Source organism: Raphanus sativus, chromosome 4 (genome assembly GCF_000801105.2).
Source record: "Raphanus sativus cultivar WK10039 chromosome 4, ASM80110v3, whole genome shotgun sequence".
Taxonomy (NCBI): Eukaryota; Viridiplantae; Streptophyta; class Magnoliopsida; order Brassicales; family Brassicaceae; genus Raphanus; species Raphanus sativus.
In genome coordinates this window covers 6696204-6807700 of record NC_079514.1, presented here as the reverse complement: position 1 = coordinate 6807700, position 111497 = coordinate 6696204, and the positions used below count along the sequence as shown (strand labels likewise).

The following is a 111497-nucleotide window of genomic DNA, read 5'->3' as shown; positions in this document are numbered from 1 at the left end:
AACGACTGATTAGATTTTTTTTTAAATTAAAGTATATTTTATTTTCTTATCATTTTTATATAATTAAGTAAATTACTATGATTTTTTTTCAAGGTGGCTCCTAAAAAGAAGGGATGGACGGTGGAAACAAGCTTTGTCAACAAAGCCGCAAGAGGGAGACTTCGTCCTACTCTTCCAGACGGAACCCGTAGATGAAGTACGAGATTCTCCGGGAAAGAACGTCCCCAACAACTACTTTGACGGTGTCCTACCTTAGTTTTTTTTTTTTTTTTTTTTAAATTTTGTTTCCATTATAAATTTGAATATTACTTTATGACATTTATATAATTTCTTTCAAGTAATTAAATTTCCAGTATTTCATTTTATAATTTAAATATTTTAAATTTTGAATATTTTATAAAATTATAATAATACCTCAATGATTTGTAATGGTTACAAGGAGTTTACAAGGAAATACTTGTAAAATCCTCGTAAACTGTACAAGGAATTTACAAGAAAATACTTGTAAATTCCTCGTAAAGATTACAAGGACTTAACATAGAAGGACTTGTAAATTCGTTGTAAAATGTACAAGCACTTAAAGACGACTTTACAAGGAAACTGTACTAGTCTTTTACGACGAAGGGTAACTACGAAATTACAACGAAATCTTCTCTTCGCCTTTACGACGAATTTATTTCGTCGTAAATGTTACAAGGAAGTTACAACGAATCTTCCGTTACGACGGACGTTTTACAACGAAACGCTATTCCTTGTTATTTCGTTGTAAGCTTCCTATTACAACGAATTAACAAGGAATATGGCCCTTGTAATTGATATGTTTTCTTGTAGTGATTTTAACCTATTTAAACTATTAAAGCTCGGATTTTTCTACAAAAAAAAAAATGAAAGCTCAAATGCAAATTTGTTTACGGAAGTTAGTAAAAACATAATTCAAAGGCTGTATTTTATTTCTTTAACGATTCTTTCAACAAAAACATAACATGTACTCGCTTTATTTTAATGATATATATTTTAGTGTTTTTACATATTAAGTCTTAGTAGTAAATATATAACTTTTTATAATTCTTTTTTTTCGTAATTTTGAACCAATAAAAATTACTAATTTAATGCAATTAATCTTTTAATAACTATTATTTGATATAACATGCTTTGAGAATATAAAAATCATATTTTGAACCAATTTGTTTTTTTTTAAATATGCATTTTTATGAAACGAAGCAGTATAATGTTAGATAATTCAATTCTAGATTTAACCAACTTCCACAAAGAGATAATCAAACGTATACATATTCCTAATTATCTATGTTGTTTTTGGCTTTTTGTCTTCTATTCAGTGTCGGAAAGCAAGAAAACAAACCGGTGGAAATTTACGACTGCATTCGCAGTTTCATCACCACTGAAATCGTCAGTAACATAATTTTTTACTTCATCAGCTGTCAGATTCTGCAACTTGGGTGTAAGAAATGTTACGAAACTTTTGGGTTCTCCATGAATTAATTCGTCAGAATCGTAATGTGTCGAAGCAATTTGGTAAAATATCGTGCTTCCAAAAAAGCCAAATACACTTTTGAGTTTTACCAGTTTGTAACATATTTAAATGTTACAAATATTTAAATGTTTTTACAAGAGAAATACCATAAAATAGTCGTAAAAAGTTTTTGTCACAAATATAATTTCTAAATATTAAAATGATCAAAATGTTTCACTAAAGAAGTAAATTACACTTATACCTTTAGAATTAAAATTTATCCTAAGATTTAGAGTTAGGGATGGATTTTATGATTGAAGTTTAAAATTTTATAAAAAATAATATCAAAAATTGAAAATATATTTTTTAAGTAGTTTTAAAAAGCATTTTCAAATTTCAATTCTTTTTGAAAAAACTATAAAAAAAGTTTGAACAAATATTCAGAAAAATTTTAACCAAAAAATTCAAATTTGAAAACATATAATTCGAAACCATAATTTTTTTGTTATTTATTTATTTATTTTCATTTATATATCTAAGGTATAATGGTTGAACTATTAAATGAAACATTGTGGTTATTTTTCTTAAAGACCTTTTTTGTGATAAAATTTTGAAAAATGTCTACTTAGGTGAATTAGACTTTTTTAAATGATGCAATAAAAACAATAATAAATTATTAGTTAACTATAACAAATTTAAGAAACTCATCTAATAATTGAAGATGTTCTAAGAGCATGTCCAACAGTGGAATCTAAAGAGATTATTATTTATTATAAAAAAATAAAATTAATCAATTATAATCGGAGGATTCTCTACAGGATGGTGCTTTTACAGTTGTCATATTCTTATTTGCTTTAATAACTAAGGAAAACTGAAATATAATTTTTTAATGCTGATTCGTATGATATTACAATTATGATATGAAAAAAATTACATAGACGATTAACCGATAATACCATTTGTCTTATCTAATTTTTCTATTAGTTTTTTTTAAAAAAAAATTGGCAGTTTCTCTGGATAAGGTTGCCCTAATGTACCAAAACACTGATGTATCGCGTCAAACACACAAAACCATATAGACGTAGACTCAGTGGCGGACCTAGCATGCATTTTAACCTGTGTCATAATATTATTAGAGTTAAAATAAATTATTTATACTAAAAAGAAAAAGATATAATCACTTAAAAATATGAAACGTATGAGTTTGAGCTTAAGTTAAGGGGTGTCAACTAACAATAATTTAACCAAAGTATCTATTTTCTTAAGGTTAAAAATCTAACTTCTATAATTTAACCCGGTGCAAGTGACACCCCTACCGTGCACATAGGTCCGCCTCTGCGTAGACTGTTGTAATTCTTTGAGCCTTCGACTAGATAACAGCCAATTCTTCGCGACTAGACTCGGTCGTAGGTCATATACTCGTCTTTTATCTTTCTGTTGAATCAATATCTAAGGGCCTTATTAACAACTGCCAATTCTTTGCGAGTCGTAAGCAGTAGTCATGGTGGGCTTTTCTAGTCGTTCCAATAGAGCTTTTTGAATGCAAGGGCAGACAATTGTCAACATCGAAGACGAGTTCACTGTAAGAGTTTTACGCTCGATTCTAGTCGTTCATAAGAAGTTTGAAGCTTTGACCAACCCATCTTCATACCGCCTACTGCCAACCCAACCTTACCCACACCAGTCAGTCTTCTTCTTTTTGGCTAAAGTTTGGACACCAGTCAAGCTTTCCATCTTCACCATTTCATAATATTATGCTGGCTTTGCAAGTTTCATTCACGTTTAATTGTAACCTATATAAATCTTTTAACAAATTATTTATAATTAATGAAATATGCTGCTAAAACGGAATGCATAGTTTGTTAAGATTTATATAGGTTACAATTAAACGTGAATGAAACTTGGATAGTAAGTATATTAACATATGAATTGAAAACATCATATGATGATTATTATGCCTTAAAATAATATACAATAATATGAAATGTAAATTAGTACAGCCAAAAGTATGATGTCCCATGCATAATTGAACAAAAATATTAATTTAATAATATGTTTGGCTAAAATTTGGACACCGGTCTCTTTCCATCTTCACCATTTCATAATATTATACTGGCTTTGCAAGTTTCGTTTAAGAGCATCTTTATCGACAAACTCTTAAAGAGTTTTAAAAGTATGGAACCCACATTTTTGTTAAAACTTTTCCCTTTCTCCTCTTATGCAAGAGGCAATTTTCAGCTTTTTGTGGATCCCGCTTCTCTCTTCTTCTATAAGATTGGTTAAATTTTTTTTCTGTTTTTTTTTTTTTTTTTTAAATCGGAAAAAAAAAAACTTTAAGAATCATTTTTAAAGTTGTAGCAATGAGGATGCTCTAATTGTAACCTATATTAATCCTTAACAAATTATTTATAATTAATGAAATATGCAGCTAAAACTGAATGCATAGTTTGTTAATATTTATATAGGTTACAATTAAACGTGAATGAAACTTAGATAGTAAGAACGGGACTTCGTGGTCTGGTGGTAAAAGAATTTCGACTAAAATGTCCGCCATCACGAGTTCGAACCCCGACCACAGCGGATTTAACATGGTTTTCGTTTGGTTTCCAAGATCTTCCTCGCCAGTTCTGGTTGGATGCGGTGAGATAGTCGGACTAAGTGGGAGATCCGGATACCTGGATTATAAAAAAAATAAAACTTGGATAGTAAGTATATTAACATATGAACTGAAAACATATGAATTATTATGCCTTAAAAATAATATGAAATGTAAATCAATACAACCAAAAGTATGATGTCCCATGCATAATTGAACAAAAATATTAATATAATAATATGATTTTGTTGTCATCTCCAAATACTACTACTGTTATCAGTTTTACTATTGATTGTTAGATTGATGTTTCCAGAACAAAAAAATAATACTAATAAAGAAAAAGAAACAAACATGGTAAGTGAAGCTACGCCATTAGCCATTAGGTAATAATTAAAGACCAAAGAAACATAAATGCTTTTTTTCATGAATGTCAAAAAGAAGTTTTCGGACCACATGGTCAAACTTGGATCTTTGACAATTTTGTTCCAGTTCACCCTGCTCTAACTTTCTTTAATTATTACCTGACACATGTTTGTTTACTTCCAATTTATTTAGTTTTATACCTACTGATGTTTTAGACCACAACTGTGGAATATAGACGATTGAAAAAATCATAGAAAATGATGTGAAAGTGTAACTATAAAATGCATGATTATTGTTATTACTTTTTGGCTTGATTTTTATTTTGTATTGGTTGGTAGAGATTACCTCGAATAATTTTACCAACAAAAAGTGAGCGTTATTCTTACATTTCACTTTATTAAATCAAGAAAACTGACAATTCTACATCTAATATTTTTTCTGCATCTAATATTTTCTATTCATTTAGGCACCTGATAATACCAAGTTAGACCTTAACCAACCGATTCAAACCTGGCCGACGACAACGTCTATGTATATGCCTTTTGATCACGAAATTTCCATAGAGAAGAGTCATTGCCTACGTAAACTTGAGGGTGTTTGTGTAACTTTTTCTTAAGAAAAGAATCGAAATTTATTAAACTCATTAAGGGAAAAAAACTAGTTTAACCCTTATTTATCAACTAATTACTAGTTTAACTCTAATTTTATTTTAATTACTAGTTTGTTTTTCATACCCAATTTACCCTTATTTTCCTTGTTAACAAAAACAATAATTACAAAAATGCCATTACTAAATTTTCGGAATATTAACGATTTTGCCACTGACAGATTTATGTTGTCCACGTGTTATGTAGCCACAGACTTAAATTTATTTTTCGTTGGTGACAGATTTATTTCAAAATTTATAGACTTAATTAATTTTTCACAGATTTGTTATAATAAATTTGTCACGTTTGGTCGTAGATTTATTTAAATTTCACAGATTTATTAGGAATCATTAGATTTATTTTTTTTGGCCACAAACTTACTTAATTTGAACAGACTTATATAAAATTTGATAGATTTATTTTTGCTATGGCCACAAATTTAATTGTTTTTGACAGATTTAGTTAATTTTGACCGATTTATTATTCTTTAACCACAAATTTATTTAATTTTAACAGATTTAGTTAGGATTTGATAGATTTATTAATTCTTTGACCACAGATTTAGTCACAATTTGACAGATTTGTTTAAACTTCACAGATTTTTTTTAAAACTCCACTTAACCGGAATAGTTATTTCAATCAGATTAAATCAATTCATTTTGAAATTATTTTATATAAAAGTGATTTAAATTGATCTAAACCGAAACCTCTACAACCAACAAATAATCAAATTCACGTACATTTCCACCCATCATGTACGATCACTTTGTTCTGCATTATGTTCTCTCCTTAACATAAAGCTGCTTCCTTTTTCACTCATGGTGATGGTGCAAATAAGCCAGTCAATGACTATTTGAGAAAAACAAATGGTTATCTGGCATTCACAATGGATATATCCTTAATATAAATTTCCTTCATCTTGCATTATGTTCATCTTCTACACCCTTGGCTTATTAAGCATTCAGTAATCAGTACTTTCTTCTGAACGACTGAACCAAAATGTTGTATAGAAAAGCTGATTCAATGTTTAATGGTTTCCAATAAATGAAAAGAGAATTGCACCACTGCATTTATGAATGTGTGATAATAACACTGTTATGCTAAAAGGAATAAGCATGTAAACAAGAACATGACACAACAGTAAGTAGTGTTGTTTGGGATTTTGCCTTGTTACAACTGAGAAATAGCATATTCACCAGTAATTGGTGGAGTCTTGAAGCGTATGCTAAGGTGGAGACTGGGCAAGTTAATGCTACTTAGTTATTGGTGGTGCAAGGAAAGAACTTTCCCTCCAATCTTTGCAGAACTCTTCTGTTGTTAATCATAAGAGTTGTACCTGCAACAAAATAGGGGGGAAATGTCCATAGGTTAATGAATCTAAGCAACGAGAAGTGAACGAGTTAAGTTAGTAAAGAAATAATCAAGGAAACAACAATCACACTTCCACTATTGAATACATACAAATCAAAGAAAGACTCCCCTAACCAATAGAAAGCTCAGTTTTTTTCACAGGGAATAATGAGATGACAGTCTCTGCAATCCAGAAACAGCAAATCTTAACCATCCGTTAACCAAATCAGAACAAGGAATGCTAAAAAGGGATTATAAGACCTAGAAAAAAATCGACAGAGATCGGTGGTTCTTATAACCGGAGAGTTGGCAGCGGAGATTACAAAACCTGGGAAAATTGAGCCTTCTCGAGGGAAGGGTTTCCAACACTTTCCAGATAAATCAAAACCCTTCTCACCGGGGAAATCGATGCTATTGTGGGGAAGAGGATTTAATCTCCGGCAAAATCGAATCCAACAGCTTTTCGAAGGAACCCTAGCTTTTGATTTTGAGTGGTGTGTTCTCTGTTTTTATCGGTACATCACGAAAATATACTATTTTGTTTTTTTATTTTAGGGAAAATCGCATAAAAAACCCTCAAAGTGACAACCACTTACACTTTAAACCTCCAAAGTTTACGACTAGCAACTTAAACCTTCGACTTGGCAATTTTAGTAATTTAAACCTTCGAATTGGCAATTGTTTGCGCTCCGTCATATTCGATAACGGAACAGTTAACCCCGTTAACAGCACAGTTAACTCCGTAAACGGGGTTTAATCAAGTCCGGCGAGAACAAAACGACACCGTTTTGTCTTAACAAAAACGACCTCGTTTTGCTGTATACAATCTGAAAGAGGGAGGAAAAATTGAACATTGATTTGTAAAATTAGGGTTCAGGGTTCTTTTCATTTGTGAAACAAAGAAGAACGAGGGAGACTGATTTCAATAGATACAAAGGTGGATTTCGAAGAACAAGAGAACGATCTCTCGATTTCGTTCGTCGAGAGTAGCTGGAGTCGAGATGAGGTACGAACATGATTTCTCTGTGATTACTCTTGTCGATCGTAATTTCGAAGAACAAGTATCGATAGTGATTTCTCTGAGTCTAATAACATAAGTCTTTCTTGTTGCTCTGTTTACAGGATGAAACCAAGAATAAAACTCAACATCCATTACGGTGGAACTATGGTGAAGACAGATGTAACTTATCGCTATGATGGTGAAGTAGGTTGTAAGGAGAGTTGTTGGAAGTCGTTTGAAATTGGATGGGAGAATTTTGAAGCTTTCGTTGTGAAGGAGAAACTCGTGTCATCAGTTTCTTTGGTTTGGTACAAGCTTCCCAGCGAGGAGATGAAAGATGTTAAGTACGTGTTTGACACGACCAATGACGATATGGTTGAGATACAAACTGCAGGGAGCGAATGTGGTGAAGTAGATTTGTTTTTGGAAGAAAAACGAGAGAGAGATGCAGAGCATGATGATGGATATGAAGCAGACAGTGGTGAGGAATGTCTAGATAGGCCGAGAGAAGATGATGAAGGTGAAGAATCCGAGGATGAGCAACCATTAGCTGAAGAAGAAGAGCGAGTTCAACAAGAGGCAGGAGTTCAACAAGAGGCAGATAAGAATGATGATGGAGATGAAGTTGTTGTAGACGCATGAGATGGTGCTAATGATGAGAGGTTTAAGAGTGTCTTTGAAGAAGGTGCGAAGTCAGCAGCTACTATGAAAGCATCTCAAATTAGAGAAAGCGAAGAAATTGGAGACGAAGCCAGAGAAGCAGCAGAGCGATGAAGAAGATAGGACTGGGGATGCGAAATATCCAGACACACCAGTAGAATCAGAAGAGGAGTGGGATCAATGGATGTCTAAAGGAAAGACTAGAAGCAAGCCTATGTATCATGGCCGTTTGGACGAAGAACCATACATCTGGTTGTTTCAGAAGTTTGATAGTGAGATGGAGTTTAAGGATCAGTTGCTTCGATATGCACTCAACACACAGTATGATGTTAAAATGGCGAAGTCTGAAGCAAATAGAATAGCTGCAGTTTGTTCTGTTAAGAAATGTCCTTGGAGAGTGTTCTGCTCTGTTGAAATCCCTATCAATAAGTGGATGGTAAAAGTGTGTCACAACAAGCACAACCATGAGAAATCAAGTCGGGTCTCAATGCTGAAACAAGGAGTGATTGCCGCATTATTCAGAGAGGAGTTAAGAAGAAATGTGAACATGCAAGCATCTGAGATAAAAGACATCATAAAGGAAAGGTATAGCATTGTGGTACCTATCTCAAAGTGTTATAGAGGAAGACGGATAGCACTAGACTCAATCCTCGAAGCACAAGCCATTCAATTCGGGAAACTGTGGGACTATGAGGCTGAGCTACGGAGAACACATCCAGGTATCATCACAGAGCTGAACACTACTGATGTGAATGGTGTGCCGCAGTTTGACAGCTTCTACATCTGTTTTCAAGAATTTCGAGAGACTTGGAAGAGATGTTGTAGACCAGTTATTGAACTAGATGGGTGTTTCTTGAAATGGGAGTTGAATGGAGATTTACTCTCAGCTGTTGGTAGAGATGCTGATAATAGGATGTATCCTATAGCATGGGCTGTTGTTAAAGGAGAAAACAAAGACACTTGGGGTTGGTTTATAAAGAGGCTGAAAGCGGATCTTGGCTTGGGATTAGGAGACAACTACACCATCATTTCGGACAAGCAAAAAGGGCTTGTAATTGCAGTGGGAGCAGAATTACCTCATGCGGAGCATCGAATGTGTGCACGCCATATATATGGAAACTGGAAAAAATCATTCTCTCGGAGTGAGTACAAGAATTTGTTCTGGGGAGTTGCTTACAGCTACAATGTTGGTGAATATGATGACAAGATGCTTGAGGTGGAGACATATGACCCAGCAGCTCATGCCGCACTACTAAGAACTGATCCAGAGAGATGGTGTAGAGCTTATTTTTCTACTGAATCTCGCTGCCATGATGTGCACAACAACCTCTCTGAAAGCTTCAACAGAACAATAAAGATTGCGAGATCAAAACCTGTCCTCTCTTTGTTAGAAGATATAAGAAGACAAGCTATGCGAAGGATAGCACGGAGGTTTATTAAAGCAGAGAGGTGTGATACCATATTAACACCAATCACTATGGCACTGCTAGAGAAAGCAAGGGTTGAAAACAAATTCTGCACCACTATAAGAAGTTCTTCCACATTGTATGAGGTGAATGAGTTCAATCAAGACTACAGAGTGAGACTATCAACACACGAGTGTGCATGTAGGCGTTGGGATTTAACTGGTAAGTTGTTCTTGTGTTGCTGTCTTTTGCCTTTTTGCCTTTTTGTTCTTGTGTTGCTGTTTTAATAATTCTAGTTGTTTGGTTGTTAGGTATACCATGCAAGCATGCTATATGTGTTCTCGATGATAATAGAGATGATCCTGTGAAATATGTGTCTGCTTACTACCATTCGAGTGTAATGAGAGACACATATGCTGAGAATATCAAGCCAGTTAATGGTGAGAAGTTGTGGAAGAAAACATGGAAAACACCAGTAGGCATTCCCGAGTTTCGGAAGCCTCGAGGTCGACCAAAGCTGTGTGATAGAAGAAAAGAACCATTTGAGGATCTACAAAGGCCTGGCAAAAGTACAAGGCATGGTCGGACTGTACACTGCAGTAACTGTCTACAGGCGGGACATATCAAAAGTGGTTGTAAAAACCAGAAAGTTACAGTCGAAGGTCCAAAAAACAAGAGAGGGCGACCTCGTAAGGCTCCAAGTGACGTAAGTGTTCGTTCATATTATTATTAGTAAGGTTTTTATGATTCAATATTTATTTACCATCTTCAATATCAGGTACCAAAACGACCTACTAAGCCAAGGAAAAAGAAGAATCCGACTTCTGTAAGCAGTTCTCAACCAGCACCAGCTGCTGAATCAAGTTCCACATTTCCTGCTACATCAAGTACACCGGAACAAGCTAGCTCATCAGTGCCGCAGGTGAAGAAGATCAAACGTGGACCACCATTGAAGATAAACAAGAGTGGACCAATTCCAAGAGGTGTTGGTGTGCTACATTGTCCATACACAGATCGCGTTTTTGAGGTCATAAACAACAGAGTTTATGATACCTCAGCTCCCCCACCCGAACCCCCGCAATAACTATGTTGGTGTCCTATCTGAATTATGTTCTTCTGCTTCTTGAAACTATGTTGATGTTTGTGTGCTTTTATGCATTTGTACTGTGTTTTTTTTGTACGGTTTTGAATTCTGAATCTATGGTATTAATGCAATTTGTGTGCTAAGTTTCTTTTTTTATCTTCTCTCTTTGATAACAATTCATAAGACCATTTCATAAAATAAAACCAAACACAAATGTAGCTTAACATAACATTAGTAGAGAGAAATAAAGACAACAAATCAAAGTCTAGTTGTACGATCAAACAAAGAAACAAAGACACATCCGCAAACAAAATACTACTCCCCGATCGAAATCTTCATTAAAAAAAACTCCCCCATCGACATCTTCCTCATAACACTACTTCCCCATCGACACAATCACTCCAAGAACCACAACAAACCCGACAGTTGAAGTTATCAGGACATTCCGATACACCCTGCTCCTCTCGTTCAGTATCTCCACTTCACGCCTTAGAGACTCACATTCTTCACGGCTTAGCTTCAGGTCCTCATCAGTTGAGCTCGGATGATCACTTTCTTTCTCATGAGAAAGTGCCTTAACAACATCTCTTAAGTACTTAATCTCCTCTTTCTGCCCTTTCATGGTATCCCTTGCCTCACACAAAGCCAGATGTTGCCATCCATGCGGCTTCTCAACGTCGTACCAACGAAAAAAACCACAAGCTTCTTTTCTGATGCGACTTTTACAAGTATAGAACCGGCGTCCAGGATTGTCTTCAGTCCAGGCTTGTTCAATCCTTGCTAACCCGTTGCACTTACACAAGATCCCATATTCATTCTTGTACACAATCGAAGATGAGCTTGCACTTTGAGCCATCTATACAACAATGAATAATTATCCATACCCAAAACTCAGTTCTGTTATATAAATTCAACCAAGAAACATACCTGTTTCTTCTCTTCAATTCGTCTTTTGAGCTTCGTGAGAGTGAGATAGAGAGAACAGCAAGAACCCTAATTTCAGTTTTGATTTTCCCTTTTCCCCTCTTTCAGATTAAAAGTGTTTTTTAACAGCAAAACGAGGTCGTTTTTGTTAAGACAAAACGGTGTCGTTTTGTTCTCGCCGGACTTGATTAAACCCCGTTTACGGAGTTAACTGTGCTGTTAACGGGGTTAACTGTTCTGTTATCGAATATGACGGAGCGCAAACAATTGCCAATTCGAAGGTTTAAATTACTAAAATTGCCAAGTCGAAGGTTTAAGTTGCTAGTCGTAAACTTTGGAGGTTTAAAGTGTAAGTAGTTGCCACTTTGAGGGTTTTTTATGCGATTTTCCCTTTTATTTTATTAATGAAATAAATCGAAAATGGCAGCATTGTAATAAATTGAAACTATTGTGGTTATTTGGTCTTTTTATGCTTAATCTCAAAAGCAACGATGGAAAAGAGTTAAACTAGTAATTATCTAAGAAATAAGAGTTAATCTGAGTAATTTTCTCATTAATTAATTAAAAACACGAAAGAAGATGGCGAAGAAAACGGAAAGTAGAGAGAAAAAAATAAAAAAAAGGAGCTGGATGGATTCACATGGCCTTTGTTCTTTCTCTCTCCACCATGATCATTACCAACAAAACTGATTGAAACCCATCTGTACTCTCTCTCTCTCTCTCTCTCTCTCTCTCTATCACTCTTCTCTTCTCTGCCTCTAACGCCATGGCTGACGATAAGGTAAAAGCTACTTCGTTTCCTTTTCTCTTGTCTTTCAGGCAAGATCCTGTTTTTGTTGTTTTCCACATTTAACCCTTCAGCTAGTTGTCTTTGCATAAACAGCTTTGGTCGGAGAATCCTGTTCCTATAAAGATATTTTTCTTTTAATTTGGATAGCTAGTTATCTTGTGGGTTTGTCAAAAGTCTTGTTCTTTTTTTGAGTTACATCTCTGAGCTCTAGAAATGGTTGAGCTCAAGTAGGTTTTGAGTTCTGAGTTAACACTATTCTTTAGCTTTTACTTGAAGAGGTAAAAAAAAAGAAACTGACTTGTAACCTTCTGAGATGTATAAAAATTAAGCATCTTTTCTTTTTTTTGGTCTTAAACTAGCTTCTATTTAGATGAACCATGGTTATAGATCTCGATCTGTAATTTAAATCCACATTTATTAGATAGATTCCTTCTTGCGTTTCTGTTTTGTTTAACCTTTCTTCTCTCTCTAGTGACAAAAGTATATTTTTTTTCCTACTAAAATAAAGATTCATTCACCCTGCGTAACGGCTATTTCTTAACCAATCTTTTTGACTAGTAAAAGAGATTCCTTTTGATTCTCAGACAAAAAGGATTGTGCTTTTAACTCTTAGCTGACCCTTACAAGCTTGTTTCTTACAGGAGATGCCGGCTGCTGTAGTTGATGGAGGACATGATCAAGTCACTGGTCACATTATCTCCACCACTATCGGTGGTAAAAACGGAGAACCTAAACAGACAATAAGTTACATGGCCGAGCGAGTTGTGGGCACAGGCTCCTTCGGGATAGTTTTCCAAGCCAAATGTTTGGAGACAGGAGAGACCGTGGCTATCAAGAAAGTATTGCAAGACAGGAGATACAAGAACCGAGAGCTTCAGCTGATGCGCGTGATGGACCATCCGAACGTGGTTCGTTTAAAGCATTGCTTCTTCTCGACCACGAGCAAAGACGAGCTTTTCCTCAATCTTGTTATGGAGTATGTCCCCGAGAGCTTGTACCGTGTTCTGAAACATTACAGCACCGCAAACCAGAGGATGCCTCTTGTCTACGTTAAACTCTACATGTACCAGGTACCACAACAATTCACATCTTCTGTTTTAAATGTTCTTGTTCTGATACATTTTGTTGTGTTAGATCTTTAGGGGACTTGCGTACGTTCACAATGTTGCTGGAGTTTGTCACAGAGATCTTAAGCCTCAAAATCTTCTGGTATGCAGTTATAACATTCAAGATTCAACTCTTGTGTTTGCTAATATGTCTTTTGTCTACAGGTTGATCCTCTTACACATCAAGTCAAGATCTGTGACTTTGGCAGTGCTAAACAGCTCGTAAGAGATATATAAAACTCTTTTTAAACTCTGTGGCGTTGTTGTTTTGTGTGTGTGATCTTAATTATCGTTTTTACTTTGTGGCATCAGGTTAAAGGTGAAGCCAACATTTCTTACATATGTTCAAGATTTTACCGTGCACCTGAACTCATATTTGGTGCCACCGAGTACACAACTTCCATTGATATCTGGTCTGCTGGTTGTGTCCTTGCTGAGCTTCTTCTTGGTCAGGTAAAACCCAAAATCCTCACTAATCACATTCATCAGTTTCCTGTGTATTCACGTTAGGACTCAGTTCTAATGATTACTATATTCTTATGAATGCAGCCATTATTCCCTGGAGAGAATGCTGTTGATCAGCTCGTTGAAATCATCAAAGTAAGAATCTCTCTAACAAATGATATTTTTTTGCTAAGCTACAAATCCTCATTGTATATATGGCTGCTTGGAAACAGGTTCTTGGTACACCAACTCGAGAAGAGATCCGTTGTATGAATCCACACTACACAGATTTTAGGTTCCCACAGATAAAAGCACATCCTTGGCACAAGGTTTTGTTTATTTTTCTCTCTTAGCATCATCCATTCTTTGTCTTAGTTTCCACTTCAGACATCAACATAACCATTAACTTACATTTTTCTTTTCATTTAGATTTTCCACAAAAGAATGCCTCCAGAAGCGATTGATTTTGCATCGAGGCTGCTTCAGTACTCTCCTAGTCTTAGATGCACTGCGGTGAGCATTGACTCTCTTGAAGTTTCTTCCATTACTTAAGAATCCAACAGTGTTAATAATATGTTTATTTCAGCTGGAAGCTTGTGCGCATCCTTTCTTTGATGAACTGAGAGAACCAAATGCTCGTTTACCAAATGGACGGCCTTTCCCGCCTCTCTTCAACTTCAAGCAAGAGGTAGCTGGAGCATCACCTGAGCTGGTCAACAAGTTGATTCCAGACCATATCAAGAGACAATTGGGTCTAAGTTTCTTGAATCAGTCCGGAACTTGAAAAGGAACAATAGAGAAGAAGTTTTTATATATGAATGTACCACTACTCAGAGGCAGAAGGTAGTTGAAGGCAGGACACAGTTCGAAGTTTTGATGGTGAAAAGAAAAGCTTGTACAGCCTGACTTCCCCAAATCTGCAAGAACAGCCAATTCAGTTTTGTATCTTCTTCTTCTTTCTCCTTTCTAAGTTTGGTAAAAAAAAATAGAATTATCCTATTTTGCTTCATTCTTTCTGCATCTGTAAATGAGTTTAGTTCAGAGTTTTCTTATATAGTAAAGTTTGAGCAGAAGGTGAAAGAATCTTAGTCAAAGAGATCAAAAGTCTTACAAGAAGAGGAAGGCTTTCTCTGTTTTTGTTTCTTTTCTTTTCTACTGTTGAATTTTTGTTGCTACTACCAATTTTTGTGAAATGGTTTGCTTATGACTCTCTTTCTTACAAAGGCTAGTCTCAATACTTTTTTCTCTTTTCTGCATCAAGAGAAGTTCTATGATTTTTGTAACCTTTAAATCATGGTTTATAAATTCATATGATGGACTATTCAGCATTACTGATTTATGAAATGTTGTATTTATGGGTTACTAAAGGCAAATCTCAAGACTTTTTTTCCCCCTCTTTCTGCATTGAAAGAGGTTTCACTCTTCAATTATGGCTTATATTTAACTGTAACAAGTTCTGTAAACAAAAGATACGACTATAATGTGAACAACAATCCGTTGTAGTCTAGCTGGTCAGGATACTCGGCTCTCACCCGAGAGACCCGGGTTCGAGTCCCGGCAACGGAGATTTTTTATATTTTTTAATATCGTTGACGTAGCAGGGTACAATCGTCATTGCATATAGAACAAACCCTAAAGTATCTCTCATATAACTACCAGACTTCGCAGCCGTCACTGCCACTCTTCTCTGCTCACCTCCCTCGTTGTTGAATCCATTAACCCCAAAGATGGTACCTTTGCTCAAACTTTCGTATCCTCTAATTCAACTTCTTGCTTATGTTTCCATTCGCAAAGATTTCATTTTTTTTTCTTAGGATTTTAACTTTGCTTGTACTGTGTGTGATGGCAGGCGTCAGAGAAGAAGCTGTCGAACCCTATGAGGGACATCAAGGTTCAGAAGCTCGTTCTTAACATCTCTGTTGGTGAGAGCGGTGATCGTCTCACCCGTGCCTCCAAGGTTCGTTAGTGTTTTAAAAAAAATCAATACTTTACGGTTTAGCATCATTGAAATGGGCTGTTAAAGCACTGGACTTAGTTAGTTACCCTTGTTTTTGTCTGAACGAGGGTTTTTGGTGTAATTGTTTTAGGTGTTGGAACAGCTCAGTGGTCAAACCCCTGTCTTCTCCAAGGGTATGTCTTGAGCATTTTCATCTTGTGTTTGTGTCTTTAATTTTGAGAAATTGGAGTTTAGTTTTAGTTCGTTGTGTTGATTGTTAACAGCGAGGTACACTGTGAGGTCTTTCGGAATCAGGCGTAACGAAAAGATTGCTTGCTACGTCACCGTGAGAGGAGACAAGGCGATGCAGCTTCTCGAGAGCGGATTGAAAGTCAAGGAGTACGAGCTGTTGAGGAGGAACTTCAGTGACACTGGCTGCTTTGGGTTCGGTATCCAAGAGCACATTGATCTTGGAATCAAGTAAGTGTTTTTTTTTTAGCTGATTTGGTTAGTGGACATTTTTGATCTGAGTGATGTTTCTTCTCATGATTCTTCCTTTTTTTTTTGTTCTTAGGTACGATCCTTCCACCGGTATCTATGGAATGGACTTCTACGTTGTTCTCGAACGTCCTGGTTACCGTGTTGCTCGTCGCCGTAGGTGCAAGACTCGCGTTGGGATTCAGCATAGAGTTACGAAGGATGATGCCATGAAGTGGTTCCAAGTTAAGTACGAAGGAGTTATCCTCAACAAGTCTCAGAACATCACTGGTTGAAGAAGTTTGTTTCTATTTTGTTTTGTTTTGTGGTGTCAGCCTCTGTCTCAGACCATCGCTGTTGGGATCTCTTGTTTTTTTTTTTGTACTTCAGTTGGTTTAGAATCTACGTATCCAGCATGAACCAATTTTTGGAGGTTATCGTTATCAATTTCAAACAATCTCTATGCTTTAAACTACTCCAAGCCATGTCTCTTATCTCTGTTTTACGCTTCTTCCCTCTTTCTCAATAACAAGAATAGTTTACTCAGCGGTTCAACGTCAAGCCATATCTCTTATCTATTTTTGATATAAGCTATGCTTTTATGTATAAATTATCTTATGGTGTTGCGTGATTACGTCCATATAGTTTCCGGTAGGCCTGGGCATTTATTCGACCCGGAACCGACCCAAAAACACCCGACCCGGAACCTATCCGAAAAATAATAAGTATTCATATGTGTCTTTTTATTTTGGACCCGCAGATCTTGAATAAGACTCGGACCCGATCCGAGATCCGATCGGGTACCCAAAATACCCGAAATTTATTTTATATCTATCTTATTAAAGCTGAAGTACAATTTCGGTGTGTTTGGATACTTGGATAAGAGTATTAAAAATATTTGGTGTGTTTGGATACATGGATTGTAGTCTTTTAAAAAAAATAATTTTGTTTGGAAACAAAGATAGTACTATTAAATTGAAAAAGTAATGGGTTTAAGTTATTAAGTCCATTATAAAAAAATGTTATCAATATATATAAGAAAAATACAATACAAAGCCCAATTTGAAATACCAACCCAAATTATGATTTTTGTATTTCATATTAAGTTTTAAAAATATAATATATGTAATTATTTATATGATGATACGTATTAAATAATTTTAATTATATGATTACTTATATGATGGTACATATAAAATACGATTAATTATATGATGAAATTATACGATATATAATAATGATTAAGGATGGATTTTCAGACATCCATACGGGTTTGGTTCTGATCGGTTTGCGTTTCGGGTTTTCGAGGTCAAAGATTTCATTCCTATTAGGATGTTTCTAAATTTTTGTTTGAGTTTGATTCGGATCTTTGCGGGTTTGGTTTGAGTTTGGATAACCTATTTAAATTATTTTTAAAGTTTTAAATCACTATCTATTTTATTAAAACTGAAGTACAATTTCGGTGTGTTTGGATACTTGGATAAGAGTATTAAAATATTTGGTGTGTTTGGAAACATGGATTGTAGTCTTTTTTTAAAAAAAAAATTTGTTTGGAAACAAAGATAGTACTATTAAATAGAAAAAATAATGGGCTTAAGTTATTAAGTCTATTATAAAAGAATGTTGTCAATATATATAAGAAAAATACAATACAAAGCCCAATTTGAAATACCAACCCAAATTATGATTTTTGTATTTCATAAAGTTTTAAAAATATAATATATGTAATTATTTATATGATGATACGTATTAAATACTTTTAATTATATGATTACTTATATGATGGTATATATAAAATACGATTAATTATAAGATGAAATTATACGATATATAATAATGACTAAGGATGGGTTTTTAGACATCCATACGGGTTTGGTTCTGATCGGTTTGCGTTTCTGGTTTTCGAGGTCAAATATTTCATTCCTATTAGGATGTTTCTAAATTTTTGTTTGAGTTTGATTCGGATCTTTGCGGGTTTGGTTTGAGTTTGGATAACCTATTTAAATTATTTTTAAAGTTTTAAATCACTATATATTTAAAATTTCTCAAAATCTATAAGTAAAGTAATATATTACCTATAATTTAAATAACATATGTCAGAATGCCTAAGCTTAGCATATCAATTGGTTTGATTTAAAATTTTGGATACGAAATCAATAATTATTTTAAGTATTTTTTGGTGATTTGAGTATACTTTAACTATTTCAGGTATTTGTTTTTGACTATCTATATATATTTTCAAGTATTTTAAACCAATTTAAAAGTATCATTCTTGATGTTTATATACGTTAAATATAAAATAATTAATATATAAGTATATAAATCTATTTTTAGATAAATTCAGATACACGAATACTTCGGTTCAGATCCAATTCGGTTCTCTAACTAACAAAATTTTGAATAATTCGAATATTTAATCAATTTATATTCAGGTTTGGTACTATATTTACGAATTGGTATCAGTTATGTTCCTCAGATTCATTTTGTCAAACCTTAATAATTACATGAAAAACAAATATCATCATATTTTTTAAAATATACATCAGCGGAGGTGCAGAGATCAAAGTCTATAATCATTTATTTTAACAACAAGCCAAATAAATATATTGATTGAAGTGCAAATAAAACAAAACTAGAGAAATACATAATTTACCAGAGACACTCTATGTGTCGAATTTATTATAAAGAAATTTTTTATTAAAATAAATAAATTCAATAATTACAAACAAATAATATATTTCATAAAAGTGAAAAATAATACCCGCGCATTCGAAGCGCGGGTCAAAATCTAGTATTAGGTATATTTGGGTGATTGGGTATATTTTTGGTATTTCTAATCTTTTTTAAGTTTTAGGTTCGTATTTTTGGGTATAATTTCAAATTTTGAGTGTAATTTTAGATTTTCAGAAAATATAATTTGGGTATTCAGATATTTTTTGAGTTTTCAGGTCTGATTTTAGGTAAATATTCGGGTACTTTTACGGTTTTTTGGGTACTTTTCTGGTTTTCGGGTTCAGTTTGGGTATTTCGAGTTTTTTGGGGTTTTATATACCCGAACCGACCTGGATCCGAACAATACCCGAATATTATATATGTTTTACGGGTACTAAAATTCTAGACCCGAACCGACCCGGACCCGACAAGACCCGACCCGGAACCGACCCGAAAATTATAAATACCTATATGGGTCTAATTTCCAAGGACCCGAAAGACCCGGACTCGACAAGATCCGATCCGAACCCGACCCGAAGACCCGGATGCCCAGACCTAGTTTCCGGCCGGTTCAGGCATTTGTTTTCCGTTTTGGTGAAGACAGAAGATACCGGTGCGTAACTTGCGCTCGACGCAACCACGTGGTCTATGAGCCCATGAGTTTTAATCCCATCAATTAAGTTGTATCAGACAATAAATGATGAACCTCTTATGTAAGAAAGAAATTACAAATGCAGAAAATCTGGCGTAGAGTATGTAATATTTTTGGAACACATCTAGCATTGAACATATTCTATTCTTCTGCTTCACAACGTTAAACGAAGATATTTCTATTCTTGAATCCATTAATTAGACTATAGACCCACCTTATAGCTAAATGGTCAAAACACTCCGTAGTCCGTTAGCATCAAAATGGTTATTACATTTGTTGTTGACTACATTACGTGAGAAATTAACTAACTCAACTAAATATATTTAAGATGAATTGTTAACACATTAAAAGGTAGATTAAATTCCTACTAGCGTTTTTGACAAACATTCAACTATGTTTACCCCAAATTTAACAACACCTAATATGTAACGTCAACAAAAGAGTTCTTCTTTTTTTCAATCACACATTTTCTTTATTTGATTTCCAATATATTTAAATTTACTTCAAGATTATACAGCTTAAACTTAAATAAGGGAAATTGAACTTGAATGAAATTTTGTAGTATCTCTACAAATCAAACTAGAACTAAGTCTAAACTTTGAAATCAATGTAATTAATCTCGATTGAAAAATAAAATAATGAACAAAAATAAAAATATAGAATAAATTTTTATTTTTGTTTATTATTTCATTTTGATGTAAAATATGAAGTCAAATCGGAAATGCTCTAAGACATGATTTAAGAAAAAAAAAAAAGATTAAATATTCAATTAAAATAAATAAATTTAATGCTACTAACAAACTCCAAACGTTACATTTTTACTAACAAATTAATGCGTATAGTAAAAACACACATTAAATGTCTTTCTTTCTTTCTTCTCCTACCATACAAATACAAGAAAGAACAAAGCAACACAGAAAAATACTTCACTGTTTTTTTACTAATTAGTTAGTTTTTCTCTTTCTCTTCTTTCCAAAAAATATGGAGAATTACGTCGGTGAGAGTGGATTTTCTCCTCTAAACCAAACCATCTTAATACGTGATCAAGAACAATTGAAAGAAGAAAATTTTCCATTCAAAGTCGTTGACCAATCAAAGCCCGCAAGCTTCCTTCAAGACTTTCACCATCTTGATCATGATCATCATCATGGGTCTATATCTTCAAATCTTTTGCTTGGTATCCAAACTAGTCCTTCTTGTGTCAATTTTTCTCCTTTCGAGCATTACTCTTGCCAAGAAAACATGGTCGATGAACATTACTCTTGCCAAGAAAACATGGTCGATGAACATGGTCCTATGGACATGGAACAAAACAACACGATGATGATGATGAGGATGATCCCTTTTGATTACCCTCCTAGAGGGATCACCAAGCCTATAAACTTCGTGATGCCATATGAAGTTTCATGTGTTTCAGCAGATAATGACTCGTATAAAGCGATGAGTCTCAACAAGACCAAACCAAGTCTGACAAGAAAGTTGTCTTCATCCTCGTCTTCATCATTATGGAAAGGAAAGGAAAAAACAACATTAATCAAAGGACAATGGACTTCTAAAGAAGACAGGTTCGTTATTAACATAATAGATCAATATTGCATACATTATAATATATTAGTCTTACTAGAATAATAGAAACACTACTTGAATCACATAAAGTCACTATGCAAGATTACTAACAAACATTAGATATTTTCCCATTTTGAGGGTTATTTGTTGAGAGTAATTGTTTTGGATAATAGGATACTGATTCAACTTGTGGAGAAATACGGATTACGAAAATGGTCACATATAGCACAAGTATTACCGGGAAGGATTGGGAAGCAATGTAGAGAGAGATGGTATAACCATTTGAGACCTGACATTAAGGTAATGAACTAACATTTCATGTAGTGATGATTAAGGAAACTAAAGATTAGATAGTGTTTGAGAGATTGTGAATTTTGTTGTAGAAAGAAATATGGAGTGAAGAAGAAGACAGAGTGTTAATAGAATTTCATAAAGAGATTGGAAACAAATGGGCAGAGATTGCCAAAAAACTTCCTGGAAGAACAGAGAATTCAATCAAGAACCATTGGAACGCGACAAAGCGAAGACAATTCTCTAAGAGAAAGTGCAGATCTAAGTATCCAAGATCTTTTCTGTTGCAGGATTACATAAAGAGCCTGGATTTGGGAGCTTTGTCTTCTTCCTCGGTTCCTGCAAGAGGTAGACGCAGAGAGAGTAACAAGAAGAAGGATATTAGAGGGGTTGAGGAAAAGAAGAAGAATAAGGAAGTTGTACTTTGTGGACAAGATAGGATTGTGCCTGAATGTGTGTTTATTGATGACTTTGGATTCAATGAGAACCTGCTTGAGGAAGGATGTAGCATTGACTCATTACTTGGTGAATTTCCTCAGCCTGACATTGATGCTTTTGCTCATGGATTCTGATTTGTATTGTTTTTTCTTTTTAATTTCAGTTTTGTTTGTTTGGGGATATATTCCACCAACTAAGAAAAAATAATTAAACTCTCAGGGTTTTGTTTCAACTGAATAGAACAACAAAAAATCTTTTTACCAGTGTCTTGATTGTAATGTTATGTGTTTGTGTCAATGTTTGCAAAATTTTGATAAGTCTAATTATATAGTAAAAAAATATTATGTTAGATATTGAAAAGGTGAAGATTTGTGACCAAACTAAGAAGAATGTGAAGATTAGATTAACATGTTGAAGTAACAGAAACATTAAAACCTAACTTGTGCAACAAGAACACACTCAATTTTGGAACAAGCAACCATATGAGAAAACTTCTGTCACAAGAAAGGAAAGTACAAAACAACAACAAAAAGAACAGATCATAAATCCTTGGAAGGATTACATAACATCATCTCTTAGCAATCGATCAAAAGGCAGTTCTGCGAAAGGGAAGTCGTATCAGTCTTAGAGACAAAAGGATTGATACGAACCCAAACAAGAGAAAACACAGAAGCAAGCAAGATAGACCAGAGAATAACAATGGTGGGTGTTCTGTTCTGTCTTCCCATAAGACCTTTAAGGAAAGGATAAAGATGAAGAACGACCCAAAAGGCGAAGAATATCTTCCCAAACAAAGGTCCCCAAGCTTCATAGCCTTTGTTTAAAGCATCAGAGAATCCAGCAACGACTCCAACCAAGTTAATTATGAGAAGTGATGTAGGTGGGATCAAGAGAGTTGTCCATTTGACAATGTACAGCTCACCGAACTCCAAATCTTCTGCGGTTTTCGATGTGACTGTGAAGTTTGTGTCGAGACCAGCGAGCATTTTGAGGAAACCTTGGAAGACAGCAAACAGATGAGCTGAGACACCACCAATCACCCAAAACTGCTCGTTTCTCCATAAGTCTTCAATGCTCACTCCACTCCATCTGAGCTCAAGGACGCTTGTTAAGATGATTGATATGAAGAGACCAAGAAACAACATGCTTGCTAGGTTTGATAGCTGCAATAAAAAAACCAAGATCAGTAGAATACACTATATACACATGTCCTAGATGTTACTTGTTTGACAAGTTACCGTTGGGATGATGAATTTTCCTGTGAGAAGACAAATGGCGGGAAGAGTACAGTAAGCCACAAGGGGCAAGGACGTGAAGGGATAGACAATGGTGTTTATATAAGCCATTCTCTGAAGCCACTTGAGGCGGCCTCCACTGCAACCATACCAGAGAGGACAATGCCTGCTAAGGAAGATCTCAACCGAGCCAAGAGCCCAACGCAGAACCTGGTGAAGCCTATCTGATAGATTGATAGGAGCAGACCCTTTAAAAGCTGGTCTTAATGGCATACAGTAAATCGACCTCCATCCACGGCAATGCATCTTGAAACCCGTCAAAATGTCTTCCGTGATTGATCCATAAATCCATCCAATCTACAAAAACAGAGTTAAAAGATTATTACAGTATATTACCATATATTGTATAGTTTTAAACATTTATAGTAAAGCTGAGAAGAGTTACTTCTTTTCCCCATTCAGTTTTCTCTTCGTATCCGCAACTAATGACGTGGATAGCTTCTTTGATGAGCGTTGAAGGGTTCACAGAGTCAGGAACACCACCGTTCTCCATAAGAGTAGACTCGATGAAAACAGCAGAGAGACCAAACGTTTTCTCAAAGCTTGTCTGTGAAATGAGCATGGATCTCTCGTACTCATCGTAGTTGTCTAGGTCTCCTAGGTTAAAGATGGCAGCATCAAGTTCTTCTCGCTTTGCGTCTTTGTAAATCTCTGAAGGATCTTGTGTTGCTTTCTTCTTGCTTGGACAGCAGCAGCAAGACGAGGAAGAAGATTGCGGTAACATCTTTGGTTTAGAAGGTGGACTATAACCATAAAGCGCTTGTCTTCTAAAGACACAACCGGTTCCGACATAGACCGGACCTTGAATCCCATCAAGCCCTCTCATATTAACCTGAAACCAAAGCCACGAGATATGAGAGGAAAGATCAAGATTTTCTTGAATTTATGAGCAATAAATTTTAGGTAACTTTACATCGAAGAAAACTATGTTTCGGTTAGCGTATCGATCACTCTTGTCGATTCCATCAAACCTCTGTGGGAACTGAACATAGCAAACGTCTTGACCAACAACTGGATCCATTAAGAAGCACATCGCTTCACGGACGGCTTTACTGTTGTTGACGTAGTGATCACAATCAAGATTGAGAATGAAGGGAGCATTCGTTAGAACCGCAGAAACCCTCACCTACAAAGAAACAAACTCATTAGGATTGTGTGGCAAGTTTTCTTGGATTATGCCAATAAGTTGAAGTTTCTTACCAATGCGTTTTCTGCTCCAGCTTTCTTGTGATGCTGGTATCCAGGTCTCTTCTCTCTAGATACGTATACCAATCTTGGAAGTTCGTTTCCTTCAACGTCACGCGCACCGCTATATCCAAGAAAAACCTACAAGAGAAGATCAAAGATTCAGAAGAAGAATCTAAAAAGTATAATGTTAAGAGTCTTTGATATAAAACCTGAATCATTCCGGGATGGTCACGAGTATTGTTTCCAGGCCAAGAGGTTCCATCTTGCATTGTCCACCCTTCTTCTGGTGTCTTTTGAGCCTTGGCCACTAAAGCATTCATTCTGATCTTGAACTCTTCATAATCTCTCTATATAGAAATCACAGTTAAGTTATCAATTTCAATGTTATGTAACTTAACTTAGGATCTTAAACCCCTTTGTTTTACTTACTTTCATGGCTCTACGTTCTTTGACAAAAGAAGGTTGAACCTTGTCCCTCAAGTAATCGATTTTAAGCGAAAAGTAGAACTCCGGAGCTCGTGGCTCGATGGAGTACTTCTTGCAGAAAGGTACCCATTTCCTAGCAAAATCTGCTGTCTCAACCAAAGACTCAAACGAAAGCATGGCAGCACCATCATCAGATACATAGCAAGAGACCTTATCCACCGGATAATCAAGGGCTAGGATCGAAAGAACGGTGTTTGCAGTGATCAGAGGAGGCTCCTTCAATGGATCTACTGTACTGACAAAGAAATCTACAGCTGCAAGCTGTGATGTCTCGCCTTCTCTTTCAAACCTGCATAATGTTTTGATCATACAAGATATTGAAGATATTTAAAACGTTTTAGCAAAAAAAAAAACATATTTTGACCTACCGTGTAGGTTAAGTAAGTGTGAAAAAATTGTTACCTTGCGGATAAACGGTCGATGTAGGTTTCTCTGTTGATAGGAGACCATTTAGGAAACTGATCCAAAACCCATGAGAAAGCAAACCAGATCTCACATATCACAGATGTTAGCCATAGACCGTATGCACTGTCCACAGGATGTGTGATACGGTAGTGGAAAAACAGAGCCAAGATGGTCAAACGCATGATGATGACGATTCTGTACGAAGTTATTTTTGTCCTCGGGATAGGAATCACAACCGAAAGCACGTCTGTAGCAGAAGCAGCCTCTTCATTCCTGAGAAACGGCACATACCAATCAGTGTCTCAAACTTTCTGGTGGATGTACAAAAAGACTATGTTGTTCCATGAGTGAGAATGTGCTTACAGTGATATATCTTCCATGTGCTGTTGGGGAGGAACCTGAGCATCAGGGTCTTCAGCTTTTGTTGCCTTTGCATGTTTCTTCTTATTTTTCTTGCTCTTCTTGTCTTTCCAGCTATCAACTCTGTTCTTCCATATAGGGTTTCCGTATTCATCATTAAGTTCTTCAACAACAAATTACAATCCCATTGGTTAGTTTTAAAACTATTTAAACTCATCAAAATTTTAAAAAATTTTGGATATTAGTTCTTACCACTGTCTATTGTGGAGACTGTACTTACATGTCTAGCATGAATTCCAGAATCCTACAAATCAATCAAGAAAAGTATATAACCAAATCCGTTTTGGAAATGTCATTAAGATATAAAAAGCAACTAATCATAGTACACACCTGAGGAGTGTTATTGATGTGTGTTGCAATGGTGGATTGGTGTTTAGATATCTTTGTCTCAACATCATCAAGCACATTCTCTGATGATGAAACAAATAAAGAACCACAAATTATAAAACACCGTTAAAACAAAAAAGAAGAAGCAAAATTTAGGAAAAAAAAACATTTGAAGAAATGGGATAATACCATCGTAAGGATTGCCGCAACGCAAGCAGATTCTTCGACCTTCTTTGAATTCATATTCAAGACAAGCTTTGCAGATCGGGAAACTACACTCATGGCAAGCAACGAAGAACTCTCCGTTTGCTTTCACACCAATCTCCTCGCCGCAAGTGTTGCAGACCGGAGACTTAGACTCCATCATATCTTTGTGTTCCCTTGAGAGAGAGAGATAAAGGAAAACCCTAATTAGGGACTGAGCTTTTGGTTGTGTAAGAGAGATTGAGAGTCATGGGTGTGTTTTTAAGAGAGTGGGGAAAAACAGTTTTTTTTTTAATTAAAAAAGTTTGGTGGATTGGTGAAAAAATCGGAAGTTGAGAAGTTTCTATCGTTCACCAGTTTTTTCTTTTCCCTAAGAAAGCTGACGGCTAGCTAAAACAGACATTGTTTAGTTGGGCATGAAGAAGATTTTGCGGGAAAGTGAAGGAAAGTTTCTGTTAAGTTAGTGTGTCTGATGTGAAACATGATGTTACTTGTCTCTAACCATCGGCAGATAATTGCTTGCCTCCTAAGCGTCACCATACTTTTCTCCATCACGTCAACATTTTTAAATGTATTATATAATTTTAAAATAATTAGCATATAAAGATTTGGCTAATTTTTGGAACGGGTCCGGAATGTTTTTATAGTAATGTAAATTATGAGCAATATACAAAATAACACACATAAGCAAATGATCAGTCTTTTTTTTTTGTTTTGATCAACAGCAAATGATCAGTCAAACATTCAAATTAACAGACACAACTACTCACACACTTCTCTGTTTTTTTTTCTTCTTCTGGTTAACCGCTTCTTTGTTGATTACTGTTCAACGTCTTTTAAATAAATTCTACTCCATATGTGCAATGTTACATTACAAATTCAATAAATCAATCTACAAATTTATCCCATTCGATCTTTCCCTAATCTTACAACTCAGTTTGCCTCTGCTGTACTGTCTGAAATCCAGCCATCGAGCACAAATGCAGCAGAACCATCAACTCAAAAACCGACCAAACCGTTTCTATCTTTGCTCAAATGTGTGTTCTTCAGGGCTGAAAAATTCCAAGCGTCAGTAAAAGTTCTAGTTTTCTACGTCTCCGTGGAAACAACTCTCTGTGACGACATTTCTAAGCTCGACCAAGAAGATGATTGTGAGCTTCTATATGAAACAAGATAAATGATGAAAACGACGTACGAAACCACTCCACCCAAAACTAGACACCCAACAAAAAAACCGTTCGCTGCAGCCATGAAGAAATCAAGAAGAAGATACCCATTTATCATCATCACAAACACCGCCACGGTCCACGCTAGCTTCTGCAACAATCCAAAAACTGACTCGTTACAATCCACATTACAACTAAAAAAAGAAAGATAAAAGAAAACAAAACAAAACAAGCTTACCTCAAGAGAAGGTCCTATTTTGAAGACACCCATGATATGTTCATTAGAAACCATAGTCAAAAGAGGAATAACAGCGAAAGGAATCTGCATCGACTGAAGAATGTTAAGCCATTCGTTTAAAACATCGAGCGACCCTTCTGATGTATTAAACATAAGAGCTACAACCATAGTTGGCACAATGGCAAAGCTTCTTGTTATAAAAGCTGAAAGCCATTGCTCCATCTGAAGATCTAAGAACCCTTCCATTATAAACTGTCCAGCGTAAGTCCCCGTTATGGTACTACTCTGTCCAGCAGCTAACAAACCGATCCCCCAGATGTAAAGTATCGGGAAAACCCCTCCGCCATACTTCTCCTGTAGGTAGTGTCCCGCGTTAACTAGTCCTATACTATCAGCTTGCTTGGTTCCATAAAAACCTTTAGCGAAAACCGCGGTTACAAAGAGATTGATCATGAAAGAGACGAAAAGCGCGGCGGTTGATTCGATGTTATAGTAGTTGAGAGCTTCTTGAACTCTGTTTATGTCCTTTGGGTTTGTCTTCCTTGACTGCACTAAAGCGGAATGCAAGAATACGTTGTGAGGGGTTATTACGCATCCTACGACTCCAACGGCTTGTCTGATTGTCTTTGATCCGAGCTTTGGCACAATAATGCCTTTCAAGTCATTAAAAGAAAGAAAGAAAAAAAAATCAAGAAATTGTATCAATAAAAGACAATGCCATATTCTTAAAATTTTGAAGTACCTATTATTAGTTCTTGTCCGCTCGGCTTAGTTTCATTGAACATCCAAGCAAACGAAAGAGCCATTGTTGCGATCAAAACCGCGAAAAGACCTTCTAGTTTCCTCATCCCACACTTCTCCAAATACGAAATCAAGAAGCTGTTATTTCACAAGAGTCAGCATAAGCATATGATTCTCTTCAATTCATCTTGATATGAACTTAAATCAAGAAGCTATTTCACAAGAACACATAAAATAGGGACTAGCATCAATTTCGACCTAACTTGCTTACCAATCAATGGCAATGATACAAAAACACAAATCAAAAGATAGAGAGAATGTCACCAATTTTGACCTAACTTGCTTACACAACAAAGGACATAATACAAAAACACAATGAAAGATAGAGAGAATCAGGAATTTTGACCTAACTTGCTCACCAATCAAACTACATGCTACAATAACACACATCAAAAGATAGAGAATATCATCAATTTTAACCTAAATTTCTTACCAAGAAAACGACATGAGAAAATAAAACACATTAGATCATAATATCACCAATTTTTAACCTGACTTGCTTACCAATCAAACGACGTGAAGATAACACCGGCCCAAATAGGCAAAAACCCACGCGTCAAGATCTGAAGAGCGATCGCGCTTCCGATGACTTCCTGAATATCAGCTCCGATCAAAGCAACCTCCGCCATGAACCAAAGCAAAATCCTCGCCCACGACGGGTACTCGCTCCTGCAAATCTCCGCCAGGTGCCGACCCGTGGCCACACCGATCCGAGCCGAGAGAAGCTGCATCAGAAGTCCCATCAGCGTCGCCCACAGAAGAAGCCACAGAAGCGAGTACCCAGCCACGGCTCCTGCTTGTAGATCCCCTTCGATGTTTCCAGGGTCTAGAAACGCTATGCTCATGAGGAAACCGGGTCCCGTGAATTTCCATAGCTTCGCCCACGAGAAGGGAGGAACAGAGTCTAAGTGGGCTTCTCCTTCGTCTTCTTCTACGGTCAGTACCTGATTCTCCGGTAGTTCAGCCGTTGATTGGCTAGGATCCTCAGGAAGTAGGAGACGTTTGAATTCGCCGTTACTTTCGTTACGTTTCAGCGGGCTGTTGACTTGGCGGGAAACGGTTGGATCCGTCATGTTTTTTGTAACGGTTTTTTTTTTTTTTGGCGTTACTGACGATTGTGATTTTTTTACAGGTTAGAAGTCAAGAAAAGTCAAATGACCAAAAAAAATTAAATTGAATTTTCTAAAAATGAATTATAAATGTTGTCGATGATTTCTATTATTAGTTGTTAATTCAAGAAAATTTAGCAGAATAATTGTTGGTTTAGAGATTTTTACGGATTGTGAAGAAAACAAGCTGAACGAAGTCACCAACCATAGACGGGGACCGGCCGGTTAACCAATTTTCAAGCAAAACAAAATGAGAAGCATAGCACAGATCGGTAGAAGCCTTATTAGTCCATTATTTAGAATTCGACAATACTACAATACTTTTTGCACAAAAAGATATGCGGTTCAAGTCCAAGTAAATTCGGTATATTATCAATTATACTGATTATTATAGACAAACTTACATAAAATCTATAGCAAAATGCAAATAGAATAGCTAGACAGAGCAGATCAATGTTGTGCGGAAAATAGAACCAACAATCATTAATCTTATTCTTCCTAAAATACATAGAGTTATTGGTTATAAATGATTTTAAGGTATTTTTTTGGTCCAAGATAAATGATTTAACATATAATTCTTATAATTTATAATAAAATAACAAATTTGTTAAAATAATCAGACCACAACGGGTTAAATTACTAAATCCCTCAATCGATACAGAGTCAGACCAAAGCCAAGCAATTTTCAAGAAAAGCACATCAAAAGCATATAACATAGTTGTTTCCTAAAGAAAAGTAAACATCTTCAAACAAAAAAATAAAGTAGAGGTAAGAAAAAGAGGACACTGACCAAACCCCACAAACAACCAAGGAACTAACGAGTCTTTAGTTCAAGCAGCAACCGGTTTTCTTCACAGCAGAGACATCAAGATCAATCTTCTCTCCTTTAAAAGCATTACCCGAGTTTGAATCATCCCCAGCTTCTATTGCTTTCTTGCTCACAACTTGGTGAATCTGAGTAAGTACTTCCGTAAACGCGTTCTCGACGTTAGTAGACTCAAGCGCTGAAGTCTCCATGAAGTAGAGTGATTCATTCTCCGCAAAAGATTTCGCATCCTCGGTTTGAACCGCTATAAGATGACGAAGATCGGATTTGTTTCCCAAAAGCATGACGACTATGTTTGGGTCGGTATGGTCACGGAGTTCCCTAAGCCATCTCTCCACGTTTTCGAATGTGGAGTGTCGTGTAACGTCGTAGACAAGAAGCGCCCCAACGGCTCCTCGGTAGTATGCACTAGTGATCGCACGGTACCTACAAAAATGACCATAATAATAATATAAAAGCTCTTATTTGGTCAAAGTAATCAACAAAATTTCATACGAAGATGATAGGTTTAATTATATCAGCTTGCATTTCAAGATAAGCTGGTCCTATGATCTACAATGAAAAGACCCACAATCTTAAAGGCGAAGAATATCGAGAAGAGAGACACAACACAAACAAACCTTTCTTGACCAGCAGTGTCCCAAATCTGGGCTTTGATGACTTTGTCCTTAACATTCAAGCTACGAGTGGCGAACTCGACGCCGATCGTGGACTTAGACTCGAGGCTAAACTCGTTCCTGGTGAAACGAGAGAGCAGATTGGACTTTCCAACGCCCGAATCACCGATCAGAACCACCTTGAAGAGGTAATCGTAATCATCATCCGCTTTGTAACCCGCCATTAAACACTGCTCACGAGGAGAAAAAGCAAAGCAAAGCTTCACTTTGACTTTTGTTTGTTTTCTTCTTAGATTTACACAGAAAGACAGAGACTGTTGATAAACTAGGGTAAGACTTGTGTCGTTTTACACACAAATAAACTGATACGGTATGGGTGATAAATGTGTTGAATGAAAAGACCAAACAATCCCTGATGATTCGTCTTGTGGCGTTTTTACCCTCTAAACTAGGGGTATATCCGACATTTATTGTTTAATGTTTTTCATTTTCTTAAAAGGATCTCAAAGTGGTGGTGGCCATGTTTACATTGGTAAACGGCGATCATAATTTAGTCTTTAGTGGTACTGATGAATGAGGATGGACAATGACTTTCAGTTCATTTGCTATTTAATCGAGTTTAGATCCTTTTACATGTCGAGTTTCGTACTCTGCTGTAGACCATGAAATCTTCTATTCAATTGAACTATCTATGAATATTTTTTGAGACTGTCTACAACCGATCAAACTCTTAGAAAATGAAGAATTAGACGATTAGCCATCTTTATTAGCTGAATTTGCAGAACGTCATCTTGTTTATTCTTTTTTTTTTTGTTCAGTATGATTTATATTTATGAACATCGGAGCCGATATGCTCGATCTCGTGGTCTATCTTTTTCCATGTGTAAACATTAAGCATCCAAATTGTACAGTTCGAAAGACCACCTTTTTGGAAAAATGTCTAAATAATTTATGGAGTTTTTGATAGCAAGAAAAAGTATATTCTACCTAACTCAAGAACAGAGACTGAGAGAGACGTCTCTAGGCTGGAGCTAAACCATAATATGTTGTCGAATCATAAACGAGAACCATTCTGCTCTTCGCATCGAACCAATTACGTCATGGTTAAACTCCATCCACTCCATTAATGTTAAAAAAACAGTTTTAATTTTAAAATTAATGCGTCTGCCGGGAGTCGAACCCGGGTCTATTGCTTGGAAGGCAATTATCCTAACCGTTGGACTACAGACGCTCTTGTTGATACGAAACGATACAGTAATACTTCAAAGTTGATACACATTCATAAACCTTTGTTGTGGTAATCTTTGGGAAAAGATTTGCGCCAAACTTTTGTTTAGGATGTAGAAAGAGTTAACTTTCTTAACATGTTTTCCCAAATAATAAAGAGTTAACTTGCAGTCTGTCTTCTATGTATATTGTGATTCGCTGAGAGCAGACGAAACAAAAGGTCTGTAAACTTTATTCATGATGTGATTAAATTGATTAGTTATTTTCTCCAGTGGTAAGTCAACATTCATTTTTTTTCAAAAAAAAAAAAGAAGTCAACATTCATTTGACCATAAGTGTAAGCCTATTATGTAATGTAGCACGTAGATGATAGCTCAAGTAAGGATATACATAAACACTAATCTTAATTCCATTAACATTGTTATTCTTAAAGGTATAGAACTGTTTAATCATTACGTACATAGGAATAGATTCCTCAAAATCCCATCATTAGTTGTAAATCTGAAAATTTGAAATCACCTTTAGTTTTCATTTATATCGTATGGACTAAACATCAATTTATAAGAACATTTCCAAAAAGATATTTTATTTTGAAGTTTGCATAATTTCATAGTTGAAATTTAAACGTGTTCTTTTCCAAAATCAAAAATTCAAAAATATTTATATTTATACTGTATTTTTTTATATTTGTTATAATTAATTTAAATCCATAGAACTTTATAAATAACTAGCAAATATAAAAAAAATATTGCAAAACATTAATAAATAAAAATGTTACACTAAAATATAAATCTTTTACATAGAAATATATAATTAAATATTAAATTACAAGTAAAATACCATACTATTCTAAAAAACTATTTATGTAATACTCTCGTATATGATCAGCAAGTGCATTTGTTAAGTTTTTTTGTAACATTGTTGTTGTCTAAATTTAGTTTTAAAAATATTTTATATTGTATCTTAAAATTTTATTTTATTTTTACGCGTAAAACTTAAATTTATGAAACAACTTTGAAATATTTGTGAGATATAATCTTTTAGGATTAAAATAATAAATAAAAAATATTTAAAAATTATAAATGTGAAATGTAGTTGTAATTGTGAGGAGCAAATGAAAATAAAATTATGATATTTTAAATTTGAAGTTTTTAGTAGTGATACTCAATATTTGAAGTTTCACTATTCAAAATTTAAATTTGAGATTTTAAAATTATTTTCTGAAAAGTAAAAAATTTCATATTTAAAGTTATAAAAAGTCTTTTAGAGATGTTCTAAATTGCAATGCTACACAACTTGTAGGTTTTTTTAATTAAAATTTTCCAATTCCTTTTGTTGGTAAACAAGAAATCTTTATTCTCTTCATTCTCTTTTTATTAAATAATAAATCCAACTAGCAAGTTAGTAACTACGTCAAAAATTTACACAATAAATGTGAAATTTAAGGATGATGACAAAACCTTCTTGCCAATCTATTTTACGTCTATGCATTTTTTTTTTGAAAATACGTCTATGCATATTACAGAAAAAACTATTTTATTCAATTTTATTTTTCTGTGTGATGTTATTTTTCTTTGTGAATATCTAATATATCAATACAAAAGTCTATCTAAACAGATACTCCATTTGTTTCTTGATTATATTTTAAATTAAAGAACTAAAAAGTTGAAATTGTGGCACTCAAAACCGTTTATATCAATAATCTGAAAGAAAATAATGTTCCAGCTGATAGTTGAGTATAATGTACTTCAGAACAAGGCTTCAAAATTCAAATTTTGTATTGTATGTCAAAAACACCCAATTTATATTCATTGTTTTTTCTACAACAAAAGGCTAAACGAGTTATTGGTTTGTTGGTCTTTTCCACAACTTTGAAATATTTGTTGGTTCTGTTTTCCTATTCTTTTCATTAGTCCATTCTTACTGTAAATCACAGCTTATATCTAACAAGACTAACCTGCATATAAAACGGAAAGAGCAAGGAAGGCAAATAAACTAATTATGGATTAAACATTCTTAAAACTCTCTTCTAACGCTGTAATTCAATTTTAATTCGATTATGAGAAGTGTCGGTTAATATTTGATGTTTCTTTGTTAATAACTTAACATATATCTAAATATTTCACTTATTTTGCTGAAAATGACAAGCATTTAATGCTACTAGATTCTCACATGCATTTTTAAAGCACTAAATTATATTTTAATATAATTTAATTTAATATAAATATTTATTTTTGTTATTTATTTATATACCAAAGATTTCAAATTTCTGCTGAAAAACATAAGCATTAAACGTTGTTTGATTCTCACATTTTTAAAATATAAATTATCTAAAAAAATTATTTAATAAAAATAACAAATTGTATTTTTAGTTTGTTGTTTTGAAAATTTGTCAAAATAATAAAAAACATAAATTTGAATGTATCTTAAATTTAATTAAATACAAAATAAGATAATAAAATCATAACTATTTCTTATGACTAAACAAAAAGAAAATTATAAATGCTTTTACGGTTATAATTTTGAAAAACAATTAAAGAAAACCTCTCGAAAATGTACTTATATTTATTTTTTAAATGAGCTCATAAAATTTTGAAAAATCTCTGTTAAAAAAATAAATTGAAATATAACAAATTCTAAATCATTTAAATTTAGATCTAACGAGACTAACCTGCAGGTAAAATGCAGAGAGCAAGGAAAGCAAAGAAAACAAATCTTGATTCAATCATTTCTAAAATTCTATTTTTAACACTGTAATTAAAAGTTTAATTATATTATGAAAAGACCCAAAAGATTCTACTTCCTTTGGTAAAAAAGGTAAGAATCAAACTGTATATTGACCGCATATATTCAGCATTTAATGAGTAGTAGTCAAAATTCTCTAAGGGCATCTCCAACCCTACTTCATTTTCTACTCCAAACATTATTTTGGAGTAAAATCTTCTCCAACCCACTCTATTTTCAACTCCAAAATGGAGTAATAGCTAGGGTTACTCTATTTATGAAATAATCTTACACATTATTCCATTTTGGAGTTGAACTTATTTTATTTATGAAATGGTCCTTTAAAATTTTAATGTTCTCATTTATTATTTAGATAATATTTTAAAATGATATAATAACATGAAAACAAGATATTTTACTATTTAATAATTTAATTTAACATTCGCGTTTCGCTATTGTGAAAGGACATATTCGTTTTTGGAAAAAAAAATTGTTACATTACATTATGACTATATGTATAATTTTACACAACATGATAATTAAGGATGAACGTGAACTTGACGCACCAATTGAAATTACAAGAGAAACTTCAACTCTAGAGATCGAAACTGCATAAGATGAAAATATCCCGATTTCAAAATTTTCTTACTCGGTTTAGGAATATCAAAGATAAAGAAACTCATTTTTCATTATAAAATGCATTAGTTGATCATTTGTGGAAAAAAAATATTCTAATGTTCATTATTGAACCAACTTATATATTATGTTTTATTCTATTTTTATGATTTCTTGTACCTATTAATAATAAATGTTTAATTTAAATAAGTTATATTTTAAGGCATTTTTGCAAATATAAAACAGTTGGGGTTAATTGGTAAAATTTTATAAGTATAGAATATTATTAACTATTTTTAGAGACAAAAATGGAGTAATACATTGGAGTAAAACATCACTCTATTTTGGAGTTGCACCATTTTGGAATAAAATTTGGAGTAATACATTAGAGATGCTCTAAGTCGTCAAGATATTAAATGCATGTTGCAAACCAGCAATAAACATTTTGGAAAAATGGAAAATGACTGTTTTTCAAGAAAAGTCATGCGTTATCACAATGGTTGATATCATATATTCATATGTTTGTCGAATATACCAAATTGTTGTAATATTATGTGTTATCATCCTATGTTTCGTGGCTTATTAATCTCATATCATATTTACTCTTCACTCTCTAAACATGGCGAGGATGTATTAACTTGAACATGTATTGGAACACTCTACCATCTTGTATCTACATTAATTTAACCATTTTTGGTAAAAAAAAATTGAACATTTTTTTTATCAAACAAAAGATTACAAAATTTAGATTTAGATTTCTAGTAGATGTTTTAAGCCATTAACCATTAACGTGCTGAAAACTCTTTCGGTTCAGTGGATCACTACAACCCGACCAGATCACGGACCACCAATTCTTAATTACTACATTTTCTTAAATATGTTAAGTTAATAAACATAGACGTAGGACAGGCACTGTTTTATACTAACAGTTATCAAATATTTTAGGTTCCATATATAATAATAAAATTATTAATAATATTAGTGTCCTCAAACTTCATAATTTGCCAACTGAAATAGAAACTATAGCCAATAAAAACAAAGTATATGTACCTGCAGTATTGAACCTGGAGATCTCATTAAGCCATGAATGAAACTAACCTGCAAGTAAAACCCTATTCCCAGTTTAGCGCGAATTTGGTCATGAAATCCTAAATAATACGTCGTTTATCTTGTAACTCTCTAGATAAGTGTTTAGTATTAATGTTATGGCATGAGAAATGTACATTGCTTACGTTTTATATAAGGTCTTCATGATCACTTGTTTGATAATAAAGTTAAGCATTGTATCGTACATTGGACGTAAAAATTCAACATATATAATATAATCTTAGTATCCATAAGGAAATGATATCTTATTCAAACAAAACATTGAATATTTGCATTGGTGGATGATATTATTGACAACTTTGTTTAAAACAGGGATTGAGACATGGTAAACAAAAATCGAGCCTACTTAAAACAGTCAAAAGGTGTCTTCTCTTATGTAGTCGTTGAAGTCTTAAATGTTTGTAGAAAATGAGTCAAAGAAATTTAGGGAAACTATGTTCTAATTGATAATTATATCAATTAAAGTAAAATTAATTTACAACATTTACTCTTCTTTACCAATAAAACAACAATGGTTTCATATCGCTATCAAAAAGTTTGAAATAGTCGTGAAAGAATAACGTCTTGTCCCTTTTAATATATGGTTGGTCTCCAGAAAACATAAGAGATAATCTGAAATTAAAGTTTCATATCCGATACACAATTTTGTACTGAGAAAAATAATATTCCCGAACCAAAAATTTTATTAGCTTAACTAGAATAATACAATAGGCAAAGTTTAAACCACAAAATCAAAATGATGTTTAAAAGAAAACTAATATTAAATATTATGATTTTAAGTCTACACGATATGATTTAGTAAAAAAATAGGGATTTTTTTTTAAAAAGTATGAGATGGGGTATTTTTCTTATATCACTTTTCAGATGGGAAAGTAGAAGAGCCTTAAATTAGTAAATTTGATAATGCTTCAATGCCAAGTCTTTACAATATAAGAGAAACAGAAAACTTATTTAAATAAAAATAAAAACCTTTTATATCCAGTTTGATGTGTATATTACAATAGAAGAAACAAAAAATAAAAGTCAACAAAATTAAATTAAAATCATGGACAAGTTGGTGGTGGATGACACAAACCATACCTCAAGGTAGGTGATATATCCTTATGGAAAGATTTTAGCTGTTCTTCTAATTCAGGACCACACATCAACTTCACAAAATCTTTAACTTCCAGATAACTCTAAATTTTATAACTTTACCTTCTTCATGATTATAATATCTCTCAGTTTAGGACCAGGAGAGACCAGGACCAGTACCAATCATATTGTTATATTGGTTGGGCTGATTCTATACCGGTTTTGCTAAATGACTAGGGATGTAATCATGTGAATGCAACGATTGTATAGCCAAATGAATCCATGAGCTGAAGAGCTCCATGTTAAGACAGCTATTACAAACTAAAAGATAGGATGATTCTTGTGGTTCTTGGATTTGTCACGTTACTCAGAACGAAGAGAAAGATATCGAGTATTAAGTCATTGTCATCAATGAAGTTTGTTTTTCTTTAATTGATAAAACTGGTCCCCTACTTTGGTATTAGTTCCATAACATACCCAGAGATTACAAAACCGATACTTAGGCTAAAAGCCTAAAAGTGGTCACATGATTCTTCAGGCAGGTCTGGTTCTCTTTTTTTTTTTTTTCAAACTGCAACTCGCATTTACCCCTTAAGACAACATCTTTTTCATCTCCCTATTAAACACAAAGACCTAACCATATAACAACAGTAGCCTCTAGATACATCCCTTAGGAAAACACAAGAATTTTTCAGATTCTTATATCATTTGGAATGATGAAATGGGGAAAAAAGAAACCTGTTTCATCTTCTTCTTCTTCAGGGTTGTCTCGGGCTCATCCTGTTTCTTGGTTTTCAAAGTTGAGTGGTTCTTCTGACTTGAAACCTGTAAAAGAGAAGAAGCCAGATGATGAAGCTAGCCAGAAGATGTCTGCAAAAGCTTCCTTGAGTTCTACGAAACGTAGAAATGATATTCATGAGAGCAACAAAAGGTTACAGAGAGTATCAGCAGAAAAGGAGAACGCTGCAACAAGATCAGCAAATATGGAATCAAATGAGAAGCTTGAAGAGATTATGAGCAGTGTCAGGAAGAAAGAAAGAGATTTCCAAAGAGAGACACGTAACTTTCAGGAAGTAGAGGCAATGGACAGAGACAAAGGAACTGTGATCATGACGCCAAGAGTTCATGTGAACAGAGATAAGCAGAGATGCGAGAGGCGTGACCAAAAGCTTCTTGAACAAAAGCCAAAGAGACCAGAACAGGACGCAGAGGTCAAGATGAAAAAAACAGCTAGAAGGACACGTACAAGTAACAGTAGAGAGACTCTTGTGGCTCACCAGTGGCAGCATCTCAAGGAAATAAAACTAAGAGAAGTGAAGCTGAAGGCAGACAAGCAGAGGAAATCTATGTACCTAAGAAGGGAGCTAGGAACAAAAGAAAAGAGCAAGGTTAGAGTTTTTTCACCAAGATCATCTGAAAAATGCAGAGTTAAAGCTATTGAAGACTTGAAGAAGGCTAAGCTGAGAGCGAGGGAGCAACAAGAGCTAGATGGAGGGATGGAGAATGAAAGCTTTGCAGTGGTGAAATGCTCGAGCGATCCTCAGAAGGACTTTAGAGATTCAATGATTGAGATGATCACGGAGAATGGTATCAATCACCCTGAAGAACTCAAAGAGCTTCTGGTTTGTTATCTAAGACTCAATAGTGATGAGTATCATGACATGATCATCAATGTGTTTCAGCAGGTGCATAATGATTTATTGATGTTGGTGTAGAATAGTAATATAAAGACCAATGGATGATTTAATTATTAATAGTTTACACTTTCTAAGATGTAATTCTGATAATTTCATACTTCTTGGTTATAACGAAAACTGATAGCAAGTCTTTTAGTGGTTTATTAGTCCTTCACCAGCTGAGAACTCATGAACAGCACCGTCGACTTCAGTCATGCTACATCCAGGCTTCTTGCTTACTCTTTGTGCTCTCACCTCCATAACAGTATCCCATCTTCCACTAGCGGCATGCAAGTTTGACATCTGAACATAACCTCAAGTCTCGCCTGGATTCAGCTCCAGAAACAGAGGGACTATATAAAATCGTGATGCCTTAAATGACATGTTCTTTTACTTAGAGTACCTTTATTGCAAAGGTTCTTAACATTGAGTATCTCACAAAGATTAAAACAGACCATTATATTTCAATGAGTGAGGTTTTTTATGGTGAGATACTCACTCAAAAGCATCTCAAAATAGTCCTAAGAGCATTTCCAACCACACTTCATAATTTACTCCAAAATTAAAAATAGAATTGAAAATAGAGTGAAAAATGGAGTGATGACCAAAAAATAAATGGAGTAATGATTTTATTTTTTGTTCATCACTTTATTTCCCACTCCATTTCTAATTCTATTTCTCAATTATGGAGTAAAATATAGAGTGGGCTTGGAGATACCCTAAGAATATTTGTAATGGAAGTGTTCTTATGCTGAGGACCAATAAAAAGCAAAAAAAAAATACAGATTTTAAGCATAACTGCATGAGCTTGTTAAATCACCAAAACAAATTGCATGCCAACATCAGGTTTGTGCATAGAGGTTGCTGTTTTACTCTTATTCAGTATTTGAATAATTAGCTTTTAGTAGCATGTCTTGTCCCATCTCTTAATCTTCTGGTTTAGTATTTTTTAATCATATACGAAAATCAAACTACCAAAACTTAATCAATTTATATAATTACATCATTAACGAAGAAAACATTTATTAGTTTTAATTTTGATTTCCTTTTTATTTACAAGAAATTTGACAATTGTCTAGAAAACACTTTTCCTTTTTTAATTTGTTGACTTACTAATTCTTTTTAGGGCTTCTTTTGAATGGGTATATGTACGCATATTTGTTGAAAGCTATCATGTTTGGCTAGAATATATAACGCGGGTTTCACAACTTTGTAAGGAACCAATCAGACATCACAACTCGACATGGATAAAGGAGAGATTCCAGAGAACGCCAACGAGCGTAAGCAAATATCAATCCACTCTTTCAGTTTCTTTTTTTTTTTTGCTTGAGCTAATCATGGGTTCTTTATTCTATGTTTTAACCTAATTATTGCGTATTGTTCTATGTTATGCATGGTGATAATAGATTGCCCAGGTCCCCAAGCCGAAACTGCTGGAAAGTCAGAGTCTTGCGCAGGTTGCCCTAATCAACAAGCATGTGCCACTGGCACTGCTCCTAGTGGACCTGATCCAGGTTCAAATCTACCTTGTGACAGTTAGAACACTTATCTGTTTAATACTAATGTGATATTAATTAAGTGATATCTTGGTTCAGATTTGGTAGCTATAGCTGGAAGAATGGCTAACGTGAAGCACAAGATACTGGTTCTTTCTTGCAAAGGAGGGGTTGGTAAGAGCACATTCTCAGCTCAGCTCTCGTTTGCCCTAGCAGGAATGGACCATCAAGTAGGCCTGCTGGACTTAGATATATGCGGGCCAAGCATGCCCAAAATGTTAGGACTCGAAGGGCACCGGCTCTACCATGGCAACTACGGATGGACCCCGGTTTATGTGGAACGCAACCTCGGTGTCGTGTCCATATCTTTCACGCACTCCGAGTCTGATGATGAGCCTGCCATCTGGAGAGGTCCACGCAAGGACCGTCAAATCAAAGAGTTTTTGCAAGAAGTTCACTGGGGAGATCGTATTGATTACCTTGTGGTTGATACCCCACCAGGCACCTCAGACGAACACATCACCATCGTCAATTGTCTTAAAGACACGGGGATCGATGGTGCTATCATCGTTACAACTCCCCAGGAAGTAGCAATGGCCGACGTTAGAAAGGGAGTGAGCTTTTGCAAGAAAGTTGGGGTCAATGTGCTAGGAGTGGTAGAGAACATGAGTGGTTTAACTCAACCGTTGAGTGATGTCAAGTTCATGATGCTGACGAGAGAGACCGGCTCCTCCGTTGACGTGACGCAAGACATGATCTCTTGCGTAAGAGAAAATGCACCAAAGCTTCTTGATGGCGTCTTTGCATGGAGCCAAGTGTTTGAGAGCAGCGGAGGAGGTGCAGAGAGAATGTGTGAGGAATTGGGAGTGCCGTTTCTAGGGAAAGTTCCTTTGGATCCACAGCTCTGTAGAGCAGCCGAACGAGGTAAGTCATGCTTTGAGGGTAACAAGTGTGCTGTCAGCGCGCCTGCTCTTAAGAGCATCATAGAGAAAGTTGTTGCGTCCATAAAGATGAAGGAAGAGACATGAGTGGAGGAGAGAACAAACAGACCCCATAAATCAATGTGACAGCAGCGCTTTTTTTTTTTCTACATATAAGTGACCAAAAAAGGTGTTTTATGAAAGTTTATATGCATTACTTCACATGTCGGAAAAGACTTTTAGTGTGAGATTTTTGAACCACAACGTCTTTTGTTTAACTCTAGATATAAAACAAATCGATGAACGACAGAGAGAAACTGAAACAAGAATTAGATTTAACCGAAATCGAATCTAAATAGGTATATGTACTGAAGAAAATCTAACTAGTGAAGCACGTCATCTCAACATGAATCTACACATGTTAGGTAACTGTATTTACATTCCTCGAGTTGCACCAACATTTCTCACTCCGATCTTCAGCTTTCTCTGATTGAACTTCCCGTTGCTCGGTTGAGCCAGGGTTCTCTGTCAAAAGCTGCTGCCAGAAGACATCATATGCTCCTGCTGCTGGAGCAAGAGAAGCAGGAGCAACAGTGTTCTGTTCTTTCGAAACATCAGGCTCAGAGTTCATGTCAATGGTCCTTGGAGAAGGAGGAGATTTAAGACATACTTAGCTGAATGCAAGAAAGAGAAGGCTTTTCAGGACAAGTAGATGATTTATTGTTCCATACTCCCACAAGAATCCGATACAAAATTCTACCAATAACTGTTCCACCTGATGCTCTGTGGCATCATGTGAAGAATGGCTTGTAGAACGTTCCTCTCTTACAAGTCACAACAAAATATGTCTGGTTCTCTTCCAACATCGTTCTAATCCGACGACCCTAGGGAACCTTCTTTTCCTCTCGTTTGTTTCGGAAAGACACGGTGATAGATTCAGAGCAAGCTCTGGTTTCTCAAGTACTTGTGAGACACATGAAACCATTGTTTTCTGACGCTTCTCCATGTGAAATGAAGTAACTGATCTTTGAGTTTCTTACCTATGAAATATAACGACCACTTAACAACGATTGTTTACAACGACTTTCTGACAAAATAAAGTATACGTCTATTTTAACACGAATCTGATCACAACGACAAATGTACGATGATTCTTCTGTAATGTCAAAAGATCAACTGTGACTTACGATTCTTTGTTAATTCATGTTATATGTATTTTTCTTGTAGTAATATCGCAAAAGGTAAAAGATTAATGCTAAAATATGATTAAATTGCACATTGACTCATAATCGTACTAAACAGAAATTCATTAAATATAATATATAATATAAAAAAACACCATTCAGTTTAATTTAAATATAAACAAGCATTGATTCGAGAACAAGCAAGATAGACTAGAAAGGAAGATACAAGCGAGCGAGCTTCACATTAGTAAAACACAATATCAACGTCTGGTAAAACGTAATGATCTTGGGAGAAAACCCTTCTGGGGTGCTTTCTTCATACGTTTGGTCTTGGGAGGATATCCTACCTACAACATGTATATTATATCCTTTTCAAAAAAAAAACATGTATATTATATGAAATGAAACATTGAGTATTTGGACATATCTATTTACATTTTTCTCTGTTGAGAATCTATATATATCATTAAGAAGAAGAAAAAACTTGCCTTAGCATGGTACTTGGATATTTTATATAGCATATGCCGGCGAGGGGCGGATTGAGAATGCGAAGTCATTCTGTGCTCCTGTTTTGACAACGAGTAGGAAAGAGTTTAAATAGGTTGTTGCTCAAATGGTTAGACAATCTATTGATACAGAGGATGCGTACCTCCTTTGTATGTTCTTTACTTGCGAGGTGCTTCTTGAAAGCATCCAGGCTTTTGCAATCCGAGTAGCACAATTTGCAAGAAAACATACCGGTAGATGCAACAACCATTTCACTTCCACTGCACTTGTGAAAAATGTGTCTTTTTGTCTCTGAAACTGGGGAGGGGAAAAAAGGCTCAGATTAATTAGTTTGGTGGTAGTGTAGTAGTGGGAAGAAGAGAGAACAGACCTGCAAGTAAGCTATCCCAGAGCCACTCTGCAGAAGTGACCAGGACTGGCATTTCAAAAGGCCTAACTGAATAAGCCAAAAAACACTTATAGTTACTCTCTTGTAGAGCAGCGCAAAAAAGTGATGAACGGGACTTGCTGGAAGCCACTTCATCAGATATGATCATAATTGAAGCCGGAGCAGGATTATCAACTTTCCATGCCTCAAAATCTGAAGTCATGCTACCGTATTCGACCCCTGTTTCACAACAAAGGAGACCATTTCAGTGGGGATATAGTTGAAAACTATAAACCCTAACTATTATAACAGGAAAAGGGACTAACAGGGAAGGATATGTGCAAAATCGACACCAGTAGAAGAGAGCGCTAGAAGATGGTGATCAGGGGTTTCGTTTTGGTTGGCATAGGCAGTGATGGAGACAGGACCAGTGTAGCCTAGTTCCTTTAACGCCCTTTCTATACTTGGACGGACCCGACGAGCATCATACCCCTCCGGAATCGGACAGTCCTTCATGTCCCACCACACATGTATTTTAGCGCGCTGTCTTCGCAGCATCGTTCCCCGACATCATCTCAAACAAAGCTCACACACAAGTCCTCCATCCCCCTACGTAGTACTAAGAGTTTCGTTTATATACACCAAACTAATGGCCATAATTGAAACCTAGTATTGGTGTGGGCTTACTCACCAAATACGGATCTTGTAAAAGTTTCAGGGAAAATTGGAAATTTAGGATAAGTTGTGAAGGTGATAATTTATTTTTACTTTCTGCTTTTTATTTCAGTAAAATCAAATAAGATTTTTTCATTAAAAATATTAATCAAAAAGATTAGAAGTGTTGTGAAAGTGTATTTTATTATTGAATCAAAGTGTTCCTTATATAGGAAATACATGGCGACATTGACCTAAATACAATGGGTCAAACGGGCCAAGACTACAAGTAAATATCTAATGGGCTGGACATCCATAAACATAATATTCATAACACTCCCCCTTGAATGCCATAACCATATAGAGCTTGTAGTGTGCTTAATGTTGCCTCATTAAAACCTTACCCAGAAAACCCAGTGGGACAAAACCGAAGTGAAGGAAAAAGAGTACAACACCCACTACTCCCCCTGTTCTGGACCTCCGTTCTTCAAGTTTGGCGCATGGACACTCTGATGGTTTAGCTTCATGGGTGCCAAATCTTGACCTGGTCCTTCTGTTGCCACGTCCCAAACGGATAGGTAGACTTCATGAACGTGTAGTTGGTGTAGACATGGTGAAGAAGTCGGCTAACATTTCTCATGACTGAACTTGTAGTACTTTGTGCTTCTTCATCATTCTCCAAATGTGTATAACCTGTTTGAGACCTTGTATAAACCTGTAACATTTATCAAAACCAAACAATCCCTTTTTTTTGGGTTTGGTTAGTATAAATCAATCTCAAACTTTTAGTTCCTTAGAAGGTAACTTAAGATATATTGATCATGTCCCATTGTCTCATGTTCCGACATGCCAAACTTGTCCAAGTAAAGGTGCCAGTGGCACTTATAGCAGGGGGACGTGTATGGCTTTAGTATCAATGTCTTATGGTCTGAACATATCCATAAAACTTATCCGACCTAGTATGGCTTTTCCACATCAAGGCGCCAATCATACCAATACATTGCACTTTGGTCGGATGTGCATAAGCCTTAAAAGTACTTACATAAAGTCTTTCCTGGACCAAGGACACATGCCTTGTCCATAGCCATACCACGATCTGAATATAGTGGTTACTAGAACCAGTTTAATCGGAACATGATCGAACTAGGTCGGACGTGATCCTAGTTGATATGGATCTTTGGTCGTGAATCTGATGGATTCATCCTCTTATTCTCTTTTGACCATATCACATTCTATTCTCGGTACTTTGGATCATAGATCTCAATACATATTCATGGCTATCATCTCCACTATAGATCATTGTATTCTTATCATAGCCTGTCCAAGAATCAGTCGATCTAATCATCATTTCTTTAAGTATGAACACAAGGAATTTCCTTCATAATATATGCATGGACTGTTCAGAGACGTTCTTATAGAACTCATTTCACTAAGTATTACTTAGTCTTATCCTTTACATGCATTATATGCTTTATATGCATCTGCTTTTCGTTTCAGTCCATGAATAGCTTAGGAACTAAACTATTCTATGAGAATTTCTTTTCTCATCTTTCTGATACTTTTATCATTTCTTTATCCAGTGATCAATCATGCTGCTTACTACATTTCTCTTTTCTTATATTCAGACCTTTATCACTTTCGGATTTGTAGTAGCATCCACCACATAGGAGTATATCTCCTTATAATCTGTTCCTTGGTCTCTGTGAGTATCCTTGTATAATCAAGCCATTCCTTGAATGCTTTAAATAGGAATATGAACACCTTAGTCCATGTCTCACGATTTCTTTTCCTTTCCCACACAGGACCCATTTTTCACTGGTTTTATCTTATCAGATGGTGTTTCTATATATGGCCAATACACCCATCTCTTTTATAGATTCTTTGAATCTTTCTTAAACCCCCACAATTTCTTTTATTCTATGAATGCATTCTTGTATTCTCGTGGGTTCTGATCCTCGCTTATATCTTTTAAACTCAAGTGCTATTTTCTTATGCATCTTTATCTTTTGTGTATGTATGTGTCGACACTTCTTTTATAGTGTTCCATTGTGTTCCAGACATGAATTAATCGATTAGAGATTTCATTCTTACTAAGAACCTTTATTACCTTGCAGTTTGGCGTCCCAAACTACATGGTCTGGTATCTTAGATGTTCAGCTGCGCAGCCTTATCTAAATGTCTGGTCTGGTTTCCCTTATGACCTCGGATATGTCATTTATTTGCACCTTTCTTTTTATTTCCGAGGTTCCTTATCTTATGGAACATATTGGTCTATCTTTAGACTCTATAGCAACTTGATTATGTCTCTTCTATGACATTAATTTCGTGGTGCTTAAGCTGGTATGACTTAGTCATTCTTTTTATTTTCTTTTCGGGTCTAATCTGTCTGGCATTCTTTTAGCTAGCTTTGTATGATCTTTCTTTGGACGTCTTAAATCATATTCTCTGGTCCGAGGATCTTGCCAAGAAAAGGATGGTTAATACCATTCCATTTCTCTTTATCTTGTACCAGCTTATTTCTTTCTCCCCCTGATGTTGGATAGTCGGATTCATCATGTAATCCGTAAATCTGGCCTTAATCTGATCACCCATATTTTGGCTCAAGGTCTCTTATAAAATCGTGGGAGGAAGACATTCTCATATCCAACATATATTTCCAATCTTATTTCATCTTCTTATGAGGTTCCATCCTAGATGGCACATATTATTGATGTACCACAGGAGTGTCATTTCTCCCCCTCATGAACATGCTTATAAATATTTTAGATGCTTGGAACATTATAGTCTATGGAGTTTTCCTTGTGTACATGTTACACAACGTGAGATTCTATGGGATAACTCTTTGTGTTTTTTCGATATCAATCTTTTGCATCAATTTTAAAGACTTGGATGGCTAGTCCAGTCATGCCATAAAGTGTATAAAATTTCGTAGGTCAACCTATCTGGTTACCTAGGCCTTTTCCCTTTATCATACTGATCTTTTAGCATAGTTTAGATCAGTCGGGAGTACAGTCTCGACCATTTTTATGCCTTGGACGATTTTATCTTTGGGGAAGCTTTGTGTCCTTTGTTTCCTTTTGCCTATTGTTTTATTTGTAAACCATTCTTATAATAATTCAATGGGTCACGAATTCCTTGAATTCTTGGGTGAATAAAATGCCCTTTAGGCACTGCCCTGGCCGTAGGTCTGTATTGACTATACTCTCAATTTGTATTGATTTTAAATTTTAAAATCATGCATTAGATTTATCAAGTATATAAATCAGACAGAGGGCTTATAGTGTGGACATGTGCAATCGGATTTGTCCACAAAGATGTCTAAAAGGAGGCTTACTTATAGTATGGACATGTACAACGGAATTTGTCCACACTGCTCCCTCATGGACATACTATAATTCTTACCCCAATGATTCCCTACTCCATATATGTGGCACACTTACTTGGTCGAGTGTTGTGGTATCGAAATACTACTGCGGACTGATCCTTGACCACGACCATGGTAGGAACCACGACCACGGTTATTGTGGTTTCCATGTCCACGGTTGTTCGAGTTATAATTGCTTCGACCACGGCCTGAATGGGATTGATATCCACGGCCTGTACCATAGTTATTCTCGTGACCATATGAGGTGAATTGATCACGCCCATGTCTTTTCCATCCACCACGGTCATAGCCGTGTGGTTTAACCGTGGACATGGTTAATTTTCTTTGGGTTCTTTCTCCCCCTTTTCAGCCTTACTGGCTTCAGGGAATGGGTTTGATCCAGGATGTCTCAATTATTTTGCTCATCTAGAAATAGAGTTTATCATCCTGATCATTATTGCCATGTATCTATTTCGGTCATTTTCATTATTATTCTCGATTATACATTCATTGACAATCATTGTGTCTAATGCTTTATTGAAAATCTTTATATACTCTGATATATCACTCAATGCTCAATGCTTAGTTTTTCATACAGTTTGCATACATTTAAAATCCAATGGTAATGCAAACAAGCAATGCGTTCATACTCATATCAAGTCATACGGCTTTATCAAATAAACTCATGATCAGTCAAAAATGATCTTAGTTAGCAATATATATATGATCATGCGGCCTGAGTATGATGCAAACAATTCTAAACATTAGATATGATCTATATGCAGCCAAGGTTATAATGCAACAATTTTTTTTTTTTTTTTTTTTTAACATACAATTTCTTTATGAAAAAAAAATCATATCAATGCGGTTTTAATCAATCATAAACATTTAATCGAATTTTAACATGGATCTATCAATCCTAAACATTCAATTGCAATTGATCACATAGTCTCAGGATGAACAGTAAAATTCTATTCAGTTCAGTTGATTTATATCAAGCAATATTATCAATATGCAATCGGTTTAAAACAATGAAACAGATTAGGTTTAATCATAACTATTGATTCCTAACTCAGATTCAATCAAATTCTGTTTTAAACAATCAGCTTAAATAAATTAAACAAACAAACAGATCAAGCAATCATTCAAATTTGATTTTAAACCATAGTTCGATCAAAATAAATTTTAGGGTTTTGATCAATTTCTTGCATGACATGTAATATATATATATATGTATGCGGCTAGGATTTTAATTTTTGATCATTTAGATCATCAGGATTTTGAGATTCAAAACCTATTAAGGTTTTGATTTTAATAGATCAAACAATCTTAATGGGGATATCGAACTTAAGATAATGAGCTTCGATTTACTCATAGGGATTCATCTATTATCCTAGCTTTGCGATTAGGATTTTATAGTTTCAATTTATTTCAAGCAATCCAAATTCAATTATGGATTCTCTATTAGAATTTAGAATTACCTCAACCTTATGTAGGGTTGAATGGTCCACCAAAAAAGGAAGGACCACTAGCTGATCGACCTTGAGATTGTTGGTTCATGGCCGCGGTATCTGTTCGCGAACAGCTGTGTGCTTACATCGTTGAACAAACATAAGGAGTATTAGATAACATGAACATGAAACATGATAATCTAAACAAGATATCATAAAACAACTAAGGAATGATAAACTTAGCTTTCACAAGATTTGAATTTGGCTAGAAAAATTTGTTGGTTCGGATTAGGGTTCCAAAGACCAAGACGGCGCCGCGTACTGTTTCTGCGAGTGAAGGCGCGTCAGAGTTCAGATCGTTGTGATGTTTGCACCGGTGTATTCCTCTCGTCAAGGGCTTCACGTCGATATGTGGATCATCGTCTGATTCTTCAGGGTTAGAGAGATATATCGATTTTAAGTCGCGCCGTTTTTGGGTTTATGTTTGACGGATCTAGGGTTTTAGGGAACTTGATGGTGCGTATTGAAATAGAGCCTGAGGACGCGTCTGAGATCAGATCAACACGAGGTTGACGGCGTTGGATTCGTCTCGTCGAGGGCTTCAATTTGATATATGGCTTGTCGTCTGGGTCCTTTCGGTTTGAGAGAAGGATCGATTTGAAGTTGCGCCGGAATTAGGGTTTTGAAGCAATTGGCGGCGCCTGTTGAAACGGAGCGTGACGGTGCGTCAGAGCTCGGATAGACACGAGGTTGACGGCGTTGGATTCGTCTCGTCGAGAGCTTCATTTTGGTATATGGCTCGTCGTGTGGATCCTTACCGTTTGAGAGAACGAGCGATTTTAAGATGCGCCAGAAATTAGGGTTTTGAAGGTGAATTTTGGTAGCTCGGGTTTTAGGGTCTATCGTGCTGATAACGTGTTGTGAAAGTGTATTTTATTATTGAATCAAAGTGTTCCTTATATAGGAAATACATGGCGACATTGACCTAAATACAATGGGTCAAACGGGCCAAGACTACAAGTAAATATCTAATGGGCTGGACATCCATAAACATAATATTCATAACAAGAAGTGCATACATTTTCAACTTTTTTTTGTTTTTTATTTTGGTGTTTGTTCTTATTCTCTGGATTCCTTTTCTTCTTCTTTTTCTTCTTTAGTTTCTTTTTTTTTTAAGGTTTGCTTAGAAGATTCAGATCTTTCATCTTCTTCCCTATCTTGTAAAAGTCCAGGGAAAATGAGAAATATAGTATAAGTTGTAAAGGTGATAATTTATTTTTACTTTTATGCTTTTTATTTTAGTAGAATCAAATAAGAGTTTTTTTTGCAACTATCAAATAAGAGTTTTTCAGTAAATATCAATATATATTTTACAAATTGATCTTGAAAGTAGTTAAGTAATCCAAGCAAGCTATTGTGTTACACTCTTTAGTTCTTTAAGCAAAATTTCATCTTCCTTAGTCATGATTAGAGCTGCCTTCCTCTTCAACCATTTTTTTCTTTCTTTCAGTCTTTTTTTACTCTCCGGTTCCTCTTCCTCTTCATATTTTTCTTTTTTAGTTTCTTCTTCTTTCAAGATTTGCTGAGAGGATTCAGATTTTTCTTCTTCTTCCCTATCTTCTAGCTTTCTCTTATTATTTTCCTTTTTCCCTTCCGGATCGGCCGTCATCTTGTGTGAGTGAGTATGTTCTAAATTTTGTTTTAGAAATTTGAAAATGATATATTTATATGACGCCATGTAGTCGACCCTTAGTAATTAGGGACAAAAGTAATGACAATTTCAATCTCTTAATCACGAATGTTTGTCTTAAACCTCAAAAATCTAATATTCATGTTATACTAATAATGTTTATGCACAAAAAACGTATTTATTTCTTATTTCTTATTGGCCAACAGAATTGCTATCTACACCCTTGATTATTTTTAATTTAATGGTTAATATTTCTCTTTTCTCTTTTCCTATCTCCTCCCTTCAGATTTGTTTTCTTCCTTCACATTGAACTTATTTTGTCTCCTATTCTCTCATTGAACTTATTTTGTCTCCTATTCTCTCCTCCTCTCTTCCACGCTTAGATCATATTCTACTTCTTCATCATTTGTCTCATCTCCTTATTCTTACACTTACTTTCTCAACTGCAAATGTAATCCTATTATTTCTACTGTTCACCTCATCGTCTTATATTTACGGCTCACGGATTTTCATTCTATAACCACCGGTCAACGCTATATATCTAACAAACACGTGAAGGTCAAGTAAGCATGTGTATCCTTTTAGACGAAGCTTCCTTTGAATCATATTGAAGAGTCCAAAAGTGGGAAGGTGTATGTTTTCATAATCCAAGCAAGCGATTGTATTACGACTCTTTAGTTCTTCAAGCAAAATTTCATCATCCTCAGTCAGTGTTGGATCCAATTTCGGTTGATTCTCTTAACGGGCCGCGAACCAAAAAACCGACATTGAGCACACAAGCTCAAGACAAAGTCTTCGAGGATCCAGAGATCTCAGAGAACGGTTGCAAGGACAAAGGAGCAAAGAATCTATAAAAGAAGAGGAAGAGTCGAGTAGAAGAAGACACGGAAAACCCTAGAGAGAGAGAACTCATTATTCATCGACCTCATTTCAGCTCGTTTATTGTCTTTTGTTAACTCGGTCTCGTTTGTAGTTCCCGATCTCATTTGTTTATTGTATTCAATCCTCATTAATCAATAAAAGTCCATTTTTGTTAACCGGAATCTGATTAAATCTTTGTGTTCTAAGAATATCGCTGCCCATATTAGTTCTCCCCTTTTTGTTTCACATCTCAAACACTATCAAATACTTAGAGTAGATTTTAAGATCTATAGTTAGGACTAGAGCTGCTTTCATTTTCAACTTTCTGTTCTTTTATCCTTTCTTTCCGTGTTTTCTCTTACTCTCCGGGTTCCTCTTCATCTTGATCTTCTTTTTATTTAATTTCTTTTTCTTTTAGGGTTTGCTGAGAAGATTTAGATATTTCTTCATCTTCTTCCCTATCTTCTAGCTTCCTCTTATTATTTCCTTTATTCCCCTTCTCGATCAGCCGTTATCTTGTGTGAGTGAGTGTGTTCTAGGTTTTGTTTTAGAAATTTGGCAATGATCCATTTATCTGACACCACCTTAGTAGTTAGGAACAAAAGTAATGATAATTTCAATCTGTGAACCTCAAGCAATTGGATTGTAAGCTTTGATGGAGTAATTTTATCATGCCACTTCAGAAGATAAATGTTAAAATGAGTATCTTTAAATCCAACACGGATTTAGAAAGAAAAAAATTAAAATATTTTAGCTAAGTAACTTATCATAATAGATGTTTACATTATAGATGCTGGAAAACATCTTCAATGCTTTCGAAAAATAGATGATAGTATTATCCAGTAATATTTTCCAACGCAGAAATAACTGAAACAAAAATTAGATTTAACTTAATCGAATCTAAATCTATCTTATTAAAACAGAAACATTATAACTTTTTCTAGGTGGATTTTAAAGTTGGACCTTATGTAATTAATGTCATATTAATCTACTTACTATTAGACATGCCTTTTTATAAATAATTAATATCAACCATTACCATAGTTTTTTACTTCTTACCTTATTATTATATCTACTACACATGTTTCCTTATATTGCATATATTTTACTACAAGCTAGATACATCCACTAGCATATTATACTATAAGATAGATTATTAATAATACATCTACTAACATATAATACTATACGACAGATTACTAATAATACAATATGTTATCTGTATTCATTAACTTGCATCTATCAATATTAGCAATACTATGAAGACGACTAACTCCATACTTTGAACCTATAAACCATGATATACTAATTTATAACAAAATGATATTACTGTTACAAATTAGTTTTTATAAAAATTATTTATAGCAGCAATTTGTTATATAAGATAAATTTAATCGAGACCCAAATCTTTTTTTTCCTGTTCAGAAAAAAAGAAATCTACGAATATATACTATTAAGTTAGTCAAAAATCTTCTGGATAAATAGTAAATCTCACCAACAAAAAAATGAATTAAAAATATAACAAAAGATATTATGTTTGAAATTTAGCTCACTGGGTCAGGTATAAATCTGTTCATTTCAGGTATGAGTTCTTCGAATTCTCAACATTTGGATTTAAGTAAGTATTTGATTTTTTTTGTCCGGGTCGATTTTTTTGGTTCCGGATCATTCTAACTTTTTAATATTATAAATCTTAAATAATATACAACATGTATATAAAATATGTGAATCAAAAGATAAATCCGCGCAGACGCGCGGATCATGATCTAGTAGTATGGTACTGAAGAAAATCTGACTAGTGAAATACATCATCTGCACCTGGACCGTACATGTTTAGGAAATTATTTGTAAAAAATGATCTTAGGTGGTTTATATATATTGAAAATAATCAAGTGGTGGTAATCTAGTAGTAATCATTTGGAGCTGAGCGTATCTACATTGGATCATGAATTAGATTCTGGCCACAAAATAAATTATCACTATTTAACTAGTTTGAAGTGAGTATAGTGGCCTATCTTGCAAAGTGTTTCATTGATTTTACAATTGCCCCACACATACCTCATGCCTCGTAACATTCTGCTTTTCTGCTATATGTTTCTAAATTTGCGTCAAATTTTTTGGTTAAACTTCTATAATCCTCCTGCAAGATTAATGTTATAGAGTAGTCTCCTGACATGAACTCAAAGGACATACATATGATGATGAAAGACAGACCCAAATGCTTATAACCGAAAACAAAGAAACCAACCTATAGCACAAGAAACTAAAAGAGAGAAAAAAAAAAACAGATCTAAAGTAGAGATCCTTGACATATCAACTTCTTTATCAAGAAGTCAGATGTCCAAGCTGCTCTGTAATTGTATTTACATTCCCCGAGTTCCACCAACATTTCTCACTCCGATCTTCAGATTTCTCTGATTGAACTTCCCGTTGCTCGGTCGATCCAGGGTTCTCTGTCAAAAGCTGCTGCCAGAAGACATCATTCGCTCCTGCTGCTGGAGCAAGAGGAGCAGGAGCAACACTGTTCTGTTCTTTCGAAACATCAGGCTCAGAGTTCATGTCTATAGTCCTTGGAGAAGGAGGAGATTTGAGACGTATATCGATACTTAGCTGAATGCAAGAAAGAGGAGGGCTTTCCGGACAAGTAGATGATTCATCCACATCAAGTCTCATCATGTTTCTCGTTGATTGCTGTGACATACTCTCACAAGAATCCGATACAAGATTCTCCCAAATCGCTAACGATGACTCTAACCGTTCCACCTGATGCTCCGTAGTTGCATCGTGTGAAGAAGTGCTTGTAGAACCTTCCTCTCTCACAACACCACATGTCTCTAACCCAACCCTAGGGAACCTTCTCTTCCTCTCGTTTGTTTCGGGAAGACACGGTGATAGATTCAGAGCAAGCTCTGGTTTCTCAAGTACCTGAGAGACAGACGAAACCATTGTTCTCTGACGCTTCTCCATGTGTTGTAACCGATCTTTGAGCTTCTTAACTTGCTGCTCAAACAACTCTCGTTCCTCCTCGTGTTTATGTAACTCTTCAAGCAACACTTGTTTCTCCTTTGTCAGTCTCTCGATCTGGTTGTTCATTCTCTGCCGTTCTGAATCGGTCAACGGGCTTTGCTGAGATTGGAGATTAGGTAAAGAGTGGCTGTGAACAGGTTTGCGTCTATGTATGTTCTTCATAAGATGAGGTTGGCCCCTCACGAAATCATCATTAGAAAACTCCCATTGCTCAGGATCAGCTTTTCTAAAACCCTAAAATAAAAAAAAACATTCAACAAAACTAAACTAAACAACCAAACAAAGATGATTGTATATCAATCAAGAAACAGAGCATAACTTACGTATGTGTTGAGCTGTCGGATAAAGCTTGAGAAGTTGTTGTGTTTGAAGAATCTAGGAAGAAGGTCTCTAGAAAACTCTGGAGGATTCCAAACGATGAAACTCTTGTTGCTCTGACTCCACGAGACAATTGAATCCGATGAGGAATCATCAACCATCTCGTAAGTTTTGGTGAGGAAAGGTGGGAGTGAGGTCGATGATGAACCTCCATGGTTACTCTCATCCATCTCTAAAAGCACTTCCGAGTTCCGAATCTAGTAGCTATGGATACTACAGAAGAGCAGAACTAAAAAAAACACTATAAGTTTCACGAATCAAAGATCAGAACTTTCGATTCAGTAACTCTAGAAACAGAGTGATCTCTCCAAAAACAGAGTAATTCCTCTGTTTTGCAATTGAACAGAAGCTTCTCAGAAACTCAAAACCTAAAAACCCTCTAAAACTCAAAGAATCTTGATCCCTTTTCGTATTAATCTAACCTAATCAGATAAAAGAAGAAGGAAAAAAAATAAAAACTTTGCTTCTCGAAACCTCCCTGTTTCTCGAACCCTTGTTGGACTTGTGGTATTTAATCAGACAGGAAATTTAGAAACAGCAGTTAGTTGTCTTGTTATGAATCTCTCTCTTTCTCTCTCTGGCATTATTGATGCGGAAACATCAAAGATATATCGGAAGACTCTAGTGGAGGCAGAGAAGACCGAAGAAAAGTAAACGAGTAGATTGACCCGGTGGTTTGATATAACCCACGGAAGGAAGAATCGTCAAAGCTTTTGATCCATAAACGCGTAAACAGTCCAGAGAACAAAACTAGCGATTATATATGAAATGATTCCAAAAAGGTTCGATGAAGTGCGTACGAATCGGACCACAACATCCAATTTTGCAAAGATTGGGTTTGGTGGAATTTTTATTCTTTTTTTAATTAATAAACTCTTTATGAAAGTGTCCCATGAGACTATGTGAGAGCTGTTTTAAATAGATACTATTTAATTATTATAAAAATGTTAAAATTAGTCAACGAAATGTAATTCATGCAGATCTTGTTTGTGTGTGATACAAGCATTCATGATCCTAGGAATTTTTTTTTCTGTTAACCGAATGTCTTGGTTCCACCGTAGTGGTCCAGACTAGAGACCGAATCCGTAACGGCGCGGACGCACACCCGAAGGTGGATCATGGCCAGATAGCGGTCTTCGGTCTCGGACGCTGAGATTCCGCATGTGAAATTTCCAGTGGCCGGATTTCGAATCTAGGTGGCGGAACTTACAGCCATGAGCTCTTTACTATCTGAGCTAAAAGTCCCGATTGACCCAGGAAATTTCGTTGTTATCTTTTGGTATTTATAACTTTAGAAAGTCTTTTGATATTTTCTGAGGGCACAAAATCGAAAAGTCTTGTTTGAATATTCAAATGTGATAGCATTTGGTAACCATTGTTTGAATATTCAGCTTCCAAGGCATTCCTTGCTAATTGTCTTCTTTTATTTTTTGCATTTTAATACCTAAACCTACACGGCTACATTATACTTTCATCTTCAGGACTAACAGTAACGTGTAAACAGTCTCTGATCTGGATTCGAGTCTTCTCTCTCTCTATCAGAAATGTCAAGCCCATTGAGTCTTCTATTGCTTATTTGCATCTTTGTATAGGAACTACATATACATTCTCTCTATTATATAAGACTTACCTATAAGTGCATATGTACGTCTACGTGTCTAGTTCACTGACCCGTATGTCTTGATGTATCCCGAAAACGTATATCTAAAGTCTGGTTTCAGTCACAAATAATATTTAACTTGCAATAAGACAAACGATATACTAAGAAAAATTAGGCATTCAGCAAACTGGAAAGCTCCGTACTTATACAATCAATATTTTATATATTGTGTATTGGTGGTCAACATGTAAGAGAAATTACAAAACTAAAAGGGTTGAAGCATGCAACTATCATGTGTTCTTTTTTTATGCAACCAACTATCATGTGTTCATTTTCCATATTTATATAGTATTACATATATAACGTATGTATAATTGATAATTAATGTACATGTAACACCGTCGCACGCGTATGTTGTATATATATCACATATATTTATAGATACAAAAGGCAAGTATGGGTGAAAGTGGCCGTGCCCACCATGGAGAATATAATGTTACATCTTCCCATGAAAACATTTAAGGCTGTGGTAAGCATTTCATAACTATTTGCAAATTGATAATTTCTGGACAGTGAGTCGCATAAACAAGAAGCAATGAGTGCTTGTTTTAATACTCAAAAACATAAGTTCAACTTGTAACAGTTTTCTTAGTTCATTTAAACTTTTGTGGTAATTTTTTTTTAATTTTTGACTAGGATTTCCACGTTATTCTAATCAACTCAGAGTAAAAACGCAACAACTTCAGTATAAAGAAAGGCTTGCAAGGATAGGAGTAGATGTTTTCTTGAAGGAAACTACAAAATTAAGAAATATTCATCTGGTGTTTGAAGTTTCCGGCGATGAGAAGGGAGCAATTTTGATGAAGATGATGATACGACCCATACAAACTTCGAGACTACTCTACATTCATCTAATTGCAGTCGCAGTTGCAATTACTGTATTAATTCTTACCAACAGACCTATTAGATTAGTGGTTAGGCTAGCGTACGTATTGGTGTTGACGTGTTGTTGTGTTTCTAGTTCAAAATCTGGTAAAATGGCATTTTATACTGTGTATTTGGTATTAGTAAAAGCTAATTCTAAACCTAAAAGATTAATTAATTTTTTTTTGCTAAAGTTGTAAATATCATTATTTGTAATGAAAGTTTGATTAAAGAGAAATTGAAATCTAATCTGCTCGAAAGATATGCAGATCCTAAAGGACACAAAAAGGTTTAAAAAACAACCATAGAACCTAAGAGAGAACTTAAGGTTCAAACTTCTCTACGTTTAAGAGAAAAAGGTAACTAAGAGCAACTCCATCCCTAAACTCTATTTTGGGGTTCATAGCATTTAATTTAAAAGATTAATAATTAAATAAAATGAGTTAAGAACTTTCTAAAATTTAGGAGTCCATTGGTGAATCAAAATTAAACTCGAGATTGAGTTCATCGGGATGGAAAAATATATCGGCGCTAGGATTCCGGTAAAACATAAACTCCCTATCTCCATCGAAATTGATCTTTTCATCAGCGACGCCGTTTTTCCTCAGGATCCCAACCAACATGTGGCCGAATTCGTTGTCGCCGTCGAGTTTTCCGACGAAAGCTGAACGCCTGCCGAAACGAGAAACAGCGATGACGACATTAACCGGAGCACTGCCGAGAGCTTTGAGGAAACCTGGAGCTTCGGCGAGTGAGACGCTGGACTCGGTGGAGATAATGTCGACGGAGAAGATTTACGAGATGCAGAGAAGAGTGGAGTAGTGGGGGAAGAGGAAGAAGTTAACAAGAGTCACTCATATCGTGCCACGTTGCTAAGGATTCACTTCTAAGACCAGCTCCATCGGTGAGCTTTAAAGGAGTCTTTATCTTTTAAAAAAAATGAAAAATAATTAATATTGATGAGAGAGAATAGAAAAAATTCTTACCGTGGATGTTTAAAGGGTTGGTTCTTAAGATGAAGGAACAAATGTCATTACACTACTGTCTCAATTGGTTTTACAAAATTAATGCAGAATTAAATCATTATAATAACATTATCTTTTTTGTTTTAGGAACTTCTATGGGTTACAACCGATGGAGCTGCTCTAAAAACACTAATCTAAGGAGCACCTCTTAACTATACTGACTATTATATTTACTTTTTATTTAAAAAGTGTTAAGGAACTTCCCTATAAACCTCATAAAAGACCCCAATGGAGGTGCTCTAATGTAAAATATGTTACATATTCGTAGTGCCTCTTTAGACATGGATAGGCCGTAGTTGGATAATTGATGTCACTGGATAAGAATAAGGTCAAGTGATATATATCAGTTAGATTTTTTTTTTGGTCTTGGTTTACAAATAGACATTATGTTTTTTTTTTTCTGAAAACTAAGAAAAGCAAGATATATATATATATATATATATATATATATATAAACCAAGATGATATTCTTGACCATTTTATTTCTAATTTCGAATAAAAAGCATGGAACTGTTCAACAAAAAATAAACAATTCTCCTTTGTATACAAACCGGTGTCGTTTCACGGTCAAACATAATTTCCAATCTCTACTTTATTGAAAAGCTTGAGCACGTGTAAACACAAAGGGGGTATACATGTAAATTAAAGTACACATGTATGGTTATTCGTCTTTTCTCACCCCTGGTAAGTGCTTGTTCATTTATTACTCACCAAAACCCAAAACAAAAAGAATAAGAAAAAAAAGCGCCAAAGTTAGTTTTCTGCTCCGGCGAGTTTTCTCTCTCTATCAGCTAACAATTACAAGAAGAAGAAGGAACGGTAGATGACTTCGGGGACTAGAACGCCGACGTGGAAAGAGAGAGAGAACAACAAACGGCGAGAGCGGCGGAGACGGGCGATTGCGGCAAAGATATTCACGGGGCTTAGGATACATGGGAACTTCAAGCTCCCTAAACACTGCGATAACAACGAAGTTCTTAAAGCTCTATGTAATGAAGCTGGTTGGACCGTCGAAGAAGACGGAACTACTTACCGGAAGGTAATCCAAAAAAAAAAACTCTATCCTTGATTTGATAGAAATAAAAGTTTTTCTATGTTATACAAATCGCCCGGCTGTGAATTAATATTTCAATTTAGTTGTGAATGCAAACGTCAGATCAAAACCGTTCTGGTGAACTGAAACAAAAGCATGAATGTTGTTTGTGTAAGATTCGCTGATGCTTAAACACTCTCTGTTCACATTCAGATCAGAATATTACCTGTAAACTAGTTTACCCTAAGCTAGTTACAATGTCAAACAAGAATTCTAGGGTATTATCGTCATTTAGCTCTCTATTCGTTTTCTGTAGCAGTGGCTTTTTCTTTTTTTGGCTATAAATTTTCATTTTGTGTTTTTGTTTGGTTACCTTTTGCTTTAATTAAAAACTTTAGTACAGCGATCGAGGAAGACTTTTTTTTCTCCCTTTTCAGACTAGCGACGCTTTCTCTGAAATTTCTTTCTTTGTTTTTGCTCACTTTCACACTTGCATTTTGTTACACTTTTTTTTTTTTTGCTAAAACATTTTGTTACACTTGACATCGAAAATAAAATTTAATTAACCTTCCAAAAAACTATCCATTTCACATAATAAAGGACCTCGCACGAGTGTTTATTTGTTTTTCTTTGTTAACTACTTAAATCCAATTTAAATTGTCGTAATTGTTGCTGAGTCAGTCAATGGGCTAGACTGGTAAAGTGATTTCTTTTTTGCCAATATTTAATCATGATGTTTGTGTTTTGCTTGTGTGGGGGAAGAATAAAATGGAATTATTCATTGTTTGACTACTAAATGCCAAAAAAATCGTTGTTCTTTTTCTTTCTTAGTTGCATTTGGATTTTCAACTTGTCAATGATGGTATCATCTTGTTCGTCCTCCCCAGCTTTTGCAATAGCAAAAGATTGTTTTTTTGGCCGCTGTACACCAAACAATATCATTGTTCTATACTTTCTTTCTTTTCTTGGTACATATGGAGTTTCAATTATCAATCATTATGTCCTTTTTGTTTCTAACCAGCTTTTGCATTTTGTTAACTTTGTAGGGATGCAAACCATTGGATCGAACGGAACTCATGATTGGTTCTACTTCAGCGAGTCCATGCTCATCCTACCAACCGAGCCCTCGTGCCTCCTACAATCCAAGCCCTTCATCCTCCTCATTCCCTAGTCCTACAAACCCATTTGGTGATGCTAACTCACTAATCCCATGGCTCAAAAACCTCTCTTCTAACTCACCTTCCAAGCTTCCTTTCTTCCATGGAAACTCTATTAGCGCTCCCGTGACTCCACCATTGGCTCGAAGCCCTACTTATGATCAAGTAACCATCCCTGACTCTGGATGGCTCTCTGGAATGCAGACCCCACAGAGCGGACCGTCTTCTCCAACTTTCAGCTTGGTTTCAAGAAACCCGTTTTTCGACAAAGAGGCTTTTAAAATGGGTGATTGTAGTTCACCAATGTGGACTCCTGGACAAAGTGGAAACTGCTCTCCAGCTATTCCTGCTGGTGTTGATCAAAACTCTGATGTACCAATGGCTGATGGAATTGCGGCAGAGTTTGCGTTTGGAATGGTGAAACCTTGGGAAGGAGAAAGGATACATGGAGAGTGCGTTTCAGATGATTTAGAACTTACACTTGGAAACTCAAGAACCAGTTGATGGTTTCAAAGAAGTATCAATGCCGTTTGCTATCTATCAACTTTCTTATCAAATTAATTTTCATCTCTTACTTTCCTTTCCATATTTTGTATGTTTTTTTTAATTCAGTGTGATGATAAAAAGTGATTGAGAGAAAAAGAAACATTTTGAACTCTTTTTTCTTGTGGTCTTTTGACTGGAATTGTAGTTAAAATTTATTTATCGTCTTGCCATGTTTTTCTTATTATTTGTAGAAAGTCGATTTGAGATTAGTAATGTTATTAATACAGTGGAATATTCATATAAAATATTCAAGCCAAATTGGACTTCTATACCATTTTGAACGCGGATTACGTTGAAATATTTTGTACTTTTGCATGCAAAAGATAACAGAAAACTAGGTTTGATTGGTAAGGACTATTGTGACTGTAACTTTAGATTTTGGCCGTAGAAATTTTGGCTTTAAAACTGTGACGGTAGTAAAAATCATAAAAATGAGATTTGTTATTTTATACATGAACATTTGTTATTAAAAATAAGATTTATGTTATTTCATTAGTTTTTATTTTTAATGATATTTCCACTTTATATATGCATTAGGTTATAAATTTATTAAGAGAATTGAGAGAATTGCCCAATTTTTAATATAAGTTACTATTTTTAAAAATAAAATATTTAGATATTAATAGTGAATTTTTGAAAAATGGTAGGCAATATGGATTTTAAAATAACAAGGAAGAAAGGTAAATGATTGATTCATAATTTTTTTCAAAATATAGTTAATATAGATTTCTATAAAGATTATAATGATGACAGGAGAAGAAAAATCATTTTTTAAAAAAGAAAAATATATTTTGTTTCCGAAACCTTATTTACAGAGATTCTAGAAAAAACCAAGACAAAAGAAGAGAGATAATTGAATATCGACTTTAAACCGTTGTCTTAGACTGGTGAATTTTGGCTGTTAAAACTGTTAGTATTATTTTAAATATTGAAAAATAAGTTAATAATCAAATCATAAAAACAGTAAATAATATTTAAAACTTTTCACTATAATATTTGAAAATTTTAGATACTTTAAAAGCATTTAAAAACTTGATTGGTGAAATATAGACTTTAAAAACTTTAGAACTAAGTCAATTCCTTTAAAACCAAACCCCGGTGAGACCCGTGATTGAAGAAAAAAGAGTTGTTAAGACTATGAAATCTTCTTCTTTTTTCTATCAAAAGATTTGGTTTTTTTATTAAAAGACTAGCAAATCTTCTAAAACCTTGAAAATATTAATACCAATGGCCAGGGATGGACAAAATATCTGTAAATTTTGATTCGATTTGTTATCCATCTCGATTTGGAACAAAAAATCTGGATATCCGTAACTCTAAGAAGCAAAACAAATATTAAAATACAATTTTCATAAGAAACTAAGCAAATCACAAATAGTAATATTTTAAGAAATAGATATCCGATCCGATCCGTTATATGCATATATATATACTATATTTAAATATATATATATATATATACAAAAGTTATATAATATTATATTTTATATAAGTTTTACATTATTTTATTTACTAAATTTATTAGAATTTTAAAAGGTAAATAAGTTTTTATTTTTGTAATAAAATATTAACATTTTATTATTATTTTATTTTCTATTTTTTACAGATAAAATTAGATATCCTGTTAAAATTTAAAATTTTCTGGATATCTGGAACACCGAATATCCAAATAACAACGGATCAAATCTGATTAGATAATTGATTATTTAGACAAAATGGATTGAATCAAAAATATCTTCAAAATTTTGGATATCCATTCGTGTTCACCGATTGCCACCCTAGATTAGTTGAAAGACCAAAGATATGTCCAGGAGAAGTCAAGTCGTCCGTAAGTAAATCCAGTGGAAAAGTCAACGAAAAGTGATGACCACATGTGCCTGATATTTTTATTTAACGTGACAATATGATTTTGGACCGTAAGTACATTTTTGACTTCAACCTAACTGCACTTGGACTTCGGTAGAAGTTTTACGATACTGTCACAGAATTGCTTAGTGGATCCTAATTGATGCACAAAATATTCTAAATGGGCTAAATGGTTCGTTTTTAGGATGAGTGTTGTCCTCGTAGGGTGAAACAATAACTTTCTTAATCTTTTTTTGCTTTTGACTAAAACTATATATATACATATATAATTTTTTTTTTTGGTAATCCAGGATTCCCGGTTCGCGGATCAATCTCCGGGTCCGGTCAGGCAGCGGTCCGCTTCACCCGGGAGGGTTTTACCTGAACTGGATCGAACCCAGTACTGCTTTGGTGTCCAGAGCGAAGCAAGGTAGCTTCCGCATAGGAGGATCGAACCCGAATGGTGTCTGCCACCAAGGCCCGTCTTACCACTTGGACTACTTCGTCCGGACTATATACATATATAATGAAACAAAGGAAACACCATTTGGCAAAAAAAAAAACAAAGAAAACACCATTTCCAATTGTTGTGTTTGAAAGAATTATATAAATTTATTTATTATTAGTTCAACTCTATCTAATTTATAGATAAATAATACTTCCTAAAAATAATAATTAATCTTTTTTGCTTTTAACTAAAACTATATAATGAAACAGAGGAAACATCATTTCTAATTGTTGTGTTTGAAAGAATTTTACTACTCCTTTTATTTTTAAATATAAGTAGTTTAGTGAAAAGTATTAATATCAAGAAATTATTAATTTTCACAAAGAGTCATTTAATGTGTAACTAATTTATATTTATTTTATTGGTTAATCAATATTTAATAACTACAAAAATGCATTGAAATGTAAAAACAATTTATATTTTTGAAATAACTTTTCTCTAAAATTATTTATAATATGAAACAGAGGAAATATTACGTATTGAATTTTGGCAAAATAAAACTATAAATAATCAATAAATAAATTTTATTTAGGGTAGTGTAATACTCCCTCTGTTTCATAATACTTGATGTTTTATCATAGTGCACAAAGATTAAGAAAATTGTATTTTTTAATAAAAAATATTTTTAAAGATATAATTTTAAAATCAATTAACCAATAATAAAAAAGACTGTGAAATCTAATTGGTTGAACAGTTTCCAATAAAGTTAAAGTAACCTTAAAATCTCAAAACTTCAACTAATTTGAAACAAAATTATCCTTCTAAAATATCAAGTATTATGAAACGGAGGGAGTACATTTAAAGCAGTTTGCCATGTTACAATGAAGCAAAGGTATACTCATAAGACCTAAACTAATGCATGCAGCGTAGCAGTCACTAGATGAATTCATATGACGCATAGATTGCTGTGGAGGTACGTATACATGACGTTTCTTTTGAGACTTTCGAAAAAGTAATCATGCTACGTACATTAAAATCCAAACTCTAGCCTAGAGCACACTTGGATTTGACTCTGATAGTTGAAGAGCCCACGAATAAATGAGGGAACCGTGATTAGGTTATAAACGACTTCTACGACAGTAGGTAATTAATTTCAGCATAGAATCATAAACAGCAATGTGTAGTAATTAAAGTCGTTGTCTGCCACAAAACTCATGAAATCTTAACTAACCCCTTTTATGTTTATGGCTCTAGAGTCAAAAAGCCTAAGATCTTCACAAGATTAAAGCATTTAGTAGCATTTAGTAACTTTTAGCAAGTGCCCATATCATTTTAGTCAAATATTACATATATGAATCAATAATTTACATATGCATAATTATCACTTATCTAACTATGTTTCTGGTAAAAAAAACACTATGTTTCTGGTATTTTTGTAGTTCACTATATATATACACACTAAAGTAAAATGTTCAGGTTTTATGCCAAATTTTTAAATTTCTTACAGAAACTACAAACATAACTAGTAACATAATTCCAAAAATAATCTAAACAACAAAGAAACAATTATCTTGGTCACTTTACACGGATATTGACCTATGTTTTAGGTTCTATTTGAATATCCGGAAAAAGAGTTTATCCGTGGACTACACCTCCTTTTGGGGATTAATCTGGGCCTCTCCATGGATTTGGAATATCCCAGGTTAATAAAAAAAAAAGAGACAATTACAACAATGTTGACTGTAGCAGAAGGCTACACCCGTATACTAAGAGCACCTCTATCAATAGGTTCTCCTATGATATAAAACTAAAAATAAATAGAAATGAGAAAAAACAGAATAGAAGAAGAGGCATAATTTTTTGTCCGAACCTCTGATGCTTATTTGTGAAACTATAAATGATATTCCTTTTCTAACATAAATAAAATTTAAATATTTAATACGGAATATAATAAATATGATTATTTTCTGTCAGAGAAATTTAGTTTATAAGTAATTAATAATGTTGCTCTAAAGAAAAGATAGCGAAACGAGCTTGGTCCAAAAGAACTGGGAAGGAGTGAGAAGAATAAATGGTTGTTGCGAGCTATCAGTAAAAGATGATCTCTTCTTTTTTGAAGAAAAGACGGTTTTGCAGCTTCCGAGAAAAAAACCGGACACTTTCCCACACAAAGAACCCCAAGCAAAGACCGCTTATCAACCAGACAATGTCCAACACCGGCAGCATGAGAGGGGAGAGAGGGGGGAGGGGGAGGGGCGGGGGGGGGGGGGGGGGGGGGGGGTGACACCAACTCACCGATAATATCGTCGTTTGGACGATAGCATGTGTATTTTTGCAAAACTTGTTTTCATATTCCTCTGGTGAATTTTTCCTAATTACCAAAAAGTTTATACCAAAACTCTTAATTTTATTCAAACCCGAAACCATATTATAAGTGAGTGTTGATTACTAGTTTAGCAAAAGGAAGTGTTGATTACTCGAACATACAACATCTAGGTTACCTCTAAACTTTACTTCGTATATCTTTGTAGTTGAGTAAACAAAACTTAGGACTTATGTGATGAAGTCTTATTAAATAATATTCGATTTTCACATCAATAAATAAATAAACACTGGCTTGAAAAATAGTCCACTTTTTTTTTCTAAATCCAAATGTAAAGTCATGTGGGAATGGGATCTCCGTTGAAGGTAAATGTAAATAGTGGGAGGTTAGAGATTCTGCATGCGCACTGGAACATACTATAACCATAGTCACTTTTAAAGTACACATTTTCGTTATGGTTCATCATTAAATTCATAACTCTAATAGTCATTGCTATTATTTAACTGAAACTTTCAAACTCGATGGACGACGCATTAGTCAAAGTCTCGATTTAAAAGAAACTTGTGCATTATGTCAATGACAATAGTATTAGTTATCTTCTCGACCAATAACATTGTATCTTGATATGAGTAACATTATTATTGAAATTTCCGTGACATAATTATTATGAAATCAACACGACATTGTGCATTCAATAGATTCATCCCTTTTCGAGCTTTCTTCACTTATTATTCAGTTAATATGACGATATTTATTCCAGCTATATAAAATTCCTTTCTAGACATTATTGTATGCCGGTCTAATAAATCAATCTATAATCTTTTCTTTTCTTAATTGAACGTAGCTTTCGTTATGAAACGTTTTACTTATTATTTGATCATATAGTAAAATAAAATAAATGTCCGGGGTTAATTAATGGCCAAAAGAATACTACAAGCTTCGGTAGAAAAATGGTTGTTAAATGTTAGTGTATTAATTGACTGTAATGTCTCAATAATGTCTCAGTAAGTACTTAATAAATCAAATAGAGGCAAGGTTAATACTCCCTCCGTCTCTTTTTTTAGGTCGTTTTAGAGATTTTGTTTTGTATCAAAATATTAGTCGTTTACAAACTCCAATGTAACATTTGATCATTTTTTACTTTATATACCCTTTGAAAACATAAATGCACAAACAAATTTAAGGTAAAAAAGACAAAACAGATATTATATGCTTAATCCAAGTGAAATATCTAAAACGACTTAAAAAAGATACGGAGGGAGTAATAGTTTAATGGAAATGTTTTGGGCGGTGGATTGTCTTAAATCAATACGTGTTGACAACGTCATCTTTAAATCTTCCATGGCCTCAGCTCGTACGTTTTGCTCACAACTCAATCACTATTCCGATACACATCGTTTCACCAAAAACATATTTGATATGTTGCAAGAGTTTAGATATTGATGTTTGGAGTATAGGTTGGCTAAAACTACTGCAGAAACCGGGGGCGGACCTACAGTAAAGTAGGGTGTGGCACATGCCACATACTACAAATATAATTTTTTTGTACACACATATAGCTGGTTGCTGTCTGTAGCTCTTTTGGTTAAAAAACTTGCATCAGTGCTCCACTCTTCATGAGTTCGAACCTTTACTTCTCCTTTTCAGTTTTTTTTTCCTGTAACTAGGCTAAAGATAAATAATCTGATAACTAAAAAAAAAAAACTCAAGTCTCAACGCCAAAACCAGAGATAAAGCTGATGTTAACACAATAATTTTTTTTTCTACACATTTTATTTTCTTTTAATCACTTTTCATAAATATATATTCTTTTTTATTTTGTTGTTAAAAAAAATTTATGAGTGATTTTCTTTTCTTAAGTATATAGTTATCTAAAATAAAAAATTGCACTATATTTTGTTATTTATTTGTATTAATTTAGTGCTCAAAAGATTAGTATTTATTATTATAATACTGAGATTAAAATAACAGCTATACAATGTTTGTAATGAAACTATATGTGTAATATATAATTATATCTTAATATATAATGTCGTTTATTTTTAATTGTTATATAATTGATTTATTAATTTATAATTAACATTTTTGTACATAATATATATGGTGCCCCATATTAACTTATTTTCTAGATCTGCCACTGCCAAAAATCAGCGTTTATATCGTACGCGATGGCTTGACCAACTCAGCTGAAGATAATGGCAGCTAGATCAGCCAAAATCAAAATTTGGAGACTATATAGTAATTTAGTAAAGTTTATAAAAATTCTAAAATAATTTTGTGAATCTATATTGTAGAACTTATGTTTTTTTTTTAATTATAGGAAATTATAAACCAATTTGTCATTTATGTGTAGAACCGGCTTTGTTGATATCCCAACAACTTAAGGACCCTCAATCTTGAGTTTGTGCTTCTCCCCTTCTCATAAGGAGATATCGATTGTGTCCTGAAGTTTATTATCTTATGGCTCCAATCTTGGGCATTTGTTTATGGTTGATTATCTTCCTTTTGTAGTCTCAATTATTTTCTTATATGGTCTAAGTAGTAATATCCAACTTTTGAAAAAGAGATTTAGCATATCTTGAATGATTTATTTACCAAACATGTGACTAAATTTATAACGAACTAATAATACTAAAAATGATTTCCCGTGATCCGTGGCTCATGATCATTATTATATAACAAGTTTGTATTCTGGAGTTTTAAGTCACCTTCCCTTCTCATGGGAAGACGATAGAAAAGTCAAAAGAATGTCATATGATTTATCCATACAAAATTCAATGTATGTCCGAAGTGTTAAAATTTGGGGACAAATCACAGAAGCATAAAATATAACAATGGATGTTCTCACCTCCAATGACATATTTAATTTCATTTATTCAATTTTATATATATTTTTTTTCTTCTCACCATCTTCATACGTCTTCAACTTTTGGCAAATATGGAACTAAATTAAAAATCATTGATGTATATGTGGTGAGATAAACCAGATCATCACATATATATATATATATATATATATATAAGTACGCTGAAGCAGGGTTTGGAGACAACAATTATGGATTGGTGCAGATTCGTGAAAGTCTGTCTAATATTTAGTTAAAATCCAAAATTGTGAACTGCATAGAAGAACCTTTTTTGGCATATTGCACAGATTTCAGTGTTACACTTTACATACTACTATATTGGAGAAGACCTTTTTTTGGGCATAAGATATTGGAGAAGACCGTAACACAGAATTGGAAATTGAATTCCGAGGTGAAGTTTGATACGGTCTGGTCAGGCGATATAAGTTATGCCGGTATCTAGACTCGAATAACTTCTTACTTTTGTAATAACTCTCGTACTGTTTGTTTTATATCAAAAGAGTGTCCATATTTTCGGTTGATAGTTGAAGAATTGAAGAGGCCTCATCAATTCCATCAAGTGATATTAGTTTAATTTCTCATAGATGTTTTCTTATCATAAAGTATGCATGGCCTAAATGTTTTTTTTTACGGGTCTACATGATACGAACAAATATGGGTGTCAACATCCAACAACATCTGATCGGAGAGATAAATATCTGAGATCGATTAGAATTATGAAGCATCCAGTGTTTTGCTATACCAAACTGGAAACCTTTTTTCTTATAAATTAGATAATTCAGATTAGATATAATTTTAAACGTATGCATAATATTTTTTTATAATTATGTAATAATAAAAGAGAAATTATATATATTTTGAGATTACCTATAATGAAGAATGCGATCTTTTATAAAAAAAACTATATAAGTATCAAAAAAATTATTCTTAAGCTGTTATATGATATTTCATAAATTTTAATACGGATATAGACCAAATTTGGATTCATATATTTAATTAATTATTTTATATGTGCTTATCTAGCATTACAAACATGCGAGACATTAAATTTCATTTATTTATATGATTTCAAATATATATATATATATATATATATATATATTGATAATTCGTTGATAAAAAAAAAGGAAATTCTAGATTCTAGTAAGTTTCTGAAAAATAACTAGGAAAATGGATAATTTTTTGGACATGGATATAAATATTTTATGGAAGGTTCGTATCCAATAATTTTAAACTCGATTACCTGGCATAACTTTGTCACTCGGAAATATGGATAAATGCCACATCGATGCTATGACGATCACATTAACCACATGATGTGGATAAAAAGTAAATGATTTCCTTTTTCAACTTATGGAATTAATATGCTTTTACGGATAAGACCAGATATATTCATTTTTTGCTAGTAAAGGAATTATATACCAAGAATTTAGAGAAATAAGATTACTTTACGAAAGTATAAGAGCAATTATTAAAAGTATATTTACAGATATTAAAACTTAAACGTAATGCACATAAAATAACAACAGATTCATGGATGTATAGTAACCAATGAATAAAAAAAGTAAAAGAAGATAATATTATTTTACAATTTATATACAAAATAATATAGCCAGATATACTAGTTTCTTTTGTCAAAAATCCCAAGAGATATATGTTAAGTTTTTAATAAGGAAAAGTAAAAATGGTCAAAAAGATATCTTGTGAAATAGTTTCCTACTAAACATATGATCAGTTAATAATTTAATAAAAATGTGAAAAGTCCAACCTCTTTCTCTCTCCCTCGCGATTGTCAATAAATTGGAGATAATCGCCACCAAACTCTTTCACACAAGTCGTAACGGTCCTTCAAAGAAATTTGTTTTCTTTTCTTCTTTGGTTCTGAAAAGAGAAAATCTACATTATGGCGGAGATCTCGGGAAACGGCCATGGTGACTCCAAAGAAGGAGCAGTGACGGTGAACATCAACCAAGAAGTCGAACATACCACAAAACCCATGAAGAAACAAGACTCTGTCCTCTCGTTCTCTGTCCCTTTCTTACAAAAGGTATTCACTTCTGTTACTCTTAATCTCAAAACAATAAAAACAAAAAAAAAGTCTTTCACCGATCTCTCTGGTGTTTAGACTCTCTTCGATGAAAACTTCTTCTGAGAAATGAATTACTCTGTTTCTTATTTTGTTACTATTGCTCTGTTTTCAGTTGATGGCCGAGATTCTCGGAACGTACTTTTTGATATTCGCCGGTTGTGCATCGGTGGCTGTTAACGCCCAACACGACAAAGCCGTGACTCTTCCGGGGATAGCCATCGTTTGGGGACTCACCGTCATGGTTCTTGTTTACTCTCTCGGTCACATCTCCGGCGCTCATTTCAACCCGGCCGTCACAATTGCTTTCGCATCTTGCGGCCGTTTCCCTCTCAAACAGGTCAACACGTACCCACAATATATATTGATCAAGTTTTGTTTTTATGTGTCATTTTGAGTTTGATGAACAAACTATAACCTTGACGTTTTGTGTTTGATAACTCTAGCTTAGCTGTCTTCTTGATTGTATTGCACGCAACCAATTTTAATAATAAGTTGTTTTTTCTTAGCCAAAGTTTTTATTGTACATTACAGTTTTATTTATTTATCTTTCGAAAATTTAATTTCTGAAAATAGTTTGTCAGTTTGTCAGAAGTTACAAAAAAAAAAAATAGTTTGTCAGACAAGTTTTTAAAAAGAAATTATCCAAATTAAATCAATCATTTGCTAAATTCCATATTCAGCTCAAGTGAATTATTTAAAACCGATTCACCTTTAATGCGACAGTAAACTACATTTTGCTAAAGTTTATTTATATAAATTCTTTGATATTTTAGGTTCCGGCTTATGTGATATCACAAGTGATCGGATCGACGCTTGCGGCGGCGACTTTGCGACTTTTGTTCGGACTTGATCAGAATGTTTGCAGTGGGAAACATGACGTGTTTGTCGGAACATTACCGTCGGGATCTGATCTACAGTCATTTGTGATAGAGTTTATAATCACTTTCTACCTAATGTTCATCATTTCCGGCGTTGCAACAGATAATAGAGCGGTTAGTATTTCAAAATCTTCTTACACTGCATGGAAGGGAAACTATACAGTATTTCAACAAATATATATGTTGTCAAATTTGATTGCTGTTTGTTGGGGATTCTTGCTATTTTAAGCATGTTTGTTTTAACTTTTGCTAGTATTACCAAGTTAAAAAAATACTTTAGCTTTTGACCAAAAAAAGACTTTAGCTAATTTTTTTTCCATTTTACCTTTTAAGGTTTTTGATGAAAATGGACTGCGTACACTAATTTATAGTTTTCTCTTTGATTTTGAAATTTTACTACTAGGAAAACAATACTATATTTTTCTTGACCGAAATATTTTCCTAGTTCTCTATCGTTTATTTATTTACGTTGTTATGATTAGCTCAGCAATTACATATGCATTTATGATAAAACTAATTAATATTGGACCCGTTGACAAAAAAAGTGATTGATTTTGGACCCAAATGTAACAATCAGATTGGAGAACTTGCCGGACTAGCAGTAGGGTCGACGGTGCTACTTAACGTGATAATTGCCGGGTAATTATTTTTATTTGTAACATATTTATATGTTACCGTTGTGCATATATATTTTTTTCTTTACCAAAACACTAAAATCGATATGGGGTTTGTTTATCTTTTTTCTCTTCTGAATCAGACCGGTGTCGGGAGCTTCGATGAATCCAGGAAGAAGTTTGGGACCTGCAATGGTATACAATTGCTACAGAGGAATTTGGATATACATAGCGTCTCCAATTCTCGGTGCGGTTGCGGGTGCATGGGTTTATAACACGGTTAGATATACCGATAAACCGTTGCGTGAAATAACCAAAAGCGGCTCGTTTTTAAAGTCCGTGCGAAATGGTAGCTCTCGTTAAGAAAACAAAGTCATGGCTACGTTAAGTTAGTCATCGAAGGTTATGTTGTATTTTCAAATATTAGAATTTAGAAGTAACGAGTGTTTTGGTAATTGAGTTTCTCTAAATGGGTAAGTATAGCTCCTATTAAAAGTGTAAGCATGTATGCTATGTAACGAATATATAAAATCAATTTACCCAAAAAAAAAACTATGAGTTTCTTTCATGCCTTTAGTCAAAAAAAAAAACTATGAGTTTCTTTTTTTTTTTGAGAAAAAACTATGAGTTTCTTTTTCTGAATAAAATCTGTTATCTTGTTTAAAAATTACGAAAACAATCTTCACAAAATCAAAATACAAGTCAATCTTTTATAATCAATCTACTATATAACTTTTGTTGGTGTAGGGATTGTATAATTAGAAACCCCAGGAAAATATGAAATGGATATTCAAACCCTTGAACTATAATAAACTTCCATAAACACATTATCATTTTACCAATTTTTGTTATATCTATATAGATATTTAGATGTATATAAACAGCCTTCAATAAATCTTTATTTTATCGTCCAAAACATGATTTGATACTTGTCCAAAATATTCGCCGTACTCTATCCCGTCGCCTCTATAAGAGCATCTCCCATATAAAATTCTATTTTTTCCTTCAAAATAGATAAAAAATAAATATGAAGTAAAATTGCTCCAATTCTACTTTATTTTTCACTCCATAATGGAGTCATGAATAAAAAAAAATAGATTACTTTATTTATGGAGTAAACTTCAAAATAAAATAAGATATGAAGTTGGGTTGGAGCATTTGTTACTCCATATTCACTTTTACTCTATTTTAAAGTAAAAATGAAGTTGAGTTGGAGATGTCCTAATTACCCAATTCCATGACGATAAATGAACCGTCTTACGCGCATGTATGAAAACAGTTCCTCGCTCCAATAATTTAGTTTGGTTTGTGTTTATGCTGTTGAAGGTTTTGTATATATAAATGTACATATTTATATACACATGTATATATTTGTGATTCCAATAAAATGTTTTCATACATGCGCATAAGACGGCTCATTAATCGTCGCGGAATTGGGTAGTTATAGAGGGTTTTTATTTTTATTTCACATTTCTAGATTCTTTGAAAACGGTGTAATTTTGATAACTGTACACGGTTATCTACGTGTTATAAAATCTACTCCCTCTGTTTTTATTTGTAGGTAGTTTAACATAAAAGCACGCATATTAAGATTTTTTAACTTTTTAGAAATCAGCAAGCAAAATACATTGCTTTATCTATAACACATTCATTTTTTCTGGAACATTTAATTATAGAGCAAGGTTATTGCTATTCTCAAAAAGAACATTCAATTCAAAAGTAACACTCTTTAGTTAAATGTTTTTTAATTATATATTTCATTACTTTGGAATCTGTAACACTTTATATTGTGAAACAAATCTATTTTGCTAAAACTACCTGCAAATAAACAGAGGGAGTATATAATAAAAATTATACTTAGATCATTTTCTTGTGATAATAGCTCTTTTTGTTCATTTAAGCGAAGTGACGGTTTTATTTGAAAGACGCTAAAACTATAACAGCTTTGACCAGGCCTTACGTATGGCTGTATTAATTATTATATCGATCTCTTCCTCCCTTTTTTATGCGAAATATTCGATCTTCATATTTATAGAGGATAATTTTCAAAAAATTACTAGTATTTATAGAACTCGTCAAAAAGAAGCACAAAATACGGAGTCGCTGACATTGCCAAGTGTACAATACATTGCCAGAGCTTAACAATCGACCATGTGTAACTTTGTCTACAAAACGCCAACGTTAAAATCGCTACTTTTCGCCACATCTAAACTCTCTAATAACGTGTTACATCCAAATCATCGACGTCATATTTCCACATGCAACAAGGCTTGTTAGTCGTTACGCGATGGCGTCAAGTGATAAGGCTCCCGTGGCGTGTCCAGCAAGCATCGGAGAAGATAAGGAGCCAATGGGAGATCCTACGAAGACCACTACGGCGATGCGAGAAAAAGGAACGGCTATGATGCAGTCGATGAAACCGATCAGACATATGAGTCTGCACATGTGTTCATTCGTTGCTATAGCCACGATCCTGGCCGTCAGTCGAAGTTCATATCTACGGTCACCGTGTAAACCAAGACTTTCTCCAGTGTGCCGTCTACGATTCGAGTTCCTCTAAGGCTCATCTCATAGGTACACATAGACATTGATTATTGTTGGGAAAACTCACCACACAAACTCGCTGAAGCACTCTCTGATGCACTTATCGTAGTACGTTAGAAAGTATGAGTTTGTAGATCTATGGAGAACAGAAGAAGAACACAGAATTATAGAAGATAGACACAAGAATTTGATATCCCAGGGTTCACCTAAATGTGGTTACGTCTCTAGGGCCTAGCAACAAGGCAATTCAATATAATCTTAAGTACAAAGATATAGCACCTCTCTCTCTCTCACAAGCCACAAACCGGCTTGCTTGGTCACGTTTGGACTTTTCGGACCTTGCCAACATTGAGAGAAGAATGCACACGAGCTCCTCTTATATAGTAGGAGTTTATTACATTAACCTAGTTGGATTAGGGCATTCGCCTCTTTCCATAAACCTATTAAGAAATATTCCAAAATACTTGCAACTTCTATAACTCCATGAGAAATAATATTTCCAGGAACCTATCACCTTCAATAAAGTGATATTTCATTTTTCTAATATGACATTCTTGTCTTGGTTTAAGTTATGCAATCTTGTTTGATTTCCATCACCAAATCTTGACTGACGAAGTCCCTGAAGTATTCGCTGACGTAGTCTCTGAGGTATTCTCTGACGTAGTCTCGAATCCCAACAATTATACGTATAAATGTCCAGGTTGTAACGTTGAGTATTGAAGCTTTTGCGTTAGATTATGACTTAGGATTTATGATGTGTTTTTTATTGTATTAAATTACTAGGGATCGAATATATAGTGTCAGAGAAGTTATTCGAAAGCCTCTCACCGGAGGAACAAAAGCTTTGGCATTCCCATGATTATGAGGTTCTTGATTTTTGTATACATTTCCGGTATGTTTATTATTAAACAAAGAATCAAAGATGATAAAATTGTACGTGTTGTTTGTAGATCCAGATGGCTCTTCTAGTAACTCCAAGGGTCCCAGAGCTCGTTGCAAAGCCGGAGCTTAAAAATCTTGCCAAGTCTTACGGGAAATTTTGGTGTACTTGGCAAATCGATCGTGGTAAAAAATTAGTCGTTGTGCAAAAATAAACCATATTTTTATGCAGGGCCGGTCACGTGAAATATATAAATTTAAAATGTTTACCGCTTAGGGCATCTCCAACCCAATTCCATATCTCACTCCATTTTGAAGTTTACTCCATAAATGGAGTAATCTATTTTTTGTTTATTCATGACTCTATTATGGAGTGAAAAATGAAGTAGGGTTGTAGCAATTTTACTCCATATTCACTTTTACTCCATTTTGGAGGAAAAAATAGAGTTTTACATTGGAGATGCTCTTAAGACCAACTCAATATGATATTATTAGTTTCTTTTTGTTTTGTTTTAGGGGATATTTTAGGGGGGTTATTGTATTAATTTTACAGCATTTAAATGCATTTTCGACATTATATTAATTTTACAGCATTTAAAATGTTTTAGGGGGGTCACTTGATCCCTATGAATTTTTATGACAACAATTTTACTTGTATTTTTGGTTTAAAAAACTGGTGAAATGCTGTAAAATTAATACAATGACCCCGGTAATATTTTCTCAAAGTACACTTAAATCTATGTTTCAGTTTTGTTGACCCCGGTAAACTTTGTGGCTGGCTCCGCCACACAAGATGTGAATCTAGGGAGGATCAAACCGGAGCTGGTGAAAAAGAGAGATGAAGAACATGGAATCTCGACTGAATATTCGTTAAAGCCGTCACGAGAAGAGATTTGTGGACCGGAGAAAAAGAATGTTGTCGCTGATTATCGGGTTCGGTTTAGGAAAGGCTTTGCGCTTTGATGTCGTTGAGACAGATATGAAGAAAACAGTTCCCTTCCCGTGACTTTTCTTTTTGTTTTGCTTTTTTTCCTTAATGAATTTCGAGACATTTTAAGTTCGTAAGCTTATAGTACGTGTTATATTACAAGCGTTTCAATCTATATAACTTATAAGTCAATATCTTGTGAATAGGAAAAAAATCGTGGACCTTTTTACATACACAAATAAGTTACTCCATTTTTCTATAATCTAAAAATTTAGAACTACGTAGAAAAACAAATCATCATAATGCCATAATGGTCGTCTTAATAATATATATTGTTAAGCCTTTTTCCAAAAAAAAATATATATTGTCCAATGAGAAAAAAAAATATCGGAATTTTTTGTTTTGTAAGCTGATTCGATAAAAATATAGATTCAGTTACAAAAAAAAAATATATAGATTGTCATGTTTGGACTTCGTATAAGCCCATTAGGTGTAGTGGTAGTCACGGAAAATATGTCTTGTGGCCTTATGGGATTATTCCTCTCTTTATAGTCTAGTTAAAGTAGTCTGGTCTCCTTGAGTAAGGGTGAGCTATCCAAGGATTTGAATTAGAGGAGTTTATATCAGAGTGATAAAAATGATTTATGAACAAATCAATAAGGATCTAATCGGGAATGTTGTTGACATTTGTGACACTAACCTACTTAATTTTTCAAAAGGTTTGAATCCAAATTAAACGATAAGACTTTTTAATAAGGTTTCATGAGATGATTGACATACGACGAATGCTCTTTTCTGGAGAAGGCAGTGAAGCTTCAGAAGCTTATGCTTGCAAAAAGGGCCATCGTCAAAGCTCCATCAAAGTAAGCTTTACCCTCAAGGACTTAAAAGGCTCCATCGTTCCTATATGGCACTTGTTTGGAACTTTTCCTATAATAACATAACGCTTAGTGGTTAGTTATTTATTTTGTAAATAAATTGACGAGTTACAGATTTGAGAAAAAACAATGGTGATCAAATTATGGTAGACAGCAACTTCCATCTGTTTCTAAGAGATAAATATTTAAAATTAAAAGTTTATTGATATTATATGTTTTACATTTTATGAATTTTTATTAATTAATAATTGGAAAATGTCAATTAAATTATCAACTTTTAAATTTGATTAAAATAAAGCAGTAACTTTTCGGTAAACAAAAAAAAACATTTGATTTTTGTTGACAAACCATTTTAATCATTAATTTTTGTTGACCATATCATTTTAGTTATATCATTAGTCTACAACTATAGTTGACTAACAATAACCCTAAATGTTTTTAAAGCTGATATTTTTGGCACAAATATAAATCAACAGTTTTTTTAAATTTCAAAATGTTAATATTGAAAATATACTTCTGATAACTATAACACGAATATAAATAAGAAATAATTCAAACCAAAAATATTAAAGTTTTTTATTTTTAAAATGTACTAATATTTTAAAATAATTATTGACTGTAACATTATGAAACATAATCCAGCCAGGACTATATGAATAGTTACAGAGTGACATAATTATAATTTTCTTTACAATTATTTAACTAATAATTATTAGACTAATGATATGTTAAGCAGCTATTTTAGAATATGAATAAAAGTTATTTAAAATTTATTTTGAAAATAATGATAAATTATATATTATTTATTAAATAAAAGTTAACTTTCAATTTTTGAAAAAAACTGTTGATTTTTTATTTTGCCAAAACAAACCATCAACTTTAAAAGCTATTTTAGGAATACTGTTAGTTAACTATAACTTTTGACTAATGATATGACTAAAATGATATGGTCAATGGAAGTTTATAATTAATTTTTTTTTCTCAATAAAAGTTGAGTGTTTTCTGGTTTATGAAAAATTTGGTATTTTATTTCAACCAATTTGAAAGTTCATGATTTAAATGATATTTCTATTAATAATTATAATTTCAACTTCTAAAGATTAATTTCAGTTATTCAAATACCATTGGCTTAAACTTATGAAAATAGTTAAATACAAAAATGATGTATTATAATCAATTTTAAATATTTTTCTTAATATATGTAAAACACAAAAACATACATCATTTAAAACATAGGAAACAGTTTTAAAAAAACCCACTCCGACCATGAAAGTTTGATCCAAAGGACCTGAGTTGTTTTTTTTTTTTGACGGCAAACGGTAAAGGACCTGAGTTGTTAACTCTTATAAATGACCTAATAAATATATATATATATATATATATATATATATATATATATATATATATATATATATATAATACATCTACTTTTTACCACTTTGTAATTTTACTAATTCATACATTTATCAATTATTTTCACATGCTCGAGAAATAAAATTGCAGTGTTAAGTTAAGTAATTTCTTACCAATTTTACTGTAACTCTTACTAATAAAAATAGTTTAGAGAAGGTATCCTATTAAGTTGGGATTATATTTAGGATTACGAAATAAAAAGGTAAAAAAAGAAAATGAAGTACCTTGCACGTGGGTGTATATGTTGTTTTTTTGGTCAAGTGGGTGTATATAGTTATTTGCACATAAATATGAATATCAGAAAATGCATTGTATACTGGTTTCTTATATCTCTATCACATTACCTTAAATGGGTTCATAAAGCTGGGGATCAAAGCTACACATCACATGCTATTCTTCCTCTTCTCTTGGCATAACCTTACTTCATTTATGCAATTTGCTCCTCAATAATTCAATATGTTTATTTGAACTCAATAAAGAAAAATCTTAGAAAATCTACACATTTCATTTCCTCCACATACACAATATTTCGCTTTGAAAAAATGCTGGGGATCTCGACAATTAAAAGTTGATATTCTTGTCATACAAAACATATAGTGGTCGACTTTTATTAAAATTGCGATGGAAGAACTTAAATTTTGGTCCGGTACTTAAAAAATGAAACCTTCATACCATTGGATTAACAGTATTTCTTCTAATTAATCAACAAAGCTTGTGTTGGAAAAACAAATCAAGAAAGCTTGTTAAACCATTAAAGTAAAAAATTTAGTCTATTTTTGAGACTATCCCATTTTAGAATTTTTAACTCTGGAGTTTGAGTCTTAATTTGACTATATACACAAAAATCAATATTTCCAGCTTATTAGTTCCAAAAAGAAAAGTTCGTTATAATCAACAAGAAAATTAGATATCAACATAAAAATGAGACTTAACACTGTAGAGAATATATTTTGAAGAGCAAAAAAAAGAGAGAGAGAGAAGAGAGATTTAAAGTAGTCTGGAGATGAGAGAAAAAGTCTAGTCACCTTCTAGTGAGTCAGAAGCATTACACTTAAATAACTTTCCTAATTAAGCCATACGTCTTGTCCAGCCCCATAAAAGTACGGGTTCATCTCCCTATTTCCCCTTAACCCTAATACCCTATTTATCTAATTAGTCTAAAATTATATGTATGTGTCAATATCACAACAAGTAAACATCATTAAATCCAAATCACACTAACACATAAAAATTATGTTAATTTTCTTCACAGTCTGACTAATTTTCTCATTTGTACATCTTTTCACTCGTACCCACACTAACGTTCAGTTTGCCAAATAGATGCCTACAGAATATTTCTTATTTGTTACAATATATACTTATCAGTTCACATATGTAAAATAAATTAACAATTCAGTTAAACAAGCTAAAAGCAACATTTAATAATTATATTGCCTTTGGTTACTATTCAAAATACACTTAGGAAAATATTCTTACAAATAATATTAAGCACATCAAAAGTACAACAATTGTTCTTAGAGTTAACGAGGAGTTGACTTATTTGTTAAAACTTAAAACTCTTGGATCACCTAACATGAGTCTAAGGAGTCATATATTCTATTTTTGTTAGGAGAAGTTGTTTTCCTATGGAAAGTTAACTTAATTAACATGGTTTGGATTGGACCTCACCCTAGAAATGTATAAATCTAAAATTTCCTATTCATTTAGAGAAAAAGAAACAATTGTTCTTAGAATCGTATACATATATATCTACATGTACAACTTTTTGTATTAATATACACAGCTTCCATAGTTCCATTAACAATATATATAGATATACATTTGCCGTGTTTAGTGGAACGCTTTTTCCTGCAAAATGTCTAAAGAGATCTTAGACATTAAATTTCGAAAGAGAAAAGGGAATAGATTTGATAAATTTTCCTCTTTGAAAAGTTCAACATTTATTAAAAACAAAGACGAATATCAAAAACTGTTGTTGAAAAAAAAATGAAAAAAAAAATGAACTGAGATTTACTTACCCAATTAAGATTTTTTTTTTGACAAACCCAAATTAAGATTTTAGTGCCTCGAAAACTTTCACATGAAAAGAAAGACAAGTAATAGTAAGTAGAGTCTGCATCTCATGAGTGATTGCCCAACTTAACCCTCTTTTTTTTTTGTAACACACTTAACCCTCTTTTCATTTAGACATTTGTGAAAGACCACACAAGAACTATCCACCGATAACAAAACTCTCTTTTCTTTTTCCATTTCCATCATCTCAACAGTTTCTCAATTTGGGATATCCTTGAAAGTATCATATTTATGAACATTCTAGGCGTATGGTGGGTGTTATTTATGGTAAGAAACCCTCTACTTTGTTTTTAACACAAAGAAACCCTCTACTTATATTTTAGTTTTTTTTCACGAGTTTCCAAAAGCTGCTATACTCATTGATTTATATGAAGATAACTTTAAGATCGGTATTTTTCAAAATGTTTTTTTTAAATATAATATCTAGTTTTTGTTTTAATTTTAAAATGGGTAACATTTTAAATAAATAAATTCAAAAAAACAAACAAGCACACACATCTAATCAATTATGATGATTTTTCACCGTAAGTTTCATATTCTGATATATAAGTTTTAGAAATTACATGTACATCACCATCTAATAAAGATGAACACATACTTATCTCTTAGATTTGATTTATGAAACCATGCTTTAGTGTGTAAAAAAAAGTGATTCGCAGAAATTGACAAGTACACTATATGGATGTAAAAAGGTGAACTAAAACGGTGATAAAATTTGAGAAATATTTAAAGAAAACAAATTATTCCTTTAGTATATACCTATCTCTTCACCAGCACAACCTTACCTTCCATTTTCTGGAACTTCTCCAAATCTCATACTTTCCAGAAAATCATTTTTCCAAGAAAAATAAAAGTTTCCTCTTTGTTCATCTCCCCCAACAGGTCAGTCTAATATTTTGGTGTTCCCCAATCCTTCCAAACATTATCTACTTCATTATAATACTTTGCTTCACTTATTTTGGCCCTTATACCAAATCTATGTTCTTCTTTAGTTTCCTTTTTCCATTTTATAATTGATTGTTCTTCTATTTTCTTAGAGTATGCCAAGATTCAGAATCCTATAAATGATCTTCTTTGCTCTTAAAATTGTGTTTTCACAGTCTAGATTTACTTGTTTCTTTGAGTTTCAAAATATTTTCATTATTTTTACTTATTTTCTTTTGTCAATCCTTTCTTCCCACACAACATATATATTTTTAAAAAAATCTCATGGTTAACGCTTGTTAGGAGAATATGAATTACTTCATTGCTTTAGTTGTGTATCAGCAACAGATTAAATCAAATCTTTCTAATATAACTTTGATCTCAACCACAATTCAAACGAATAGAAAATATGACAAAGCTGGAGCCTTTTTCAAGAACCTTTGTTGATGCTTTCTTGTTTTTGATTGATCAATCGTGCCCTAAATGATTATGGCTTTGTAGCACGTCAAACACGGCCTACCAAATGGAGCTAGGAGGAGATTTCTCTCCACAGAGGAAATCTGGAGGGAGAGGAAAGATCGAAATCAAACGGATCGAGAACACAACCAATCGCCAAGTCACTTTCTGCAAACGCAGAAATGGTTTGCTCAAGAAAGCTTACGAACTCTCTGTTCTTTGTGACGCTGAAGTCGCACTCATCGTCTTCTCTAGCCGCGGTCGTCTCTATGAGTACTCAAACAACAGGTTATACTTCTTCTGCTCTGTTCTTGGTTTCTATCTAATACAGTAGATTTATAATTAATTTAGGGTTATGTTAAAATTCGAATCTTAACTAGGGTTTTCGATCTATACGGTTGGAACCCTCTTATGGGTGGGATAATATTTTACTTTTTCTTGAAGTCAACACAAAAATTAAAACACAACATTTGTGAGAATCTTTGTTGGTACATATAAATGTTTATCTTAATTAGTTTGGAAATGATCTAGATCTAGTTCGAATTCATGTTCTTTTTATAATATATATTATAGGGAATTTGTTATATAAGATAAAGTGAGAAAATGGTACAAAGTTATGGAGATCTGAGTGAGCGTTAGATAGTAAATAAATAAAATAAACAATCAGCTTTTCTAATGTGGACTTTTAGATTCAGTTTTGTAGAACTAAGATTCACTTTGTTGGGTTTTTTTTCTTCACTCATTTCTGTAATATATACAAAATTCTGATCACTTTCTATATCTTCTACTAACAAGTACTTCAAGATTTAGATATATTTTTAGATCTGGTGTTGTAATAGGTAAAATCTTGATTTTTATTACTATAAAAGTAGGTTTTGGGAAACAAATTGGGAGAGTAAGGACTGTGAGGTCATGTCTTCTGGTTTGTGATCATCCCATTCTACATTGTTGTTAATATCTGTGTCCCTCTTTCTCTTCTCTCCTTTCTCTTTCTTTCCTTTCTTATCTTTGCCTCTTTCTCTCTCATGAATTATCATATCATGTATTTGATGCAACCACATGTGAAGGCAAGTGAGTGTAGAATATGGCAAAATAGATTTTTGAATGTTTAAATCTTGAGTGATAGAAATCATGGGAAATACAAGCAAAAAAAATATGTTCATAAGTTTATTTTTTTTGTCTTTATGGATGTTAAGTTTATTTTGTCTTTGTGAATGTATCATAGCCAAAAGAGTTAAAAAGTTTCAACTACTTTGAACTTCAATTGGAGTTTCAGATTCCAAACTCAAACTAGTAATGGCTATTTCCACACGTAATTTCCCATTTTCATTAGAATCCACGTGAGTTTACCACGTTAAAATTCAAAAACATGACAAATTAAATGGATTACAGTCAGTTTACCACGTCATAAAAGTCTCTTTTTCCTAATCGCTTACAGTTGTCAACTCATGTCCTAAAAATATATATTGCTCATGTCCAAAGAAAGAAAAGCTAACAAAGACTTTCAATCAACCAATCAAGAATTAATCTTCATTTACCTAATAATATCTTTTATTCAGTGGGTACTAAACGTAATCAGAGTTTCGTTTCTCGTTATTACTACAGTCTATATTTCAAAGCCTTTTTTTGTGTGTTTTCCTTAGAGGTTGGTATTGAGCGCAATGTTAGGTTTGGTCTCTATAAGATTTGTTGTCTTTGTTACAGAATCTTTGATCACGTCATCACACGGATGCTATTTATTTTATTTATCATTTACATTTATTAGTTGTAAAAAGTTTTGTTAGTTTCAGTTCTTGACTTTTTTTTAAAGCAGTCGAGTTCTTGACTTTCTGACAAAAAAAGTTTATATCATGAGTCATGATGAATTAATTTGTAAAGTACCTATAAATTCAAAAATCTCATAGTACTGCTTTTTACCCTTTAATATTAGATTTCACATTTGGACAATACCCAAAGCAATTATTCCTCAAAATGAAAGCAAAATAAAAATTGACTTCATATTATGTGTATATAACTATATATATATATACACCAAGAAAATACACAAAGAGACAAATTACTAGGATGTACCTAATCCGTTTCATATTTCTAAGATGTAAAAGATTCATGATCACTGAATCAGTAAATCTGGCCATCGATACATTTATGCAATTTTTGTTTGGTGTAGATAGGTTTATGCAATTCCTGTTACTTTTTTAAAAATATATATTTTTGTCTTTGTCTAGAGAGACAAAGTTAGGGCTTTTCTCATTTCTCTCTCTTCATGGGATAGAGAAGAAAGTGAGATTACGGGTCCAATTAGTTGCGAGTCTTTTCTGAAAATAAAATAAAATTCAGTCTTTGCCTTTCTATGATTCTAAAATGGACGGTCGTGATTCATCCATCTAAGGTTTTTTTTTTTGAAAAAAGGCTTACCATCCATCTAAGGCTCAGGCATCATAGTCTTTTTTTTTTCTGAACAGTTTTTTTTTCTTTGAACAGCCATGCATCATAGTCTATGATATGTCATCGTAGTATGTATATGTATCGTATACATAGAACTCAAAAAGGAAAAATTGTGTAATAGTAATATAATGATATTCCAAATAAGGAAACTATGCAACGTTGTGATGTTACTCGGACAAGTCATTTGGTTTCATTCTAGTTAAACTAATCCGATGGTTAACAATTAAAAACTATCAAATGTCTACTGGATTTACCAATGTGTAATGGGTTTTCGACACGTGTCAGATGTCTGAAACCCTAGACTGGTTCAGACCAATCTTGTCACTCTACTTTCCCAAACATGGCAGTTGCAATAAATCACTAGCTCGATAAATTGAAGGATTCAGAGGACCAAGGGTTCCGATTATTTTGCTTAAAGAAATTCTTTATTTGTTTTTTTTTTTGAACTTGAAATTCTTTATTTGTTACAAATTTAAGGAATATTTTTCTTTTATCAAAAGTCTAATTATTTTCTTTTATCTAATATTTTTCTTCACATCATTTGTCACGTTATGTTTCATTTGTTCTGACTCAAAAGAACCGATGTTTGCTCTTTAAGGTTTCGTATTAACATCACTAAAGTGTGCGATTTGACCTTTACAATTCTTTATTCTTACTTTTCTTAAATGCTGATTTAAGCATAAATTTTATTGGTAGTACTTTTTAAAATGCAGATTTGATTAACTTATTAATTCCCTTAACAAAACTGTTGCAGTGTAAAAGGGACAATCGAGAGGTACAAGAAGGCAATATCGGATAATACTAACACCGGAACGGTAGCAGAAATTAACGCACAGGTAACTTAAGACTACACATATCATTTGAAGCTTTTTTTTCTTCCCAAAATTGCTTATTAATATGACATTTTTAAATATATTTTTTTCTTTCAAGTATTATCAACAAGAATCGGTCAAATTGCGTCAACAAATTATCAGCATACAAAACTCAAACAGGTTAATATTTATCTAATTAAATGACTTGAAATTGATGAACTAAATTATATGTTATAACTATCGTTGATTAAAAAAAGGGAATCATATGTTATTATCGATTAGCATATATTAATACTTTTGAAAACTTAAGTAGGCAATTGATGGGTGAGACAATAGGGTCAATGTCTCCCAAAGAGCTTAGGAATTTGGAAGGCAGATTAGACCGAAGTATTAATCGAATCCGATCTAAGAAGGTAATTGTATTAAGTATAAATGTTCTCCAAATCAAATTGTTTCCAACAAAATTATTTATTTATTTATATATTCATTTTTGCTAAATTGATAAAATATTCCTTATAAAATGTGTTTACAGAATGAACTCTTATTTGCCGAAATTGACTACACGCAGAAGCGAGTAAGGCACATCTTATATCCAATTTATTTCCATTGTTAATCTGTATATATGATAATTTGGCAAATTTGTAATGAAAAGTCTATGCAGGAGGCTGATTTGCATAGTGATAACGAGCTTCTTCGTGCTAAGGTAGATGCATATTGTTTTAACTTCCTAGAGATTTAATCCTGCATATATAACACCAAAAATTTATTAAAATAATGAAACACTAAATACATATCTATGATATATAGATAGCTGAAAATGAGGGGAACAATCCAAGTATGAATCTTATGCCAGGAGGATATGAGCAGATTATGCAACCGCTTCAAACTCAACCTCAACCGTTTGATTCACGGAACTATTTCCAAGTCGCTGCATTGCAACCTAACAATCACCATTACTCATCCGCGGGTCGCCAAGACCAAACTGCTCTTCAGTTAGTGTAAGAAAACAAATATTGGTGTTGGATGGTTTTCTGAACTTGCAGCATTAATTTGATCAAAATTAACTTCGTTTCATTTGTTTTGCAGGTAGTGTTGGGTGAAGCCTGAAGGGTCGATGAGTGAATAAGAACCATGTATTGGGTTAAAAAATGAGCAATATAAAGCTAATGCAATGTTATTTAAATATGTAATATCTGTTTATTTATTTCACGAGTGTTGTATCAGTGATTTCTATAATTATTTATATGAAGATAACCAATGTGCTTACTTTGGTTAAAAGAAAACTATGTGTACAAGTATACATTATTAGGTTATTAGCTCAAATGTTTTACTCTACCAATTCATGCCCTTGTGTTTTAATTGATGGCTCCATATCTACTCTTAGAACCAGCAGATAGGGCTCATTGTCAAGCTTATTTTCCATGCCTCCATTTACCAGATATGGAGAGAATGCAACATCTGGCCCCATTGCTACGAATTTCAACCAGTACATGTACTTAGTGATGGTCCATATATTCTAACTTTTCTGTATTAATTCTCTTCTTTTTTTTTAGTAAATTTTTTGAAAACATTTTGTGTCTTATCATTCAACTTGTATACCCTTTACACTTAAATCTTGTACAGTTAAAGCTTAACTGAAGTAAAATTTTAAATATTAACTAAAATATCATCAAATTACCGTTTCACTCTGGTTCAGATCCATTCCAACTTATGTGTAACTTGAATTTATGGGCCATTTATTAGTTTTAAACATCAAAATAGTGGGCTAGGCCCGTTTTTCTCTCATGCATTTCAAAAGAAGAATATCCAAAAAGAAGTTATCATATCATGTTCAATAGAATCAAATACGTAAATGTGTGTGTATCACACAACATCTACTGACAAGTTTAGTTAGTTCTTGGTTCTTCGTAGATCTATGCTAACAAAGATTGTCAAACATTCCACGTTTTTAATCACATGTAAGAACAGCAAATTCATGTCATTATATAGAACCATAATACATCAGCTCAACGGACCACACCAGAAACAGTTCTTCTGCAACCAAAAAAAAAAAAAGTATCAAACAAAGCAAAAGATTAAATCTCTCTCTTTCTCTCTTTGTCTGTGTGGAAGAACTTTCATGAACTAAAGCAAAGCAAGCTGCTGGATATCATAAGGGTGAGCATCAGATGAAGATTCTCTCCTAAAAGATCGACTACCGATCACGACATTCGCTGCTTCCCCTGGATGAAACGCATCCCAGAACACAAACTCATCTCTGTTCAGACAAGGAGCTTGACCTGGAAGACAAGTTATCTGTCCATTGTTCCTCCCAACTCCACAACACCCCGCGTTTGTCACCCTAAACCCTGAAAACCATTATTAATGTAAACTAATCAAGAAATGTTTCAGGCAAATATATTTTTCTATCGTGTTATGGTTTAAGTCATTAAAGTGGTGAGTCTTACCATAGCGAGAAGGATTAGCTACCATGTCTTGGAAGATACCGTAAGCATTGATGTAAGTGAACTTAGCATCCGGTGTGTTTTGGTTGAAATAGTCGACCAGAGACACGAGCTTGCTGTTAAAGATCCTGTTTGCTGAATTGATCCTTTCGTCACATGTCCTCCCGTCTCTGCTGTTCTGCGCCAGCTCGTTAGGGCTACATCCTATTGCACCGATACCAATTAGCGCAAACTTCCTCGCTCCGTTGTTATACAATATCTACTCCAAACCAAGCAAAAAACAGAGATACATATCAACCGCTTGTGATCCAAGAGGACTAAAAACAGAGGAAACAGAGTACATAGCACAAGTAAATGAACAAACCCTGAGTTGCTCGGTGTATCGGTTGATGAGGTCGTTGGCAAAGGAGTCCGGGGAGTACTGGTTCCCGGTGGAGTAATAGAGAGGCATAAAGTAGTTATTGAGATAGTCGTTACTGCCTAACCCTATAGAGTAGATGCATTTACTTAGGTAATTAGCAGCTTCATTCTCGTCTCCGAGTATGTTCACCACTTGTGACACTGTGTTCACGTGGTTAGCTACTTGCCCTGCAAACGTTATTCTAGCTCCCTGAAACAAACAAAGGAAAGAGACTTTATGTTTCATACTTAAGAAACTTAAGCCTAAATGAAATGTGGTTCTGTTTTTAAGGAATGACTTACCAACTGACGACCAGTTTCTTCTCGAACACCAGCAGCTGCAGAAGCGTAGTTTACTCCTCTTAGGATGTCTTCGCCGCTTGCTTGAGAATACGGTGTAATGTAGTCATCGAAACCAAGAAGCTCAGCTTTTCAACGAAAACAGAACAAGTTAGTTGTTTTGTTTTTTCAATTTACATGTTTTGGGACAAAAAAAAGAACAGAACAAGGGGTGTTGTTATAAGATTACTGATGACATCGACGGTTGTTTTTCCATTACAGAACCTTCCGGTTGGACCAAACTGGAAGTCGATGCCGTAAGGGAAGTAATCAGCTCTCGCTAAGGACTGAAGCTGATTGTTGTTTCCACTGTCAACCAAAGAATCACCAAATATGAAGTAGCATGGTGCTATAGGCTCACCTATAGCCATGTTCAAGACCATAGCTACCATCATCATAATCATTACACAAACTCTAGCCATCTCTCTAGACAAACCTTATCCGGTAAGAGAGAGAATGCGCGAAGAAGAGGAGAGAAAGAGCTACTGGTTTGAGAACGTGAAGAATGTAAATGGGTGTATATAATAGAGGTCAGAAGAATATGGAGGGAATGACAAAAGAACAAAAAAAGAAAAAGAAGTTTTGAGCTTTTGATGGTTGAAGAAGCATTTAATGTCACGCGGTGATAATGTTTGTGTATATGTAAAATAACTGTATAAATATGTTTGTTATTAATACTCCGTTTCTTACTGTACTCAGGACCAGCTTGTATGTAATGTGATAATTCTGTTACTATAGTTTCCCAGAAAAAGTAAAGAACTTTATATTAAAAAGGAACTACATGTTCCAATCATGATTGGATTGTTGATGGATTATTTGATGTATAAGGAAGTTGAGACAATGACTAAGTTTACTCTTTTGTTTAGCTTGTTTTGCTATAGAATGCAAATTGTAATAAAATCATGAGATGTGAGTGAGGGCCACTTGCATAATCTTTATCATGTGTCCTGTGTCCTGGGATTGTGGCTATCTAACGGTTAAGACGCATCATGTTGGGTTTGAGGGTGAGGTATGGATGTATGTATTAATGGAGGTAGATGGAAGAAACATTAAATGGGAAGAGGAAGGGACACTATGTCATGACGATGATCATCATGATTATTTATAAAATATGGTAGTTGGAAATTCATAATTTCTTTGCCTTTGCTCATGCTTCTTGTTCTTCAGTGATAAATTAAAATTAATCTCACTTTGGGAACCAAACTGTGAAGCATTTGTCCAGACAGGTTCAACCAAAAGAATTGGTGAAGACGAAATTAGAATAGGGCTGGTAAGTAATGAAGATAGAGTGGAGCATTTAAGGAATGATAAATAGAATTGTTTTTATAATGTGACTTTGAGGTTTTGAAGTCAGTGATTCATAAATTTGAAGCATGATCTTGTGGGGTTTTTGTGACAGGGTATGTTAGTTAAGCAGCCACTCTGGATTCTTTACCAAAATAAAGAAACCATTCCAAAAAAAAAACAGAAGAAATGATGATTAGCTACACCAACCACATGCAAGAATTTATGAACGCTACAAAGCATGAATGGTCATTTAACACTGACAATTCATTTGTTTTATCAAGAAAATGGATAAGTTTATTAATGCAGATTCTTTCTAGCATCTTCTTGATAAATGTATAGTTTTGAAATTACAATCAAGAGACGTATTTGGGGAAATTTACATAGATATTTTTCTCAAAACAAAAAAAAAAAAATTACATAGATATGATATATAGAATGAATAAGAGGGTATCATAAGGTTCCATCTTCGCTTAACATCCACTTAGCCACCTAAGTTTTTCACTAGAACAGTGAACTCGTGACACAATCGGTAGCAGCACTTGGACTTTAGGATCAGGAAGTCATGCTGCTTACTTGGATCACACGGTGTCACTAGCTTCTCTGTCTTAATATTTGCAAAGCCTTAGCTGAAACAATGATGGGAAATTCAACCTCCCAAGCTACCCATTTAATTCAGAGCTCCATAAACAGCCTCTTTTTCATTTTGGGAGTCCGGAGAGCTGCCAGTTGAGAGTTGTAAATCATCATGAAAATGCTTTATTACCATTCTATGATGTGCTTTCTTCCCCCATTTTCTTTATCTCCTTCCTACAATAGACACACACAAAAAACTTACTAACCAAGCAATCAAGACAAGAAAACGTAAACACTTATTCAAGAGAGATATGGAACCAGACTTTAGTCAAAGTCCACCATTATGACATGCTGTGTTTCATTTCAAACGAATCAAGTTTTAAAGCCAATGAGACACTAAAACAGAACAGCAGTAAAACTACAAATACATTTTTTTTTTTTTTTTTGCTTTTTCCCTGATGCAAAACCAAACCTTTCGCTTTCAGACAACTTGGATGTTCGAGCAATGTTTGAGGTGAGTTTGGTCTGACAATCCATCCCCAACAAGCAATGAAAAGCAAACTTCTGAGGGAGAAGATCAGTGGAACTCACTGATTATCCCTGCAGCGGGGAATCCCACGAGATTCAGGTAAAAGTTACAGAGCGCCATTACTGTTCTAAACTGAAGATATTTTTTTTAAAAGGAACGGTACAAATTGATTCAGGGTTTATTGATTCGAATTCGAGTGATGATTTGATCACAGAGATGAAGCGATTTTGCTAAGCGAGGTGAATCGGTTTATTTAATTACTAAAAACCGACTAATAACCGAAGCAATTTTGGTTAATTTTTTTTAGTCAACCTGATTGTTTGATCCAAAAATGGTGTATTTGTAGAATCATAACAATAAAAAATTTAAGAATTTGATTCTTAAATCTTTGAGGCTTAGGAAAAATCAACAAAGAAATCAAATGAGAAATTGAACATAAAAGATATTTTATTGATTAAAGGTTCATTACAAAGATGATTACAAGTGTAAAGTGAACCTTAAGATCTACAAAATCTCTAAGAAAATATGTTCAAAGTGTAAGAAGAGGAGAAGATCCTTCCTAATAAGGAAGTAGTTCCTTATTTATAGAAGAAAGATGTCTAGGGCTTCCCAGCAATATGGACTTTGTTCATTGTCTAATGGGCCTTGTTGGAGGATGTCAAACCCATACCCAACAGTAAGTCCCCCCAAGTTCGGAGAGAGAGATGAAACTGATCTCTGCGGATTTCACAAATAGGGTTTATGAGACAATGAACTCAGCACACACTCATGTCGTAGACGAATTGTCATGAACAAATCGTTATAGCTAGGTTGTCATAAACGGAGTGTCATGGTTGGACTGTCTCGGACGAGCTGTCACAGACATACTTCGATTCCAATCGGACATCTTACTCGGGGATAGTTGCGTGAACGATCTGTGTGGACAGTGTTCTGAACTACCCGAGCGAGTCGCCATGGATGAAGTGTCTGTCGACTAACTACCAAGGACAAGTCACCACAAACACCGTCATGAACGTACCACCATGAACGAACCGTCACAATCAAATCGCCACAACTGACTGTGAGAGAGCAATATGCACCGAGTAACGGCAAGGGAGCGAGCCGAGTGACTGCTAGAGCAAGCTGAGCCGAGTGACTGCTAGAGAGTGATCCGTGCCAAGTAACGGCGAGAGAGTGATCCGTGCCGAGTAACGGCGAGAGAGTGATCCGTGCCGAGTAACGGCGAGAGAGTGATCCGTGCTGAGTAACGGCGAGAGAGTGATCTGTGCTGAGTAACGGCGAGAGAGTGATCCGTGCCGAATAACGGCAAAAGAGTGATATGTGCCAAGTGAAGACGAGAGAGTGATCCGTGCCGAGTAACACCGAGTACCGAACAATTGGCTCGACGGTGAGATGCTTCATGGTTGTTTTCCCAAGAATCTTGTGCCACTTCGAAGACTTCGAGCTCTTCTTTCGAAGCGTGAGGACCATCTCAATGACTTTTGGCTCAATGATCGTAATCAACTCTGGTTCATGAAAAGCATGATCATGATTAGATACAAACCAAAAGAAATAATCAAGTTTTGTGTAGTTGATAAGCAAGCGATGATTAAACTCATGTTAATGCTCGGCTCTTTCACATGATGATATAATAATTGTTAAACTTATTAATATCATGGGCTGCCAACTGTAAAAGCAATAACATGAGTCTATCTCATCAAAGGTTATACGAGAATGAGGAGCTTAGAATTGTTTAATGATTTAAACCACAGTTATAGTGTCTACCATAGGAATGTCAAAAGTGGGCTTGGACCGCGGGATAGGCCCGTTTAGACCTGTAGCGGGGCGGGTTTGGGCCTAGGAGTTGGTATCCCGCAGTGTCGCGGGCCTCGCGGGAGAAGACCTGTGCGGGATGGGCCTTTCGCGGGATGGGCCGAAGGAGACCGCGGGTTAACCTACAGTCCCGCAGCTTCTGGTCTTTTCATTTCATCGCAACCTGAAAAAAAAAAAGAGAGCGTTAGTGAGAGAGATAGAGACAGAGAGACGAGTCGCCACCGAAATGAAGCTCCAGCGACGGTGATAAGCTCCAACGACGGCGATACAGACCAAACATGCATGTTCCGGAGAGAAGTCCTTTTACGAAGCTCTCGATTCTTGAAGTCTCGATGAGCTCCCTTTGCCACCGTAAACCAAGAAGCATCTCCGGCGATGGCTTCTTCAGAGACGGTGACCGCATGCATGTCGGAGGTAATGAAAGATCTATGTAGATGGAGTATTTTTTTTTTGGTAGTCTAACAGTTACTCGTTTTCACTTTTCAGGTTGTTCTCTGCTTCGATCCACCACTGGAGCTTCATTTCGTCTTATAGATCCAACGCCTTAGCTTTGTTTGTTGTAAGATCCACCACCTAAGCTTCTCCTTCGCTGCATACATGTTCATGTTCTTTTACAGTTGTACTATAGATACTCTTTAGTAACTAGTTTTGTCTATGTGTCGGTTAGATTAGTTAAAACAAGTGTCTGTGTTTATGTGTCTATGTGTCTCTGTGTCTTGTTTTGTCTGTGTGTTGGTTAGTTAAAACCAGTGTCCTAATGTTTGTTATTTTTGTAGGTGAAAAGAATATATGATTGTAAACAAGTAGGCGGATGGTGGTGGTGGTTCAAGCTGATGTAGGCTCAAAACGATATAGAAGGTGTTCACTTGATGTATGTTTTGGTCGTACACCAACTTGTTCCCCCACCACCACCTGCCTCCTTGTTTAGTGAAGAAGAAATCAACACCGTTACACCGAGGTGCAAAGATTCTTGAGCGATCTGAAACTTTAAGCTTCTTGTCAGGTGTTACCAATCTGAAACTTTAAGCTTCTTGAGCGATATAATTGGTTGATGCTTATTTGACGTCATTTGTTTTGTAGGTGAACAAGGAAGGAGAACACATACATCGATATTGTAAGTTGCTTTGCGAATGTCTTTTGTTAAACTTACATTGAATATATCTGATATTATTTTTTTTTCTTTGTTATATGTCTCCCGGGGATGGAGTGATGCCATCACAAGGAAGGAGACTGGTTCATCTTCTGCTCCTCTTGATTGACAAGTATGAAACTCTTCTTTTATAAGTTTAGTATATGCTTGAATTTTTAAAATTTAATAGCAAGACTCCTGGAAAATGAAGACAAGTCTCATGTTATTTGTGAATAAATCTAGTATGATTGAATTATGCAATATATGCTGGATTTTTAAATCTCTGATAAGTATTTAGTATATGCTTGAATTTTTAAAAATTTAATAGCATGTCACTTATATGCCTAATGCCTTTTCTTAATGTAGGTGGACAAGGAAGCAGATGGTAATCACTGTGAAAGCAGGGGTAGGCTCAAAACGATATAAGCATGTTATGGAGCTGACTTGATGTATGTTTTGAGCGCACCCCTGCTTGACCAGTGATTACCAGCCACCTCCTACTGTGTTTGATTTGTCAAGCTGATGTAGTGTTGGCATCACAAGGAAGGAGGCTGTTCCATCTTCTGCTCCTCTTCACAGAACAAGTAATAAACTCTTCTTACTGTTGTAGATGCTAGTTATAGAATTGTGTTAGGTTGCTTTCGTAGATGGAATTGTGTTAGGTTGCTTTCGTAGATGGAATTGTGTTAGGTTGCTTTCGTAGATGATAGAACATTGACTTGTTTATGTTGCTTTGGTTGTTTACTTGTTTAGAACGTGATTTTAAAGTGCTTGTCCTCAAGCAAATTTATTTACACTTTAATTAATATTATTTGGAATTTTAATTAAAAATATAAGCCAATATTTAGAAACCCTAATATATACACTAAGCCACACGTAGTCACGTTCTCACGACTTCACCCTAAAAAAACAACTGAAAACTTGAGAGAAGATGGGTTCCAGGAGCGATTCAGAAGAGCAGTTCACGATGGATACCGATTACTCTCCACCAAACACTCTGGACATCGCGAGTTTAGCTACCTTAGCTGCTCTTGATGCAGCTGAACAGATCGCTGATCAAAGGGCTGATACTGCTATTGCTTCCGGTGGAAAGAAGAAAGGAAGCAAAAGAAGAATTATCAGTCTAAACGATAATAGTGATGATTCTGATGTTGAAATCACTCCACAGATCCAAACAAGTCAGCCTCGCAGGAAGAGCACTTTTGGAACAGCCACAAGGAAACCCATGACGCAATCCACTATAGACGGTGGTATTGGCTCCTCCTCACAGGCGTGTAGAAAGGAAAAATATGTACCAAAGAAAGCTGTGATTCGTGGAGGTATAAGGAAGCCACTGTCTCGGTCACAAAAGGGCAAGGGAAAGGTATCGGCTACCCAGTCGCAAAAGAAGAAGGCAGTGTCACAGAGGAAGACGATTGAGGAGTTACCAGAACTTGGCGATGAATTGTTTGAAGAAGAGTTGGATGAGGATGAGATTGGTGAAGAAGAAAGGGAAGAAAGGCAGAGATCAGATGTGTGGCGAGATTTCAAGGTGGTTCATAAGCCCAATGGAACTATGAAAGCTGCATGCAACCATTGCAGGAATCAGTATGCATGGCATTCACACTCGCATGGAACCAGTGGGTTGAGAAGGCATCGTCTGAGGTGTAAAATGTTTCCTAGGAGTGGAGGAACCCAGCAACAACTCAATCTCGAGGGGAAAGTGGTATCTCGCAAGTATGATCATACTGTGTTCCGACAATTGGTAGCTAAGACAATCGTTCAGCATGATCTGCCATACTCCTACGTCGAGTATGAAAGAGTGAGAGAGACATGGAAGTATTTGAATGTAGATGTCAAAACCATTTCTCGAAACACGGCGAGAAAAGATGTCTACAAGTTGTATGAAAGTGAGAGAGACATACTGAAGAGAGAATTGGCGACTCTCCCTGGACGTGTCTCATTCACGTCTGACTTGTGGACATCGGTGAAGCGGGAAGGATACATGTGTGTGACAGCACATTACATTGATCGGAATTGGAAGTTGAATAGCAAGATTCTGACGTTTTGTGCTCTGCCACCTCCACATAATGGTATGAATGTTGCAGTTCAGCTCCTTGAAACATTGAAAGAATGGGGAATTGATAAAAAGGTGTTCTCAGTGACACTAGATAATGCTACAAGTAATGATTCGATGCAAGATATTGTGAAATCACAGCTCAATTTGTCTGATGATTTACTTTGTGGAGGCGAGTTCTTCCATGTCAGATGTGCAGCTCACATACTTAATCTCATAGTGCAAGATGGGTTAAAGGTTATAGGAGGCGCTTTGCACAAAGTAAGAGAGAGTGTTAAGTATGTTTTAGGATCGCCAACGCGAGAAACACTGTTCCAGAGATGTGTGGATGCTACGGGTCCAGTAGACGATGGGTGGCTCATCTTGGACGTGTCGACGAGATGGAACTCTACTTTCTACATGCTTGAGCGAGCCATCAAGTACCGTAAAGCATTTGTTCAGTTGGAGATATTTGATAAGAAGAATTTTAAGACAGCGCCCACTGCTGAGGAATGGGATAGAGCAGCCAATATCTCCGAGTTTTTGGCACCTTTTGCTGAGATCACATCGCTGATGTCGGGATCAAATTACCCGACTGCAAACTTGTACTTTTATCAAGTTTGGCTGATCCATAATTGGCTTCAGAAAAATGAGGACAGCGAAGATGATGCTGTCAGATACATGGTGCCACCAATGAAAGAGAAGTTTGACAAATATTGGGATGAAGTTAGTTGTCTTTTTGCTATGGCAGCAGTCTTCGATCCACGGTTTAAGCTTTCGATTGTCCAATGTTGTTTAGGGAAGCTCGACATGAGTACACGTGATGCAAAGTTGAAGAACTTGCGAGAGAAGCTTAACAATCTGTTTCAGACCTACAACAAAAAGTCCAAGAATAACTCACCTTCCACTGAGCCTCGTCAGTCTGTTCAAAAAAAAGCCACTAAGGCAGTGTCTAGCCGAATGTTTGGGAACTACACGGTCAGTGTTTTATTTTTAAAATTACCTTCTCTTTTATATTTAATCTATCTGATATATTTTTATTAAAACATTCATAGGACTTCTTTGCATTTCGCAAAGAGAGTGGCATTGTGAGTGGAAAGACACCTCTAGAAGCCTATCTTGAAGAACCAGCTTTGGACTTTACTAGTTTCCAGAGCTTGAACATACTTGATTGGTGGAAAGATAATGCGCATCGGTTTGGTGATTTGGCTGCAATGGCATGTGATCTGCTAAGTGTTCCAATTACGACAGTGGCTTCGGAGTCCTCCTTTAGCATTGGATCGCGAGTTCTGAATAAATACAGGAGTCGGCTACTCCCCAAGAATGTGCAAGCTCTAATATGCACTAGGAATTGGATCAAGGGATATGAATCTTATGCACATGGTAATTTAACTCATATTATAATTTTTTTTTGACTACTATTATGTGGTATCCTAAGCAAAAGACATTATCTTCATATACAGATGAAGAAATCGATGAAGATGGTGATGGTGATGGTGATGGTGATGGTGATGGTGATGGCGATGGCGATGGTGATGGTGGTGGTGGTGGTGGTGGTGATCGTGATGGTGGTGGTGGTGGTGAAGGGAAATTGCCATCATTTGATTCCATTATCAATGGAGAAGATGAAGATGAAGATGATGAAGATTGATTTGCTGTTTTGCTTTAGCTATATTTGGTTTTTAACTTAGTTGGATTTGGTGTTTTTATCTTACTTTGATTTGGTGTTTTTATCTTAGTTTGATTTGGTGTTTTGCTGGTTAAAGATGCTTGAATACTATAATTTGAAGTTTTTCTTGAATTTAAATTTGTTTCAGACTTTATCATCTCATCTTTTACATGGATACTCATTTCAATAGATACATTTTACTTCATGAACTTAGTGAACTAAGAAGTCATGGAGTTTTGTCACAAAAAGAATATAAAATAAAGTAATCTACAAGTTCAATACACAATGAAGCTTTAGCTACAACAATGTCTCATGTTGTCTATGTACATGTCTCATGTTTATCTTGTTATGTGAACTTAGGTGTACAAAGGAGCATTTTGACTCGTCATGAAGCAGTCATGGAGCAGCTAGCAGCATCAAGAACCAAAAGAGTGCATTTTGCTTAAGTCCCGCGGGCTGGCCCGCAAGAGACTGTGCATTCGGCGGTACGGGTTTGGGACGACCAATCGGAGACCGCAGCCCGCGCGGGCCTGAACCGCAATGACCCGCAACAAGTGAGCCCGCGGCGGGACGGGACGGGACGGGACGGGACAACCTGTTTGACAATGCTAGTCTACCATAACACGTGTATGTAATGTTTTAATTAAAAGAACTTATCTTTTTAATTGGTAGAGCTTGCTTGGTGAAGAAGAGACAGGTGAGGAAACCATAATCTCGACTCCTGCGGTTAAGGTTGCTAAGCTTTGGCGGATTCAAGCTTAGTCACCGAGCATAAGAGATACGTGTCCAGGGAGCTGTGTGCTGATGGAGAATAAGAGGCTGCACCTCCTTTGCAATTTGACGAGATGGGCCATGACGATGTCTCATGAGAAGTTTGACGAGGAGCTCGTGCCGGCTACGGCAAGCTTGTCTCGAGAGCTTGATTGAAGAAACCAGACCTTGCCTTCACTGAGTTTGTCTTGAAAAACGTTTTACAACTCGGCAAAGTGTCAAGTCGAGAACTAAATTCTCAAACGCAAGATGGGTTTAGAGCACATAAACATGAAGCTTTTCTTGTTCAAAAACTGGTGCCTTTTCTTCCGGTAACTGTAACTGCACATATGACTTTGCAGAACTCCTAATGGATCGTTCTTGTCTGAGCTGAGATGGTGGTGAGCTCTGCGTATCACAAAGCAAGTTGGCAAAGGGAAGCAAGAGCCTTCAATGGAGGTGTGATGGGATTTCGTCATTGATTCAGAAACTGCTTGTTGCAAGATTACGCTGGAGATCAAATACACTTGCTCCATTGCTCCGATACCTCATCCGCCTCTGTTTCCTTGTCTTCTTCCTTTGGTCGCGAGATTGACTACCTTTCAAGACTCTCGCTTGACCCCAAAAACACAGTTCATCCCTCGATCTCTGGTCTAAGCGGATGGTGATGGATCAGACACAGTTGTGGAGTTCAAGGCTTCGTTTTGCAAGTTGTGGAAAGGCTTTGTTTTGCCGGTTGTGGAGCTCAAGGCTTCGGTTGTGGTCGTTTTGCAGGAAGCGACTAGTTTGACCAACCAGAAAGTTTCGAACTTTGGAGGATCTTTGGTGGTATCAAAACCAGAGCTTTATCAACTTCGTAATAAAGCTTCGAGCTTGCTCTTTTGCTCCAGCAAGTGATTTGCTTTCACGCATCACTTTGAAGTCCTCCGGTGCTTTTCTGCAACTTTCATGAGCCAAAGGACGTCAAGCTCGGAGTCTTGGGCTCGTTGGTGGTCCTTTGGTGGCATCAACGACAAAGCTTCATAATAAAGCTTCAAACTTTCTCTTTATCTCCATCAAGAACTCTGATGAGGCTGGGGATGTGACGAGAAAGGTTGATGAACAGAGCTTGAAGAAGCCTGGAACCGAGCCGAACCTTTGAAACCATGAGATGTAGGGATAAAGAGAGACAGAAACAGGGCTTGAAGAAGCATCTTCCTTTTTTCGGAGATCACCATGGTTCGCCAGGTCTCGTAGTTGCCCGACGGAAAGACTGAGATGTTTCGACGAATGGAAGGGAAAAGAGCCGAACTTGATGAAGCGACTGCGATGAACTCGTGTCGGAGAAAGCTTAATCTCCTTTTTTTTTCTTTTTGGTCCTTCTCGATCTTGATTCTCAAGTTTGATATGCTTTGAAAATTGTTCTCCTTGGCCCCCTCCTTCTAGCGCCAACTGTTTGATCCAAAAATGGTGTATTTGTAGAATCATAACAATAAAAAATTTAAGAATTTGATTCTTAAATCTTTGAGGCTTAGGAAAAATCAACAAAGAAATCAAATGAGAAATTGAACATAAAAGATATTTTATTGATTAAAGGTTCATTACAAAGATGATTACAAGTGTAAAGTGAACCTTAAGATCTACAAAATCTCTAAGAAAATATGTTCAAAGTGTAAGAAGAGGAGAAGATCCTTCCTAATAAGGAAGTAGTTCCTTATTTATAGAAGAAAGATGTCTAGGGCTTCCCAGCAATATGGGCTTTGTTCATTGTCTAATGGGCCTTGTTGGAGGATGTCAAACCCATACCCAACACTGATGACTAGAGTGTATACATTGGGCTTTGAAATTAAAGATGGGCTGAATTTGGACCATTTTTCAGTATTGCTTATTGCTTGCTAAGACCATCCGCAACGCGGTGACTAGTCCATTCCTTAGGCCCATTCCTTATTTTTTTTTGATTATATTAACAATATAATTAGCGAGCCCGCTAAGGAAGAGTGCTTAGCTAAGCCATTTTAAGGATTAATCCTTAAAGACGTGGCGACATCTGATTGGCGCGTCGAACCGATGAGTTTGACAAAACCAAAAAAAAAATTCATTCTTCGGTCTCGAGAAGAAAAAAGAAACAAGAGAGCTCTAGAGGCGATACGAAAGGCGATTAGGGTTTTGTCGGCGTCGAAGGTAAATCAGAGATTTTAGGTCATTGTTTATGCATTTTGGGTTGATGCATGTTGATTTCTACGGTTTTGATGGTTCGTTTGTGGGGTATAAACAGATTTAGGGTTTCAAATCGAATTGGGAATTTTTATCGATTTAGGGTTTCGTCTCTCAATTTGCTATATTCTTCTTCTTGATCCGGTTAATTGTTGTTTTCCTCGCTCTTTACGGTTAGGGATTGTTTTCTCTTCGATTGTTTCTATTTTTTTCTTCTCGATTCAGTTTTCTGATGTTACGATTTCTTCTTCTTGTTGATATTTTTGTCTTCTCGAGTTTTATATTAGGGCTTTTGATTCGCTTTTAGGAGTTTGTAGTCACTCTTTTACTTGTCCTTTCCTTATAGTGATATAGCGAATCTGATAAGGGATTTGTTCTTGCAGGTTCAGTAATGGAGGACGAAATGCGTGATATGAAAGCACACAAAGACTACTACAACATGCTTTATGCCGTTTCAGATGCGCAACAGGGAATTCCACAAATGTGCCCCTGTGGATCTATCACGAAGGAGTTCGTCGACGAAGAGGATACGTATGATTACCTCCCCGGGAAAAGATACTTCATCTGCAAGGACTACGAGGTTTGATATTTCCTGTCTCTTACTTTCTATCTTCTTTTCATTATTGATTTGCTGTTTGACAAAAAAAAATATGTTTTGGCAGAATGATGGGTTGCATTTCATGCAACCATGGGTTATGGGTATCCAACAGGAGGTTGAGAGGCTGAAACAACGTGTTTACGAGCAGGAGAAGCTTGTGAGAGAGTGCACCGCACTTAAGGTTAGATCTTTTTTTATTGTATTGATTGTTTTCTGTACTCGTATTGATTATTTTCTCTGTTGTGTGTTCAGGAGCAGGTGAGGAGGCTGCTTATGCGTGTCTCGGAACTTGAGAGAGACAGAGACACAGTCCCCTGAGGTTAGTTTCTTTGTACTCTGTAATCGTTTTGAACTAGTTTAGTTGTTTCTTTGCAGTCTGTTTTGGTGTTTGTAGTAGTTTAGTTTAGTTTGTTTGAAGTAGTTAAGTTTGAAGTTTAGTTAAGTTTGAAATCGAAACTGAAAAGATAGGTTGTAAATGCACACCATTAACTATTTTACTCAGTATATTTGTAGGTTGAAAACATTAAATTGTGCCTTACTGATAATTTAGTGTTTAAAACATCATTAAATAGCCTGTAGCTGTTCGGATAAGACATATATCTACTAGGATTCAATGGTCTCAACCTCTTATTTAATCTTCTCCGTTTCTACTAGAGTAACGGAGAGACTTCTTTGTTAATGGCAAACCCAAGTAGTTATGTTAACCTATTAACGAGCCAAGGGGTAGTTGACCTTGGCTCATCCGAACCTCTTTTTTTTAGCCCATGTTCTGATGAGGCTACTGTCAAAGAGAGGAGGAAATGGTCACCCAAGGAGGATGTAATCCTCATTGGTGCGTGGCTCAACACCTCTAAAGACCCAATTGTGGGGAACGACCAGAAAGCGGGTGCCTTCTGGAAGAGGATTGTAGAGTACTACAACTCCAATCCTCTCCTGATTGGGACAACCCCACGAGAACTTGGGCAGTGCAAGTCAAGATGGACTAGGATCAATGAAGTGGTGTGCAAGTTTGTTGGGTGTTACGACCTGGCATTGAGGGGGCAGAGTAGCGGGCAAAATGAGAATGATGTGATGAAGGCCGCGTTGGATATCTACCACAATGACATGAAACAGAAGTTCACCTTGGAGCACGCGTGGAGAGAGCTTAGGCATGATGTCAAATGGTGCTCCACAAAGCGCAAAGCAGTGGATGATCAAAGGGCAGTGCCAGTGCCAGAGCCAGAAGAGAGACCAATAGGGGTTAAAGCTGCAAAGGCTGCTAAGAAGAGGAAGAAAACACCAAAAGAAGAAGAATTGGCCAAGCTAGAAGGCCTGTTGGAGATCAAAAAAGAAATCTCAAAGCAAGGTTTGCTTGCAAGTTTGGTTGCAAAGGCCGAACCACTCACTGAGATGGAACTTGCTGTAAAAGCTAAACTTTTGTCTGAAATGTTGTGAGTGTTTGATTGTTTGCCTTGATTGTTTGTGTTGATTGTTTGTTAACCGTTTGAGCTGTTAACCGTTGTCTTAACATTTACTAATATATTTACTTTCTTTTGTTTCAGGTGAAGTACAAGAAGCATGTGCCTGATGAAGACAAAAGCTCCTGTCTTCCATGTGAACCAAGTCACGGACTCTCTTTATCTCTTTTTCCTTGTCATCTCTGTCTTACAAGTACTTTAAGTCACGGATTTGTAATGTAGTTGAAGTCACGGGTACCTTGTCATCTTGTTATCTCTTTTTCTTTATAAGTGTGTTTGTAGAACTCGGAATGAGCTATTTCCTTTGCTCTCTTGTATTCAGAACAATCTCTCCCTCTGTTTTATTAATTAACTCTTATTCTACAATCTCTACTTGTACAAGCTCTATTTCTGCAAACAGGTTCTTCATTTTGTATATATTCAGACAAAAATAGTTAACACTCTTTCTATATTCTTCATTTTAAGAAAAAAAAAACCATTGACTTGTATAAAGATGATGATTACGCTTGCAAGACTATGATTAAAATTGACTTGTATAAATTTTTAAATAAAGACAAAGATTACGCTTGCAAGACTATGATTAAAATTGACTTGTATAAAATTTTTTATAGGCAAATATGACAGATGGAGTCGATCAAAGATTGGATGCGGCTATCGATGACGCTTTAGAATCATGTTTTGAAGATACTTACAACAGCATCGTCGAGAATCAAACAAATACACAAAGGAAACGTGCATATATCGAACGAAACCGCGAAGCAGGCCACGACCGTCTATGGAATGACTACTTCAGTGAACATCCAATATTTGAGTCTCATTTATTCAGACGCCGTTTCCGCATGAACAAGCCACTATTCTTAAGTATTGTCGATCGCCTCTCACAAAATATTCCATTCTTTCAACAAAGAAGAGATGCAGTCGGAAGGTTAGGTCTAACTGCACTACAAAAGTGTACGGCAGCTATTCGTATGCTTGCTTATGGCTGTGCGGCTGACGCCGTTGACGAATATCTCCGACTTGGTGAAAGCACAGCACTTTCGTGTTTAACCCATTTCACAGCAGGCGTAATACAGTTATTTGGAGATGAGTACCTACGAAGACCCACTCCTGACGATCTTCAACGACTACTCGATATTGGAGAGATACGCGGCTTTCCTGGAATGATAGGAAGCATCGACTGTATGCATTGGGAGTGGAAGAATTGCCCAAAAGGTTGGAAAGGATTGTACACACGTGGATCAGGAAAGCCGACTCTAGTCTTGGAGGCTGTAGCTTCACAAGATCTTTGGATATGGCACGCTTTTTTCGGGCTTCCAGGTGTCTTAAACGATATTAACGTCCTCGATCGGTCACCTGTTTTTGATGACATTTACTATGGTCGAGCTCCAAGGGTAAAGTACGTGGTGAACGGACACCAGTATGATTTGGCGTACTACCTCACCGACGGTATATATCCAAAATGGTCAACATTTATCCAATCTATCTCACACCCTCAAGGTCCCAAAGCAGAGTTATTTGCTGAATATCAAGAATCAACCCGAAAAGATGTGGAACGTGCTTTTGGAGTATTGCAAGCTCGATTTGCGATAGTCAAAAACCCGGCTCTTTTGTGGGACAAGGAACAAATTGGGATGGTTATGCGAGCATGTGTCATACTGCACAATATGATTGTCGAAGATGAACGTAAAGATCACACTCAGTTTGATACAACAGAGTTTGACGAAGGAGAGTCAAGCAGATGTTCACACGTGGATATCTCTACCAACATGCCTTCACATTTTGGTAATATGCTTGGCATACGGGATCAAGTCAAGGATAGACATATACACGACCAGTTGAAAAATGATTTAATCGAAAATATTTGGAACAAGTTTAGTAATTGATTATGCTGTATAATTAATGTATGTTTAAATTTAATCATTCAATAAAAAAAAATTTCAATTTCAATGTTTTATAAATTTAATATTTTTTATTGTTAAGGACTCCAAAATAAGGAATACCATTGGACACAAAATTAAGATTAGAGTCCTTCACTATTCAAAAAGTAAAAAAAAAAAAAAAATTAGTTTTATATACCTAAGTACTCCAATGGTGGGTTGCACCATTGGAGGTGCTCTAATGTTTATGACCGAAGATGTTTTGACTCTAATGCAGCGGTTGGAGTTCCTCGGTCACTCGGTGTTTGATTATGTAGGACATATGATCTATTGTTTTAGTAAACCAAATCAAGTTGGTTTTAACCCAATGATTAGACCGTGTGTATACATATATCCAGTACTGCATATATCACTCTATTTCTTTTTTTTGGGGTCGAAGTAGCATAACTTTAATAACTTTTTTTGGGTAAAATTAAGAACTTCTTTTTACATATGATACATGACAGATTATATTTTGATCATCTATTAGTTTACTTGAATTGATCATTCAAAATTTTAGCTCTACAGTATTAGATTTCACATTTAGAATATGTGATCCGTGATATTATCGCATTGATTAGGGTGATTTGAGGTGTTTCATTTTAGTACATGCTGTCTATCATCTAAGACAGAAAATAGAACAATTAACGTTGTATAACTGTGAACCTGAAACTAGGCGGTTGATTATACCATTAAAAATATCATCTCTTTCAAAAAAGGATTTTTTTTGAAAAAAAAAAAGGTTAGACCTAAGAATAGAACTGACTCTGTACACAGTTACATTTATCTCTGATTCACTATTTCTATTTCACTGTAAGGCACATGGATTTCCAATTTGCCATGTATAGTAGGAGTGTCTGGTTGAAGAAATAGGTGAAACAGTTATTAACGGAATATTAACATCGACGTCCATGTGGTTAAGAAGGTTCCATATAGATTGATATATAACTAATTAGAAAATGTACACCTTCTCTCTATCTCCACTTCTCCCCAATCAAGTTGTATTAATATCATCTAATACCATTTGAAATTAATAAAGGCACAATCTATGATTCATGCATGATGTGACTATAAACATACGAGATTTGAAAAAAGAGAAGAAAAATGCATCTAATGCACCGGATTGCAAGCATATACACTTATTTGAAATTCATTGAGGGATGTGATTATGCTAGCACTAATGCACTAAATCTCATAAAACTCTAGCCAGGAAATATCAATTTTTCTTTTGCTAAACAGAAATAGAACAATTTAAAATAACAAAATCTATATGGAAATTAATGATAGCATAATACTATGTAGAGTGTGTAATGATAATACATATATATGAAACAATAGTAAAATTAAAAATGACAGTACGTACATAGTGTTAAGCAATTATTTCACCATTTTATCAAACAAAACAATGGCTTCACTTTCGAAATGTAAAGTAAGAATGTTGTTTATGTTTTTTTTTTTGATAAAGATTTATGTTTATGTTTTTTTCTTAATATTAGCAAAGCAGTATGCACCAAGATCACAAAGCACGATACGTGAAACGAGCAAAATAATTATTAGAGTTTGTATGTATTTGGACTGGTTTCAAATTATGAGTATCCAACATATGAAATTATCGAAGGGACCACTAGGAGTAGGATTGTAGGAACCACACTTGTCCAACAATATCCTACGTTTTGTCAAGTCATTGTCTTTGTGATGAGCTTAGACGAGATTATATGCATCTATCAAATGCCCGAATTCGTCCAATGTCCAATTCACTTGACTCTATCTGTCTACCTTTTTGTTCATTTTCATTGTCTATTTTCACTTATAAAATGTATAGTAGGATAAGAACAAAATTTGATTTCACCGAATTGCTCCAATATTAAATCATATGATAAATAATGGTTTGTGCAATGATGCATTTACGTACCGTGTTTGTTTTGTTGTGAACACGTAAAAAACGCAAAAGACACCACTAGTCATATAAATATCAATACTAAAAGGAGCATATAACAATAACTTGTGTCATAATTTGAAGTATTGTAAAAAAAAAAAATTGAAGTATTGTTTTCTGATCAAAGAAAACTCTTTAACCATTCGAAATTTCAAAACTATTACCTAACTAAAGTCTGATAATTTGTATACTTCTGAATTACCACTTAAATACATTTTGTTTTGTTTAAAAAAAAATACATTTTGTTTTATTTACTTAAAGTTTGATATACTTCCCATTCAGTATTTTCCATATTTGTTTTGTTTTGTTGGCTTTGCACTAAAGGCATTTGTTTCGTTTTGTTTTGTTTCACACCGATGATTCTCTAATTTTAGTTTTGTAAGATTTAACAACTATAATCAAAATCACAAAAGAAAATTTAGCCTGACAAAATTACGATTGATTTCGTTATAATCCCTAATGTAAAACTAGCCTCAATCATCGAAGGTCCTAACTCTATGATAGGTAGATTGATGGAATCAATCATTTTCAGTAACCCTTTTAGTTATATGTACTCCTCAAGGCATGTCTTGCTCACTAATAATTGTGCCTCAATTAATAAAATCTTGCTTTTGCACAACTTCACGGTTAAATTTGTTTTATCAAGAAAATCTAACTAAAAATAGCATTACCAAATTTTCAATTTTCCTTGGGATCACTCAACCAAACCCAGAGAAATATCAAAGATATTAACAGTTATAATATATCTCAAGAAATGCCTCAATATTTTACTTTTTAAACTTTACTAACTATCTATATTGTTCTTAGTTTTTTTTTTTTTGAAACTATATTGTTCTTAGTTATTGTGTTATATGATTGAAAGATTAACTTCATTTCGTACTCACTTATTAGTTTGTATATCGCACATTAATAATAATCATACACGTAGTTTGTTTCCTTTAGAATCAACATTAATATGCAGTTTTTTTAACAATTTAGAAGATAGACTTTTTAAGCCACATTTGATATTTTCCCTTTTTCTTCTCCGAAAGCAACAAATTATTGGCCGTTAATTAACGGCGCCACGTAATCGCCAATGACAGTTCTGGATAATTCGGACACGGCACCGTGTGGCTCAAGTTAGCGCACGAGTGGAAGGGAATATCATACATAGCGTTGAGCGAGTAACCGCGTAGCCACGAAACGCGCAGCACTTGCGTTCAGTAGCGTTAAACCGACTCAGCTTCCCAATCATTGAAATTTCCTAGCAAGTGTAAAATAATTGTATTTCCTGAAATGTAATATAAACCTAATTTAATAATCACCGGTATATGGTTAACTAGAATACATACATCCACAATATACTCCCTCTATTTTTTAAAGATAGATGTTTTAGAAAAATAAATTGTTTCACAAAGATGTATTTTTTATGTTTCCTATACAAAAATTGCAAATTTCAATAAAATTGATTGGATTTATTGAAAGACTATTGATTAAAATGCATTAGAATTTGATAATTTTTAAAAATGATGTATAGTTAATGTGTTTTATTAATATGTGTGAAAACATCAAAACATACATCTTTAAAAAACATAGGGAATATTTATTTAAAGAGCCAGGAGCAATGTCAGATAAAGAAAATGTTAAAGAACTTCGATGTCGAACTATAATTTACTAAAATATTATTTCTGGATTTATTTTTCTGCTCCACATAATTTGTATGCTAATTTTTTCGAATAGTTGAAATTATTTTCTAATAGCATATATATCAGAAATTTGGAAATTAATACTCATTTCCGAAAAGATCCACATTTTAAAAATTATTGTTTCAAGAAAATATATTTTTACATTTTCAACATTAATAATCAAAATTTAACATACTTTCTTAATATATAAAATTCTAAAATTTGCATATTTTGAAATAAAAGGAGTAAATGAATTACTCAATCAGTTTCAAAATAATCCATGTTTTAGAGTTTTCACTCATTAATAATATATATTAAATTTTGATTAAAAATACACTATTTTATAATTAATTAATTTTTGAAAGTTTTAGTAAATAAAATTTTAATAAACACAACTAACTTTTTTGAAGTTTCTAATTTACCAGTATTATCTAAAAAGTAAATTGAAAATATAAAAATGTATATTTTAAAATAATTTTTTTCTAAACATAGATTATTTTGAAACGAGTAAAGCATATAGTTAAGTTATAACTTTAAAAGTATAAAACTTAGAAATTAGTATATTTTACCCGTTTCTAATAATTTTGGCATTGTTCAAATTCCCTTAACGTCATTTATGCGGAACTTTGAATCAAATGAAGTATTATGATGTTATTAATTACATACCCGCACAGATTACGATTATTTTGTGGCAAATTGATGTGTAAGTGTATACAAAGTCTTGTGTAATTTACGATACTTGTCACATCCTTAATGATTAATCAATTATCACATCGAATCCCTTGACTTCACTCAAACACATTCACGATGACGCCATCTGATGCAACACAAGATATTATTAATACTTGAACGTATATATACACACTTATATACATATATATACGTGTAAAACATGAGATTCTGCTTAGCGATTATATAAGTTCCACTTTTCCCCCAGAGTTGTCTTCTTGTCCTAACCACGCTCTTCAATAAAAACATATACTAATATATTTCCCTAACGTTTTTGGCAAAGATAGTTTCGACCTTTCAATGTCAGAAGAACTTCAAGAATCCGAGGTTATATTTTCCGATGAATACTATACTAGGAACAACAACAATAGTAGCAAGAACGTAAACAACAAAACAAAGACGGCGGCGAAGGAGAAAAAGTCATCTCCGGTGAGAATTCCGTCGAGAACTATTTACCGGCGTATGGAGGAGGAAGAAGAGGAGGAGGGAGAAATGGCGCCGCCACATATCATCATCGGAAAACGAAGAATGGAGGCGCGAATGGCGTTTTCCTTTTGTACCCTCAAAGGGAGAGAGTTGAGTCGTCACCGTAACTCCGTTCTTAGGATGACCGGTTTTTTGGAAGTCTAATTGAAAACTTTTCCGGTTTTGTTTTCTCTAGTTTGGTTCGGTTTCATTTCGTTTTTCTCAATTCTTCTTTTGGGTGCATGTATACAACATCTTTTGAAATGAACCAATGGACAACGATTTTTTTTTCTTTTCCTTTTGGATTTATATATATTCCCCATGTTTTTATCAGGTAAGAGTAAGATGTCAAACTTTTTATATATGTTCACCTTTTGTTTGGTTTCTTGAGAAGAGGAAAAACCATAAGAATCAAATATTATGTTAATTGAGTTGTCTAAGGGTTTGCTTGTGAAGTTATTGGTTTCTTGGCTTGTAAATTTTGTTTTTGGTCCACATCCATGGGATTCTGCAATTTGCTTGCTAACATGAACCGTAAAAGCTTTTCTATACTATTGTGAACTCATCAGAGGGATCAATATCTTTGAAAGTACTGTTAAAGTAAACCACATTGATACCTTGAGAAAAACAATCTGACTTTTTGGTTGGGTATATGCAAATGATCCAAATATACTAGTCAACATGGACTTTATTTTATGTTCATGGAATGTTATTGTCATCTATTGACAACACGCGCGAGTTAAAATAAAAAATAAAAGCAGTTGCTTACAATTTATAAAGTTTTTCTTCTTTGGTACAAACAATTTATAAAGTTCAGATTAATTAGTAGTGAACAAATGCAAATCAACTTTGAAAAAGCCAAAGAATAAAACGTATCGAAGCAAATACCCATTTAATTTTTTTTATTATTACATGTTAGAGTTTTTTATTATTATGTGAATAAATAATCTTACAATACTTTTAAAATCCGATTTCCTTTTTCTTATATTAATACACTAATAACTCGTATACACACATAGATGAGAAAAAAGACCCGTCGACCCAATTTTCTTTTCCCAATAGAAACATATATTTGTTATATTTGGATGTGTTCTAAATCTCTCCAAGAATTAGTAAAAACCCATCATTCGTTGGGTCGAACGTAGTCATTAATGACTAATCTGAACATATAAACTGTCACCTAATACGAATAATGATTCGTCTACTGATAGAATGAGAAAGAATAGAAAGACTTTGTCTATTCCTAGTGTATGTTTAACTTCAGCCTATTTATTCACTAGCTCCTTCTTTTATCTATTGTTTTTATTGGTCTATAAGTCCATTTCCAATGGCAATCTATGTTTTTCTCTATAATTTATTCAAAAATAGAATTAAAAAAGTGATATTCATCTATATTTCATTATTATATAATAGAATATTACTATTGAATTAAAAATTATTATATAATAAAATTATTCAATTTTAGAATAAAATATAGACGAAAAATAGAGTGTCACTAGAAATATTCTAAGAACTACTTTACTACTAGATTAATGTTGGTATAAGCTTAAACCTATTT

General features: G+C 34.5%; 19 protein-coding genes, 1 long non-coding RNA gene, 2 other non-coding genes and 2 pseudogenes across 31 annotated transcripts; 14 read left to right on the top strand and 10 right to left on the bottom strand.

Annotated features, from left to right (window-relative positions):
* Positions 1 to 6122: 6122 nt before the first annotated feature.
* LOC108851523 (uncharacterized) lies at positions 6123 to 6976 on the bottom strand. 2 transcript variants are annotated; one of them, XR_008944775.1, is made up of 2 exons: positions 6539 to 6976; positions 6123 to 6413 (listed from the first exon to the last, which is right to left on the bottom strand). It is a non-coding gene; the product is annotated as an uncharacterized LOC108851523 (long non-coding RNA). The 2 variants fall into 2 exon arrangements; XR_008944774.1 differs by having other exon boundaries at positions 6756 to 6976.
* A 1094-nt stretch (positions 6977 to 8070) lies between these two features.
* LOC108850126 (uncharacterized) lies at positions 8071 to 10577 on the top strand. Its single transcript, XM_018623704.2, has 4 exons — positions 8071 to 8089; positions 8153 to 9715; positions 9805 to 10199; positions 10272 to 10577. Exons 1-4 carry the CDS (start codon positions 8071 to 8073, stop codon positions 10575 to 10577), a joined length of 2283 nt encoding a protein of 760 aa, XP_018479206.2.
* Positions 10578 to 10953: 376 nt separating this feature from the next.
* Positions 10954 to 11433, bottom strand: LOC130511085 (uncharacterized). Its single transcript, XM_057007912.1, has one exon. The coding sequence runs from the start codon at positions 11431 to 11433 to the stop codon at positions 10954 to 10956; it is 480 nt and encodes a 159-aa protein (XP_056863892.1).
* Positions 11434 to 12083: 650 nt separating this feature from the next.
* Positions 12084 to 15053, top strand: LOC130511967 (shaggy-related protein kinase eta-like). 3 transcript variants are annotated; one of them, XM_057009946.1, is made up of 9 exons: positions 12084 to 12282; positions 12933 to 13361; positions 13426 to 13500; positions 13563 to 13619; positions 13710 to 13850; positions 13947 to 13997; positions 14075 to 14170; positions 14271 to 14354; positions 14428 to 15053. In XM_057009946.1, the coding sequence occupies exons 1-9, from the start codon at positions 12268 to 12270 to the stop codon at positions 14623 to 14625; spliced, it is 1146 nt and encodes a 381-aa protein (XP_056865926.1). In that variant the 5' UTR covers positions 12084 to 12267; the 3' UTR covers positions 14626 to 15053. The 3 variants fall into 3 exon arrangements, with proteins under 3 accessions (XP_056865926.1, XP_056865927.1, XP_056865928.1); XM_057009947.1 differs by lacking the exon at positions 12084 to 12282 and adding an exon at positions 12416 to 12518; XM_057009948.1 differs by lacking the exon at positions 12084 to 12282 and adding an exon at positions 12546 to 12569.
* A 281-nt stretch (positions 15054 to 15334) lies between these two features.
* Positions 15335 to 15407, top strand: TRNAE-CUC (transfer RNA glutamic acid (anticodon CUC)). The gene has a single exon. It is a non-coding gene; the product is annotated as a tRNA-Glu (tRNA).
* A 53-nt stretch (positions 15408 to 15460) lies between these two features.
* LOC130510906 (60S ribosomal protein L11-2) lies at positions 15461 to 16729 on the top strand. The gene is made up of 5 exons (XM_057007613.1): positions 15461 to 15571; positions 15691 to 15798; positions 15929 to 15971; positions 16062 to 16257; positions 16352 to 16729. Exons 1-5 carry the CDS (start codon positions 15569 to 15571, stop codon positions 16548 to 16550), a joined length of 549 nt encoding a protein of 182 aa, XP_056863593.1. The 5' UTR covers positions 15461 to 15568; the 3' UTR covers positions 16551 to 16729.
* Positions 16730 to 20599: 3870 nt separating this feature from the next.
* Positions 20600 to 22047, top strand: LOC108838074 (transcription factor MYB98-like). The gene is made up of 3 exons (XM_057008517.1): positions 20600 to 21183; positions 21358 to 21484; positions 21568 to 22047. The coding sequence occupies exons 1-3, from the start codon at positions 20600 to 20602 to the stop codon at positions 22045 to 22047; spliced, it is 1191 nt and encodes a 396-aa protein (XP_056864497.1).
* A 247-nt stretch (positions 22048 to 22294) lies between these two features.
* LOC108854177 (cellulose synthase A catalytic subunit 8 [UDP-forming]) lies at positions 22295 to 26521 on the bottom strand. The gene is made up of 12 exons (XM_018627686.2): positions 26224 to 26521; positions 26038 to 26117; positions 25900 to 25951; positions 25651 to 25810; positions 25285 to 25560; positions 24826 to 25171; positions 24606 to 24743; positions 24409 to 24534; positions 24122 to 24334; positions 23594 to 24040; positions 23152 to 23505; positions 22295 to 23076 (listed from the first exon to the last, which is right to left on the bottom strand). Exons 1-12 carry the CDS (start codon positions 26399 to 26401, stop codon positions 22489 to 22491), a joined length of 2958 nt encoding a protein of 985 aa, XP_018483188.1. The 5' UTR covers positions 26402 to 26521; the 3' UTR covers positions 22295 to 22488.
* A 480-nt stretch (positions 26522 to 27001) lies between these two features.
* On the bottom strand, positions 27002 to 30018 carry LOC108854178 (metal transporter Nramp5). Its single transcript, XM_018627687.2, has 4 exons — positions 28948 to 30018; positions 28385 to 28521; positions 27643 to 28295; positions 27002 to 27555 (listed from the first exon to the last, which is right to left on the bottom strand). The coding sequence occupies exons 1-4, from the start codon at positions 29514 to 29516 to the stop codon at positions 27328 to 27330; spliced, it is 1587 nt and encodes a 528-aa protein (XP_018483189.1). The 5' UTR covers positions 29517 to 30018; the 3' UTR covers positions 27002 to 27327.
* A 137-nt stretch (positions 30019 to 30155) lies between these two features.
* On the bottom strand, positions 30156 to 31333 carry LOC108851541 (ras-related protein RABA1d). The gene is made up of 2 exons (XM_018624982.2): positions 30999 to 31333; positions 30156 to 30804 (listed from the first exon to the last, which is right to left on the bottom strand). The coding sequence occupies exons 1-2, from the start codon at positions 31217 to 31219 to the stop codon at positions 30378 to 30380; spliced, it is 648 nt and encodes a 215-aa protein (XP_018480484.1). The 5' UTR covers positions 31220 to 31333; the 3' UTR covers positions 30156 to 30377.
* Positions 31334 to 32154: 821 nt separating this feature from the next.
* Positions 32155 to 32226, bottom strand: TRNAG-UCC (transfer RNA glycine (anticodon UCC)). The gene has a single exon. It is a non-coding gene; the product is annotated as a tRNA-Gly (tRNA).
* A 6040-nt stretch (positions 32227 to 38266) lies between these two features.
* LOC108852311 (transcription repressor OFP5) lies at positions 38267 to 39582 on the top strand. The gene has a single exon (XM_018625813.2). The coding sequence runs from the start codon at positions 38456 to 38458 to the stop codon at positions 39455 to 39457; it is 1002 nt and encodes a 333-aa protein (XP_018481315.1). The 5' UTR covers positions 38267 to 38455; the 3' UTR covers positions 39458 to 39582.
* Positions 39583 to 40540: 958 nt separating this feature from the next.
* Positions 40541 to 42098, top strand: LOC108853250 (cytosolic Fe-S cluster assembly factor NBP35-like). The gene is made up of 3 exons (XM_018626687.2): positions 40541 to 40698; positions 40825 to 40932; positions 41014 to 42098. The coding sequence occupies exons 1-3, from the start codon at positions 40662 to 40664 to the stop codon at positions 41940 to 41942; spliced, it is 1074 nt and encodes a 357-aa protein (XP_018482189.1). The 5' UTR covers positions 40541 to 40661; the 3' UTR covers positions 41943 to 42098.
* Positions 42099 to 42255: 157 nt separating this feature from the next.
* Positions 42256 to 43121, bottom strand: LOC130494593 (heat stress transcription factor A-4a-like; annotated as a pseudogene).
* Positions 43122 to 43356: 235 nt separating this feature from the next.
* LOC108850123 (uncharacterized) lies at positions 43357 to 50273 on the bottom strand. Of its 3 annotated transcripts, none has more exons than XM_057006991.1 (5): positions 49392 to 50273; positions 44219 to 44511; positions 43896 to 44132; positions 43668 to 43822; positions 43357 to 43584 (listed from the first exon to the last, which is right to left on the bottom strand). In XM_057006991.1, exons 2-5 carry the CDS (start codon positions 44448 to 44450, stop codon positions 43450 to 43452), a joined length of 759 nt encoding a protein of 252 aa, XP_056862971.1. In that variant the 5' UTR covers positions 44451 to 44511; positions 49392 to 50273; the 3' UTR covers positions 43357 to 43449. The 3 variants fall into 3 exon arrangements, with proteins under 3 accessions (XP_056862971.1, XP_056862970.1, XP_056862972.1); XM_057006990.1 differs by having other exon boundaries at positions 44219 to 44501; XM_057006992.1 differs by having other exon boundaries at positions 44219 to 44501; positions 49398 to 50273.
* A 3774-nt stretch (positions 50274 to 54047) lies between these two features.
* LOC108855634 (heat stress transcription factor A-4a) lies at positions 54048 to 56052 on the bottom strand. Its single transcript, XM_018629500.2, has 2 exons — positions 55263 to 56052; positions 54048 to 55173 (listed from the first exon to the last, which is right to left on the bottom strand). The coding sequence occupies exons 1-2, from the start codon at positions 55485 to 55487 to the stop codon at positions 54238 to 54240; spliced, it is 1161 nt and encodes a 386-aa protein (XP_018485002.1). The 5' UTR covers positions 55488 to 56052; the 3' UTR covers positions 54048 to 54237.
* Positions 56053 to 59572: 3520 nt separating this feature from the next.
* Positions 59573 to 61768, top strand: LOC108849257 (BES1/BZR1 homolog protein 3). The gene is made up of 2 exons (XM_018622803.2): positions 59573 to 59905; positions 60946 to 61768. The coding sequence occupies exons 1-2, from the start codon at positions 59690 to 59692 to the stop codon at positions 61558 to 61560; spliced, it is 831 nt and encodes a 276-aa protein (XP_018478305.1). The 5' UTR covers positions 59573 to 59689; the 3' UTR covers positions 61561 to 61768.
* Positions 61769 to 70899: 9131 nt separating this feature from the next.
* On the top strand, positions 70900 to 73231 carry LOC108849577 (aquaporin NIP1-2). The gene is made up of 5 exons (XM_018623138.2): positions 70900 to 71129; positions 71284 to 71508; positions 71945 to 72163; positions 72627 to 72688; positions 72807 to 73231. Exons 1-5 carry the CDS (start codon positions 70986 to 70988, stop codon positions 73024 to 73026), a joined length of 870 nt encoding a protein of 289 aa, XP_018478640.1. The 5' UTR covers positions 70900 to 70985; the 3' UTR covers positions 73027 to 73231.
* A 1719-nt stretch (positions 73232 to 74950) lies between these two features.
* On the top strand, positions 74951 to 79025 carry LOC108853276 (oil body-associated protein 2B-like; annotated as a pseudogene).
* Positions 79026 to 81503: 2478 nt separating this feature from the next.
* LOC108851917 (floral homeotic protein AGAMOUS) lies at positions 81504 to 87298 on the top strand. Of its 4 annotated transcripts, none has more exons than XM_057008480.1 (9): positions 81504 to 81645; positions 82804 to 83046; positions 85958 to 86039; positions 86134 to 86195; positions 86329 to 86428; positions 86548 to 86589; positions 86668 to 86718; positions 86823 to 87013; positions 87102 to 87298. In XM_057008480.1, the coding sequence occupies exons 2-9, from the start codon at positions 82826 to 82828 to the stop codon at positions 87103 to 87105; spliced, it is 753 nt and encodes a 250-aa protein (XP_056864460.1). In that variant the 5' UTR covers positions 81504 to 81645; positions 82804 to 82825; the 3' UTR covers positions 87106 to 87298. The 4 variants fall into 4 exon arrangements, with proteins under 4 accessions (XP_056864460.1, XP_018480894.1, XP_018480893.1 ...); XM_018625392.2 differs by lacking the exon at positions 81504 to 81645 and adding an exon at positions 82141 to 82260 and having other exon boundaries at positions 86677 to 86718; XM_018625391.2 differs by lacking the exon at positions 81504 to 81645 and adding an exon at positions 82141 to 82260.
* A 680-nt stretch (positions 87299 to 87978) lies between these two features.
* LOC108853714 (GDSL esterase/lipase At4g18970) lies at positions 87979 to 89747 on the bottom strand. Its single transcript, XM_018627145.2, has 5 exons — positions 89388 to 89747; positions 89162 to 89286; positions 88824 to 89069; positions 88463 to 88718; positions 87979 to 88363 (listed from the first exon to the last, which is right to left on the bottom strand). The coding sequence occupies exons 1-5, from the start codon at positions 89617 to 89619 to the stop codon at positions 88140 to 88142; spliced, it is 1083 nt and encodes a 360-aa protein (XP_018482647.1). The 5' UTR covers positions 89620 to 89747; the 3' UTR covers positions 87979 to 88139.
* A 3614-nt stretch (positions 89748 to 93361) lies between these two features.
* On the top strand, positions 93362 to 105176 carry LOC108835361 (zinc finger BED domain-containing protein RICESLEEPER 2-like). 2 transcript variants are annotated; one of them, XM_057009666.1, is made up of 10 exons: positions 93362 to 93812; positions 93885 to 93957; positions 94175 to 94512; positions 94606 to 94660; positions 94894 to 95111; positions 98592 to 98858; positions 101558 to 101754; positions 101837 to 101953; positions 102025 to 102091; positions 103314 to 105176. In XM_057009666.1, exon 10 carries the CDS (start codon positions 103847 to 103849, stop codon positions 105110 to 105112), a length of 1266 nt encoding a protein of 421 aa, XP_056865646.1. In that variant the 5' UTR covers positions 93362 to 93812; positions 93885 to 93957; positions 94175 to 94512; positions 94606 to 94660; positions 94894 to 95111; positions 98592 to 98858; positions 101558 to 101754; positions 101837 to 101953; positions 102025 to 102091; positions 103314 to 103846; the 3' UTR covers positions 105113 to 105176. The 2 variants fall into 2 exon arrangements, with proteins under 2 accessions (XP_056865646.1, XP_056865647.1); XM_057009667.1 differs by lacking the exons at positions 98592 to 98858; positions 101558 to 101754; positions 101837 to 101953; positions 102025 to 102091; positions 103314 to 105176 and adding exons at positions 97362 to 97540; positions 97618 to 97945; positions 98026 to 98369 and having other exon boundaries at positions 93511 to 93812.
* LOC130511084 (glutathione S-transferase T3-like) lies at positions 102451 to 103206 on the top strand. The gene has a single exon (XM_057007911.1). It carries the CDS (start codon positions 102451 to 102453, stop codon positions 103204 to 103206), a length of 756 nt encoding a protein of 251 aa, XP_056863891.1.
* Positions 105177 to 109416: 4240 nt separating the features above from the next.
* LOC108852532 (protein S40-3) lies at positions 109417 to 110303 on the top strand. The gene has a single exon (XM_018626037.2). The coding sequence runs from the start codon at positions 109775 to 109777 to the stop codon at positions 110102 to 110104; it is 330 nt and encodes a 109-aa protein (XP_018481539.1). The 5' UTR covers positions 109417 to 109774; the 3' UTR covers positions 110105 to 110303.
* The last annotated feature ends 1194 nt before the right edge of the window (positions 110304 to 111497 follow it).

Bases quoted from the DNA above. Each gene is read 5' to 3' on its own strand.
- LOC108849257 (XM_018622803.2), top strand. From the start codon at position 59,690: ATGACTTCGGGGACTAGAACGCCGACGTGGAAAGAGAGAGAGAACAAC. The intron at 59,906-60,945 runs GTAATCCAAAAA...TTAACTTTGTAG, and splicing joins ACGGAACTACTTACCGGAAG to GGATGCAAACCATTGGATCG.
- LOC108850123 (XM_057006991.1), bottom strand. From the start codon at position 44,450: ATGCTGCGAAGACAGCGCGCTAAAATACATGTGTGGTGGGACATGAAG. The intron at 44,133-44,218 runs GTTAGTCCCTTT...GTTGTGAAACAG, and splicing joins TTTTGCACATATCCTTCCCT to GGGTCGAATACGGTAGCATG. The intron at 43,823-43,895 runs GTCTGTTCTCTC...TCCCCTCCCCAG, and splicing joins CTGGGATAGCTTACTTGCAG to TTTCAGAGACAAAAAGACAC.
- LOC108852532 (XM_018626037.2), top strand. From the start codon at position 109,775: ATGTCAGAAGAACTTCAAGAATCCGAGGTTATATTTTCCGATGAATAC.
- LOC108854177 (XM_018627686.2), bottom strand. From the start codon at position 26,401: ATGATGGAGTCTAAGTCTCCGGTCTGCAACACTTGCGGCGAGGAGATT. The intron at 25,811-25,899 runs GTAAGAACTAAT...TTGTTGTTGAAG, and splicing joins AGTCTCCACAATAGACAGTG to AACTTAATGATGAATACGGA. The intron at 25,561-25,650 runs GTAAGCACATTC...GCCGTTTCTCAG, and splicing joins CACATGGAAGATATATCACT to GAATGAAGAGGCTGCTTCTG.
- LOC108850126 (XM_018623704.2), top strand. The intron at 9,716-9,804 runs GTAAGTTGTTCT...TTTGGTTGTTAG, and splicing joins TAGGCGTTGGGATTTAACTG to GTATACCATGCAAGCATGCT. The intron at 10,200-10,271 runs GTAAGTGTTCGT...CTTCAATATCAG, and splicing joins CTCGTAAGGCTCCAAGTGAC to GTACCAAAACGACCTACTAA.
- LOC130511967 (XM_057009946.1), top strand. The intron at 13,362-13,425 runs GTACCACAACAA...TTGTTGTGTTAG, and splicing joins TTAAACTCTACATGTACCAG to ATCTTTAGGGGACTTGCGTA. The intron at 13,620-13,709 runs GTAAGAGATATA...TTGTGGCATCAG, and splicing joins TTGGCAGTGCTAAACAGCTC to GTTAAAGGTGAAGCCAACAT.
- LOC108851917 (XM_057008480.1), top strand. From the start codon at position 82,826: ATGGAGCTAGGAGGAGATTTCTCTCCACAGAGGAAATCTGGAGGGAGA. The intron at 83,047-85,957 runs GTTATACTTCTT...AAACTGTTGCAG, and splicing joins TATGAGTACTCAAACAACAG to TGTAAAAGGGACAATCGAGA. The intron at 86,590-86,667 runs GTAAGGCACATC...TGTAATGAAAAG, and splicing joins TTGACTACACGCAGAAGCGA to TCTATGCAGGAGGCTGATTT.
- LOC108855634 (XM_018629500.2), bottom strand. From the start codon at position 55,487: ATGGATGAGAGTAACCATGGAGGTTCATCATCGACCTCACTCCCACCT. The intron at 55,174-55,262 runs GTAAGTTATGCT...TTTTTATTTTAG, and splicing joins TCCGACAGCTCAACACATAC to GGTTTTAGAAAAGCTGATCC.
- LOC108853250 (XM_018626687.2), top strand. From the start codon at position 40,662: ATGGATAAAGGAGAGATTCCAGAGAACGCCAACGAGC. The intron at 40,699-40,824 runs GTAAGCAAATAT...TGGTGATAATAG, and splicing joins TCCAGAGAACGCCAACGAGC to ATTGCCCAGGTCCCCAAGCC. The intron at 40,933-41,013 runs GTTCAAATCTAC...ATCTTGGTTCAG, and splicing joins TCCTAGTGGACCTGATCCAG to ATTTGGTAGCTATAGCTGGA.
- LOC108854178 (XM_018627687.2), bottom strand. From the start codon at position 29,516: ATGACGGATCCAACCGTTTCCCGCCAAGTCAACAGCCCGCTGAAACGT. The intron at 28,522-28,947 runs GTAAGCAAGTCA...GTGAAATAACAG, and splicing joins ATCTTCACGTCGTTTGATTG to CTTCTTGATTTCGTATTTGG. The intron at 27,556-27,642 runs GTAAGCTTGTTT...GGATTGTTGCAG, and splicing joins AAATAGGACCTTCTCTTGAG to AAGCTAGCGTGGACCGTGGC.
- LOC108851541 (XM_018624982.2), bottom strand. From the start codon at position 31,219: ATGGCGGGTTACAAAGCGGATGATGATTACGATTACCTCTTCAAGGTG. The intron at 30,805-30,998 runs GTTTGTTTGTGT...TCATTTTTGTAG, and splicing joins GACACTGCTGGTCAAGAAAG to GTACCGTGCGATCACTAGTG.
- LOC130511084 (XM_057007911.1), top strand. From the start codon at position 102,451: ATGGCAAACCCAAGTAGTTATGTTAACCTATTAACGAGCCAAGGGGTA.
- LOC108849577 (XM_018623138.2), top strand. From the start codon at position 70,986: ATGGCGGAGATCTCGGGAAACGGCCATGGTGACTCCAAAGAAGGAGCA. The intron at 71,130-71,283 runs GTATTCACTTCT...CTCTGTTTTCAG, and splicing joins CTGTCCCTTTCTTACAAAAG to TTGATGGCCGAGATTCTCGG. The intron at 72,689-72,806 runs GTAATTATTTTT...CTTCTGAATCAG, and splicing joins CTTAACGTGATAATTGCCGG to ACCGGTGTCGGGAGCTTCGA.
- LOC108852311 (XM_018625813.2), top strand. From the start codon at position 38,456: ATGATGAAATGGGGAAAAAAGAAACCTGTTTCATCTTCTTCTTCTTCA.
- LOC108835361 (XM_057009666.1), top strand. From the start codon at position 103,847: ATGACAGATGGAGTCGATCAAAGATTGGATGCGGCTATCGATGACGCT.
- LOC130511085 (XM_057007912.1), bottom strand. From the start codon at position 11,433: ATGGCTCAAAGTGCAAGCTCATCTTCGATTGTGTACAAGAATGAATAT.
- LOC108853714 (XM_018627145.2), bottom strand. From the start codon at position 89,619: ATGGCTAGAGTTTGTGTAATGATTATGATGATGGTAGCTATGGTCTTG. The intron at 89,070-89,161 runs GTAAGTCATTCC...TGTTTGTTTCAG, and splicing joins AAGAAACTGGTCGTCAGTTG to GGAGCTAGAATAACGTTTGC. The intron at 88,364-88,462 runs GTAAGACTCACC...AATGGTTTTCAG, and splicing joins AGCTAATCCTTCTCGCTATG to GGTTTAGGGTGACAAACGCG.
- LOC108838074 (XM_057008517.1), top strand. From the start codon at position 20,600: ATGGAGAATTACGTCGGTGAGAGTGGATTTTCTCCTCTAAACCAAACC. The intron at 21,184-21,357 runs GTTCGTTATTAA...TTTGGATAATAG, and splicing joins TGGACTTCTAAAGAAGACAG to GATACTGATTCAACTTGTGG. The intron at 21,485-21,567 runs GTAATGAACTAA...ATTTTGTTGTAG, and splicing joins ATTTGAGACCTGACATTAAG to AAAGAAATATGGAGTGAAGA.
- LOC130510906 (XM_057007613.1), top strand. The intron at 15,799-15,928 runs GTTCGTTAGTGT...TAATTGTTTTAG, and splicing joins GTCTCACCCGTGCCTCCAAG to GTGTTGGAACAGCTCAGTGG. The intron at 16,258-16,351 runs GTAAGTGTTTTT...TTTTGTTCTTAG, and splicing joins CACATTGATCTTGGAATCAA to GTACGATCCTTCCACCGGTA.